At 45.0% G+C, this 144179-nt stretch overlaps 1 protein-coding gene across 5 annotated transcripts; it reads left to right on the forward strand.

Annotated features, from left to right (window-relative positions):
- Positions 1–26719: 26719 nt before the first annotated feature.
- GPBP1 (GC-rich promoter binding protein 1) lies at positions 26720–81018 on the forward strand. 5 transcript variants are annotated; one of them, XM_040339613.1, is made up of 10 exons: positions 26720–26882; positions 31931–32050; positions 36271–36394; positions 39987–40210; positions 46085–46151; positions 56809–56987; positions 69065–69181; positions 72349–72533; positions 76911–77013; positions 80273–81018. In XM_040339613.1, the coding sequence occupies exons 2-10, from the start codon at positions 31988–31990 to the stop codon at positions 80426–80428; spliced, it is 1218 nt and encodes a 405-aa protein (XP_040195547.1). In that variant the 5' UTR covers positions 26720–26882; positions 31931–31987; the 3' UTR covers positions 80429–81018. The 5 variants fall into 5 exon arrangements, with proteins under 5 accessions (XP_040195547.1, XP_040195559.1, XP_040195552.1 ...); XM_040339625.1 differs by having other exon boundaries at positions 26722–26828; XM_040339618.1 differs by lacking the exon at positions 26720–26882 and adding an exon at positions 26889–26994.
- Positions 81019–144179: the final 63161 nt, after the last annotated feature.

The raw sequence follows: 144179 nt of genomic DNA on the forward strand, positions 1-144179 counted from the left end.
GTGTTCTTCTTTGCAAGATCTGGATTCTGACTTTAAATTCGCATTCCACTGAGGATTCTGGGTGCTTTTTATGGAGACATCTCTGTCCCAGACATGTTCACTCTGCTTGCTCCTTCTGGTTAAAAGATGATCTGCATCTATGTATTATGCTCTAAGACAGTGGTTCTCAACCTTTCTAGTGCTGTGACCCCTTGATAAAATTTCCCAAGTTGTGGGGACCCCTAACAGTAAAATTATTTTCGTAGCGTGGGTAGTCAGCACCCAAGGCAAGGCAGGTAATTTGCACCTCTATTAGATAAGAGAAGGGCAATGCAAGGTCAGATTACGGGTATATGGGGTATCCCAACCAATGGGCAGGGTTTTTCTTTAATCCCTTGGCCTGCTGGGAGAACCTATATATTTGGGTGGAGTCAGGTGATCTGTGTTCTGTGCCACCTGGACAGCTGTCTGGGTGGACGCGTGTTATATTGCCTGGGATTCTAGGCAGGAGATTGGGCCTATCCTGGGAACATCTGGCTGCTAGGCTGTCTGAGGGCCTATCCAGAAGCAAAAGAGCAGCGCAGGGTTGGGATTGCGGCTTGCAGTCCAACCAGAAGTGACAGTTCTGCCGGCTGGAGAACCCGTTGTGGTCGGAGGTAGAGGGGAAGCTGTCGCCAGTAAGGGACCATCTGCCTTATTACCAAGAACCACAGTGAGTAACTGAAGCAAGTACCGGAGCAGCATTTTCACCAACCGGGATGATGAAGAATCAGGAAACTTCAGCGGGTATCAAGCCAGGGACCCAGTCAGTGGAGGTGACGCTTGCAGTGCAACCTTGTGTGTCAAGCCAGGGACCGAGCAGGCCAGTGGGGTGAAACCTGAGAGGTTTCTGGAGTGCCAAGCAAGGGACCCAGCAGAGAGGCAGGGGTGACCCTTGTGTGAAGATTGGAGGAGCTCAAGGGATTCAGTGGCAGTGAATCTAGTCTAGTGAGAGACCGGGTGCTCAGTGGGCTGAAGAACTACAAGAAGTGATTGAAGTGGAAGTGAAAAGGACAGTTACGTTTTGTTAGGAACTGTTAAAAAATGTCGCCATAGGAGACAGCATTCCTGCACATGCAGATGTGGTGTTTTGCTGGGTGCCTTTCCCTGCATGACTGCCCTCCTGTTGAAGTCTCGGAGTCTGCCATTTGAACTATCTAAGGGTGTCTTGGCCCTAACCCCCACTCCCCCAAAAAAGTTTGTTGAGAGAAATAAACTTTCTTTTGCATTCAAGAAGTGTCTGGTGCCCAAAAACTTTACCTACTCTGCACCCACCATGCCTCACAACCCACCACATACAGAAGGATGTCAGCTGTCTTTGGCCCTGGAGGTTCTCATTAGACCGGAGGAGGTCTGGGACCTTGCTACACTATTGTAAAAGAGTTGTTTAACCATTCCTTAGTATGGGGTTTTTATAAATGGTTGTAATTGGTTAATAGAAATGCCAGATAGAATCAATCTCCATTTGGAGCCTGGCTTCATCTGGATGGAAAGTGCTCTTTTCACACAACCCAGCTCTTCAAAACCAGTTATACTTCATAAATCCTGATCTAACACTGCCCCCTCTCCTGCCACCCCCTCTATCACCAATAGATTCATGCATTGCATGAATCGATCTATCTATGGCTGCCGCTAACACCCCCTATTCAGACGCCTGGCCCCTTTTCGAGCACCTGAATTACAGTGGCGGGGGGGTTACTTTGAAGTACCCGATTAGAGCCATAGGCTCTAATAGGCATCAGAAAAGGAAAACAGTGAGCGCCATGCTTGGCACTCGCAGTTCACCCAGCTGTGTTAGAAAGCAAATGAATATTCGCTTTCCTAACACTGAACCGCCTCTCCGCCAATCAGGTGCTCGGGTCTGTTACCTGATTGGCTGAAATGACAGGCGCCGCTATTGGACGCCTATCAGGAGGAGAGGACGGGAGATGAGGACGGTGACAGAACAATGGCAGGAGACGCATGAAGGACCCCGCTGCCCCACCAAGGCAGGGTAAGTGCCTGTCAGACGGTGCGCGGTTGGAGGTTACACTGGCGGCATTCAAAGGCACACTGGCTACATTTGATGGGCATACTGGCTGCAATTTTTTTTTGTTTTTTTCAAAATGTTTTCAGTTTGTTTGTGCCCCGCCCAAAATTTTGAGCACCAGCCTAGGCCGCCGTCAGGTGGACCAAGATGGCCGCCGCTCCGGGAGCTAGGCCGAAGTCACAGCCTTTCCTATGGCCGAGGCAGCAGCGGAACTCCATGTCTCACGTAGTGTGCCGATCCACATATGGTGACCCGTTCGGATCACGGATCATTTACGATCCCTTGCACCACTAGTACCGATCAAAAGAATTTTGATCTATCAAATTTTTTTTTATGATTAATCGAGGAATTAATCGTTAATTTCCGCAGCCTTTATTACTTTCACTGTTTGACATTATAAATGAGCCCCATTCCCCAGAAGACACCGCGAGGAGGACGAGGAAGAAGACCTTGCCGCAGACTAGGAAGAGGCAGATTAGGAACATCCACATAGCAACTGGCATTTCTGGTTCAATTTTTTTGAAGGTTTTTGGTGTCTTTTTTTTTTTTAGGGTGGAACTACACTTTAACATGGTTTCCTATGGGACACGTGTTATGCTTTTTTTCAGTCGCTGCGTATTTGGAAAGGGTCAAGGACTTTATTCAATGCAAAACGGTGCTTTTTTTGGTTCAATAGACTTCAATGGAGAAGCTGCAGAAAAGCATGCAGTGCGTTTTTGCAGCGTTTAGCGTTTTTTTTATCTGCCCAACAGCAAATTGGCCAAAATAAAGCATAAAAAAAAAATGCAAATCGCAGAAAAATCGTGTTTGCAAAAATGCAAAACGCACAGCAGAACGCAATACAGAAACGGATCAAAAGCAAACTGCATAGGTGTGAACCGAGCCTTATGCTGGCCATACACGTATCAATTTTCAGACGAGAATATTCATATGAAAAATCTTTGTACATTTGCTGAAAGAAAGAATGTCTTTTGAAAAGTTCACTTGCTTTTTTCTATTCTGCTCCATCAAATTTTCCCAACACTGTGGTCGAAAACAAATTTGATTGATTTGACCCTAACGATTAGAAAAATCGTTCGTAAAATATATATATATATTTTTTAAGGAAGACATTGTTTTTTTATGGCCAGCATATATGTTACAGTTCTATCGGCAAAACAGTCTTTAACCGCTTGCCGCCTACCAGCCGTCAAATGACGACTGGGCGGTGCGGCTCTTGTTCTGGCCAGGCATCATACGATGTCCTCGGCTTCTCAGCCCTCTAGGGGGTGCACACACTGCGTCACTCGGGGCACAGATGCGCGTGCCAGGCGGCCGCGATTGCCCGGTAACAGAGCAGGACTGTGGATCTGTGTGTGCAAACACAGATTCACATCCTGTCCGATGAGAGGAGACCGATGGTGTGTTCCCAGTACAGAGGAACACCGATCGGTCTCCTCCCCTCGTGAGTTCCCTCCCCCTACAGTAAGAATCACTCCCTAGGACACACATTTAACCCCTTGATCGCCCTCTAGTGTTCCCCTTCCCTGCCAGTCACATTTACACAGTAATCAGTGCATTTTTATAGCACTGATCGCTGTATAAATGTGAATGGTCCCAAAATAGTGTCAAACGTGTCCGTTATTGTCTGCCGCAATATCGTAGTCACAATAAAAAATCACAGATCGCTGCCATTACTAGTAAAAAAAAAAATGCCATAATTCTGTCCCCTTTCAGCGCTGTCGCACTTTGACAATTGCACGGTCATGCAACACAGTACCAAATTTATTTTTTTATTTTTTTCCCCCCCAAGAATAGAGCTTTCTTTTTGTGGTATTTGATCACCTCTTCGGGATTTATTTCTTGCACTATAAACAAAAGAAGAGTGACAAGTTTTGAAAAAAAAAATATATATTTTTTACTTTTTGCTATAATAAATATCCAAATATATATAATTTTTGAAAACAATTTTTTCCTCATTTTAGGCCGATATGTATTCGACTACATATTTTTGTTTACAAAAAAAAACCAAAAAAACAAAAACACAATAAGTGGATATTGATTGGTTTGCGCAAAAGTTATAGCGTCTACAAAATAGGGGACAGAATAATGGCATTTTTATTTTTAGTAATGTCGGTGATCTGCGATTTTTGTCATTTTATTTTTATTTTTAAACCAATCCTTTACAATCACTTTAATTTTTCTTTTAATAAAAAATTCGATCTCTAAGTCTGATGATATTTACCAGATTCAACCTCTAATAGTATATACAGTATACGGTATCTCTTTTGTCTGTTATTCTCAAAGTGGATTAGAGATTTTGCTCCCCAATCATATAGTTGGTTAATTATATTTATCACTGCATTTAGATATTTAAAAGGTTTGTAAAGAAAAAATATATATATATTTTTTAAAATAACAAGCATGTTATACTTACCTCCACTGTGCAGCTCGTTTTGCACAGAGTGGCCCCGATCCACGTCTTCTGGGGTCCCTCGGCGGCTGTCTCTGGTCCTCCCCACAAGAACTCCACACATTCATGCGAGCTCCCTCGCATTCATAGAAGTTAGATGAAGGATGGATGGCCGCACTCCAAAAACCGTACAGGTTGTCTTTTATTAAATGAACAGCAAATACATCACCAAATCACAGCAACAGAAACAGGGGAACAGCCGACGTTTCGCACAAAATCAGTGCTTATTCATGGCTAGAGCTCCCTCGCATCGTGTGGAGTCCTTGCGGGCGCGCTCCCGTGATACAGCGAGCGGCCATAGCCGCTCACTGTATCACTCGGCCCCGCCCCTCAGCGCGCCACGTCATTAGATGTGATTGACAGCAGCTACAGCCAATGGGTGCGCTGCTTTCAATTCATCCGCTCTAGCCAATCAACGGCCAGGCTGAGCAGCGAAGAGGATGTTGGGGCCGAGCGTGGGACTTTCGAGGGGGAAGGTAAGTATAACGGGGGGCCACTGGGGGGGAGGTGGTATAGTCTTAGGCCCCGTACACACGAGGGGATCTCCGCTGGAAACGGTCCGCCGGACCGTTTCCAGCGGAGATTCCTCCTCCGGATTTGGATCCGATGGCGTGTACTCACCATCGGATCAAAATCCGCGCAGAATTCATCCGCGGTGATGTGACGCGGCGACGTGCGCGACGCTGGAAGGTAAGTACTTCCACGCATGCGTCGAATCATTACGACGCATGCGAGGGAGGGGAGCGGACGGATTGATACGGTGAGTCTGTACAGACCACCGGATCAATCCGCTGGACCCGATTCAAGCGGATAGACTTCTTAGCATGCTAAGAAATTTATATCCGCTTGAAATGGATCGGGCCGAGGAATCTCCGCGGATAAATATCCGCTAGGCCGTACAGACGACCGGATTTGTCCGCTGGAACTGATCCGCAGATCAATTCCAGCGGATAGATCTGGTGGTGTGTACGAGGCCTTAGAATAGAATGCATTAAGGTGAATTTTTTTTTTTAACCTTTACAACCCCTTTAAAAATAAATTGACTTTTTTTTTTTTAACTTTACATATCAACTAAATTAGACGCCACACTTTAAGGTTATTATCCGATTAATTAAAACATTAATCGGCCAACTAATTGGATATGAAAATAATAGTTAGTTGCAGCCCTAATTCACACATTTAGACTATGCTAAGCTACTATAGCTTCTGTGAGTGAAAAGCGCTCTATGAAGAAAAGGTCTTCCTCTTATATTCATAGAAGAGACACTTCACATTGGCTGTAAGTATTGTCTACCGTTTTTTTTTTTTTTTTTTTTAATGTTGGCTTAACTTGATCCTTAATAGACTAGGTTCTTCAAACCAAACATTTAATACTGCCAAATGAACATAGTTCCAACAACTTTTATTAGACTTCTGAACTACGCTTGATGCAATGGAGGTAGAAAAACCTGTATTTTCAGTTGAGTGCCAGGGTTAAACCAGTCCTGATTAAGGCTTATATAACATACCATGTTAAGCAAAAGGGATCCGGCTAAGTATTGAAAACATGTCAACCCATCAGGTTCTACTTGTAAACCCTAAGGACTCGTTAAGACCTGGTGTGTTGGATTAATGCATCAACGCATGTTACATTAGGGGCTCGTTCACATGTGCTGTGATCTCCGAAGAGCGATCTGCTTTTTCGGCATTTGACAGGAGTCATTATATCGCCTCCTGACTGCCTGCTTTAACCCTTTGAACCCCACACCACAACCCTGTGCATTGCACGCAGTTGCGAGGGACTTGCAGAGCAGTCCCTTTCACTGAAATGGGTCGCAGAGCAACTGAAAATGATATTTGGGGCTGATGTGGTTGCATCGCGGCTGTAGCATGTGTACACCCCCGGCCACTGCATCTAAAGGGTGTAGCGGTTGAGATGCATTAAAATGCAGTTCAACTGTGGGGTTTTACTGTCTCTAAGCCACTAGTGTGAGCAAGCCCTATAGTAGTTCATTTAAATAAAAGGGTTGTCATCACACCAGAAGCAAAAAAACCTGACATGCAGCATTTTTCTAGATGCAGCGGATCACAGCGTACATTAGTGTGTTATCTGTTGTAGTGTGCTGCTGTGCATGCATGTACATCAGTGATATGCAATTAACGGACCTCCAGCTGTTGCAGAACTACAAGTCCCATGAGACATAGCAAGACTCTGACAGCCACAAGCATGACACCCAGAGGCATGATGGGACTTGTAGTTTTGCAACAGCTGGAGGTCCGCTAATTGCATATCCCTGATGTACATAATAGAATGGCAGCGCAACGCATGCATGATGCAATCTTAAAGCCCCTTAAAGCGGAGGTTCACCCTTAGAGAGCACATTTTCCCCTTAGATTAATGCTCGTTGTGTCTAGGGGAATCGGCTAGTTGTTTTAAAATATGATCCGTACTTACCGTTTACGAGATGCATCCTCTCCGTCGCTTCCGGGTATGGGCTGCGGGAATGGGCGTTCCTTCTTGATTGACAGTCTTCCGAGAGGCTTCCGACGGTCGCATCCATCGCGTCACGATTTTCCGAAAGAAGCCGAACGTCGGTGCGCAGGCGCAGTATAGAGCCGCACCGACGTTCGGCTTCTTTCGGCTACGAGTGACGCGATGGATGCGACCGTCCGAAGCCTCTCGGAAGACTGTCAATCAAGAAGGAAGGCCCGCTCCCGAAGACCCATACCCGGAAGCGACGGAGAAGATGCATCTCGAAAACGGGTAAGTACTGCTCATATTTTAAAACAAATAGCCGATTCCCCTAGACCAAACGAGCAGGAATCTAAGGGGAAAAGGGCAAAAATTAAATAAATGGGTGAACTCCCGCTTTAAGCCTCGTACACACGATCAGATTTTCATCGGACAAAGCGTAGGACTTTTGTCCGAAGGGCGTTGGCCATGAACTTGTATTGCATACAAATGGCAAAGAATTGTCGACCAACAAAGACGAAACTGTGTTTTTTCAGCTCTTTAGTTCCACCCTCTGGGCAACTTCTGCTAATGTTGTGTTATGGTGAGCATTGCTTCTGAGCATGCGTGTTTGTACTTTGGAGTTTTGTCCGAAAGGACTTGTATACACACGATCGGATAATCTGACATCACACATTTGTTGGCAGACAATTTTAAAGCCTGCTATCCCACATTTGTCCGTAGAAAATCCGACAACAATTGTCCGATGGAGCGTACAAACGGTCGGATTTTCCGACAACAGCCTGTCATCACACAATTCCCGTCATGTGTACCAGGCTTTACTGAATAACGTTTAGTTTGCTGAAGCCCTGTATATCATGAAGAACTTGAGTGGCATGGTTAGCAGGATCTCAGCCAGGATACTATCTACATGGAATTTGCCTGGGTTCATTTTGGGTCTCATTCTCCTCCCTCATGATTAAGGATGAGCTCCGGCGTGTTTGCAAACCCCCACGTGTAGAGCCTGACAGGAAGTCGGCACTGCGCTGCGCTAATCACAGGCAGTGAGACATTTACCGATCTCTGCAGCCGCGCATCAGGACAATGTCTCACTGCCTGTAATTAGCGCAGTGCCGACTTCCTGGCGGGCTCTGCACGTGGGCTGTGCGAACAAGCTGGAGCTCATCCTTAGGCCCCTTTCACAGTGGGGTGGGAGGTGCGGTGGCGGTAAAGCGCCGCTATTTCACACTGGAGAAACAGCAGCCGCTGTTTCAGGTCGGTTTGCAGGCGCTATTTTTAACGCAATAGCGCCTGCAAACCGCCCCCAATGTGAAAGGGGCCAAAATCATGATGAAGAAATGCTGGCAGGTATATGGCTACTGCCTCAATCGTCTCTAGTGGGGCCATGCATAATTGCTATCACATTCCCGTATGCTCAAGTGTTTGGTGAGGGTTGAGGAAAGACCTGGAGACCTACCTCATAGAAAATTCCCCCCAAAAATTGAATGGAAAAGGCTTTCAAGCATGTCAGCCATAAGGCCCAGCTGAGAATTGGATACAACTAAACAGACATATACATACATACATACATACATACATACATAGAATCACCATGTATTAACAAATGCAGCCTTCACCTTTTTTAATTCATTGTTGTATCTCAGTGCTGCCTTGATTAGGGATCCACTGAGGTTCAGTTCACTGACGGTTTGGGGAATCTATACAAAAACTTACCACATATTCTGCTAGGAAGGAACTCCATGAAGTCAAGAAAATTCTAATGAGCAACCGTGGCCACTGTTCAGCTGCTGGGCAAGCTATTGCCAAACAAACAGCATTTGCAGGACGAAGCAGAGTGGAAGAAACTAACTATAACTATTCTTAAAAATCTTCCCTCCCCCTCCTCCTACCTATCCTGCATACCCTGTATAAAAAAAGACCTGTGTACTTACCTATTTTGTAATCTGCATTGGTCTGGTCACGTGATGCTGCAGCTCCAGCAGTCCTGTGACAGACAGCGGCTGCTGCAGGGAAGAGGAGGAAGTTCTGACAACGGATGGGTCATGGGAGCCTATGCCTGATGTCACAGCTCCAGGAATTCACAGCTGACTGATCACATGACCACAGTGAGAGGGCTCTTGCTAGGAAAATAGTAAACAACCGTAGTATTGGATAGCAGACAGCTTAACCACTTAAGGACCGGAAGGATTTACCCCCTTGATGACCAGACCATTTTTTGCGATTTGCCACTGTGTCGCTTTTAACCACTTGCCCACCGGGTTAATTCTGGCACTTCTCTCCTTCATGTGAAAATCACAATTTTTTTGCTAGAAAATTAATCAGAACCCCCAAACATTATATATTTTTTTTTAGCAGACATCCTAGGGAATAAAATGGCAGTCATTGCAATACTTTTTGTCACACCGTATTTGCGCAGCGGTCTTACAAGCGCACTTTTTTTGGATAAAAATCACTTTTTTGAATTAAAAAATAAGACAACAATACATTTTGCCCAATTTTTTTATATATTGTGAAAGATAATGTTACGCCGAGTAAAATGATACCCAACATGTCACGCTTAAAAATTGCGCCCGCTCGTGGCATGGCGTCAAACTTTTACCCTTAAAAATCTCGATAGGCGACGTTTAAAAAATTCTACAGGTTGCATTTTTTGAGTTGCAGAGTAGGTCTAGGGCTAGAATTATTGCTCTCACTCTAACGATCGCGGCGATACCTCACTTGTGTGGTTTGAATACCGTTTTCATATGCGGGCGCTACTCGCGTATGCGTTTGCTTCTACGCGCGAGCTCGTCGGGACGGGGCGCTTTAAAAAATTTTTTTTGGTTTTCTTATTTATTTTTATTTAGTTTTATAATTTTTTAACCTGAAAAAAAAAAAAAAAAATTGATCACTTTTATTCCTATTACAAGGAATGTAAACATCCCTTGTAATAGAAAAAAGCATGACAGTTCCTCTTAAATATGAGATCTGGGGTCAAAAAGACCTCAGATCTCATAATTAGACTTAAATGCAAAAAAAAAAAAAAAAATGTCATTTTTTCAAATGACAAAAAAAAAAATGTTTCTTTAAGACGTTTTGACGTCACTTCCGCCCAGCAGAGCTATGAGGACGGGTGAAGGAGATTTCTCCTTCAGTCCCGTCCCCGCTCAGCTGCCGGACACATCCGATCCCCTCCGCCGCTACCGACGGCTCCGGTAAGCGGCGGAGGGCGCGGGAGAGCGGCGGGAGGGGGGGGGGCCCTCTCCCGCCACCGATAACGGCGATCTCGCGGCGAATCCGCCGCGGAGACCGCCGTTATCGTGTACACCACCGCCCCCTGAAAAGATGAATATCTCGGTTGTGGCAGCAGCTGCTGCCGTTATCGAGATATTCAACTTTAAAAAGAGGACGTCTTTTTGACATGGGGCGGTGGTCAAGAGGTTAACTGACAATTGCCCGGTCGTGCAACGCTGTACCCAAACAAAATTGACGTCCTTTTTTTTCCCACATATAGAGCTTTCTTTTGGTGGCATTTGATCACCTCTGCGGTTTTTATTTTTTGCACTATAAACATAAAAGAGTGTCAATTTTGGAAAAAACAACATAATAACATTTTTGCTATAATAAATATCACAAAAAATTAAATAAAAAAATGTCTTCATCAGTTTAGGCCAATATGCATTCTTCTACATATTTTTGCTAAGGAAAATCGCAATAAGCGCATATTGATTGGTTTGCGCAAAAGTTATAGCGTCTACAAAATAGGGGATAGATTTATGGCAATTTTATTCTTTTTTTTTTACTACTAATGGTGCTGATCTGCGATTTTTTAGGGGAACTGCGACATTGCAGCGGACAGATCAGCCACTGATTACTGTATAAATGTCACTGGCAGGGAACGGGTTAAAGCGGAGCTCCACCCTAAAATCATACTTTGCTTCAGTAGCTTCCTTTTAAGGGCCCTTTCACACTAGCGGACCGTATGTCCGCATTTTCATCCGTCCGTTTGCGGATGAAAACGGGACATACATGGGTCCCTATGTGATTACGTTATGTTCATCCGCTGACACCCGTAATTTGTCCGCCTCCGCAAAGATCCGCATTTGCAGACGGAAGAAATCCTATTTTTCTTCCGTCTGCCGGATTGGATCGGATTAACACGGACATACGGTCCGTGTTCGTCCGATCCCCCATAGGGGAGAGCGGAGGAAACACAGGGCGGTCCCTGCACAGTGTGCGGGACCGCCCTGTCAGCTGACAGCTCAGCGGGGATTTTACGGAGGATCCCCGCTGAGCAAAGCGGATACACGGAGCGGATCATTACTGATCCGTCCGTGTGAAAGGGCCCTAATAGTGTTAAAAAAGTTCTGTGTGAAAAAATGTTTTTACTTGCCTGGAACACCCTGTTGCTAGGCAGAATTCCTAATCTGCCTTCTTCCTGGACAGCAGTGGTTCTCCTATCCTACCTAAGCCGCACAGACCCCTGGGCAACAAGTATCATCATTTCCCAAGACTGTGCGCTTGTCTGTGCAGATGTTTACCGCGCCATGTTCAAAAAGGGCACAAAGCCCTTACTTCTCATATATAGAACTTTCAGTATGGGCACTACGCTAAAGTTAGTGGGGAATGGGAGAGTTATTTTGCTCCCATTCACAATTTGCTAAATTGGGACTTCTGTCACTCCAGAAACGTCCACTGGGTCAGTCTGTGCTCCAGGGATGCAATACCATCCCTGGCCAGCAGTTGGCACCAGAGGGGTTCTGGCAGAGCAACTTTCCCCAGCAGCCAATTAGAGAAGTTCCTCCCTCGCAAGGCATGCTGGGGAGGGGTATATCTGTGACAGGTGTCATGTGCTAGGCAAGTTTTGCTGGGTCCTGGTTTCAGGTGCGGCATCCACCCTCAGAGTGCGCGCATCCATGGACCCCGCCAGTGCAGCCCACCAGGCCAGAATTGCAGGCTACACAAACCCTCATCCGGAGGTAAAAGGGGACCCCAGTGACTTACTGGGTCCCCAATTCTATTAAGGGGATCCCAGGCTGGGTGCCGTTCGATTGGGGGGTTGGCTTGAGGAGAACCCGGAGGCAGGTTGTCCAACAGGGCTTGAACGAACCAATCGGGGATCTGGTGACCGGAATGTTGACAGGTACGTTTTGCTGTCATCCGGTGACCTATGCTAAAACTTACTGGGAGGATTTGCTCCATTTATCCATCTAGCTCACCTAAAGTAATTGGCCTGTGGCCTCAGACCGATAAGCACTCTGGTAGTGTCACTGGCTACAACAAAGGAAGGAACCACAACACAAGCAAGGCGGAGAAAGCCCTTTGTAGAGACACTGTCATTTTGCCATTATGTCCAGGTGACAGTGTCTCTGTAAATCTTCTATGAGATTATAGTGATTGGGCTTACAGCTACTTGACCGGGTCCATCTTTCTTTATCCGATCGAGGGTTCTGCCATAGGTCAGAAAAGCATCACAATATGTCTAGGTGTTATCTTCCCAATATAAACACCTATAATCCGTAAATAGTCTAAAGATCTACACATCAGATGATTGTAAGGCTACTTTCACACTGAGGCGCTCTGCAGGCGCTATAGCGCTAAAAATAGGGCCTGCAAAGCGCCCTGAAAGAGCCTCCCCTTTCACCCCTGTGTGAAAGCCCGAGGGAGCGGTGCCCTGGCAGGACACCCAAAAAAGTCCTGCCAGCCGCATCTTTGAGGCGCGGTAGCCAGCCGCATGTTTGAAATGCCCCTGTCCATTGAAATCAATGGGCAGCACCTCTGAACCGCCGGCAAAGCGCAAAGCACTGGCTGCAGTGGTGCTTTTCCGGCAGCTTTAACCCTTTATCAGCCGCTAGCGGGGGTTAAAAGCGCCCGCTAGCGGCCGAATAGCTCCGCAAAAACTACGGTAAAGCGCCGCTAAAAATATCAGCGCTTTACTGCTGACGCCGCAACGCCTTAGTGTCAAAGTAGCCTTAAGCTCCCAACTGTTCCTCATTTTGGCCCATGTTTCCTACTCAGTCATCCTTTTTTTGGTTTGAAGTTCAGCCCTGGTTCTCACTGACAGCGGGAATGAAATTGTGCCACATGTGGCCCACGGAGCCCTCTGATGTGGCCCGCGACCTTCTGCTCTGGGATGGATTAGAATAGAATACTGTATTAAAGGTCAGTTTAAAATCACAGTGTATACAGTATATGGGCATATCTGTTCTGCAGTGGTTACTGGGCTGCTTTCAAACTGATCTGCAGGTGCAGAGCGGTGCACATGCGGGTTACCTGCACTGAGCCATAGACTTCTGTTATTACCTGCGAGTTTGGTGAGCTTTCTGATAGTGCACCAAACCTGCAGAATATAATAGAAGTCTATTGCAAAGTGCAGGAAAGCCAAAGGTAAACCGCAGTGCATCAGTGTGAAAGCAGCCTTGGGCCCCTTTCACACGGTCAGTCCGAATCAATTGGACCCTCCATTCACCTCAAACGAGTGGCAGATGTAAACCGACTTGTGTCCTACTTCCAATCCGATCTGCTATAAAAAAAAAAAGAGTATAGTGGACTGTGTCCATGTCCGCTCTGCATATGTAGAGCAGACATGACCTGCCATCTGCCCGCTCTGTTTATTGTGGCCCGTGACAGGTTACCAAGCCGCTTAAGTGGCCCTCGCACTTCAAAAGGTTGGGCACCCCTGACTTGTCTGTCCGTGTTCACCCGATACGATCCGCCAGACGGATGGAAAAGTAGGTTTTTCCTCCGTCACACTTTGGCGGATCGGAGCGGGTCGGATGTCAGCGGGCATGTCGCCGCTGACATCTGTGGCTCCATAGAGGACCACGGAGCGCCCGTTCAGGTCCGCCCAATAAACTGGCAGGCGGACCTGAACGGTCTGCCCATGTGAAAGAGCCCTGAGGCTGGGTTCACACTACTACACTACTTTCATCCTACTTTGCTCTGTGTTCAATGTTTCCCTATGAGAGCGTCTTGTAGCGTCCTACACAAGTCGGTCCGACTTTGAAAATGCTCCCTGTACTACTTTTGGTCCTACATTGATCCTACTTCAGGCCCATTGAATATCATTGAAGTCGGACCAAAGTAGTATCCTGTTCATGAAAGTAGGATGGATGTAGGACCAATGTAGCAGAGCAAAGTAGGATGAAAGTAGTGTAGTAGTGTGAACCCAGCCTGAGGGTCTCAAGAAATGAGATAGGCCGTCAGTACTTCAGGTGTGATCAATTTTCAGATATTGGCACCATAGCTTGTGGACTCTATAACTTTCACAAAGATCAAATAATATACTTCAATTTGTACTTATTTTTTACCAAAGATATGTAGCAGTATAAATTTTGGCCAAAATTTATGAAGAAAAATTACAAATTTGCTAAATTTTATAACAGAAACGAAGAAAAATTCATTTTTTTTCCAGAATTTTCAGTTTTTTTCTTTTATAGCGCAAAAAATAAAAAACCCAATGGCGATTAAATACCACCAAAAGAAAGCTCCATTTGTGGGAAAAAAAGGACAAAAATTTCATTTGGGTACAGTGTTGTATGACTGAGTAATTATCATTCAAAATGTGAGAACACCCAAATCTGAAAATTGGTCTGTTATTAAGGGGGTTTAAGTGCCTAGTTATGAAGTGGTTAAAAAAAAAGACTAAAAGTGTACTACTTAACTACAAAAAGTGTTAAAGAAAAGACTGCTACAAAGGTAAGTCTCGTTCATTCTAAAGTATGGCGCATTTTCCCATCAGGGGGACTAACAAGGTCTGGCGCAAGGAGATAAATTCACTGGCCCAGATTCAAGAAGCTATTGCGCCCGCGCAACCATAGGTTGCGCGACGCAATAGCTGTTTTGCTCCCGCGTAGCGAATGCCCCTGATTCAGGAACATCGCTACGCGGACTGCAGCCTAGGATATGACAGGCATAAGCCTCCTTATGCCTTCATATCTCAGGCTGCATTCTTGCGTTGTCCGCTAGGGGGCGCGGCCATTGTGATCGGCGTATAGTATGCAAATTGCATACTACCACCGATTCACAAAAGTTGCGCGGGCCCTGCGCACGCAAGGTACGGAGTTTCCGTACGGCAACTTTAGCGCAAGGTTGCTCCTGCTATAGCAGGGGCAGCCAATGCTAAAGTATAGCCGCCCTTCCCGCTCGTGAAATTTAAATTTCACGTCGTTTACGTAAGTGATTCGTGAATGGCGCTGGACGCCATTCACGTTCACTTAGAAGCAAATGACGTCCTTGCGACGTCATTTGCCGCAATGCACGTCGGGAAAGTTTCCCGACGGAGCATGCGCTGTTCGCTCGGCGCGGGAGCGCGCCTAATTTAAATGATTCCCGCCCCCGGCGGGATCATTTACATTAGGCGCCCTTACGCCGGGCTATTTAGCATAGCGCCCGCGCAATTTACGGAGCTACTGCTCCGTGAATCGCGGGCATATCAAAATATTTGCGTGGGCGCAGAGCAAAAATCGTTGCCCTTTGCCCACGCAAATATTGCGCGGATCTACCTGAATCTGGCCCACTAACTTCTATGTCCACACTTATTTAGTGCTTTAGTTGACAAAAAAGAAATGTTGCACAGCTGGTGCAACGACGCCTAGAACTTGTGTAATTTATCTATTTCGGGCTTTTACACTCACTGCCCACTTTCTCAGGTACACCTTGCTAGTAGCGGGTTGGACCCCCTTTTGCCTTCAGAACTGTCATAGGGCCAGATTCACAAAAGAGATACGACGGCGTATCTCCTGATACGCCGTCGTATCTCTGTTTTCGGGTCGTCCTAACTATGCGTCTGATTCATAGAATCAGTTACGCATAGTTTGCCCTAAGATCCGACAGGTGTAATTGAATTACACCGTCGGATCCTAGGATGCAATACCTCGGCCGCCGCTGGGGGGAGTTTGCGTCGTAAACCAGCGTTGGGTATGCAAATTAGCAGTTACGGCGATCCACAAAGCTTTTTCCCGTCATTACGTCGGCGCAAGTTTTAGATTCCCGTCGCAAAGATAGGGCTGCTACTAACATGGTGTAAAAGTACTCCACCATGTTAAAGTTTGCCCGTCTTTCCCGCGTTGCTTTTGAATTTTTTTGTTTTCCCGGCGTAAGTACGTTACGCACGTCGCGATTCTCAACACGTCGGCGCATCGTAATTTCGCGCAAAGCATGTCGGGAAACTTGCGAACGGAGCATGCGCAGTACGTCCGGCGCGGGAGCGCGCCTAATTTAAATGGTACCAGCCCCATTTGAATTGGGCCGCCTTGCGCTGGACGTCTTTACGATACACCGCCGCAAGTTTCCAGGTAAGTGCTTTGTGGATCGGGCACTTAGACTGAAAACTTGCGGCGGTGTAACGTAAACGGGTTACGTTACGCTGCGCCGCGGGTACGAGAATCTGGCCCATAATTCTTTGTGGCAGAAATTCAACAAGGTGATGGAAGCATTCCTCAGAGTTTGGTCCATATTGACATGATAGCATCACACAGTTGCTGCAGATTTGTCCATGATGCAAATCTCCCATTCCACCACAAATGTGCTTCCATGCTTTTATGTTGTTTACAGCAAACTCTGACCCTACCATCTAAATGTCGCAGCTGAAATCGAGACTCATCAGACCAGGCATTGTTTTTCCGATCTTCTATTGTCCAATTTTGGAGAGCGAATTGTAGCTTCAGTTTCCTGTTCTCATCTGACAGGAGTGGCACCCAGTGTGGTCTTCTGCTGCTGTAGCCCATCTGCTTCAAGGTTTGATGTGTTGTGTGTTAAGAGATGGTATTCTGCATACCTTGGTTGTAACAAGTGGTTATTTGAGTTACTGTTGCCTTTCTATCACCTCAAACCAGTCTGCCCATGCTCCTCTGACCTCAGATATGAACAAGGCATTTTCATCCACACTGCCGCTCACTGGATATTTTTTTCTTTTTTGGACCATTCTCTGTAAACCCTAGAGATGGTTTGTGTGTGAAAATCCCAGTAGATCAGCAGTTTTAGAAATACTCAGACCAGCCCATCTGACACCAACAACCATGCCACGTTAAAAGTCACTGAAATCTCCTTTCTTCCCCATTCTGATGCTCGGTTTGACTTTCAGCAAGTTGTCATCACCACGTCTAGATGCCTAAATGCATTGAGTTGCTGCCATGTGATTGGCTGATTAGCAATTTGTATTAGGCCGGGTTCACACTGGTCTGACAAACGGTCCGACATTTGGAGCTCATGTCGCATGACATGTGAAAATCAATGTTTCCCTATGAGAGCCGTCTTAACCGGTCCTACACAAGTCGCTCCGACTTTGAAAACGCTCCCTGTACTACTTTGGTCCGACTTTGATCCTACTTCAACCCATTGAATATCATTGAAGTCGGACCAAAGTAGGACCCCTTGTCCTAACCATCTGACTTTTGACATCAGACATGTGATTACAGCAGCAGTAAAAGGAATTTATCTTACTCTGGGATTGTTTTTGATTGGTCAAGAAACAAGTCAGACTTTCTCAAAGTCGGATCAAAGTAGTATGCTGTTCATGAAAGTCGGATGGATGTAGGACCGATGTCGCAGAGCAAAGTAGGATGAAAGCCGTACTGCTGTCGTGTAGTATAGTGTGAACCCAGCCTTTAACAAAGCAAATGAACAGGAGTACCTAATATGTGGCTGGTGAGTGTATCTAGTGCCAACAATTTACACAGCACTTTACATTGTGTATGTTCACATCAGCCACTCCCCTTAAAGAGTAGCTCCACTTTCGTGGGGAATTTTTTTTTGTAAATAAAAAAATTAAAATATAGCGTATAGAAATTGCAATCCTATTGTAATTGAATTTTTTTAAAATTATTCTTTTCAATTTGCAGCTCTGTCATTTTCTGTAAAATGCAATATGGCTACCTGGAGGTGTTCTATACACAGAGGCCCAGATTCATAAACAACTTACGGCGGCGTATCTCCAGATACGCTGCGGTAATTTGAAATCTGCGCCGTCGTATCTTTAGGCTGATTCTCAAAGCCAGATACGTTGAAAAAATAGGCTTCCTCCGCCGACGTAACTTGCGTGCAATTTTACGCTGGCCGCTAGGGGCGCTTGCGTAGATTTACGCATAGAATATGCTAATGAGCTAAATACGCCGATTCAGAAATGTACGTCCGCCCGGCGCATTGATTTACGTTAGGCTTTTTCAGGCGTAAAGTTACCCCTGCTATATGAGGCGAAGCCAATGTTAAGTATGGACGTCGGGCCAGCGTAGAATTTTGCGTCGTTTGCGTAAGTCGTACGCGAATAGGGCTGTGCGTAAGTTACATTCACGTCTAAAGCATTGACTATTTACGGCGTAATTTTGAGCATGCGCACTGGGATATGTCCACGGACGGCGCATGCGCCGTTCGTAAGAAGCATCATTTACGTGGGGTCACGAGTAATTACCATAAAACACGCCCACCTCTCCCACATTTGAATTAGGCGGGCTTACGCCGGCCAATTTACACTACGCCGCCGTAAATTAGGACGCAAGTGCTTTGTGAATACTGCACTTGCCTCTCTAAGTTGCGGCGGCGTAGCGTAAATAAGATACGCTACGCAGGAAGAAAGATACGCGCTCCTACGTGAATCCAGCCCAGATATTATACAGAATGCCTCCTGAAAGTGATTGGCTCACTGATTTTCCTAGAAGTCTGCACTAAAATGCTAATCGTTTTTTTGCCATCTCCTGCAACAAAAATTACATTCTTGGTGAGATACTCTCAAAGGATAATCACATCCTCGTATACACGTTCGGTCAATCCGATGAGAACGGTCTGATGGACCGTTTTCATCAGACCAAACCGATCGTGTGTGGGCGCCATCGGTTATTTATCCATTGGTTAAAAAATGTGAAACTTGTTTTAAAAATAACCTATGGATACCTAACCGATAGAAAAAAACGATCGTTTGTAGGAACGTCCATCGGTTAAAAATCCACGCATGCTCAGAATCAAGTGGACTCATGCTTGGAAGCATTGAACTTTGTTTTTTTCAACACGTCGCTGTGTTTTATGTCACCGCGTTCTGAAACGATCGGATTTTTAACTGATGGTGTGTAGGCACGACTGACCATCAGTCAGCTTCATCGATTAACTGATGGAAAAATCCATCAGACCGTTCTCATTGGATTGACTGATCGTGTGTACAGGACATTCACTGCGACTTCAAAGTCGTGTGATTTCCATTGCAACTTTGAAAGGGTGCGACTTTGGCTGTTGGCATTGGCTTTGACTGTTACATTGATACCATTAGGATGCGACTTTCATGCAAATTGTTCGAGTTTACATTGTAGTCTATGGCACTCAAGTCGCATCAAAGTAGTGCAGGAAACTTTTTAAAGTGGCTGTGACTTTAAGTCGCATAGACATGAACTGCTTCAATTGAAATACATGGACTGCGACTTGTCATACGACTTCATGTGTCCAAAGTCGCATTACAAACCACACAAGTGTAAATGGAGCATAAAGGAATGCAGACCCTGCAAATTTCCTCATTAGAGCCCTGCAAGTGCAGCAGCTGATTGGTAATTATAAAACCACTACCATACAGATCCACTTTGCACATGGACACATAAAGTCGCATGACAAGTTGTACAAGTGTGACTGGAGCCTAAAAGGCATGCAGACCCTGACACTTTCCTCATTAGAGTACTGCAGGTGCAGCAGCTGATTGATAATTATAAAATCACTCCCATACAGATCCACTTTCCACATGGACACCGATATACAAACAGATATTTCTTCAGAATAACAAAAGGTAGGAATCGGCAACAAAGTTTGCCGAAATCCTTGCAATATACATAGATCACCCATACATAGAGGGGTGCTTACAATCTAAGTTCCCTATTTTCTCTGTTCTGCACTGTATTTTTATCAAAACCCAGTGAACAAAAATAGGGAACTGTGAAATCTCAGCATACAAAAGAAGTGCACTAGGTACTTGTCGTCAGGGCCGGACTTACCATTGGGCTTGACTGGGCTCAAGCCCATGGGCCCCGCCCAATAGGGGGCCCCCTTTAAAAGAAAAAACATATTTTATTTTTTTTTTATTTTTTTTTAGGGGTCCGGAGGTCCCCAGGTGCCCAAAGGCCCCAGGGCCCCGGACGGCAACCCCCCTTTTTTTATTTATTTTGTATAAAAAAATGTTACATATATATATATATATATATTATTATTATTATTATTATTATTATTATTAAAGGGCCCAGGGGTCTCCAGGGCCCCCGGATGGCAACCCCCCCTTTTTTTATTTATTTTTTATATAAAAAAAATGTTTATATATATATATATATATAATTATTATTATTATTATTAAAGGGCCCAGGGGTCTCCAGGGCCCCCGGATGGCAACCCACCTTTTTTTTTTTTTATAAAAAAAATTTACATTTTTTTTATATATATATATTTTTATTAAAGGGCTCAGAGGTCCCCAGGGCCCCATGTGGCAACCCCCCCTTTTTTTTAAATAAATGTTTATTTCTTTATTTTTGTTTATATTTTTTATTAAAAGGCCCAGAGGTCCCCAGGGGCCCAGAGGCAACCTCCCTTTTTTTATGTATTTTTTATAAATGTTTATTTTTTTTATTTTTTTATTAAAGGGCCCAGAGGTTTATTTTTTCTTTTTATTAAAGGAAGGGCCCAGAGGTCCCCAGGGCCCCGGATGGCTACCCCCCTTTTTTATATACCCCCCTTTTTTTTTCTTTATTTCTTCTATTTTTTGTAAAGGCCCCGCCCCGCTTCTCAATTATGGCAGCCCCCCCGCTTTTCAATTTCAGGCGGTTCTCTGCTCCAGGGGGCCCATGCCTTAAGCTGTGTAAGGGGCCCCAAAATTCCTGATGGCGGCCCTGCGCATACCTCCCAACACGCACGGATTCTGCGGGACTTTCCCACACAGACAGCTTCTTCCCGCAGTCCCGCAAAAGGGTTAATTTCCCTGCAGTGCCGAAAGCCGAGAGCCGGGCTAATGACAGTCTGTGGCCCGGCTGTTGGCACAGGCGAGAGGCACTCCCCCCCGCTCAACAACTGCAAAACCCCCCCCCCCCGCTCAACAACTTTAAAACTTTAATGCGCCCCCCCGCTCAACAACTTCAATTCGCCCACTCAACAACTTCGATCCCCCCCAATTCTCGGCTCCAGGGGGCCCCTTCAACACTCAAGCCCAGGGGCCCCCACCACCCTAAGTCCTGCCCTGCTTGTGGTTCAACCTCTGAAAAAGAAGGGCTGCGATCCATGAACCACCTGGGGGCGCACAGCTCCCGACTGGCAAAAATAACTCTAGTCCACCTGGCTGAAACCAGGCAGACTCCAGTCCCTAGGGTCCAAGAGAAGCCAGTCTTCCAAGTTACTAGGTGTGACCTGTCCTGAAGAGGGACCCCAGTTAGGGGAAGTAAAATTACCCATGAAGGTTTGAAGGTTACAAGTCCTCCTGTCGACATCAGTGCAGGCCCTGCAACCTCCTCCCCCTGCCTCTGCGGAGCCAAAAGTAACAAATCCATATGACCAATGCAAGTACTCATGCAATCAAAAGGTAAAATTGAATAAAAAGTACAATACACAGTTTTCTTTTTGGCCAGTATAGAAATTGCTCCAGAGCTATCCAAAAGGCATGCCTAGGAAGCGCGGTGCAAAAGCAGCATCGTTAGTGATGGAACTAGGTGACAGTGACATAAGAGTCCAAAATCCATCCTTGGTACACCACTCTTAGGTGGCACATCGCCAGGAGCTTCTTGCATTCCCCAGCCAGCCCCTGACCAGACAAAGGCAGCCTCCATCCCTACAAGAAAGCATTGGCATTTAGGGAGACTCCTACCTACAACCGGGGACAAGCCTGGTAAACCAACCCAGGACGAAAGGATAAATCCCCAGTACCCACCTATTACATAATGAATTACTAATTGCCATCCCGTCTGCATAGGACAACAGTGTTCTGTCCCCAAAACTGATAAAACAGATACTACGCCAGAAAGTCAAATAGTGATGCATAAATACCAATATTAGGGTATAGGTAGTGGTCTGTTCCCCCCAAATTTATAAGAACAGATTCTGCATTTGATCCAAAAAGTGATGCTCACATACCCATACTAGGGCCAATTAACACATCAGCATGTCTTTGGAAAGAGGAAGGAAGCAAAATACCCGGAGGAGTCCCATGCAAGCATTGGAGGAACATGCAAATTCCATGCAGGTTCCTGGCTTGGATTAAAAATAATGGTCCTAATGCTGCAAAGCACAACTAAAAAAAGGGGCCTTTGCTATTTTCTTATTTTCTGTCTAATGTCTCTGCAAAAGAAGATCACAAGTTTTGAATTGTGGTGCTAAAAAGGATCTTGAAAATCAGCTGGACTGACGTGATCACAAATAAAGATGTGCTGCAAAGAATGAAGCAAAACCACATCTGTAGAAGGAATATTTTTAGGCATTTCACAAGAAATGTGGCTGGAGAGGAGCTATGCAAGATTATGGAAGAGACCAAGCTAAAAAAATGAAAAAGGAGAAGAACATGTTTGGTGGAGGACATCCAGGAAATAATCTGGAAAAATAGATGGTGGAAGCAAGGTTCCAGGCTTGAAGTTTGCCAAAGACCACACATGGTCATGGTAGTGGTATTTGTTATAATACACCAAAACTTTCATCCAACCTTTACATTGCTGCATTTCCTATTTTAAAAAGTCAGTATAAAGGAATAGTATTGATTAAAAAGGCAATTAAAAGTCGTTGGAAGGCAACATGATTTAATGTCATATTTCTGGTATTTCACCTCCTGGATGATACAGGCAGATGGCCCCCAAGTTGGAATGTAACCAATTACGCCTCTAACTTTGTATAACAAAATCCTGGCTCCTGTCCGGTTAGTGCGATAAGATGGAAATCATTGATCACCACTCTGCAAGCAATCTTCAAAGAGAGCCATGGCTGCCAAGAGGATTGATGACGGTGGGTGACAAAGATCAAAGGACCAACAGGGACCTGGAGATGATACATGGACAATGCTGCCCCTAGAGGCCAATACGGCAGGACAGACAGTAATATAATCTATTGAGGAGGACTGCCCCATGAACACTTTGATTCGTCCAAAAATTGAGTTGGGCTGGCAATGGGGTGGGTCTGGAAGGTTTGTGATTGAGGTTTAAAAATGGCTGACTGAAACACAGAGCCCACTTTTGCCATCCTGAGATGGGAGGACCATATGTGTGTCATACAGTGTCAAGTCTCTGATGTGAGGCCGAGTGGCAGAGAGGGCGCCCCTTTGGCTAAGTGCAGCGCTCCCCTGGGAGTGATAGAGGGGATACGGTGCCCAAAGGTGCACGGGTTGCCAGTAGTGCTGCAACAGGCTGGTAAGCAGAATGTAGCTGGGGTGCGCTGGGTAGTGATGTCAGTAGCCGTGCAATAAGATGACCTGAGTAGGCATATGCAGGGTAAACCAGGAGCAGGGTTCGCAGCCAGGCCAGAGGTCATATACCAGGAGACAGTCCAAGAGCAAACAGGAGCAAGCTGGGTCATAAACAGTGGGCAGTGGATCAAAGAATAGTCAGCCAAGGTCAGAGCGAGGAGATAATTGGGATCACAGGTCAAGCCAAAAGCAGAGGTCAAGCCAGGAGTTACAAGGTAAACAGACAGGAACACAAGAAGCTGACGACAATCCAGCAATTTGGGTCAGACAGCGGCAGCCTTTTATAGGCCAGCAGGGGGATCCACCTGTCACATGATGTGCCTCTGGCGGCCATTTCTTCTATTGGCAAGATTGCCAGTACTTCCACAGCCATTTCCCTGACACAGCCTTCGGCCATTTCTTCTATTGGCAAGATTGCCAGTACTTCCACAGCCATTTCCCTGACATACAGTTATTCAATGCAAATTATTGATGTTAGAATAAGTTTATTAGAAAAAATCTTTAATTCATGTTTGCAATTTTCCTACATGTAATAAACCCTTAATGAAATATTCAATGCAATCGTAAAAAAGCTATAGCATATAAGTATAGAATTAGAGCTAATATTATGAGTCGATAAACAATACAATAAATACAAAATGAGAAAAAAATGCATGTGTGGATGTTAAGCATACAACGCATGTTGATAATAAAATGTTTGCATCTAAGGACTCAACGCATTTCGTGGGATTTCAAATCATGAGGAGCAAGTGCATTGTGCATAACTAAAAAAGATATAAAATAGTATTATGATCTCAGGGTGGTTCCCGAGGCAGGGTCATACACAAACGGGCAGATCAGGAACAGATGCAGGAGCTGGGGCGAAATCGGGGTACAGGCGGGCTGCGAGGTAACCAGAGGAGTAAACAGAAACAGAGTCAAAGGCAATATGTTCTTTTACAATGATAAATAATATATTTATGACATGGTATTCAAACTATATAACATAAGGACCTTAATGAAAGATTTCTGAGACTTTCTGTAAAGTCTTAAACTATTGCAAGTTCTTTTAGCTGAAGACAAGCAAATCCTGGAATACAGTTCAAGTAACACTGTACTTCTCAATGCAGTCCTCTTACAAGAGAAATATGCAATTCTGCGACTAGGGGGCACTGCAGGGGAAAGGCTCCATGTTAGTTTGCTTGTGGGCTCCATCTTGTACCTCTTAGGCCTTGTACACACGGTCGGTCCAAAACGATGAGAATGGTCCGACGGACCGTTTTCATCAGTTCACAGTTGAAGTGGCCTGATGGTCTGATGTGCGTACACACCATCAGTTCAAAAACCGATCGGGTCAGAATGCGGCAATGTAAAACACACGACGTGCTGAAAAAACAAAGTTCAATGCTTCCAAGCATGCGTCAACTTGATTCTGAGCATGCGCGGGTTTTGAACCAATGCTTTTCTGTATTAACCATTGGTTTGGACCAATCGGGCAGCGGTCCATCGGTTCGGTTTTGAAGCATGTTTTAAAATTTTGGACCGAAGGAAAACAGACCGATGGGCTATACACACGGTCGGTTTGGACCGATGAAACTGACCGTGTGTACGGGGCCTTACAGGTGGGTGATTTTTGGGATACAGTAGATGATAGTTTCTGTCCTCTCGGGCCTTAATTGACAGGTAAGAGGGTACATTTGTCTGATTATTGATGTTCCCCATCATCACAGCATAATGTTTCCCTCTAGTCTGCTCAGTATATTGTTTTTTCTCAGTAAAATGGTGAGACCAACATATAGAGTTTGGAAACATTTCCACAGTGCAATTTCTGCTGAGAGCAAAGCTGCAATTTGCAAATATTGTGAGAAGAAATATTATTTCCAGATGATACAAGAATGATAAAACACATCATGGCATACCAGAGGTGTCCTACAGACAAAATACTTTATGAAATGAAATGATGAGGACTATAATGAAAGTGCTTTTCCCTCCAGAGTTCTCATTCCAGAAACACTCCTTCTGCTGCTTCTGGATCATCACAAAGTGTTTCTTCACCAGCAGCATCTTCAAGTAAAGAAGTGTTACAAACCCCAGCATGCTACACTGTAACCAAACTAATTTTGTATTATTTTGTTCCCACAAACAGAGCTTTATGTTGGTGGTATTTGATCACCTCTGTGTTTTTGCATAACAAATGAAAAAAACTATTTTTTTTGTTTCTTTTTATAACATTTTGAAAATATGTAATTTTTCTCCTTCACTGATGGGCACTGATAAGTCGGCACCGATGAAATGGCACTGATGATGGGCACTGATGGGCACTCATAGATGACACTGATGGGTACTTATGGGTGGCACTGAAAGGCTGCACTGATGGGCATTTATGGGTGGCACTGATGGGCTGCACTGATGGGCACTTATGGGTGGCACTGATCGGCACTATTAGGTGGCACCGATGGACACTGATGGGTGGCACTGATGACTGATAGATGGAACTGATAGGCATTACTGATGGCACTGCCAGGCATTGCTGATGGGCACTGATTGGCATCTGTCTAGGCACTGACTGTCATCCCTGGTGGCCATCCGCCATGGCTGTTATCCTGAAAGACATCATATGACGTCCAGTCAGGACAACTTAATCACCGACTGGCCGTCATTTTGCTATGGTTAAAGTAACGCAGTGCCGTATCGCAAAAAATGGCCTGGTCATGAAGGGGGGGTGGGAAATCTTCCAGAGCTTTAGTGGTTAAAGTGTATCTCTAGACAATTTTAGATTATAAACAGGGTCCTCCCAAAACCTTTTGTATTGGAACGTGTGACAAACGCGTTGCACTTGCAGTGCAGACCAAATGCGCTTAGTAAACACTTTGGTTTTTTTACGCACCAAAATGCATGGTCAAAATAACGCACAAATCTCACCACCTGAAAAGGTGAGGTGTTGTCTCTTGGTGCATTTGTTGCTCATTGAATTGAATGGACTGCCCTAAGCTGGCACGCGTAAAACCAATATGTGCTAGCGTCACACACGCAGGTGTGAAGAGATTTCCTCTCACTTCCTGTTACTGTCTTTAGGACAGGAAATGGAGGTAAATTTCCCTAAGGGTACAAAACCCCTAAAAAGAGACCTGCCAGAGGTTCTCTTACTCCAAAAAGTAAAATAAAGCCTAGAATTTAATGGTGTCTAATGATTTTTAGCCATGAAAAATGTGCTGTATGTAACCATAGAAGACAGAGATGGACAGCTGGGTCCATCCAGCATAATCCTATGGAATGACCTCTCCCCGGGTCTATATAGTAATCTCATTACAGCCCAGAGAAAGCTTCTACAACCATCAGTATCCATAACAGCACAGTTAGCCCCGCCCCCGTCATGTGATAGGCCGCGTCACCCACGCCATGTTGTCTGGTTTGCGGAACTACATGACGTCACGCCGTGGGAAGTCCCGGGAGCCCCCCATTGACTGCCTCCGAACGCATTTTAACCTCTTCGCCCCCAAATGGCGCCGCCCGATGGCTCCAAGCAGTACGTTTTTGCTCGCAGCTCGTGATCGGGTGGCCGCCGCCGGCGCACAATCAGGTGAACTGGACTGGAAGAGCCGGAAAGGCTTCGGCTCGGTTGCCTGAAACTCTTTGAGGCCCCCGTTAGTCATGTGAAGTCCACTGTGTGGTGCAAACCAAAACAGGCACATGTAAAGGCAGCTAAAGGTTTGGGTCCTTTGCGTTGACTTTTGTGGGGAAGATCAGGGGGCCTTTAAGCCTGGAAAGACCCAGAATTTAGGAGTCCGCAGAGGCGCCTGCAAGGATATTCTGCATGTGTCTTGTTGTGGTGTTTCGGGTCGTTTGAGCGTCCACCGATGAGGAGAGTGTGTGTCCCTGTGAGCTGGGACTGCGACCCCCCTTCTCACTAGTCCATAAGCTTCCTAGTTGGAGCAATGTGTGAGTACAACTCACTTTTCCTATCCTCATTGCACACTGAGGGGAGAGACTGGGAGCCACATGTGTCCCCTAGGGGCCCCTGAGAACCTGCAGATAGGGGGCTTTACCTTCACGTGGGGAGCACCAGAAACATTCTATTTCAAAAGCTGTTCGCTGTCTGATTGGATGTGAGGCCCCCCACAATTTTAAAGTAGAACTAAAGGGAAAACTTTTTTTTTTTTTCCTTTTGGATAAAGCAAGGGAAGGTTTTGTTGGCATGTGTCCCATAGTGGAGATTCCTCTTCCTCCAAAACAGGAAGTAGGACATTTCCTCAAGGGGACACAGATGGGGAGATGTCCCAAAGCCAAACCAGGAAGTAGGAGTAAATCTCAAGGGGGGCACAGGTAGATAGATTTCCCTTTGCTTCCTGTCTCAAAACATGAAGTGGGAGGAAATTTCCCCAATGGGAAACGGGGGGGCGGGGTGGATTTCCCTTCCTGCCCCAAAGCCAAAACAGGAAGTGGGAGGAAATTTTCTTTATGGGGACACAGATGGGGAGATTTCACTTCCTGTCTCAAAGCCAAAACAGGAAGTGAGATGAAATCTCCTTAAGGGGACACATATTTCCCTCCACTTCCTGTCCCATAGCCAAAACAGGAGGTGGAAGGAAATCGTTCCAAAGCAAGTGAATCCTGTTGTGGGGACAACTCAAAATTTGCAGTTTTCTTTCAATAATAATGGTAAACGGGAGAAATAGAGAGGGTGAATCTCCATAATGGGGACAGACGGCAATACAACCTGACAGGTGTTCTACTCCCTCTCATCTGTGTGTAAACACAATCCATTTTTCTTAGGTTTTTTAATGGACTAGAGAAGGATTGGAGCCCCTGTCAGGAGGTGATGGCTGTCTGTGTCCCCGCTGGGGACATGTCAGGGTGACCACTCAGACAGAAGGTAATGAGCAATCTGCCTGGGGACACCTGATTTGATGGCTAAAACTGTCCATACACACACAGATTTACTTTTGTGTTTTCTGTTATTCTCACAGTTGGCTGTCAAAATACAGAATCAGCGCCTGCATCTGATTGGTTAGTCATTGTTCAGCTGACTATTTTCCACATCTGGCTTCTGCAACAAAAGACAGTTGAGCAATGGACTTTTGTTGAGTTGGACGGTGCCAACAGGGACACCCAGGGCTCAGCTTTCATTTATTCTGCAAGCTGATGAAAGAAATCTGTGTGTGTGTGTATGGCCAGCTTCAGTCATTGAAACCGGTGTCCCCATTGGAAGACTTCCCCCTCACTTCCTGTTCCAGTGACAACTTCCCATCACTTCATTTCTCCTGTAGTCACAGGAGAAATTATCTGGGAAGTATAGACAAACTTTATGCTTCCCAGATGAAGTCCACCTGTGTTTTAAATGCATCTCTGAGATTTCCTCACTTTCAGTTGTTTCTGGGACAGGAAGTAAAGGGGAAACCAAGAATTTTTTTTTTTCGATCGGGTCCCGTCCTAACCATTCCATATTCTACCCACTGGTTCTCGTGCACTTCTCTGTTCCCGGGGACCAGGAGTCCTATAGCTAGCCACACACAGTCCAATGTTGATCTGTGATGTTGGATTGGATAAATTGCGGGCAGGGGGATTAATAAAGAGTGATACAAGCTTGCACCGCTCTTCTAAACATAAGATGCGGCTCCTAATTACCAAAAGGGGCAATCAGTTCTCTGTGGTTGACTCATCAAAACTGGAGAGTGCGAAATGTGGTGCAGCTCTGTATAGAAACCAATCAGCTTCCAGTTTTTTTTTGTCAAAGCTTAACCACTTTAGCCCTGGAAGATTTTCCCCCTTAAAGCGAAGATCCCACTTGAAAAAAACCTTTTAATAAATGGACACTTACCTGTCCATGGTGGCTGCGATATTGGCAGCCGAAGCCGAGCAGTTGCTTGTCTCTCGGCTGCCCCCACCGCCATCCTTGGTGAGGGAATCAGAAAATGAAGCGTTGTGGCTTCACTTCCCGGTTCCCTACTGCACATGCGAGAGCTGCGCATCTTCACTGGTCCCCGCTGTGTTCTGGGAGCTGTGTGTCTCCCAGAACACAGCGGGGGGTACAGAGTAGGCGCCGGAAGTGGGAGAAAATACCTGTATTAGACGGGTATCTGCCCCCCCTCCCCCCTGAAATGTGACACCGGAGGGGGGAAGGGTTCCAAAAAGTGGAAGTAAAATTTTTGGGTGGAACTCCACTTTAATGACCAGGACATTTTTTTCTAATTCGGCACGGCTTCGCTTTAACTGGCAATTGCGCGATGCTGTACCCAAACAAAATGTACGTCCCTTTTTTCCACCCCACAAATAGAGCTTTCTTTTGGCGGTAGTTGATCACCTCTGCGTTTTTTTATTTTTTGCAGTATAAACAAACAAAGACCGCCAATTTTTTGAGAAAAAAAATAACATATCATTTTTTTGTTATAATAAATACCACCCCCCCAAAAAAAGTAAAAATGTTCTTCCTCAGTTTGGAGCAGGGGTGCCCAACCTTTTGAAGAGCGAGGGCCACCTAAGCGACTTGGTAACCGTTCGCGGGCCACAATGAGTGGAGTGGGTGGATGGCAGCCCACTCTACTCTATACAGCCCCTATTTATTTATTTTTTTGCAGATCGGATTGGCGGTAGACGTTTGTAAACTGACACAAGTCCATTTACATCTGTTATTTCTTAGAGGTGAATGGAGGGTCCTATTGGGTCGGACTGACCGTGTCAAAGGGGCTTATGGCTCAGTGCAGGGAACCCACAGATGCACTGCTCTGCATCTGCCGATCAGTTTGAAAGCAGCCCAGTAACCACTGCAGAACAGATATGCCCATATATACACTGTGATTCAAATAGATTTTTTCCCCAGCCCTATTCCAAGATCAACCGGGCGACCAGCCCTTGTTAGGACTCGTGCACATTGCAGCTAAAAAACAGGCGTTTGAGTTTTTATTTTTGCCTGAAGAAGCTTGTTATTTTTTTTGTGCTCTTTCTCATGTTTTTATTAAAGCGGTGGTTCACTGAAAAAAAATGTAAAAGCCAGCAGCTACAAATACTGCAGCTGCTGACTTTTAAAAAATGGACACTTGCCTGTCCAGGTCGCCTGAGACCGAGCGGTAGCTCAGCTTTCGGCCTCCCCCGCCACCGTCCTCGGTGAAGGAATCTGGAAGTGAAGCGCTGCGCCGTTCCCACTGGTCCCTGTTGAGTTCTGGGAGCCGAGTGTTTCCCAGAACACAATGGGGGGGTGACATGAAGGGGCCGGACTCCCGCAAGAGTCTATACCAGGAAGTGGTGCAAATGCCTGTTTTATACAGGTATATGCACCCCCTCCCCCCTGAAAGGTGTCAAATGTGACACCAGGGGGGGGGTTCCGAAAAGCGGAGGTTCACTTTTGGGTGAACCTCCGCTTTAAGCTCTTCTCAAAAAACGTGAGTTTGGCGTTTTTTCTTTTTTCTTTTCTGCCTGTAGGAGCATTAGCCTGAAAAAGCCATAGTGTGTATGGACACATTGGCTAACATGGAGGGGGAGTTTCTAGGCAGAAAAAAGAATGGCTCAAACGCATGTAGAAGCTTCTTTGAGCTGCTGTGTGCATGAGCCCTTAGAGTACTGGTTGTGCCAGACTTCTTACGTTTGAGAATTACCGTATTTATCGGGGTATTGCGCGCTCCGGCGTATATCGCGCTCCCCTAATTTTGACCCGTTTGTCCTGTAAAAAAACATTTTATTACATTTTACTACTTACAGTTTTGGTGTCTTGCCCGGCGTCCATCGGCGGCCTCGTCCGGTCCGGCGTCTGTCTGCGGCCTCGGTGGTGTCCTCCCGGCTTCTCCCGCGCTGTCTTCATGTCGAATCTCCGCTTCCCACGCTCAGTTTGAAGCCTCCGCCGTCGTATACCGAGCGCAGTACACTCGGGTATATTCGGCCAGGCTCGGCTTCTCACGCATAAACGTCACAGAGCGTGACTACGAGTGAAGCCGAGCCTGGCCGAGTGTACTGCGCTCTGTATATGTCGGTGCAGGCATTCAAACACGGCGCTGGTATCTGCGTATATCGCACACCCACGATTTTGCACTGATTTTCAGGGCAAAAAAGTGCGCGATAAACGCCGATAAATACGGTATGTCTCTGCACTCTTGGGCACCTTCAGTTTAGCAGAATTTTTTTGGTAGCCTTCTCCTGTGCAAAAAAATTATAAAAAGAGTAACAGCGCCAATCTATAAGCTGTCTGCTTTCAGCTTCTTTGGAGTATGTAAGAAAAAAAAATGCTTTAAAGTGTAAGTTCACCTTATCAGAAATGTTGAACTGACACCCTACCCAATCCCTGCCCTCCCGCTCCGCTCTACTTCTGTGGGTGATGAGCTGTCTGTGCCCACACAGCTAGTGTAGCGTTCCAGGGATTTCATACCCCAGCACTTCTCCCCTTTCTTTCTGTAGTGCTTTACACCTGTGGCACATGTAATCATTGTGATCTATCCTGAAAGCCTGGGGTAAGAACAGCGGGAAATGGGGTGCAGAAGTGGCGAGTGTTACTATACATACAAGAATGCACTTTCAGAAAGGTAGATACTCGTAAGTCCTGATAGAATTGGGGGATGGTTGGTATGTAGAGGAGGGGGTTAATTTTGTATTCTGTTAGATGACCGGTATGGTTTGATTCACTCATTACCTTTTATTTTTCAGGGACTTGCAATGAGGTGCTAGAGCCTTGTTTCACTTTAGCCGCGTGACTTGACCTAAATGGCGCAGCATGACTTTGCTCCAGCCTGGCTTAATTTCCCTCCACCGCCACCCTCCACAAAGGTAAAACTTGTTCTCTTTCTGTAACCTGTTGTAACTTTCCTTTCCTATTTCATCTTCCACCCACCTAAAACGGGAAACGCATAATACACAATCAAATAAAAACAGCACAGTCACCCAGAGTCCTCGGAATTTGTGTTTGCTCAGGAACATCGAAATGGTTAGTGCTATTACCTGTACAGTGGGGATCGAACGTTTGGGCACCCCAGGTAAAAATGTGTATTAATGTGCATAACGAAGCCAAGGAAAGATGGAACAAATCTCCAAAATGCATCAAATGACAGATTAATATGTTAGATTTTATTTCCATCATTTACACTTTCAAAATGACAGAAAACAAAAAAATGGTGGCTGCAAAAGTTTGGGCACCCTGCAGAGTTAATATCTTGTACTGCCCCCTTTGGCAAGTATCACAGTTTGTAAACGCTTTTTGTAGCCAGCCAAGAGTCTTTCAATTCTTGTTTGAGGTATCTTTGCCCATTCTTCCTTACAAAAGTCTTCCAGTTCTTTGAGATTTCTGGGCTGTCACGCACTGCTCTTTTAAGGCCTATCCATAGATTTTCAATTATGTTGAGGTCAGGAGATTGTGAAGGCCATGGCAAAACCTTCAGTTTACGCCTCTTGATGTAATCCCCCGTGGATTTTGAGGTGTGTTTAGGATCATTATCCATTTGTAGAAGCCATCCTCTCTTTAACTTCAGCTTTTTCACAGATGGCATCAAGTTACCATCCAAAATTTGCTGACATTTTATTGAATCCATTTTACCTTCTGCTCGTGAAATGTTCCCTGTGCCACTGGCTGCAATACAACCCCAAAGCATGATTGATCCACCCCCATGCGTAACAGTTGGACAGAGGTTCTTTTCATTAAATTCTGTGCCCTTTCTTCTCCAAACGTACCTTTGCTCATTACGGCCAAAAAGTTCTATTTTAACCTCATCGGTCCACAGAACTTGTCTCCAAAATGCATCAGGCTTGTCTATATGTTCATTTGCAAAGTTCAAACGCTGATTTTTGTGGTGAGGATGTAGAAGAGGTTTTCTTCTGATGACTCTTCCATGAAGACCATATTTGTACAAGTATCTCTTTATAGTGGAATAGTGTACCACAACTCCAGTGTCTGCCAGATCTTTCTGGAGGGATCGTGCAGTCAAACGTGGGGTTTGAATTGCTTTTCTCACAATCCTGCGAGCGGTTCTGTCTAATATTTTTCTTGGTCTTCCAGATCTTGCTTTAACTTCCACTGTTCCTGATGACTGCCATTTCTTAATTACATTCTGAACAGAGGATATTGACATCTGAAAACACTTTGCTATCTTCTTATAGCCTTCTCCAGCTTTGTGAGCGTCAACTATTTTCAGTTTCAGTTTTCTAGACAACTGCTTAGAAGAACCCATGGTGCTGATTGTTGGGACAAGGTCAGATGAGTCTGGGCATTTAAAACCTTTGAGATTGACATCACCTGGTCTTCCCAGACGATGATTGAGAACAATCCATGACACTGGCAGGTCTCAGCTTTGCAAAAGGGGCAGTGCATGCTATAAATTCTGCAGGGTGCCCAAACTTTTGCAGATGCCATTTTTTTGTTTTCTGTAATTATGAAAGTGTAAATGATGGAAATAAAATCTAACTTTTTTTGACATATTATAAGAATGTCTAATCTGTAATTTGATGCCTTTTGGAGATTTTTCCATCTTTCCTTGGCTTCGTTATGCACATTAATAATTTTTTTTTACCTGAGGTGCCCAAACTTTCGATCCACACTGTGTATGTTTTCCCATGATTCCAAGACCGTGGCTTGGAGGGGTCGCATATCTAGGGTTTTTCCTAGGCTACCTTTGTAAGTATCCTAGCTGTGGGACCTTCCCTCCCCATAACATTCTTGGTTTTCTCCAAGGTTCCTTCTCCGCCGGAGGAAAATCGGCTGTCCCCGTGGACGCCAAGGCTCTAGTGGAGCCCTCCCTTACTCACATTTGGCCCTTGTTCACACTGGTGCGATTTGACAGCAATGGCACCGTCCTAATCGGTGCGACACCGCATCTGAAATGGACCAGAAGACGTGCAGGACCCTTGTGCAATTCGCACCGGAGGCGCTCTGGACATGTGTGAATGGCTCAATAGAGAGCCAATCACAATATCCTGACATGCGGGGAAACCATATACAATTTGCAATAGCCTAAAATAAGGCCCTCAAAACAGGCTCTTTGCCTGACTCTCTGGGGTTAATTTACTAAAACTGGAGAGTGTAATATCTGGTTCATCTCTGCATAGAAACCAATCTGATTTCAGATTTTGTTTTTGTCAAAGCTACTTTGAACAAGCTGAAGCTAGAGGCTGATTGGCTACCATGCACCAGATTTTGCACTCTCCAGTTTTAGTAAATCAACCCACCTGATAAGGATCCCTCTTGTAAACCTGGATTATAAAATAATTCCAAGACCCTAGCCGTTAAGGATGAGCTCCAGTGTGTTTGCATATAACACGTGCAGAGCTTGTCAGGAAGTCTGCGCGGCGCTGTGCTAATCACAGCCAGGGAGACATTTCCCGATGCTGCGCTGCAGAGATCGGGAAATGTCTCCCTGGCTGTGATTAGCACAGCGCTGTGCAGACTTCCTGGCGGGCTCTGCACGTGTACTATGCGAACACGCTGGAGCTCATCCTTACTAGCCTTTAGGTTAAACGGTTATCCATGAGAATCAAGCAGTCTTCATTTCCTGGGCAATTGACCTCAATTAACACCCATAGAACACAAATAATGTCTCAGTTTAGTGGTCATATCCCAGAATTTTGCATGCTGGCCTCCATCCTCATATTTAGAGGACTTGGGTGTTTTCAGAAGGACTATTGACGTGGCTGGGGGGCGCGAAAGGAGGGGATTGGTGTAAGTAAGCGCCACTATACAAAAACAGTGTACAAAGTGCCCTCGCTAGTTGTCCATTCCAGTTTTATCTTTATTGCCATCTGCTGGTGGATGGTGGTATTGCTGGATCACCATAAACTATGGAGAAGTTTAGAGTGAATGTAAAGCTTAATTTAAAAATAAATAAATAATTTAAATAGGTTCCACGTACCTCCTCTGTGCAAGGGTTTTGCACAGAGCAACCTCGATCCTCCTTTTCTGGGATCCTCTGTGGCACTCCTGGCTCCTCTTCTCTTCTGCCCCCACGGAGAGCCGCTTTCCATGGGGGGAATCGTGCAGGCGCACTCCCAAGTCTTGCTGCTGCATCTATTGACACAGACAGCTGGACTCGGTCCCGTCCCTGTGTGTCACTGGATTTGATTGACAGCAGAAGGAGCCAATCTATCCGAAGAGGACCCAAGACAGCAGCTGGAGCTGCTGTGCTCGTCCCTGTTGTTGGAACGATCGGGGTCAGGGAAGAAAAAAAGGGTAGTCTGGGGGGCAGCTACAGCACAAAAGGTTTTTCACCTTAATACATAGAATGCATTAAGGTGAAAAACTGGGGGGTTTACAACCCCTTTAAAAATACACAGAAAAGTGCAAATTAGTATGTTTATTAAAATTGATCTAATAAAGCATTATAGGTTGAATAAGCTTTATAATATAAGCCCTGCTCCATATAAAGTATGTCCTTGACCACTTATATGGGTGTTTGTGCAAAGTTACAAAGGCACTAACCTGGGTAGAAATCAGCATTATACATACCTGCCTGTTGGCCTGTTCGCTATCATTTCAGGGCTTAGGGGTCAGAAGCACTTTCAGGTTGTTATTGCTGTTTGTGCTCCCGCTGGGAATTTGCCGCTTTTGTCCTGGTGACCATTGTCTCTGGGAAAGAAAGTGATGAGAAATGCAAAATTTTGCAGTTGTCATCAGAACAGGTACGTTACAAAAGCCGCTTTAAACCATTTCAAACCCTTAGGTTAAAAACACAGGTTTTTGTTGCCTACGTTTGCAAATCGGCATGAACCCACAGTGCCCATTCAAGGCATCTCTGCAGCAGTTATTTGAGCTGCCAACTTGGGACATAGGCACTCACCGGCCACTTTATTAGGTACACCTGTTCAATTGCTTGGTAGCACTAATTGGCCAATCACTGGCAATAACTCCATGCATTTCGGCATCTAGATGTGGTGAAGATGACTTGCTGGGGAAGAAATTGGATTTAAGTGCCTTCTTGTGGTGATTGAGGTGCTGAAATGTAGAGGGTTTTTTTTTTTTTTCTTAAATACATGCCTGACTGGATGTATTTTGTTTCTTCACACAGACCTCTTTAAGCAGTGACAAACCTTCTGAGAATGTCGTGCGTCCAGACAGCCGCTACAGTGTAACGCGTAGACGTCACAATTCATCCGATGCATTTGATGCTTCTCTTGGTCGTTCAAATGGAGGTAGATTTGATATTCCAGTCCGACTTTCTATAGGAACCTTTTGGGAAAGAAATATGGAAGCCGCTGTTGGGGCCAGAAGTTTGGTTTCTGACCTGTCACCTGCCTGATCTCACTCGGTGTCTCCTGTCTTCAGAGTGTAGTGTGTGAGGACAGGCAGTGACCCCCCAACATCCTGACACTAAAAGTAATGTTCATTTACTACGCTTTGTGGAAAAACACTTTTTGCCCTGGCTGTCATGTTGGTGTCTGTGCTTTTTGAGCCACTGTCTAACAGTCGGTGCAAAGATACAATTCTGACTTTCATTTTTTGCATGGCTGTTGCAGGCCTGTAGAGCATTGAAAGCAGACACAGGCATGCAGTTGGTGATTTCAGGGGACCAGCAAGGGGCACTTCTTGTATTTCTTTCATGATGGGTGTACTTAAAGTGTTACTAAACCCACAACAGTAAAATTAGTCTGTATATGCAGTAAAGCATGCTTGTTATACTTACTGTGGAACCTAAGGGGTTACTCCTATGCATTGTGTAAAAAGGCTGTTTTAAACCTGTCTTCTCTAATCCTCCCCTTAAACAGTCCCCAATCTATCTCTTGATGAAACAGAGCTCTGGGGGCAAGCTGTACGTGCTCTGTTTGGTGTGTATTGCTAGAGGTTTTTTTTTTTCTTGGGAGTCCCTGTGCTGATCACAGACCCTATCAGCACTGTCCAGACTCATAGGATAATCATGGGAGAATGAAAACTCCTCCTACAAGCTTTACCTAGTGCTCTGCTGGACACTGATATAAGTCACAAGACTGCTAAATACTGAGTTTCCCCCCCCACAAATAGAGCTTTCTTTTGGTGGTATTTGATCACCTCTGTGGTTTTTATTTTTTGCGCTATAAACAAGAGCGTCAATTTTGAAAAAAAACTTTAGTTTTTGCTATAATGAATATGCCACATTTATTTAACCACTTCCCGCCCGGTCAATAGGAGATTGACGTCCGGGAAGTGGTTGTGTAATGCTGACTGGACGTCTATTGACGTCCTGCAGGATTTCATGCCGGCGCGCGCCGATCGGTGATGCGGGGTGTCAGTCTGACACCCTGCACCTCCGATCTCGGTAAAGAGCTTCCGTTGACCGGCTCTTCCTCACTCGCCTCTGACAGAAGCGAGTAGAGCCGATCGGCGGCTCTCCTGACGGGGGGTTTGCGCTGATTGTTTATCAGCGCAGCCCCCTCTCGGATCCCCACACTAGACCACCAGGGAAAAAAAAACAATCGAAAAAAAAAAAAAAGTTTTTAATGCAATTGATGCCAATCAGTGCCCACAAATGGGCACTGACTGTGCCCAGCAATGCCATCAGTACCACCCCTCAGTGTCACCCAGTGTCCATCAGTGCCACCTCTTAGTGCCCATCTATGCCCAGTGCCCACCTATCAGTGCCGCCTCATCGGTGCCCACCAGTGCCACCTCATCGGTGCCCATAATTGAAGAAGAAAACTTCCTTATTTACAAAAAAATTTACAGAAAAAAAATAAAAACTTAATTTTTTTCGCAAGTTGTTGCGCAAAAAATAAAAATCGCAGATGTGATTAAATGCCACCAAAACAAAGCTCTATTTGTGGGGACAAAATGATAAAAATTTCATTGGGTACAGTGTAGCATGACCGTGCAATTGTCATTCAAATTGCGACAGTGCTGAAAGCTGAAAATTGGCTTGGGCGGGAAGGTGCGTAAGTGCCTGGTATGGAAGTGGTTGAATTTTTTTTTTCTCCGTTTAGGCCGATGTATATTCTTCTACATATTTTTGGTAAAAAAATAAATGTCACTGGCAGGGAAATGGTTAACACTAGGGGGCGATCACGGTGTTAACGGTTTCCTAGGTGTGTTCTAACTGTGGGGGGATGGGACTGTTTAGGAGGAGACAGAGATCGGTGTTCATACTTGGTATGAACACACGCTCTGTCTCTACTCACCTCAAGGAACCGGGATTTGTGTGTTTACACGCACAGATCCCGGTTCCCGTTCTGATTGCGGGTGCCCGGCAGTCATTGCGCATGCTGGGCACTCGCATCGGCTGCGGGGGCGCGTGCCCCTAGTGGCCAAAAGGAAAAGCGATGTAAGGTAACGTCAATTTGCCCAGCAGAGCCAACCAGCTACAACTGCGGCGGCTGGTCCGATGAAAAATGCTTTATTAAAGTGGCGAATCGGAAACGCTGTTAAAAGAAACTCTGGTTTAACAATGGGATGCAGCACTGTCTATTGGATTATTATTGCTCATGTACAGGCGGGTATTGTCAGTGTGTTATAGGAAATTAATGCATACGATGTACCTGTACTCTTTGCTGCATAAGATATGTGATTGAATGTCTATTTGCCCTGTTTTTCAATAAACTTTTTTATTTTCTGATATAAAAAGGGAAAAACTCTTTCCACGCACTTTACCAAGCTGGACCAAACAAACTGTCCCTCACTAACCTGTGAGGCCGCTAGATGTGCGGTATAAACTGTATGTAACTGAGGCAACATACAGCATAATACCGCACTGTGTTCTGGGTGTGAGCCGAGAACGTCATTTCTCGTACTCAGAACACAGAAGAGTCTACTGCAGCAGCACTCAGCCTCTCAAGAAATGGTTTCTATCGATGAATACAAAGCTTCCTCTGATTGGCTTAGTTTGAAGTTGTGACATCAGCCCACTTCTCTGTCTCAGCCAATCCGAGGAAGCTTTGTATTCATTGATAGAATACGATGTTTGCGCTGAGTGGCTTAGCGCTGATCAGATAGACTCTGTTGTGTTCCGGGTATGAGACAGGAAGTTCTCGCCTCGTACCCGGAACACAGTGCGTTATGCTGTATGTGGCCAATATACAGTTTACACCGCACATCTAGCGGCCTCACATGTTTGTGAGGGAAATGGTTCATTTGGGGCCAGCTTGTAAAGTTTTACGTTTTTCTTTAAATTTAAAGTCGGCAGAATTGCTGTGAAGCATCAATCCAATCACTTTACTTAAAAACGAAGCTGCGCTTTAAGTGGCATGTTTAACCGAGTAAACAGACATCTAACAAAACGAAACACACCGTCATTTGAAAATATTAATAATGAAAAATAACAAACGGTGAAACGTATGGTTTAAAAGTCCTCCAATCAGCGTTCAAACTTTTGAAAATTCTTCCAATGGAGAATGAACCAACAGCCAATAATGAATCCACCACACCAAGTGCACGCTTACCAGCTGCACAAGTATAGAGCACTTGTGGCCAATACCCAGCCAGGGCCTTTTCCTCCAAGGTGTCCGGTCTAATCCTGCAGCAGGGAGAACCGTTGGATTGGAAGGTACAATTCCTCTGCTACCACTTCCAGTAATTTCTCTTCTCTACTTCCGATCCGATCCGATCCAATCACTGCTTTGGGTTTGTGGTTGAGCGGTCAGAATTAACCACAAATTGTCCTTGGCCTTGGTCTGGTTTTGCTTGATTTTTCAGGAGGCACTGAATTAATTTTGTAGAAGAGCAAACCTGTTGGCTTTATGATACTCTGAATATTGTCCTCTTCGTTATTAAAACAGATGTCTTAACACAATTCCCAATGCCATATTTTCTGTTTTAAAGGTATTTTTGGAAGAAAAGAAAAGAATGGGTGGCGCTCCCAGGGCAGGAACGGATCGGAAAATGTAAATCTCAGCGGTACATTTAATGGTACGGGCTCCCGCTCTCGAAGTAGCACATTCCATGGAGGTAAAACCCATGGGCATCGTGAAGGCAGCTCTTTAGAGAATGAAACCACACGAAAAGAAGATCGTGAAAAACGCAAGCAGTTTGAAGCTGAAGATTTTGTGAGTAGACAGTGAGGAAACCATGAATCTTGGTGTTGGCAGTGTCTCATGTGGCCAAGAACGCCACCTGTTGGCAGAGTAGAAGAATGCATACTGTTAAGTAATATTTTATTGACTAAAAAAATGTTTTTTTTTTTTCTTTCTACTGCATTGGGAAACACAGGAAGTGTTTTAACTTTTAGGTTAATTAGATCATACTGCCACATATAGGAGGATTGAACACTGGCAAAAAAAAAACAAAAAAAAACTGTAGGCCAGCCCAGGGTAACCCTCTTACTGCTGTAGCTTTGATTGCAGCTATATGGCATGGTCAGCCTCAGCCTGATTTATTTTGAGTCCGGACAGGACTGGATGTTGTGGGGATAACCTGGGGTGTTTTCCAGGTCCAGCATGTTGCTTTGTCCCTGAAAACTGATTTAGTGAGTGGGCTGAGCATTGGGAGCTATCTTGATTTACATATTGTAGGTAGCTGGGCACTTTTATTAGTGTTCCCAACTTTTGTGCTGATGTCATTTGCTGGGGTCGGGAATGCTCTTTTTCTGTTGTACATCATCAAGGAAGCATCTCCTTGCTGCTACAACTACTTGCAACGAGCCTCCTGAAACATCGATCTTTGATCCGTTCTTGGTAGTCAGTTCCCACTGTAGATCAGGCCCAGGGATGTAAAACTGATGGCCCTCTAGCTGTTGGGGAACTACAAGTCGCATTATGCCTCTGCTTTTGGGTGTCATGCTTGTAACTGTCAGCTTTGCAATGCCTCATGGGACTTGTAGTAAGGCAGCAGCTGGAGGTCTGCCAGTTGGACTCCTGTGAGCTGGCCGATCCCATCTTAACAAGATACTTGGTTTACTGTTGGAGTTTGCACCAGTTTTCTAGGACCCAATCAATAAGCTGTTGGATGCCCCTTATAGAGTGCCGTTCTCTCTGGCAAGTCCTGCTCTTCACCCAAATCCTGGCTGTGACTTTACTTTGTCAAGCCATGTCTAGTTGTTCAAAATCTCTTAAAAGTAATCTAATCAACGCTGCAGGTTATTCCTTTGCTTATTGACTTGATGGTTATGTTAAAATTAAGTTACTTAGTTGCATAGTTAGTCAGGTTGATAAAAGACACAAGTCCAAGTTCAACCATAAGAAATAAAATAATATCGTACAATCCCATATACCCAATTCTATACCCACAGTTGATCCAGAGGAAGGCAAAAAACCCCAGCAAAGCATGATCCAATTTGCTACAGCAGGGGAAAAAATTCCTTCCTGATCGCCTCCCCCCCCCCCCCATGAGGCAATCGGATGTTCCCCGGATCAACTTTACCTATAAATGTTAGTACGCAGTTATATTACGTACATCTAGGAAAGTATCCAGATTTTTTTTTTAAAGCAATCTACTGAGCTGACCAGCACCACCTCTGGAGGGAGTCTATTCCACATTTTCACAGCTCTTACTGTGAAGAAACCTTTCCGTATTTGGAGGTGAAATCTCTTTTCCTCCTAGATGTAAAGAGTGCCCCCTTGTCCTCGGTGTTGACCGCAAATTGAATAACTTAACACCAAGTTCACTGTATGGACCCCTTATATATTTGTACGTGTTGATCATATCTCCCCTTATTCTCCTCTTCTCAAGAGTGAATAAATGTAGTTCTTCTAATCTTTCCTCATAGCCTCTTATCAGTTTGGTTGCCCTTCTCTGCACTTTCTCCAGATCTCCGATATCCTTTTTGAGAACTGGTGCCCAAAACTGAACTGTATATTCCAGATGAGGTCTTACTAATGATTTGAACATGGGCAAACTTATCTCTCTCTGGAGTCCATACCTCTCAAGACAAGAAAGGACTTTGCTCGCTTTGGAAACCGCAGCTTGGCATTGCATGTTATTATTGAGCTTATGATCTACCAAAAAGCCCAGATCCTTCCCCACTACGGATCCCCCCAGTTCTACTCCTCCTAGTATGTATGATGCATGCATATTCTTAGCCCCCAAGTGCATAACTTTACATGTATCAAAAACTAAACCTCATCTGCCACTTAGTTGCCCAATTAGACAGAGCATTGAGGTTGGCTTGTAAATTGGCGACATCCTGTAAAGACGTTATTCCACTGCATAGCTTGGTGTCATCTTCATCAATTGTGAAGCTTTGCAGGACGCTTCTCTTCTCGTTTGTGTTTTAAGTCTGTACATATCTGTAAAGTGCTGGACTGCAGAACCTTTGTACAAGAAGCGTTTTGAGCCATGTGGCCTTCAAGCAAAGTCTCTAGACAGGCTTTTGATAATGTTAAAGGCAGATGCAATGCCGGGCTTCTGTAGACTGTCAGTAGAGCTGTCTGTACCTCTGATATGGGCAGGCAGTTACTGAAGTCCAAAAAGATCAATGTACTATGAGAGCACTCCTAGTTCATTGAGAAAAACAAGCTGTCTGCTGCAATGGCTGGTGGTAGTTGCATTTCATAAAAGTCACAGAACTCCATGAATGACGTGGCCTGGTAGGTGGCGCCCCACACGACCGCGTTGTTTTTAAATTGTGACAGTGGGTACAGGGAGAGGATCCCCCCACCCGCTGTCACAATGGGGGATCAGACTGTTGCGCCTTAAAGTGGTTGTTGCGTCACTCTAACATGTATGCACCATCAGCGCTGTCTCCTAGTGTAGTGTCCCTCTCTGTATGTGATTTATGGGAAAAAATATGCTGTAAATACCTAATTTTAGAGCCACGATCCCTGATCACATGACCGGCCGGCTCTCTCCTTTCCTCCTCTGACAGAATGCAGCATGACTGGCCGAGATTCCCCCGTTGATGTCAGCCGGGAGAGGAGGAGAGAGCCAGCCGGTCATGTGATTGCGGCTCGTTGTGCTAAAATAAGGTATTTATTTTTTTCAATTTCTTTTAGTTAAAGCGGAGTTCTGACTTAAAAAAAAAAAAAAAATAGTAAAAGTCGGCAGTTACAAATACTACAGCTGCTGACTTTTAATAATCTCCTCTCATCACTACTGTGGCCTGTGGCTTTGCACTGGGATTGGCCGGGCAATGGTCTAGAACCTGTGACGTGTCCCAGATGATTGCCGAGAGGGAGGGGGGGACAGGTGAACTTCCTTCCGATGCCATGGTGCCCCAGGAGGAAGTGGGAGCTGAAGCCCTCTAAAAAGAGGGTTTCTGCCCCCCCCCAAAAAAAAAAATTACATGCGGCATGTCAGGGGGTCACCTTCCCTTAAAGCGGAAGTTCCATTTTTGGGTGCAACTCTGCTTTAACAAACGCTTTAAATATGGGCATAACTTAACATATTAATAAAGGTGAACTTATCCTTTAACAAGGGTGCTACTGGTGGTAAGAGCACCATTCTTCCTCAGCGGAAAAACCCTAATGGACAGACTGGAATATTTCCCTTTTCTGACTGTTAAACGTCTCTTTGGAGTTTCACTAATCCAAGTTTGGCTTTCAGCTCCCCCACAAGATTTGGACATTTAAATCCAACAGGAATCTGTGGCTGAACGGTTTCAGGGCCTTTATTGCAATTTGTTTCTCTGTTCCCTTTTATAATGGGGGCATTTGCCCCATCTTGGATCTCAGAGCTCTTAATGACTTCATTCTGGTCCAGAAAAAATCCAAATGAGTTCAGAAATTCTGTATAGAATTCCCCAGATCTGTCATACTTGGAAAATCTCCGGTTGAGGGAACAATTGGCATGGGCTTTTTCAGACCTATCTTTAACTGTCGATGTTACAGCCCTGGTGCCTAACCTGTGGCCCTTTGGTAGGTGATGTGCGGCCCTCGGACCTCAGCAGTCTGTGGGAACATTGATTTGGGTAGTAACATTGATTTCTACTGGCATCATGTAAGCTCATCCCTACTCCCAAGCACTGCATACGTTGAACATTATGTGCGGCCCTTTGATGATATCAAGGGCCGCTTTTTGGGCCTCTTTTTAGCTCATAAGTTGACAACCGCTGTTGCAGCAATTCGGATGGTTCCTAAACTTTCAGAAATCGTTGCTTGAAATAACTCACTGCTTGGAGTTTCTGGGTCCTAAATTACAGTATGTCAATGGTTGGCTCTTTTTCCCCAGTTTTACTCCAGACCTCTACAATGCAATATTCTGTCATGGTGGAACAAATTGATCTTGTCTCTAGACAGACCGATTTGTTTGTCACCAAGGACCAGGTTGTCCCTGGCTCGGTGGCTCGAGGGTAAAGCTCTGGAGTTAAAGAAGGCCTTGTCTCTGTGGAGTCTGAGTCTTTGCTTCAGAAACCACTGTTTCAACCCATTAAGAGACGATCCTTTCTCTCTGCTCTCACCCACAAGGTGTTTTTCTTTGTGGCCATCACCTTTTATGAGGCAAGTGTCTGAACTGGCAATTATCTTGATGGCACTACCAATCGACTTCTGTACAACCGTCCTGTTGGATTTTTGCCACTCGGAAGTCTCCCTGTTGTCAGAATACAATAACTCAGTGGGAAAATTCTCCCATGGCTAATTGAGTCATTTCTTTAGTTCAACCTGTTGGTTAGGCCCTCGTTCACATTGATTGCGCCTTTTGAAATTGTGCATCTGAAATCGTATATTTTCAAAGCTGCATGTCAGTGTGACTTGGAAGACATGGTTCCATAGTAGGTGAGGTTGAAAAAAGACACAAGTCCATCAAGTCCAACCTATGTGTGTGATTATATGGCTTCATGCACAAAAATCGCCAAAAGTAGTGCAGAAACTACTTTTGCAAATCAGTGCGGTGGCGCAAAATCGGCATTGCATCATTTTGAACAGTGCCACTGTCGCAATAGGCTGCGTCTTGTCATTCCATTTGACCTGTCAAATCACATGACAAGTCGCTCCAATGTGAACCGGGGCTAAAAAAAAAAAAAAAAAACGAATAGTGTATAGGCTGCTTATGATAGATTAGGCATGTTTGTCTTGACTCGTTACATTTTGATTAAAACTATAATTTTTATAATAGGGAAAAAATGCAGTAAAAGCAGCCTAGAGTGTATTTTAGTTCATATATATATATATATATATATATATATATATATATATAACCATTATCCATTCTCTAAATACATATAACTGGTTTTACTTTTAGGCCCCCATATACACTGCCTTTTACAGGTGTGTGTGTGTTTTTTTTTTTTTCCCCCCTAAATTCTCCATGTTGGCATATGTGTGCATGCGCGCACACACAGGTGTTTAGAGGCTGTTTAACAGTGTCAATGGACACATTAGCGGGGCTCAGGAGTGATCATGCATGAGTCCCCCCTTAGGAAGCGGCTTCCCATGGAGGGCACTGTACAGAGAGGAGGGGCCACACAGTACAATTCCATTGCACAGAGCAGATAGGTATTGACATATTTGTTATTGTTTTTTTTTTTTCTTTTACTTGTAACTTGTATAGCGCTAAAAATGCCAACTGAATCCGCTCAAGGTGCTTTTTGTTCAATTTCGTCCAGGTCCTTCAGAAGAGGTGGATCTTAAGTTTTTTCCTGAAGGCCCGATGGTTTTCTTCCATACGGATGTTAGTTGGTAGAGCGTTCCATAGCTGTGGTCATTGGACTGCAAATTTTTGTTCTCCTTTAGATTTGTAGCGGGACTTGGGGATGTGGAGGAGATTTTGATTAGATGATCGGAGGGCCCAATTAGGGGTGTAGTGTTTTTATTTTCTCGCATAAATATTGAGGCGCGTTTCTTTGTGTGTGAGGCAGAGGGTCTTGAATGTTACCCCGATCCTTTACGGGTAGCCAATGGAGAGTCCTCAAGGCCGGAGTGATTGGTTCAGGTTTTTTCCTGTTATCAGTCTTGCTGCTGTGTTCTGGACGACTTGTAGATGAGAAATCTGTGTATGTGTTATTTTGATTGATTGTTTATATTTTTCCATCAATGTCTGTTTTACAGCCTTCTCTAAATCCTGAACATGACAAAGAAGTGAACCAAAACAAGTCTCTCTCTGCTGGAGTGTGGGGTGAGTCTGTGCTCACGATTTCTGAATGGGATCTGTCTGCTACCTGAAATATGTTTGTTAGTACTTTGATGTTATGAAAGTTTCCAATGTGGACTAGTTATGATTGTATTTTTTTTCCACGGTCTGCTCCTGTCTCGGGACTTGCCACTATATCAACCCTGAGGCCTGGATCACACTGATGCGATTTCAGATGAGACTTGGGTCACACTGAATCACATGGCAATGGAAATGACATTGATTCCAATGGTGCTTGTTAACATCAATGCAGCCGCTGCAATACTATTTGGGAAAGGGTCCTATGCTACTTTGGTGCTATGGAATGTGCAAAACGCAACTAAAGCTGCATCGGTTGCACTACATAATTGCGTCAATCGTATTGCAGTAGTGTTAACAGAACCCAAAGGGGTGTTTTTCTTTTTTTTGTCTGTAAATTTGCTGTTTTATTCAAAAACGCATGTTCCATTTTATGCATGATCAGAAATTGTAGCCCTATGGCCACACATAAATGTCTTGCTTTGATGTCACTCAATCCATGTCAATGTCAATCCGCTTCCTAGATGGAAAATCCTTTTTAAACAAATAATAGTGTTTTATAGTGTTTTCAATGTTCTTGACATCGGTAGACTCCATCCTTGCATACCCTGCTTTCAGTGCGCCTCGTTCTTTGTGAGTCTAGAGCACTCTTCCTCAAGCACTTCAGCCACTGATCCTTCTTCCCATTACACATCCATGTAAATGTTCTTGATAGGACAATTATGCATTTAATATTCTCCCTAGTGGTGATGGTCCGGCCTAGAAGCCAATTACTAGACCTGAGCAATGTCACATGACCAGGGAAGGGATGTCAACACTCTCCCAGTTCGGCAGCACCAATGGCAGGGGAGCAATGTGCTACGAGGGACCCTAATGAAGGTGAGTATCGGTAGGTCTGGTGCCCTTTATAGGCACAGTGTCGCCATGAATGGTCAAGGGTACAGTATCTCTTTACAGAAAGCCTATTCTGATTTAAAAAAATAAATAAATTGTGTGTATGTATATACACACACAGTGCCTTGCGAAAGTATTCGGCCCCCTTGAACTTTGCGACCTTTTGCCACATTTAAGGCTTCAAACATAAAGATATAAAACTATTTTTTTTTTTAAAAATCAACAACAAGTGGGACACAATCATGAAGTGGAACGAATTTTATTGGATATTTCAAACTTTTTTAACAAATAAAAAACTAAAAAATTGGGCGTGCAAAATTATTCAGCCCCCTTAAGTTAATACTTTGTAGCGCTACCTTTTGCTGCGATTACAGCTGTAAGTCGCTTGGGGTATGTCTATCAGTTTTGCACATCGAGAGACTGACATTTTTGCCCATTCCTCCTTGGAAAACAGCTCAAGCTCGGTGAAGTTGGATGGAGAGCGTTTGTGAACAGCAGTTTCCAGTTCTTTCCACAGATTCTCGATTGGATTCAGGTCTGGACTTTGACTTGGCCATTCTAACACCTGGATATGTTTATTCGTGAACCATTCCATTGTAGATTTTGCTTTATGTTTTGGATCATTGTCTTGTTGGAAGACAAATCTCCGTCCCAGTCTCAGGTCTTTTGCAGACTCCATCAGGTTTTCTTCCAGAATGGTCCTGTATTTGGCTCCATCTTCCCATCAATTTTAACCATCTTCCCTGTCCCTGCTGAAGAAAAGCAGGCCCAAACCATGATGCTGCCACCACCATATTGGCAGTGGGGATGGTGTGTTCAGGGTGATGAGCTGTGTTGCTTTTACGCCAAACATAAAATTTTGCATTGTTGCCAAAAAGTTTGATTTTGGTTTCATCTGACCAGAGCACCTTCTTCCACATGTTTGGTGTGTCTCCCAGGTGGCTTGTGGCAAACTTTAAAAACGACACTTTTTATGGATATCTTTAAGAAATGGCTTTCTTCTTGCCACTCTTCCATAAAGGCCAGATTTGTGCAGTATACGACTGATTGTTGTCCTATGGACAGAGTCTCCCACCTCAGCTGTAGATCTCTGCAGTTCATCCAGAGTGATCATGGGCCTCTTGGCTGCATCTCTGATCAGTCTTCTCCTTGTATGAGCTGAAAGTTTAGAGGGATGGCCAGGTCTTCGTAGATTTGCAGTGGTCTGATACTCCCATTTCAATATTATCGCTTGCACAGTGCTCCTTGATGTTTAAAGCTTGGGAAATCTTTTTGTATCCAAATCCGGCTTTAAACTTCTCCACAACAGTATCTCGGACCTGCCTGGTGTGTTCCTTGTTCTTCATGATGCTCTCTGCGCTTTAAACAGACCTCTGAGACTATCACAGTGCAGGTGCATTTATACGGAGACTTGATTACACACAGGTGGATTCTATTTATCATCATTAGTCATTTAGGTCAACATTGGATCATTCAGAGATCCTCACTGATCTTCTGGAGAGAGTTTGCTGCACTGAAAGTAAAGGGGCTGAATAATTTTGCACGCCCAATTTTTCAGTTTTTTATTTGTTAAAGTTTGAAATATCCAATAAATTTCGTTCCACTTCATTATTGTGTCCCACTTGTTGATTCTTATAAAACAATTTTTTTTTTTTGATCTTTATGTTTGAAGCCTGAAATGTGGCAAAAGGTCGCAAAGTTCAAGGGGGCCGAATACTTTCGCAAGGCACTGTGTGTGTGTGTGTGTGTGTGTATATATATATATATATATATATATATATATATATATATATATATATATATATATATATATATATATATATATATATATATATATATATATATATATATATATATTCGCGTATAAGTTTTTCAGCACAGTTTTTTTTTTTTTGTGCTGAAAATGCCCCCCTCGACTTATACTCGAGTCACCTTTTTGCGCCTGATCTCCTGGACTTTTGGTACCCGGTACCACTTGGCCGCAGGTCCTCTATACCCCAAACTTGACACACATGTAGCCCAACTCTACAAGTGTGAAAAGTTTTGTCTGGGGGACCTACAGCCGGGGAGCACCGATTTTTCAAACCCGGGCACCCCTTCCATAAACTCCCATGTTAAATGGTAATTTTTCCGGTATCTTTGGGGACCTGTACCGCCTGGTCATAGGAACTTGGCGCACTCAACGAGTGTGCAAAGTTTGTTGTCTGGGGAAACCTAAGGCTGTGGAGCACCGATTTTATTTATTTTTCAAACCTGGCACCCCTTTCATAGACTCCTGTGTTAAACGTCAGTCTAGGCATGGGCACAGTGAGGCATGGACACCCTAGGCTTATACTCGAGTCAATATGTTTTCCCATTTTTTTTTTGTGTGGTAAAATTAGGTGCCTCGGCTTTTATTCGGGTCGGCTTATACTCGAGTATATACGGTATATAAGATAAATATAATTCCCTGAATAATTTAGTAGAACTAAAGGTAAAGCTTTATTTTCCCAGGGCGTCTTTCAGGACAGCACCTCGAGATATTGGCTCCTCCCTCTCCACAGGAAACACCTTCAATCCAAATCTTTAAAGGGAGGCTCCTCCCAGCACACATCAGTTTTTTGTGTTTCCTCCGACCCGGAGGGAACATCTTCCAGAGGGGAGTGTGTTTGTTTTTTTTTGTTGGTCCAGTGGGATCGCTTCCCTCGTACCTGTCAGGCATCTGCCTGTGAGACGTCCGCTACCCGTTCGGTGGCGGTTAGTAGCCGGGCTCCCCCTTCCACGGTAGCGTGCTCAGTGGAGCCAACGAAAAGCTGGGATGGCGGCCGCTGGTGTGATGCGTCATTTTCGGCTAGAGGAAGGGGCGGGGCGGGAGCTGGTGCTGATTTCCTTCTTCCGGTCCGGCGCAACGGCGCTTTAGGTCTCCGGAGAAGGTGTGACAAGCCACAGGGTGAAGCGCTGGCGTTCTGCGATGGAAACCGCAGAGAATCCAGCGGTGGGGACAGGCACAAGCACCAGCAAGACCTCAGCAGGAAGCAGCACAGTAAGTGTCCTTCCTTTTGGTTTTTCTACCTAAGTTTTCTTAAGGTGGAGGGTCGGTCTCAACTTCCCCCCCAGTGGCTTGGGGGGGCCTGTCTGGGCACTGGTTTGGCTACTGTCTTTTACTAGTGCACCTTTGCTAGGGGACCACATATGGGAACAGGGTTCTCACTAGGGTCCCCCTACTTTCTTCTGTGCTTTTTTTACAGGCTAAATCCGACAATAGAAGAAAATGCCCATCATGTAGATCAAAGATGAGCGATAGCTGGAAGAAAGTACTGTGTAAAGCTTGCATTGATGTTTTAATTCAGGAGGAATCAGCCGCCATGCGGGATGATCTGATCTCCTCAGCGAAAAAAGAACTATTGAGCACGTTTCAATCTATGCGTGATTCATTAGTTGCGCCTTCCACCCCTCAAGCATCCACTTCCCAATCTTCGCAGGAGTCAGGGATTGTACCTGAACTTGTTATGATTGAGGATTCAGGTACCAGGGACCAACACGGTAGTGAGGACTCAGAGGAATCAGAGGGGGAGGTGATAGAACAGCCCTCAAAGTTTAAACTATCCCTGGAGGAAGTGGAAGGCTTAATCAAGGCCATACATGTTACTTTAGGCCTGACTGAGGGAAAAAAGGGATTTAACCTTACATGACCGCATGTATGCGGGTCTAGGTGAACCTAAAGGGCGGGTCATTCCGGTTCATGCAGTAATTTCTGAGGCCATAGTTAGAGAATGGCAGGATCCAGAAAAGAAGCCCTTTTTCCCTAAAGCTCATAAGAGGCGCTTTCCTTTTGAGGAAGATTCAGCAGCAGTGTGGAACAAAGTTCCTAGACTAGACGCGGCTTTTTCGCAGGTGTCCAGGTCAACAGACTTGGCCTTTGAGGACATGGGGGTTCTTAAGGACCCCATGGATAAGCGTATGGATCTACTCTTAAAGAGGGCATGGCAGTCGACTATGAATGGTCTAAAGCCTGCCATGGCTACAACATGTGTGGCCCGCAATCTGGAGTTCTGGACGAACCAGTTGAAAGCTCATATTTCAGCTGACTCATCGAAAGAAGAGATTCTGGATTCTTTTTCTACCTTAACCACAGCAGTAGCCTACATTGCAGATGCTTCAGCAGAGGCTATAAAAATGTCAGCTAGGTCCGCGGCTCTGGCAAATTCTGCCAGGAGAGCGCTATGGCTAAAAACCTGGCCAGGGGATGCGGCATCAAAAAACAAGTTGTGCGGCATTCCTTTTTCAGGAGACCTCCTGTTTGGTCCTGAGTTGGATAGCATCTTGGATAGGACCACGGATAAGAAAAGGTCTTTCCCTGTCAAGAGAAAGAGGCAACCCCCCAGACGTTTTTTTCGTCAGCAAAGAGGGCAAGACAAAAACAACAAACCCCAGGGGGATAGGAGAGGTTGGGCAGCCCAAAAGGGCAAGGAGAAAAAAGGAATCCTTTTCAATCCTCCTGCGCAGCCCCAGAAGTCTCAATGACTCGGTGACCCGGGTCGGCGGAAGATTGCAGAAATTTCTTCCGCGGTGGTCAGAGGTAACCACCAATGGTTACATTCTGAACACCTTGTCCCGGGGGTACGAGATAGAATTTTCAGAGGCCCCACCGCAAAGTTTCCGGGTAACAAACCTCCCAAAAGATCCACTAAAATCCCTGGCCATTAAATCCTCTTTAAAGGAGCTCATTCAGCAGGGGGTAATAGTGCAGGTGCCTCAGGCAGAACAAGGGTTGGGGTTCTACTCCCATGTGTTTCTAGTGAGGAAACCCACGGGAAAGTTCAGGATGATCTTAAACTTAAAACCCTTGAACAAATCAGTCAAGTACAGGAGGTTCAAAATGGACTCTATTTTTTCGGTAAGGAATCTATTGACGCCAGGTTGCTTCATGGCGTCAATAGATTTGAGGGACGCCTACCTACACATCCCAATCGCTCCGCAATCTCAGAGGTATCTCAGACTAGCGGTAAGGAGAGGAGGGGTGGTCCAACACTTACAGTACAGGGCTCTCCCCTTCGGGCTCTCATCCTCACCACGGATATTTTCCAAGGTGATGGCAGAGGCTTTGGCCCCGCTTCGTCTACAGGGGGTGGCGGTAATCCCGTATTTAGACGACCTATTGATTTTTGCCCCATCAAGGGAAAAACTGCTGATAGACTTGTCCAAGGCTCAGAGTCACTTAGAATCCCTGGGATGGATTCTGAATCTTCAGAAATCATCTCTAGTACCCACTCAAGAAATTATTTTCCTGGGCTATCAGGTGAACTATTTGAGCCAGAAAATGTTTCTGCCCCTAGAAAAGAAAACCAAGGTCCAGGAGACCATTTCTCGACTCCAGTCCAACCAACCCATAACTATAAGACAGGTAATGTCGGCATTAGGGGTGTTAACCTCGACCATGCCGGCAGTACAGTGGGCGAGACTGCATGTCCGGTGCCTGCAGAGTTTTCTTCTAAGATCTTGGGATCACAATCTCAGCTCCCTGGACAATCTTGTAAAGATTCCATCCCGGGTAAAAAGATCCCTTTATTGGTGGAAGAACCAGCAGGTCCTCTCGAGGGGTCTGTTGTGGTCTTTTCCAGTGGAAAAAAGGTTAACAACAGATGCCAGTGCGTGGGGATGGGGAGCCCACTTGGAGAAGGATTTCATTCAGGGCTGCTGGTCAAAAGAGGAGTCGGTTCGGTCCTCGAATTGGAGAGAGTTACGAGCGATCTCATTAGCTCTACAGAGGTTTGCCCCAGATCTTTTAGGCCACCACGTTCAGGTGTTGACAGACAATGTTACGGCGGTAGCATATGTAAACAGACAGGGGGGCACCAGAAGCAAGCCCCTACTGTTGTTGGCCGAAAGCACCTTGAAGTGGGCAGAAAAGAACTTACTATCCCTCTCAGCGGTGCACCTGAGGGGATCCCTGAACGTGGTGGCAGACTTTCTGAGCAGACATCAGGTTCGGGAGGCGGAGTGGTCATTGAGTCCAGAAGTTTTTCTAGAAATCTCCAACAGGTGGGGTCAACCGGAGGTGGACCTGTTTGCCTCGAGAGAGAATGCCCAGGTGCCTCGATTTTTCTCCCTGGACAGGCGGGTCGGGTCCCTGGGGATAGATGCTCTGGCGCATCCATGGAGATTTCGCCTTTGCTTCGCTTTCCCCCCTTTCCAGATTCTCCCGCTAGTCCTAAGAAAGATTCAGAAAGAAGGAGTCCCAGTAATTTTGATCGCTCCTTACTGGCCCAAGAGAGCATGGTTCTCAGCAATCCTAGGGATGGCGACAGAACCATGTTGGCATCTTCCTATCAGGTCAGATCTTCTGAGGCAGGGTCCAGTATTCCACCCGGACGTATCCAGACTCTCCCTTGCAGCTTGGTTTCTGAAAGGAAGATCTTAAAAGATAAAGGTTTTTCAGATCGGCTGATCTCTACCCTGTTAAATAGCAGGAAGAAAGTCACAAGAGCCATCTACGCTAAAGTTTGGAGAGTATATACGTCCTGGTGTAATGCTTCAGCCAGGGAGCCGAGCAGTCTTATTGCCATTCTAGAGTTCCTGCAGGATGGAGCGGACAAAGGATTAGCAGTCAGCACCCTAAAAGTGCAGGTGTCCGCCTTGGCAGTCTTCTTGGAAAGATCCATAGCCTCAGAGCCGTTGGTAGCCAGATTTTTTAGAGCCCTCTCTAGGGCTAGGCCGCCACGGGTCAAGGGCTTCCCTAAGTGGGACCTATCGGTGGTTTTAAAGGCTTTAGCAGTAAAGCCTTTTGAGCCTTTGGGTGATGCGTCTCTTAGGGATGCTACCTTGAAGGTTCTTTTTCTGGTCGCGATAACCTCAGCTCGCAGGGTTAGCGAACTACAGGCCCTGTCAATAAGGGAACCGTATTTTTCGTTATTTTCTGATAGGGTTGTGCTTAGAACAGACCCAAAATTCTTACCTAAGGTAGCCTCAGCGAGCAATCGCTCTCAGGAGATTGTGCTACCCACTTTTTGTTCCAACCCCGTGGGGGAGAAAGAATCTTTTTTTCACATGTTGGATGTGAGAAGGGCTTTGCTATGCTATCTCAAAATAACAGAGTCCTTCAGATGTTCAGATTCACTATTTATTTTATTTGGGGGCAAAAGAAAAGGCCACCTGGCCTCAAGGGGCACCATTGCCAGATGGTTAAAATTAGCTATCAGGGAGGCTTATTTGCATTCAGAGTTAGTGCCGCCAGAAGGGATTTGTGCTCATTCTACACGTGCGCTTGCAACTTCATGGGCAGAGAGAGCTGGTACCACCCCGGACCAAATATGCAAGGCGGCGATGTGGTCAAGCTTTAACACCTTTGTACGGCATTATAGGTTGGATCTTATTTCTGCCAAGGATCAAGCATTTGGCAGAAAGGTCCTACAAGCTGTTGTCCCGCCCTAGGGTGGTAAGTCTCTGGTATCCTCTCGAGGTGCTGTCCTGAAAGACGCCCTGGGAAAAAGCAAGTTAGGCTTACCGGTAACTTGTTTTCCAGAAGTCTTTCAGGACAGCAGCATCCCGCCCGTTTATGTAATTATTAATGTGCCACGCTGTGACTAACCTATGTGTTTATGTGTTCCAGCCGGGGCCGGAGGTTTCTCGGTAACAACTGATGTGTGCTGGGAGGAGCCTCCCTTTAAAGATTTGGATTGAAGGTGTTTCCTGTGGAGAGGGAGGAGCCAATATCTCGAGGTGCTGTCCTGAAAGACTTCTGGAAAACAAGTTACCGGTAAGCCTAACTTGCTTTTTCTGTGCTTTGGTTAAGGGAAGGTTATAACCCCTGTAAGTTTATTTTTGTTTTGTCATTAGTGTCCCATTGGCAGATTTCTCTTTACTTCTTGCCCCAAAGCCAAAATAGGAAGGGAGAGGAAATCCCTTTAAAGTGAGGGAATTCCTAGTTCAGGTCCCCAGGACTACTAGGGAGGGTTAATCGTCCTAATGGGGCGACAGTTAGCAATAAAAGCCTGACAGGTGTTTTAATCCCTCTACACTAAAAATGTTGTTATACTTCAAGTGTTGGGAAACCTACAACAGTAAAATCAGTCTGTATTTGCAGTGAAGTATTTCTGTTATACTCGCTGTGGAACCTAAGGGGTTCCAGCTTTGGTCCCATGCATCCTTTCCTACCACCTCCATTCCTTTAAGGGACTGATGATATCCTGGATATGGACTGATACACCTTTATCGCCACAAATACAACTTGGACTTTTTAAGATCCACAAGTACACTTCCTTTGTTTCGAATGTTGAATGGCTTTTTGTTTAGTTTCAAATATCGATGGTTCCCACACTGGGCAATGATGAGCCACATCTCGCACGTTTGGAGAAGTTTCAAATGTGATTCATTTACCAATTAAGGGTGAACAGCAGACGCTTGCTAATGTACCATAAGGCCCCATTTACACCTGTGCATAGCGTTTTCAGGCAGAAAGTCGCACAATTTTACCGCGATTTTTGCCGTGATTTTTGCAGTGTTTTTTACTGCCTTTTTGCCGCAATTTTTGTAGGTCAAAAGGTCATCAATGTAAAAAGCAGAAAAATGCACAAATCTGCCTAAAAAAATAAAAAAACTTGTTTGAGCTTCAGGCGTTTTGGAGCTTCTGGATTCAGGCGTTTTGGAGCTTCTGGATTCAGGCGTTTTGGAGCTTCTGGATTCAGGTGTTTTGGAGCTTCTGGATTCAGGCGTTTTGGAGCTTCTGGATTCAGGCGTTTTGGAGCTTCTGGATTCAGGCGTTTTGGAGCTTCTGGATTCAGGCGTTTTGGAGTGGAGATGTGAACCATCTCCATAGAGAATAATAGAGTTTTTCAGCTTCAGGCTTCAAGCTACAAACCGCTCAGGTGTAAATGGGGTCTAAGAGCACTATATATGATAAGGACATCCCTCCCTGCGAGTTTTCTAGTTGTATTTGTACTTAACTTGCCATATAAGACTCCACTCACATTTTCAAGCTGGATACATAATGACTGATCCCACGTAGGATACCCTTATGGTCTTCATAAGCCACTAGCCACAAACAGTGGCCCATTGATTGCATCACCGTCGGCTGTGTAGATCTCTCATCACTGTCCAGTTTTGGCCACATGGGGGCGACATTGTCCACATTGTGTGGTTTGGCTCTTTTTTTCATATCCAGGAGAAGGTCTCTTGACGGACTTTGTATAACATATGATTCTAACTAAATCTGGAATAGAATTCGCCATGGAATCCCTTTCTAAGGAATTTTCTGCAACATTCAGCCAGGAGCTATAAATTATCTTGTACTCGGAGGAGACACTCGTACATAACTATTGATTTTTGCTTACACATATTGTACCCCCCATTGGGGCACATACATTTAAATATATATGTGCTAAAATATTTGTGTTTTTCTTTTGAGAGAGGAGGTTGATTATACAACTTCCCTGCAGCCGCTTTGGTTGTGTGTATTTTGTAATTGCCAATTATGCTTTTAATGAAATGGATAGTGGGCTTTGTATTGTTTAGATAGTTGTGTTTAATAAAGCTGATTTCTATATAAAGCTGATTTCTATATTTCTATACATGTCAGATCACTAGGTCCTGTTACAACTATCTATAGCTACAACATACAAAGTGTATAATTGAGGTTGAGCTCAGTCAGGCTTTTATGTTTCCCTTTTTCTCAACCTAAGGTGTTAATCCTCTGCATTGTGTAAAAATGCTGTTTGATCCTGTCTTCTCTGATCCTCCCTTTTATTTCATGCAGAATACCCTTTGAATTCTAAATCTAGAAGTTCTCGAATGCTGGTCATTAGAAAAGGGATGAAAGATGATTTCTCATGGTCTGGGTATCCGATTACAACAAGTAGTATCCGCATATCGCCCGCGAAGAATGGGATGGACATCTCTAAGGATCTAGAACCGAAGGATTCCAGTCCTACTAAGGTAGTGAAAAGCACAGAATTGACTTATGTTTGTTAAATGCGAATGCAGTTGTACGTATGGGCAGGCCAACCCCAAGAGTCAGGTATCCTAAAAAAAATTGTACCCCTCCCCTATATTTTTAACACTGGGCCGGTTCTCTGATTGAGATAGACACACATGTGCAACACAGATACATAGCTGTAGGCAATATTTTCCTGTGCATAATTTCAGAGGGCATGGGGTTTGCAAAAGCGATGAGGGTGTTGCGCAGGGGAATAAAGCATGTTACCAACCAATTCAGATCATGCATATGATGAAATAAGCATGAGCCGGGATGACCTTCAGTGAAAACTACTTATCGGATCAATGGATCGTATAGGCATCTGCCTTTCTATACACTTTTTTTTTTTTTTTTTTTTTTTTTTGCTGTAAAAGAATACGGCACTAAACCCAATCCAAAAAATTAAGTAGAATATTTTCAACCTTCGTGAGTGGTCCTATAAATCTCTTTGAATAGCAATGTTGGGTTGCATATGCTGAAATATGTTAAAACTCTGCTTGGCTGACTTCCTTTTTATGAGGGTGGAAATACTGGCTCTATAGTCTACATCAAAGAGATGCGATTAGCGGACTGTTGCAAAAAAGAGTCCCATCATGCCTCTGCCTCTCATGCTTGTGGCTGTCAGTCTTGATATGCCTCATGGGACTTGTAGTTCTGCAACAGCTGGAGGTCCGCTAATTGCATATCCCTGGTCTACATGATACTACTGCCTGTAGGATGTAGGCACACTCCCCTGTGCATTCCCGCTATAGACTAAGTACCTACTGTATGTGCCAACACATCCAGAGCTGCCACTCAAAAATCTTTGCAATGTGTAATCCACCCCAATCGTCACTGACCCGCACCACTCATGAACTAATGCTAAACGGCATGCCCATTGGTGTATGCAAATAAAATTAATTTTGGGAGTTGTGCATGGGGAGCAGTGCGACCGCAGTATCTATACATTGCACCCATCAGAGAAATGTGCAGCCAGCACCATGCAGATAAAGCCATACACCTCCAGACTACAGATTTTGGAGATATCGTGTGTTTCTTCTCCTCCCTTGTCTGGCTCACAGGCTGTTTCTAAATCCTGCATGTTATCAACAGAAAAGCCGGCAATAAGAACCTTGGTGGTTTTCCTTCCTTTAAGCACGACCAGCCCCATTCCTTGTTTGGAAGTAAGACGCCCTCTGTGTGCGGTTTCTTGGTCTGGTTCCAATGCGCCTGCCTTCCCCTTTCTGGCTTTTCCATCCCGGTTGATCTCCGGTAGCGGATTTGTGTCTCTCCCCCTCTTTTTTTATAAATGAATACATTTTTAGCAACTTCTCGGGAAGAACATGACAATCAATTATTGAACCACTAGCCCCTGAAGAAGAGGTTTAATTGCTACAAACCGTGAAATGCGTCAGAAGTCCACTGATCCAGTTCACTACTGGCCAGACTTAAGTGGTTGTCTTTTTTCGCATTTGCATCTTATCCTGTTTTTGTGCTTGTCTAACGTATATATGCATCCCACTGCGACTTTTCCCAAAAAGTCATTTACCTATTTTAATTTTAACTTTTTCCAATACAAAATTATATATTTTCTATAATAATTTTTGTCAAGGAGTTTCTGCCTTCCAAAGTCCCACAAGGGAATTGGCTCTTTTTTGCATGCACCTATCGGTGAATGATCTCTGAATCATTTCAAGCTAATCTCAAAGGCAAGCAGAGCTTGCCTAGAGGCAGCTGTAGTTGCTTGTCAACACAGACCCATAGAAAGGCTTGGGAGGAAGGAAAAGGGGCACACAGCTTGACTTTTCCTGGGAAAGTTAAAAAGTACATTTTAATTCAGTTACCTTTTAAAGTGGATGTAAACCCCAAAAATTGTTTTTTTGTTTTTGATGTCACAATGTAGAGTATAAGATTCCCTATCATCTGTGCCCAGTTTTGCCACACAGAGTTAATCCAGCGCTGAGCAATCCTCTTTTAATGTTCAGTGAAAATTAACAGAATTCCAGATAAAAACTTGCCAAATTAAAGTCCGTTTCTCTGTTCTTGCTTTGTGTTACAGGTTTTCTTTATCGTACATCACGGGACACAGAGCGGCATTCATTACTATATGGGTTATATGGAGTACCTTCAGGTGTAGACACTGGCAATCTCAAACAGGAAATGCCCCTCCCTATATAACCCCCTCCCATAGGAGGAGTACCTCAGTTTTTCCGCCAGTGTCTTAGGTGTTAGTCATGGTTTAGCTTGCCTCCACATCCTTGGGATTAGGTGAGCTAACCGGTTCTGTCCAAAAAAGCCTCAGCGCTAAAGTGGTCAGTAACCGGACCCCAAACCCTTGGGGTATAGCCCATAATGCTTTTCTTTTTAGAGAGCTGGACCCTGGGCCCAGAACTTAGAAACCTTTGGGTGCCTAATGTTTCTGTTGCCAGAGTGCTATATGGGCCCAGGACAGTGGATCCTTCATAGGAACCCAGGGCCTGAAGGTCTAGACATCCCCACCGAGATGGGGGAAGATTGGGCCTCTTGCTTGGCAAAGTCCTGCGGCATGGAGCAGGTAAGTGAGGGGAAAACTTGCGGAACTTGGTTCTTAGCAGGTTTTTTCTGGGGGGTCACAGGGGACATGCCTAAAGTTATGCACTGCATCTGGCAAACTAGTCACATATCATAAAGATAGGATGGCTCTATATGTATTATTCCCCATAAGATGTGACCTCCCTTGTAGTGTTGGAAAAGCATTGAGTGGGGCCTGTGTGATATAAAATTATATGTGTGTGTCAGAGAGCTGTGCTTACCTGCAAGCCTCCAGGCGATGCTCCATTCAGTCTTCCTCCTCACGGCCTGCAAAGCAGGCAAAACGCTGACCTCCTCATGGTTCCAGGCTGCAGGCTGCAGTTTGCTGGAGCAGAGAGGTCCCTTCCTCCCAACCCCACCCCCCCCCTGTCGGGAGGGGCATTTCCTGTTTGAGATTGCTGGGGGGGAAGGGCGGGTCAGTGGTTTAAGGAAGGGGCGGCCCTTCCTTGTTTGTTCCATATAGCTCATTCAATACTTTGGAACTGAGGAGGAAAGACCAGAACGGCAAGCACGGGGCGCCGAGGACACACAGTGGCCAGAAAGAATATTGCAGTCTTCAGAAGACTGTTTTCAAGCCTAGGAATAGGCTGTTTCTTTTCCATCTCATAGTTTTTCTTGCAATACTACTCAGGGGGACAGAATGTTTTTTCTTTCCTAGATTTGAAAAAAAAAAAAAAAAAGATTTTTTTTTGGGAAAAAAAAAAAAAAAAAAAAAAAATATAAAAAAAGTGTCATCTAGGGGAGAGGAAGCATTTTTTATCCCCCAAACAGGTGTTTGGGCATTTAACTATTTATAAGTCCCAGGTACCAATAAGTAGCAGGTGTACCTCGGTATTGTACCATGGCATCAAAAAACAAGGGTACAAGAGGTGGGGATTCCCCCAGAGAGTCTGAGGTCTCGGACAAAGCTATGCCGCTGCTTTCCCCACAGGGAGCCTTGGGGCCATCGGGATCTGGGGCTGGAGCTGACGCGGGTCAGTCCAACCCTAAGATGGTCACGGAGGAGGTATTACTCACCTCTTTAAAAGAGATGCAGAAAAGCATGGGTAAAATGATAGCCGCAGCTATGCGGGGCAGTAAGCGGAATAGATCTCCGTCGCCCGAGCGCGGACCCTCAGAAGAGGAGGTCCTTTCCTCAGGGGAATTGGACGACCTCTTGGACAAGGACCAAGTAGGTTCAGGGATCGAAGATCCGGATACAGAGGAGTCTGGGGCAGTCTCCCTGAGGGAGAGCTGGTGGATTCAAGGATTGTCGGACTTGGTCCATAGGGCATTCAACTTGCCAGTACCAGATCTCCAGGTATCGACGGTTTCAGCTTTGGGCTCACTGAGGGCGCCTCAAAGCAATGCTGTGTTTCCGATCCATCCTCTATTAGAGGGAGTTTTGTTCCAAGATTGGAACAAGCCAGATAAGATCTTCTTACCACCTAAGAAGTTCTCTGTCCTATATCCTATGGAAGAACATTTTTCCAAAAGATGGGCTACTCCTGCAGTGGACGCAGCCATCTCATGTGTTAACAAATCGTTAACATGCCCTGTAGAAAACATACAGGTGTTCAAGGATCCAGTTGATAAGCGCTTGGAAGCACTACTTAAGAACTCCTTCACTACTGCAGGGGCAGTAGTACAGCCAGCTGTGGCTGCGATTGGGGTCGCTCAAGCATTATCGGATCAATTTAAGCAGATGCTTAAACTTATTCCTGCCCAGCAGGCAGAAGAATTTTCGGATGTCCCTAAGGCCATATGTTTTACGGTAGACGCAATCAAGGATTCTATCCAGCAAGCGTCACGTTTATCGTTATCCCTTATCCATATGAGAAGACTCTTATGGTTAAAAAGCTGGGAGGCTGAGCCCCCATGCAAGAAGCTCCTGGTAGGGTTCCCCTTCCATGGAGGACGACTCTTCGGAGAAGACCTAGATAAATACATTCAGACCATTTCAAACAGCAAGAGTACTCTCTTGCCAACTAAGAAGAAGGTTCAGGGGCCTGCGTTTAAACGACAGTATTCCCCTGGGCAGGGGCCCTCTAATGCCAAGCAGTATCGACGGCCTCCTGCAAAAGCAAACTTCGGCTTCAACAGCAGATCACAAGGACAGGCTGTTAGAGGCAAAAGGCAGTGGTTTCGCAAACCAGCAAAACCAGCCCCCAAGCCAACCTTATGAAGGGGCGCCCCCACCCACGAAGGTGGGGGGAAGGCTGCGACTCTTTTCAGAGATTTGGGAAGCCAGCATTCCCGACGAGTGGGTACGGTCTTCCGTGGCCACAGGCTACAAATTAGATTTCCTAAGGTTTCCTCCTCCTCATTTCCAGGAGTCGAGGATTCCAAACGATCCGCCTCGGATTCCGGCCAGTCCTGGAACAGGGGCTGGGTTTCTACTCCAACCTATTCATCATCCAAAATCCAATGGAGATGTTAGGCCAATTTTGGACCTAAAGATGGTAAATGCATATCTAAAGATCCGCTCATTTCGGATGGAATCCGTGCGGTCAGCAGCTGCCACACTCCAGAAGGACGACTTCATGGCGTCCATAGACATAAAGGATGCCTACCTTCATGTTCCAATTTATCAGCCACATCAAAGATATCTACGCTTCATGGTGGCTTCGCGTCACTTCCAATTCGTGGCGCTTCCCTTCGGGTTGGCTACGGCCCCCCGGGTGTTCACGAAGGTCCTAGCTCCGATCCTAGCCAAGCTAAGGATCCAAGGGGTCACGATCCTAGCATACCTGGACGACCTCCTAGTCATAGACCACTCGTCTCCCGGCTTGGAGCGAGCAGTGGCCCTCACGGTCCAATACCTCGAGAGGTTCGGCTGGGTCCTAAATCGAGAAAAGTCAGCTTTCCAGCCCACAAGGCAGTTGGAATATCTCGGCATGAGATTAGACACAGAACAACAAGGAGTGTTCCTACCTCTGAGGAAGGTAAAAGCCATCAAGGAATTAATCCTACTGGTTCTAAGCAAGAAAGAACCGACTATTCGCCTATGTATGAGGTTACTAGGCAAGATGGTGGCCACGTTCGAGGCGGTACCATACGCCCAGAGCCACACTCGCATCCTACAGGCAGCCATCCTGTCAGCATGGAGCAGAAGGCCACAGGCCTTGGATATCCCGTTGCCGCTCTTATCAAGAGTCCGACAAAGTCTGTGTTGGTGGTTAGACCCTCAGAATCTACTGAAGGGGAAGTCTTTCAGCCCAGTGGCTTGGAAGATAGTGACCACAGACGCCAGCCTGACGGGCTGGGGAGCAATTTTGGATGGTTGCACTCGCCAAGGTACTTGGGCAAAGCCAGAGAAGCAGTTGCCCATCAACATCTTGGAGCTCAGAGCTGCTCGACTAGCCCTCAGGGCTTGGACGTCAAAATTGCAGGGGTTCCCGGTGAGAATTCAATCAGACAATGCCACGGCCGTGGCATACATAAATCACCAAGGGGGAACCAGGAGTCAAGCCGCTCAGAGAGAGGTGAGCTTGATTCTCCTATGGGCAGAGGCGCATGTGCCCTGCATATCGGCAATATTCATTCCAGGAGTGGACAACTTTCAGGCGGACTTCTTAAGCCGCCAGACTCTATGGCCGGGGGAATGGTCTCTGCATCCACAAGTCTTTCAAGCACTCTGCCAAAGATGGGGAGTGCCGGACGTGGATATCATGGCATCGAGACTCAACAAGAAACTAGACAGGTTCATATCCCGCTCAAGGGATCCGATGGCCTGCGGAACCGATGCGTTGGTTTGCCCTTGGCATCAGTTCAAACTTCTTTATGCGTTTCCCCCGCTCCAGTTACTACCCCGCCTGCTGCGCAGGATCCGGGTGGAACACATACCAGTCATCCTGGTAGCTCCAGCATGGCCCAGAAGGGCATGGTACTCACTCATCCTAAAGATGGTAGTGGGAGACCCTTGGACTCTTCCTCTACGGCCAGACCTGCTATCGCAAGGTCCGATCCTCCACCCTGCCTTACGGCATCTAAATTTGACGGCCTGGAAGCTGAATCCCTGATTCTCAGGGGTAGAGGTCTGTCTCAGAAAGTAGTCTCTACCCTAATCAGAGCCAGGAAACCGGTCTCTAGGGTGATTTATTACAGGGTCTGGAAGGCCTATGTAGGCTGGTGTGAGTCCAAGCGATGGCTTTCTCGCAAATTTACCATCGATAGAGTATTAAGTTTTCTCCAGCTAGGAGTGGATAAAGGATTGGCATTAAGCACAATCAAAGGACAGATTTCTGCTCTGTCAGTGTGGTTTCAGCGGCCGCTGGCCACCCACTCGCTGGTTAAGACCTTCCTTCAAGGGGTCTTACGTATTAGACCTCCAGTTAAATCCCCGCTTTGTCCGTGGGATTTAAATCTTGTTCTGTCAAGTTTACAGAAACAACCGTTTGAGCCGTTGGCTGATATTCCTTTGGTTCTACTGACAAGGAAGTTAGTATTTTTGGTTGCCATAGTTTCCGCAAGAAGAGTTTCGGAGCTAGCGGCCTTATCCTGTAAGGAACCATATCTTGTTTTTCATAAGGACAGGGTCGTTCTCCGCCCTCATCCTTCCTTCCTACCGAAGGTCATATCCAGTTTTCATTTGAACCAGGATTTGGTATTACCATCCTTCTTCCCTAAACCTACTTCCAGAAAGGAAGGGTTGCTGCATACCTTGGATATTGTCAGGGCCATGAAGGCCTATCTTAAAGCTACAAAGAAGATCCGGAAAACAGATGTGCTGTTCATTCTACCGGATGGGCCCAAGAAGGGGCAGGCAGCTGCAAAGTCCACCATTTCTAGGTGGATTAAGCAATTAATCACTCAGGCCTACGGCTTGAAAGGGTTGCCTCCTCCAGTATCATTAAAGGCTCATTCTACTAGAGCCATGGGCGCCTCCTGGGCAGCACACCACCAGATCTCTATGGCTCAAGTTTGCAAGGCGGCAACCTGGTCTTCTGTCCACACGTTTACAAAATTCTACAAGTTGGACGTAAGAAGGAATACTGATACTGCCTTCGGGCAGGCAGTGCTGCAGGCTGCAGTTTGAGACCCTCGGATTCCGGGGGCTCCTCTTTTTTGAGTTAAATTTAAAATTTAAAATTATTTTTCTCAACTAAGTTGGATTTATTATGATTTGAGTATATCTCTAAATTAAATCCTTTTGTCTTGGAGATGTTCTCCCTCCCCTCATTGTAAGCATTGCTTTGGGACATCCCATATAGTAATGAATGCCGCTCTGTGTCCCGTGATGTACGATAAAGAAAAAGAGATTTTTAATACAGCTTACCTGTAAAATCTTTTTCTTGGAGTACATCACGGGACACAGAGCTCCCACCCCTCTTTTTTGAGGACCATTTTGGGAGGCATACTGCTTGCTACAAAACTGAGGTACTCCTCCTATGGGAGGGGGTTATATAGGGAGGGGCATTTCCTGTTTGAGATTGCCAGTGTCTACACCTGAAGGTACTCCATATAACCCATATAGTAATGAATGCCGCTCTGTGTCCCGTGATGTACTCCAAGAAAAAGATTTTACAGGTAAGCTGTATTAAAAATCTCTTTATTTACATATCCTGGTAATATACAATGAACTTTGGATCACCTCATATTATGATAAACATAACATAACATATGATAAACATGTCCAAGCTCTAGATATGTAAATAACCTGTAACACAAAGCAAGAACAGAGAAACGGACTTTATAATTTGGCAAGTTTTTATCTGGAATTCTGTTAATTTTCACTGAACATTAAAAGAGGATTGCCCAGAGCTGGATTAACTCTGTGTGGCAAGACTGGGCACAGATGATAGGGAATCTTATACTCTACATTGTGACATAAACCCCAAAAATTGTTTTTTTTTTTAACTCCAGACTGAGTTGTATTGAGATTTTTCACTTTAAGTTTAATTATATATTAATTTTTCATTATATAAGGTGGTGTTTTTTTTTTTTTTTTTTTTTTTTTTGTGCTTGTGCATTAGAGTTTGGGCTGTGTTTGGAATTACTTTACATAATATTTCTGTGAGCTGTACTATGGGAGAAAAAGTTTAGGAGATATTTTTTGGAGCAATGTTGGTTTAACATGTTTGTAAAGGAAAGCATTAAAAAAAAACAAAAAAAACCCTGTTATACTTGCCTGCTCTATGCAATTGTTTTGCACAGAGAAGCCCCGATCCTCCTCCTTCTCGGGGCCCCTCCCCCTTGCAGAGTGTCCCCATAGCATGCCTCTTGCTATAAGGGCAATCATGCATGCTCACTCCTGAGCCTGCCTCACATAGAGAGCATTGGTCAGCCCCATGCCCCGCGCTCCTGCCTCACTGGCTATGATTGACAGCAGCAGGAGCCAATGGCTCCTTTTTTTTTTTTTTTAAAAAGCCTATGGCGTGCAAAACACACCCAAAAACTCCACCCGGTGCAAAACAAATGTGCACACACATAAAGAGTGACACAAAAACATGCAACGGGTGCTACGTCAAATGGTCCTCCATAAAGAAGGACCTGACCCTGATCCCCCGGGGTATTAGGCTCCAGACGGGGACTGAAGCCGACACGGACCCCATTCTTTGGAGGGCCTACCGAAACAGAACCCACCCAAGTACTAGGTGGGGCTCCCCCGAAGGGAGACCCCATGAGAGCAGGCGAACTAAGCCAGGAGGCCATGTCCACCCACTCCCAATGGCTCCTGGTGCTTCATCTTAACCAATGAGGGAGAGACCTGGGAGAGCTTCGGCTCTCAAGCATATCCACCCGGATTGGCTCAGGCAAGCATTAGGGGGGCAGAGGGGGAGCTTCACACTAAAGGGGTGTTGTGTGTGTGTGTGTGTTTTTTTTTTTTATTTTTTTTATATACCTCCATGCATGTAAAGGCTGAAAGTTTTTTACCTTCATGCATTCTAACTACTTTAATGAACTTGGGGCATACAAAGTAATCAGCCATCTGCCAGAGGTATAACATGCATTCTGACAAACCGGCATGTCTGTGGCCTACCATACATGTTTTTTCTGGGCACAGGGCTATAAATTTGCATTTTTGTGAATATGGGCATTTCTGAGGATATCTGCTTCACAGCCATACCATACACGTATCTTAATGGATGTTTTTGGAGGATCAATTTTGAGAAGACTGGCTGCACACAGTAGATGTTGAGGTTTTAGTACCAAAAATGGATTTCTTTCTTTTTTTTTCATTCAAATTTAAGTTTATTTTCAATAAAATAAATACATACATTTGTATTAAATTAGCAAGAAATAAGTCAATAGCACGCAGAAATATAATAATTTAAATACATTTCAATTCATAATAATCATTCCTGTCTTATTAACTGCCACTTATATCTATCCATCCTATATGCTCTACACCATGTGGTGAAAGTAAGGCAGTTCACATAAGCTAAATTAAAAGACTATTTCAAAGTAATACTTTAAACTTGAAAGAGAAACAGAATATTTTCATATATCAAGGAATTCCTAGGTCTAGCGTTATCACACAATAAGTTATATAAGGGATAAAACTAATTGAGTGTACCAGATTAAATTACTTAGAATAATTAAAGGATAAGATATCCGGAGTGCATCAACCTCTCCGACACCCCTAACGGGAACTTTCTGTGTCCAAGAGGTTGAGCAAAACCTCCAATCCTCCCTCCCTCCCTCCAATAACTGGAACTCTCCGATAACCGAAAACAAATTTTCGGAATCCCCATCAAATCTAATTATTTCAAAGGTTTGGTAGAATCCTTCAATTACTTAAACATAAACTCATCTTTTCAAAATAAAACAAACTGAGGACCAAAAATCTTAAGGATTCTATCCCCAGAGATAAAATAATGAGATAAAACCTAAGAAGAATCTGAAGAAAAAAAGAGAGAGTGACAAGAGAGGAAGTGAAAAAAGAAAGGCAGAAGAAAATCAGGAGAGATAGAAAATTAGCCTGCCTGCCATCTACCAGCATCGTCCTAAAGACTCTGATGTCATCAAAACCTTCACGGAGTATAAGTTATCCCCATGTATTCCAACCAAGGTTCCCAGATTTCATAGAAAAGAGTAGACTTATCCAACATGGAGCAGACCCTTTTCTCTTGTTCCATAATCCATGTGACCTTTCTTTTCATATATAGGATGGAAACATTAGTCTTTTTCCATGCAGCTGCGAGTGTAATCCTGGCACCCGTCATAATATATAAGATGAGTTTTCTGGTAACCTTAGAAGTTAGAGGTAACATTCCATTAAGTAAAGCAATAGTAGGAGATTGATGCAGGTTACAGCCTGTGACTCGTCTGATTATATTGAACACCTTATTCCAGTAACCCCGAATTTTGGGACATTCCCACCAAATATGTATCATAGACCCCAATCCATGGCAGCCTCTGAAACATAGGGGAGAAGTTGTCGGATACATAGAGGTCAGTTTGACGGGAACTAAATACCATCTAGTATAAATTTTTATGTTCGCTTCTATAAGAGAGACATTCACATAACCTTTAATGGATCTGGTATAATTCTTATACCAGTCCGACAAATCCCATTCGTTATTAAGTTCCTTTTCCCATGCCAGCATATGCGGCAATTTGGTGTCATTAGTAGCAAGTGAATTATATATAATTGAAATATTCCCCTTCCTGGACAAACCCTGATCACATTTACTTTCATAGGGTGTCAAAAGTCCAGATATCGAGTCGTTATCCCATAGGCTTTGAGCGTAGTCATGTAGTTGAGAAAATCTTAGTTTTTCTGAAACAGGAAGGTCTAGCTTGTCAATAAAATGTTGCTCGGGGAGGGGACCCGAACGAGAAAAGAAGCGTCCTATACGATACAACCCCTTATCATGCCACCATTTAAAGGAATCTTTATCAATTTTAGAAGTAAAGAATGGGTCTATGAAAATATTCGATAAAGGCCTACCTTTAGAGATTAGAGAGGGATTGTTTTTAAGTGAATCCCATAAAACTAAAGTTTGAGATAGAGTCGGAGATAATATAGAAGGCCTTTTCTTGGTATGACTCCACATTAAATCCTCTATCGTTAGATTCGGAATCGCCTGTTCTTCTTTCAGTAGAGACTTGTGCAAGGTTTCATTTCTGGTGGGTCATCGGAGCATTTGGGACCTAGGATAGAGATATATTCTTTCTATGCGTTGTCTGGCAGTTTTTAGCTTGGCCTCAGGTTTGCACACAATGTTTTTTAGGTAATGTTATGTATTGCTTGTATGACACCTTAGATGACCATACACTGGCTTGTTTTGCTACCATTAGGTCTCATGATTTAGATTAGGCCATGTATGGTGATATAGACATAAGCTACATGATTAGAACATCTGAACCATGCATGTGGTCATGTACAGTCTGTTTGATTGCCTTGATTTTTGGGGTTGCCAGTTATAGGCTCAGTAGGTCCAAAGCAAATTCTCTTGGCTAGACATCAGCCTGCATCTTTAGACAGATGTGAACTAAATATACAACAAGATGGGGAATATTGTAATTTATTAATATTTTTTTGTTTTTGTTTTTGTTATAGGAGAACAGCAATGCACTATTGGACAAGAACAACATTGAAAGTTCTAGTGAAACCTTCAGGTTAAATGAAACTGTACATAATGACTTGACAGATGCATCTCAGACTTCAATGCAAGAGGTAACAATGTATAGATGGAGGATTTAGAAAACTGTTGCAGGATTATTTCCTATGCCTATAGTTGGCATTACCTTTAGGATAGGAATTATCATCTGGAAGGGGAGATCTGGGTAAAATATGACCATATTGGACACTTCGAGCTCCCTCGTAAGCAGTGGTACCCTAAGGCCCCTTTCACATTGAGGCGTTTTTCATGCGGTACATCGCTAAAAATAGCGCTGCTATACCGCATTAAAAAATCATGCCCTGCAAGCTTCAATGTGAAAATCCGAAGGCTTTCACACTGAAGCGGTGCGTTAGCAGGACCGCTCCAAAAGTCCTGCTAGCTGCATTTTTGGAGCGGTATAGGAGCGGGGTGTTTACCGCTCCCATACCGCGCCTTCCCATTGTAATCAATGGGAAACCGCGGTATTAACCCTTTTTCGGCCACTAGCGGGGGTTAAAACTGCACCGCTAGTGCTCGAATATCGCGGTAAATACGATGGTATAGTGGCGCTAAAAATAGCGCTGCTATACCGTCACCGCACCTCCACTGCCCAATGTGAAAGGGGCCTAAGTTGGTTATCTGTCACAATGACCCTGCTACACCTTAAGGACTCATGTACACTGCTGCTGGTAAATGGACATTTAGGAGCAGTTGGGCGTTGTTGTTTTTTCAGCTGCCCCTGAACTCTCCTCTGCTATTTTATCCGTACATTTACACAGGGTCATTTTTTTTTTGTTTCTAGGCATTTGAGTTTAGAAGCTTTTTTGGGGGGAAAACCACAAAATGTGTTTAGGACGGATGTTCAGAGGCATTTGAAAAATGTAACGGTTGGTAAATGTGGTAACTCGCGTTTAGCTCCGTTTCGTTTACAGGTGTTTTTGAATTTTTTGCTATTTTAAAAAAAAGGGGGGGGGGAAACGCCTCTAAACGCAAAAGCGACTAAATGCGGCATGTAATCGCAGCATAGTGTACGTTTTTAAATGTCAGTCACTATCTGTCAAGTTACGGTAAATCTTTCAGGAGAGGTTGTAAAACGTCCCGTGTACATGAAGCCTAAATGTCTATCCAGGCCATTGTGCTGGAAAATATCTAATATTTGGGTATTAGATATGAGGTATGTTTCAAACCTACACATATTTCAGGTCCCTGTACTGCAGATAAAAAGGAGAAAAAAATTGCAACAGTACATTATTCATTAACCTGCCTGGCGGTGTTCCCGAGTCTGACTCGGGGTTAGATTTTCCTGCTGCGAGCGGTAACCCCGAGTCAGACTCGGGCTTGCCTCGCTAGATCCACAGGCAAAGTTACTTACCTTGTCCCTGGATCCAGCGATGCCACCGCGCTGTGTGAGCGAGAGGGACCTCGCTCGATTCACACAGTGCCTCCGTGTGACGCCGATCTCCGTTCCCTGCGACGTTACGACGCACGGGGACGGAGAACGGCGCCAAATTCAAAAAAGTAAACAAACACTATACATACAGTATACTGTAATCTTATAGATTACAGTACTGTATGTAAAAAAAACACACCCCCCTTGTCCCTAGTGGTCTGTCCTGTGTCATGCATGTCATTTTATATAATAAAAACGTTTCTTTCTCCCTGCAAACTGTAGATTGTCCATAGCAACCAAAAGTGTCCCTTTATGTCAAAAATAGTTTTAGAGCAGCTAGAAAACAGCGATAATAAATTATAATCACTTGCAGAATTGTGCGATAGCGATTTGTGGGGAAATTCGTCATAAAAAAAAAAAAATAATGACGGCAACAATTCTGCAACTGAGCAAATTTCAGTGATTTTGATTTGATTACATTATTGAATAATTTTTATTATAATTATATTATTATTTGTTATAATTATTTATTATATTATAATTTATAATTTTGTTTTTAAAAAAATTTCATACCCGGGATGCCTATTAGAAGCTTGTTTGGTCAGATTTAAGTGAGTTATTCCTAAAAATGACAGACCTACAATATAAAACGCCAAATTTCCTTGCAAATAATGGTACCGCTTTCAGCATGTTTTTTCTGAAAGAATCATACCGCCAGGGAGGTTAAGAAAACTGAAACTGCAGATTCTTTTTGTCCATATCTGTGCTGATTGTACAAAATTATATATTTTAAGATGGTTTTTCAAATGCTTTTGGTATGCAAAGTGGTTAAAAAGTTATTGTTGCGTAAACCTCTCCAGAACACTCTAGCGGCCTGTGTCCGAGTAAGGGGAGGGACCAGGGGGGGGTCTCTCTCTCCAATCAGATAACGTGGCTTCTCCCAACTTCTTTGTCAAATCTTTGACCCTTTTGTCACCACAACCTAAACTGAGTAAAAATACAAATTTCACATATGGTGTATTATATCAATCCACAGTCCACACCTCCAGAGATTAAACCCTCTGGATAATTAGATCAGCGCAGTAACATTTTTTCCTTATGCACTATTAACCCCTACCTAGGGTACACAGTACTGCAGCAGATCACGGTTTATATTTATTTTATTTTCCTTTGCGCCAGTGACACTCACAACCAAATTTCACATATCGCTGGAACAGGAATAGAAAGGAAATCTTCCAATGGGAACATTTGTACTGGTGACAGGTGTCTGAGGGGATTTCTTCTCACTTCCCAGTTCATATTTAAGAAAGGAATTAAAGGGAAATCCTATTCGTGGGACACAGTGCAAAGAGAAAAAAAATCTGGAGGGGTTTTAACTATTCCCTGTATTTAAAGGTGTTGCGGCAGAATTATTTTTTTTTTAACCATACACCATTCTGTGCAGTAAGGTAACACAAAAAAAGTCTGCATGCGACTTACCCCCCCCCCCCCCCCCGCAGCCCCCACTAGATCCATCCTGGAGCCGAATCTCGATCCAGCGATGAGCACTAGAGCCGAGGCTCTCCTGGGTCTCTCTGGCTCAGAAACCGCAGCCAGTGACGAAGGGGGGGGGGGGGTGTGAGGCCAGTGAGGCCAAGCCCTCATTGAGGAGCCAAGAGCGCCAGCGGGGGGACCCCAGAAAGAGTAAAGTCGGGGCTACTCTGTGCATAACTATGACACAGAGCAGGTAAGTATAACATGTTTTGCTGTTTTAAGAAAGGGGGGGGGGGGAAACAAGGCTTTACAATCACTTTAGGTTGAAATAAATAAATGGCTTTACATGTAAATTAATCTTTGCTTGTGTTCTTACAGGAGGTTGATTCTTCCAGTTTTTCTAATAGAATGAACATTTGTCAGGAACATGACATCAACTTGAATTTTGATCAGAGTGAAATCCCTCAGGGGAATGGAAATTCCTTTACTTCCAGACAAATTACACGGTCTTCTACTTTCCCTCAGGAGGTTGTTCTGTCAAGTTCACTGGAGGCAGAGCACAGGTAGGTTGCAGATACGATAAGTGTTGCTTTGTCATACACATTGAGACAGCATCCACCCCGGCTTGATGGCACCAGTGGGTGAGGTCCAGCAGATTGACTTACCTGGTTACTGGCTGTGCTCACATCCCTGTGGATTGTAAAACATATTTGTTTTATGAATCGGGAATGCAGTTCTCAACAAATGTTTGTGAACCTTAAGGTTTTCTAAATTTTGTATTAATTGCTTTCTAAAGAATGGTCTGATCTATATTTATTGCAAGTTCTAAAAATAAGGAAGGCTTTTTCTTCTTGCAAACATACTTTTTTTTTTTTCTACTGCTGTAACTTTAAAGCCCATCTCCGGGCAAAACCTTTTTTTCCCATGCTTGTTTTGTCAAGGTTGAGCAGAAAGCATATACTCGCCCAACCTTTTGATCCTTTGGAAAACAACGCTCCCACTTCTTTGAGATGTGTTGCTGCCATTCGTTTCAAAATTACCTTATTTTTTTTTTTCTAAAATGGTAGAATTGTTTTCCATTTTCTATTGTGAATAAAATCTGGGTTTATGAAATGTGCAAATCCTTGCATTCTGTTTCTATGTAGATTTTACACAGCGTCCCTCTTTGCTTAGTTCATGTCCTGAGGAGTTGGCCTAATGCGTTCCGAACACAGGAGGTCAGTCGGTAGTTCAGCATGGGCACCACTCAGCGTTCTCTAATTGGGTGAGGTGGAGACAGTGACTAAATTTCCTCACTTTTCCACCTGGCCCAATATGGTCTACCAAAAAAAAAAACAGGATTCTTTTGGAAACTTTATTTAAGTGTCCTGCCATAGTATCTCTGTGGAATTTAACGCAATTTTTGTCATTTCAGAATAGAGCTGCACGATTAATCGTAATAAAATCGCGATCTCGATTCACCCCCTCCGCGCAATCTCCAGGACGGATGACCCGCGATTTTCGGGTGCGGCCATAGGAAAGTCCCCAGCTTCGGCCTAGCGCCGGAGCGGCGGCCATCTTGGTACACCCGGCGACGGCTGTCTCGTAGGAAGTGACGTTTCGGCGCCACCGTCTTGCTCCATCCTGCACAGTAATGATAGTGAGAAGGGGGCAAGCGGACATCTTGTTACACCCAACAGTTATTTTCAGCACAAAACAGAGCTTATGTGGTTAAATACAGAATATGTAAATCTGACGGACTGTTTACATGTTAAATTTTAAAAGCAGCAGCAAACCTTACATGCCTGCTAATGTGAACAAAACACCTCTGATTTTCACATTTAATTAAATGTGAAAATCAGAGGTGTTCTTTAACATTAGCAAGCATGTAAGGTCAGCAGGTTTGCTGCAGCTTTTAAAATGTAACATGTAAACAGTCCGTCAGATTTACATATTCTGTATTTAACCACATAAGCTCTGTTTTGAGCTGAAAATAACTTTAAATAAATACAATTTTGAGAATCGCGATCTTCGTTTTATACAAAAGAATCGCGATTCTCATTTTTCCCAGAATCGTGCAGCTCTATTTCAGAATGAAGTCTTTTTTAATAATTTTTTTCTACCACTGTTTAATTACTCTTATGTTTTTGGATCATTATATTGCACAGCCTTTTTTTTTTTTTTTTTTTTTTTTTTTAGTTTTAGTGCAATCACATGCCCTGCAATTTCTAAATCAGATTATGGGCTAGCAAAGCAGTCTCACATAGTTATACTTTACCCACCATCAATCACAGTTGGAACGATCTTTTGAGGTTGGTATCCAGTGGTTTGTTGCCCATGAAAAAAAATCTAGTGGTCTATTTGGGATACTGCTTAAAACTTGCTGAAGCCTGTAAAAACGTATCTAAGCTTACATCATGCATACTATATAGGATCTGTGTCCAGCAATCCCTGACCATAGATAAAGGAAGTTTGTACATTGGGAAGTATGGGCATTACTATACTGCTTCTGAAACTGCCAGTTACTTGCCTGCAATGCTTATTTAAAGTGTTTGTTAATTCTGATCCTGTTTCTTTAAAGCTTGTAATACAGCACAGTGCTTGTGCTGTGTAATTTGCCCCCCCCCCCTTTCACCTGAAATACCTGTCTGATCCTGCCTGGCTATACTCTCCCTCTGTAATCTGACCGCGAGTATCAGGGCTGACACTGTGGTCCATTTATGTGCCTTCGTCATCCGCCGCCTGCTCTGTCCCCCCCCCCTCTCTGCCTGACAGCTCCCTAATCTGCCTAACCTGCTCTAAATATATATTTTTTTACTTCTATGGTTCAGGCTGATGTACAACACTAAGCTCCCCAGTGGATGTCATTCATAAAAAATATGCGGTATAATGGCTTGCATCAGAGCGCCGACTACCCGCTGGTCTCCTCCCCTCCTCTCCTCGTCTCGGCTGACATCACTGGGGGTTTCACTGAACCCCCCTGCAGCTATCGCATTGGGAGAGGAGACCAGCGGGACAGTCGGCTGAGAAGTAAGCGGTTATACGGCATATTTTTATGAATGACATGCACTGGGGAGCTTAGATTTATATCAGAGTGAACTATAGCAGAAAAAAAATATACCCAACAAACACTGTAATGTTTTAAATATTTTTAATCTCTGACCTGGTACAAACCTGTAGCAAGCCATGTCTGTGAAGTCAGAAGCTCCTTCTCTGTTGGCACATTCCAGGTCAGTGATCAATGTGTAGATCAGCTGGGCAACTAGAATTTTCTGATGGCAAGGTCAGCAGTGGCGAGATTTCTTGTTTAAAAATATATAAATGCTTCATAATTTGGATGCCATTTAGATTAGTGTTGACAAACTAAGATAAAGAAATGTTTTAAAGAATGTGGTCTAACCTTTCTCTCTAGAACAGTTGTTCTCAACCTGGGGGTCGGGACCCCCTTGGGGGTCAAATGAGGATTTGCCAGGGGTCACCAAAGCCTGGGCTGTTCCTGAAGCCCGCGGCCCCCCACTCAGCCTCTTTACAGCTGCCTATTTAGCTCACGGCATAGCTGGGGGGCAGGGACTAGAGGTCAGCTGACTGGTGAGGAATGTGAAGTTGGAGGAGCTGGAGGAGACCCTATCTGCTGATTTCAGCATAAGTGTCACTGCTACGAGAAATCACAAAGTCAGAGACACAATGAGTAACACTACCTGTGATTAGAGTTGCCTTTTAAAAGTCCCCACTACAGTTCTCAGATTAGAAGATGACCTTGATCAAGAGCACCTAAGTTGGCTGATCCCAACTCCTCACCAGCACTGCCACTGATCCCATACTCCCTGCCAGCACTGCCACTGATCCCATACTCCCTGCCAGCACTGCCACTGATCCCATACTCCCTGCCAGCACTGCCACTGATCCCATACTCCCCGCCAGCACTGCCACTGATCCCATACTCCCCGCCAGCACTGCCACTGATCCCATACTCCCCGCCAGCACTGCCACTGATCCCATACTCCCCGCCAGCACTGCCACTGATCCCAACTCCCCCGCCAGCACTGCCACTGATCCCAACTCCCTTGCCAGCACTGCCACTGATCCCAACTCCCCCGCCAGCACTGCCACTGATCCCAACTCCCCTGCCAGCACTGCCACTGATCCCAACTCCCCTGCCAGCACTGCCACTGATCCCAACTCCCCTGCCAGCACTGCCACTGATCCCAACTCCCCTGCCAGCACTGCCACTGATCCCAACTCCCCTGCCAGCACTGCCACTGATCCCAACTCCCCTGCCAGCACTGCCACTGATCCCAACTCCCCTGCCAGCACTGCCACTGATCCCAACTCCCCTGCCAGCACTGCCACTGATCCCAACTCCCCTGCCAGCACTGCCACTGATCCCAACTCCCCTGCCAGCACTGCCACTGATCCCAACTCCCCTGCCAGCACTGCCACTGATCCCATACTCCCCCGCCAGGGTGTAAAAGAAGGAATACAAATGGAGAATACATGGAAGGGACAGGAAAAGAGTGGGAGGAACAAAGAAAAAGGGAGAGAAAGAATAAGAGAAAGAACAAGAAAGACGCCTAGAGAGGGATGGGGATAACATGCAAGAAATTAGGATAGAGAGAGATAAAAGGGAAAGAAAGGAGAACAAAGAGAAAGAGTGGTACATCCTAAAATGTACTATAAGGGGTTTTAATACTGTATGAGTGGAAGGGACTGCTAAATGTCCATGGGTTAGGGGCGCAAATTACTTGACTTACCTTGGGTGCAGACAACCCACGATAGGAAAATTATTTTACTGTTAGGGGTCCCCACAACTTGGGAAATGTTATCAAGGGATCACGGCACTAGAAGGTTAAGAACCACTGCTCTAGAAGATTTATTAAAGGATTCCCTGTTAGAAGGTATAGAAAAGGTTTGCGATAATCGGACAACCCAAAGCAACCTTTTTGTCACTTTGCGACTTTCAGATTGTTGAAGGAAATGGGCTGGCAGGAAGACAGTGAAAACGATGAGATCTATGCACCACTAACTGAAGACGAGCTGAGGGAGTTCCAGATCATAAGTCAGCAGGTAATGTTTGTGTGTTAAACCAAACCTCAGGAAAAGTTACATTTAAAGCTGATCCTAGCACTGGGGGGGAACCCCCCCCCCCCCTGTAGCCATTGCTTTCCTCTCTTCCATGCTCTGTTGTTAGTTGTTAGTGGCCCCTCAGTGCCCTCACACTGCTAGATTGCTGGTGCTGAATTTTACGTGATGCCAGAGTGCTTGCAACCAACAGAGCAGCAAAGGGAAGCGGCTTCAGGGGAATAATTGTGCAAGTAGGATGGAGCCTGTGGAAAGGAGGATTATGAGAACTATGCCCCCCTCCCCGCAGACAAAACATGCATTTAACCCTTGTGAACGGCATCCATAAAATTGGTTCTTGAGGCCAGAAGGCTTTTTTTTTTTTTTTTAACCCTAAAGCATTCTATGTATTGAAGCGGAGTTCCACTCAAAAATGAAGCATATGCTTTTCCGGTCTCCCCTCCCCCCTCCGGTGTCACATTTGGCAGATTTTAGTCGACTAAAATGTCCAGTACATTATAGTCAAAACTAATTTTTGTCGTCTAAAATCTACTGGGTGTATTTAAATTGTAATGCATTAGTTAATATTTCTCTACAATTTCCAAACTCATTGTATACTGCTGGAGTGAAAAATCGAATATGTTGTTATTGATGGTATTGAGGTATGAACATGCACTACAGACCAGTGTTAATTTTGAAGTCAAATTTAAATGTAGTTTTAGTCTTAGTCTTTTGACTAAAATGGCATTTTAGTTTTGGTCGTATTATAGTCATCTCAATTGTTTGTCATATTTTAGTCTACTAAAATGGTATTCATTTAGTCGACTAAAATGTTTTAGTCAACGAAATTAACACTGCCTTTAAGTATACAACTTTCTGCATGCCGTGCCCCCCAGCCACCCCTCCTACTTACCTGAGCCGATCTTGATGCAGTGATGTGTACAAGAGCAGAGAGACTGTCTTTCTCCCTCCCTCCCTCCTCATTGATTCGGAGACAGCAGCAGGAGCCATTGGAGAGGGGGCAGGTCCGAGTCCTGCTGTCTGTGTGTCAGAAGATGCAGACAGCTAGGCTTGGGAGTTGGCCTACGTGAGTGCCCCCATAGCAAGCGACTTGTTATCGGGGTACTCAACGGGGAACCCAAGAAGATGGGAAGTCAGGGCTGCTCTGCAAAACTGTTGGACAGAGTAGGCAAGTATGACATGCTTGTTATTTTTAAAGAAAAAATTACATTTAGAACCACTTTTAGAGACTCTGCCAGATGTTGTGACAGAGTTTCTTTAACCACTTGCCTACCCGGCACTTTCACCCCCTTTCTGCCCAGGCCAATTTTCAGCAGTCCTGCTTTGAATAACAATTGCGCGGTCATGCAATGCTATACTCAAATGAATTTTTTTTTATCGCTTTTTTTCCCTACAAATAGTGCTTTCTTTTGGTGGTTTTTAACCACTTAAAGACCAGCCCCTCCAGTTGTACTGCGGCAGGTTGGCTCTCCTGGGTGAATCACTGTCATTGTACGTCTCCACTTAAAGACCTCTAGGGGGCACGTGCTCCCGGAGTCCGTGCACTTGGCCACCAGCGATCGCTCCTGAGAGAGACAGAATGGGGATCTGTCAATATAAACAGATAGATCCCTGTACTGTCAGGGGAGGAGAGACGGATCTGCTGTTCCTAGTGATTAGGAACAGCGATCTGTCTCCTCCTCCAGTCGGTACACTCCCCCTACAGTAAGAAACACCTCCCTAGGGAACCTTTAACCCCTTGATCACCCCCTAGTGTTAACCCCTTGCCTGCCAGTGACATTTATACAGTAATCTATGGCTATTTTTAGCACTGATCGCTGTATAAATGTCACTGGTTCCAAAATGGTGTCAAAAGTGTCTGATCAGTGTCGCTGTCCCACTAAAAATCGCTGATCACTGCCATTACTAGTAAAAAAAAAAATTCATAATAAAAATTCCATGAGTCAATCCCCTATTTTGTAGACGCTATAACTTTTACGCAAACCAATCAATATACGCCTATTTTTATTTACCAAAAATATGTAGAAGAATACATATCGGCCTAAACTGATGAAGATTGTTTTTTTTGAAGGGGGATATTTATTCTAGCAAAGAGTAAAAAATATTATTTATTTTTTTTCTCCTTGTTGCTTTTTTCAAAATAGTTTTTTTTGTTTATAGCGCAAAAAAATATAACTGCAGAGGTGATCAAATGCCACCAAAAGAAATCTCTATTTGTGGGAACAAAAAGGACATCCAAATAGTTTGGGTACAGCCGGTTGTCGGTTAAAGCGACGCAGTGGTGTATTGCAAAAAATGGCCTGGTCATTAAGGAGGCAAATGCTTCCGGCCCTTAAGTGGTTAATCACTGCCGTTTGTTTTTTGTTTTTTTATTATTGTTTTGCTAAAAAAACAGTTTTGTCAGACAATGTTGTAAATAAGTAACCTTTTCTCTTTCACTGAAGTGCGCTAATGAGGCTGCATTGATGCAGTGCGCCCCCGCTGGTGCGTGATTGCGGTGAGACTGGGTTACGTTATATGACGTCACCCCAGAACAAGAGGATCCCGCCTGTCGTCATTTGTCTATACCAGGGGTCTCCAAACTGTGGCCCGAGGGCCACATGCGGCCCTTTGCCAGCCTTTATCCGGCCCTCAAGGCTTTTTTCCTTCCACTGATATGAGGCACTATTCTTCCCACAAGGAGGCACTTTTTCTTCTACTGATACCAATGATGAGATACAATTACTCCTACTAATAGGGGCACTACTCTTTATCCTACTGATCGCAAGCTATGAGGCCATATTTATTCTCACCAATGCTGGGCCCGGGGCTTTTTCTGCCCCCGCTGACCACAATCCGGCCCTCCTAAAGTCTGAAGAACAATAAACTAGCCCTTTGTTTGAAAAGTTTGGAGACCCCTGGTCTATACGGCGGGCAGGAGGTGGTAAAAGCTTGCTTTTTGACTCTTGTACCGTCCTTCACAGCGCTCCTCTGCCACTCTGAAAAATACCCTGTGTAAGCTCTGTGTCAGATGATGTGAATGCTTTACATAGGGTAGAAGATGTTACTTTCTCGGTCATGCTACAGTGTTTGGGCCTGGAGATTGGCCACTAGGCCCAAGCAGTGCATCTTGGGAAATTGGTGCCATGCTGTGAATTTTCGTTTTTTTAGCTTGCTGGGCAAACTACAAAATTTGTTTTTACAGTATCTCAGATTCTAGAAGGTAATACTGAATTGTTAAGAGTTCCTTGTTGTCTTTCTACAGCTACAGAAGAATGGTCTGAGGAAGAATAATCTCCTGAAAAACGGATTTTCGTTCGAATTTAAATTTGATCCCTGGAAACACAGTACTTTCACAACCACCAATGAAAACGAGGACACGGAGACCAGCAGCAGTGACACATCAGATGATGACTTGTGAGGACCTGGCTGACTAATATGAACTATTTTTCTTTGGAAAATAATTGTGAACACAAAATAAAAATTACTGTCGCTCAGAGCTCATCCTATCGGTGCGCTTCTACATGGAAGTAGTTTTGCTGGTTCTTTGTGTCTCTCGCGCTCTCTGCATATTGGTAATGGACACTGTAGATGTTTGAGGATTTAGATTGGCTCAACATTGATTCCTCTTCTTCTTGGCAGCCTCTCACTAAATGGCAATGTGACAGTGTATTAAAGGGAACCACCTCCCCCTTTAAGAAAGAAAGCCAATTGTATAGTATTTTGCCAAGGTTTTTGTTAAATTCTTCAAAACAAAAAAGAAGCACTTTAATGACAATACTTTCTTCCACTGCAGTTTCATACAAATGATGTAGCATGTTTATTAGATAAAATATTCAGTTTTTGTTTTTTGAGGCCTTGAGAATTTTTTTTCCCTCCAGTTCCACAGTTTAAATGCATTGTTTTCATTGTTTTCACTATCAAGGTTTTATTTGGGTGTCTGTAGAGCCTGGCATTGGTGAAGTGACATGGACTAAACTCTGTTCAAAATAAACCTATTTTGATATAACATTTTCAGGCTTCTGACCTATACCTGAATTTTATATAAAGAAGGTCATCCACCCAAAACTGTTACTACAGCGTTTAAAATGCGTTGACGGGTTGCATCACCCAAAGGCTTCTTTTAGTTTATGGAAAATCTAACACCAAAAAGTCTGAATTTCAGTTCCTTGCTCCATCCCCTAACATAACTCTTGTGAGAGGGTTTAGGTTCTGTTGGACTATACATATATTATGGCAGAAAAAGTGAAACCTTCACTTGGAAAAATGTCACATCTACAGTCCATGAGAAATAAAGGAAGGCTGCGTGTGATTCAGCCAGTCAACATTCACCCTTAAGGCTGCATTCACACCTGAGCGTTTTGTCGCCTGAAGCGTGACGCTCAAAAACGCTAGAGGGGAACAAATACATTATTCCCTATGGAGATGGTTCACATCTCCACTGCAAAACGCCCGACGCTCAACGCCTGAAGCTCAAACAAGTTCCGGACCCTTTTTTGTCGCATGTATCGGGCGGTTTGAGCGTTTACATTTCCCATAGAAAGTAATGGAAACGGTCGATTCAAGCGACTAGCGCGACAACGAGCGTTCGCTACGGGCGTTTCGTCGCTTTTAATCAATAGAACATTTCACCCAGGCAGAAGATTAAAAAAATCTACCAACATCGCAACAAGTGATGTAAAGATGATAATTTTTCCTATTGGCTAAAATAAAAAACGTCCAAGTACAAAAACATCGGACGACGCTGTATGCAAACGCGCAAATAAGCATGAATACGCGCGACAAAACGCCGGAAAAAAACGCCCGAAAAAACGACCGAACGACCTACGCTCAGGTATGAATGCAGCCAAAAGCTCAGGCCATACTTGTGCGATTTATTTATTTTCATGCAACTTTGGACATCAGCGTTGTATGACAAATTGCACCCATTCTTTTTAATGACGCATATTCAATTCCATGTGACTTACAAACCACTTACCGACCACCCACAGTATATATACACCGTTACTTTGACATTTAATACCTTTTCTAAGGGTTCAGCTACCTGCCATAAAACCCCAGTATTGTGTGTGTTTGTTTTTGTTTTTTTTGTTTCGCCACAGGATCTCTTTTAGGGGCGGCGGGAGAGGCTTTTGCTTTTATTTTTTTTTTGTTTACAAACTTTTATTGCAAAAGATAGAGAGCGGTACATAGTTGGATATATATAAAAATACAGCATAATTATAAAAGTTGTGGTAAGTTCTTATCAGAAACAGAAATATAATATGACACAGCAAAGCAATTGGGGTTAACAGGCTTTTCTTAGAGATGGGAAAAAACCATGGAGGATCTTGAAAGAATATTGAGGGAAGCCATGTTAAAAGGAATGTGGTATAATAAAGAAATTAGTTTGTATTAAAAAAGAGAGGTGAATATTCAGACCAGGGGGACCATTTATTGTTGAAAATGTGCATGGTGTTTTGTAGCGTATGGGAGATTTTTTCCATCAAATTTATCTCGTTAATCCTGTGTTTGAGTGGATTTAGGAGTATTATTGGAGATTTCCATTGAGATGCAATCAGCCAGTGTATGGCTACACATATTGTATGGATGAGTCTCATATGGCATGTGGAAAGGTCCGTGATGGGGGAGAAAAGTAAACAGTTATGTATTGTAAGGGTGATTGGTTTATCTGAAATTTTGGAGGCAAAGCTTTCAAGCTGTAACCAAACATTCTTGACCTTATCGCAAGACCAGAAAATGTGGGGGAAAGAACCCGAATCATCGCATCCTCTAAAGCATGAGGAGGAGATTGAGGGAAAAATGGCGTGGAGTTTGGTCGGGGTATAATACCATCTGATAAACACTTTTAGGGCCGTTTCCTTGATTGCAATAGATTTGGTGCATTTGTGTAAATTGGTTATACAGTTGTCCCAGTTTACTGGGGAGTACGTAAAGTTAAGGTCTTGTTCCCATTTTAGCATATATGATAATTTATTGGGCTCTGTGTTGTTAGACATGATGAAATAAAGTTCTGAGATGAAACCTTTCATCCTGGGGGAATCGCGACAGAGTTTTTCAAAATGAGAGGGGGATTGGGTGTTTGTGGTTTTGAAGTGAGTTTCGAAAAATTGTTTAATAAGGATGAAATTATCGAATTCCGAGTCCGGAATCCGATATTTAGCTTTCAGGGTGGAGAAGGGGATGAAGTTCGTACCTATAATAAATTTGTTAAGTGTAGTGAGGTTTTTAGTCTTCCACCATGAAAGGTCTATTGGAGAGTTTTGTTTGAATTTTGGGTCTCCTATAAATGTAGCAAACGGTGGGGATTTAGAGATGAGGTTATATTTTCCGTTATGGAGCTTCCATAAGTGATAAGAATGTGCTACAATTTGGTTACGGGAGTTTAGGGATGGAATTGAGATTTTATTTCCCCAGAGAATACCTGAGATGGTGAATGGGGATATTGAGGATTTCTCGAAAGCTATCCATGGGATCTTGGAATGCGGGATGTGCCATTGTGCTGTTTGGGTCCATCTTGCTGAAAGGTAGTATAACCAAAGGTCTGGGAGGCCGAGGCCGCCAGATCTCTGAGATTTGTGCAAGACTTGTCTAGGAGAACGGGGATGAGAGTCCGACCAAACAAATTTGTTAATATCAGATTGGAATTTGGTGATAAGGGATTTATTAATTCTAATGGGGAGTGCTCTAAATAGATAAAGTAATTTTGGGAGGAGTGTCATTTTAATCGCTGTGATTTTACCGAGGAAAGAGATCTTAAAAGATTTCCACATTTTAAGTGTCGCCCTTAATTTTTGAATCATCGGGATGTAGTTTTTACTTGCTAGGTCATCAAGATTAGGGGTGAGATAAATACCTAGGTATGGGAGAGAGTCTGGGGTGTAAGAAAATTCGAAGGAGGAGCGTATGGAATCTAATTCCAGTGGGGGGATGTTGATGGGCATGCCTATTGATTTTGAGACGTTGACTGTGAGGCCTGATATGGATGCGAAATTGTTGAGGGTTTGTAGAAGGTTAGGAAGTGTATTAACCGGTTGTGTGAGGAAGAGTAGCATGTCATCTGCATACATGCTTAGTTTATATGTATCGGGTCCAGATGAGTAACCTTTAATATCTGGGTTGGTGAGGATTTCTGTGGAAAGTGGTTCAATTGCTAGTGCAAAAAGTAAAGGGGAAAGGGGACAGCCCTGTCTAGTACCTTTGCCTACTTTAAAAAACTCAGTTACAACCCGGGAGACGTATTCTGGTGGAGGGATTATGGTAGAGTGCATGAAATGCGTGTAAGAATTCGCCAGTGAAGCCATATTTATGTAGAACACTGTCCAAGAATGACCAATGTACACTGTCGAAGGCTTTGTTTATATCAAGGCTTAGTAACAAAACAGGGTTGGAATGTAACTTGGCATCCTGGACTATATTTGTGACTAGTCTGATGTTATCTGTGATTTGTCTTCCGGGGATGAAGCCTGATTGGAAGGGGGAAATGAGAGTAGGGATAATAGAGGAAAGTCTGTTAGCTAGGAGTCTGCTGAATATTTTAAGGTCATTATTTATGACAGAGATTGGTCTGTAATTTTGGGGGAGTGTATGGTCTTTGTTGGGTTTTGGGATCAAGGACATGTTGGCAAGTAGCATCTCGTCTGGGAAGTGATCGCCTTTTAAGACGCAATTAAAAAGTTTCTTCAAGTGTGGGACTAGGATCTGAGAATATTGTTTGTAATAAAGTGATGAGAATCCATCTGGGCCTGGGGCGGAGTTTTTCTTAAGTGTTTTGATAATTTGTTCTAGTTCTTCGTCCGAGCATGGCATGTTAAGGTTGTCTATTTGTGTTTGATTGAGTTTAGGGAAGGGAAGATTGTTCAACCACGTGGATGGTAGAGAGGGCGGGGAGGGGTTTGGGACAGAGAGAAGGTCAGAGTAAAATTTTGTGAATATCGAAAGTACTTCTTTTGGGTGTGTGACAACTTGGTTCCTGTTATTCTTGAGTTTGTAGATATGTGACGGTTTGAGGGATTGATTAAGTTTACGGGCGAACATTGCTGAGTATGAGTTGCTGGAGAGAAGAAACCTAGCTTTCGACCATCTGAGTGACTTTTCTGCTTTAAGGGAAAGCAATGTGTCAAGCTCGTTGCGTTTAAGAGAGATGGTTTTAAAGACAGCAGGGTCATGTGAACGTGTATGGACTTTGTATAGGTTATGGAGGTCTTTCGTGAGGGAGATGATTTTTTCAACATTATTTCTGTTACGTTGGGCTGCGCGTCTAATCAAGTGGCCTCTGATTACTGCTTTATGAGCTGACCAGAGTGTGGCTGCAGAAGTTTCAGGAGTGTCATTCAGGGAAAAATATTCTTTAATCTCTGTGTCAATTCCTTGTTGGTGGTTAGGGTCTGTTAGAAGGGATTCATTCAATCTCCAAGAATAGGGGGTGGGGGGAGAGACCTATAAATTTCGTGCTAAGGGTGACAATATTGTGATCAGACCAGGAGCAAGGATGAATATCGGCGCCATGGGAATTAGCTAAAATTATTGGGGTGCAGAAAATATGGTAAATTCTTGAGTAAGAATCGTGTGGGTGTGAATAAAAGGTGTAATCTCTTGCACCTATGTTCAAGGCTCGCCAAGAGTCTATCAACTGGAGGTTAAATAGAAGAGAGGAGGTTGTCTTGGAGAAGGATTTAGAGTTTAAGGTTTGTTTGCTTCTGTCTAAGTTGGGTTGCGGAACCGAGTTAAAGTCTCCGCCTAGTATGATATGTGGGGAATGAAATTGTTGTAGTTTATTAAGAAAGTGTGTAAAGAATGCTGTTTGGGAATCGTTAGGGGCGTAAATGTTGGCTATGGTAATGTCTTTGCCTGAGAGAGTGCCTTTAAGAATAATGAATCTGCTCTCTTGGTCTTTGTAAACTTGTTGTATCTCTATAGGGAAAGAGTGGTGAAAGAAGATGGCGACTCCTTTGGTTTTTGAGGAGAAGGATGTGTAGAAGGATTGGTTAAAGGACTTATTAAAGAAAGTGGGGTGAGAGTCATTTAAGAAATGTGTTTCTTGTAACATCACTATTTTAGCGTCTAGTTTCTTGTATTGGAAGAAGGCCTTTTTCCGTTTGTTAGGTGAGTTGAAACCTTGGACGTTGTGTGAGATTATTTTAATGGTCATAATGTTTTACTAGGTGGAGGGTGTATCGGCAGGTAAGGTTGTATACAGTAGGTACCAGGGAGGCTTGAGGCTAGCTGTATATAGGAAATATGATGGAACCGGGGCTGTGTCATGTGTAAATAAAAGTTGTAGACTGAGTTAGTTTCTGTAGGAGATTTGAAGAGTTTAAGGATGAAGGGTGTACCGCTATTATGAAACTGGATCAACAATAAGTCAAATGGAACCTTGTTCCAATGTGAGTAAATTCTAATCTGAAAAAAATATATGGGGTTGAGTGGGCCGATGGCCACCAACCGACAGAGAAGTATCATTAGACCAATTGGTCCAAAACTCAGCCTTGATAGCCGACCAATGCGAGATAAGGCAGAAAAAAAAAAAACTAGTATTAAGCAAAAAGTAGAAAAAAAAATGTTATTCTCGCGATTGAGAAGGCTACGGGAGCTCCAACAGGGGGGAGGGAGCCCTTGGGCCGAGAGGGGGAAAACCATGGCGACATAGACCGGGGGTCACCCGATATTAAGGAAAATAATGAACCTGTGAAAAAGGCATAGGAGATATAACTGTGATATACATGTCAGAAAGTCTCAATTGACTGTGAGAAAAGTATGCAGATCAAGCTAACATTGGTCAAATATACCTGCAAAAATAACAATATAGCATAACAACTGGGTATGTATAATTTTGTGGAGAGGTTTGAAAGTAGCGTAGTATATCTTATGTATTAGATTCGTCGAGTAAATGTAGGAGAGAAGGGAGAGAGGAAAAGAAAAGAAAGAGGTAAGAAAGCCAAATAAATAGAGACAAAATACTGAGTACTGAGTATGTAGATATATTAATATGCAATACCAAAAAAGGTCAGTAGGTGTCAGTCTCCAACCACTGGGTGAGAAATGATGAGGTAGAGGGAAGATACTTGAATCAGGATTAATATTTGGGTCTGCAGGGGAATTATATGCAGCATAACAGCAGGACATCCGCAGAATCCCATTACACGATAACAAGGAGTTTATGTCACTTGAATGGGGTTGGCTTTATATAAATATATATGTAAAAAATTATATAAATAATAAAAAAAGAATGAGATGGGAGAAAAGAAGAGAGAAGAGAAAAAAGATAAGGAGAACAAGGAAAATAGATAAAAGAATCTAAGAGTGGAACCCACCCAACGGATACCACCGTGGAGAATATTCCATGTCAGTGCGTCCAACCTCCGAAACTCCCGAAACTCCCCTAGATAGGTCTTCATGAGGTGTTATGTGAATACCAGTCTAAACATCAACATTGTGCAGTATGTAACAATGAACCATAATACATTGCACTTGGAGAAGTCAGGAAAGTATACTGTACAAGAATTAAACACAATATGTGTAAGATTAACATTAAGGGGGATTAAGCAGAGTGTACATATGCAGGCGAGTGTAATACTGGAAAGGATCTGTAGGTGTCAGTAGCATGCCACCGAATGTGAAAAAGTGAGCCAGAAAGGTGATTGAAGAAGAGGAGAGACTGATGTAATTGAAAAAAAAAAGGAAAAAAAGGAAAAAATAGGTCCTGTAAATGCGTAGAAGATGTGGATCCCATATTAGCCAGATTACTATCCAGGTGCTAGTAGGGAGATAGGGTCCAGATCACAAAAAAAAAAGGGTGATGAGACCTACTGTATTCAGGAGGTTGCAAGAAAACTGTAGTTCTTGGAAGGAAACAGGGTCAGTCGGATGAAACTTTGAGCCTGAGGGAAAAAAGGGAGTTAGGCAACTTTATAATAATAAAAGTTAATTAAATCGAAGAACAGCAGGGTCCTGCCTGACCCCCCTCCTGCCTGCACGAGACGCAGGGGTATTCCAAATCTGGGCCGGGCGGGAGAAGGCAGGGGTGCGAGGGATATTAACTGCATCCAACAGACCCAGCTTGACTAAAATGTCCTGGCCTTCAGCAATAGTGGTCGCAATATATGTGGAGCCATTATGAGGGATGATCAACTTAAATGGAAATCCCCATCTATATCTGATCCTCGCTGAGGAGAGGATTGAAGTGATTTCTTTCATCTTTCTGCGTCTGTCTAAGGTTGCTTGGGAAACATCTGGATAGATCTGTAAGTGAATTCCATCTTGTGTGATGTTTCTTATGGCTCTTGCTGCGCGCATTATTTCTTCCTTGACTAAAAAGTCCTTCATGCAGAGAATTATGTCTCTAGGAGGTTTGTCAGGGGGTGGTTTGGCTCTTAGGGCACGGTGTATGCGATCACATGTGAATGTACTGGGATTTTGTTCTGGAAGCAGGGAGGAGAACAGCTTATTGGAAAATGGCAGAAGGTCTGTGACTGTCTCTGGGACCCCCCTGATCCTAATATTAGACCTCCTATTACGGTTCTCCAAATCTTCTAAATGTTCTTGGAGTTGGGAGAAGGCAGAGGATAAAGAGTCATGTTCCCTGGAGAGATCATTAAAAGCAATAGACAATTCGTCATGCTTATTCTCCAACAAGTCTGTTCTGGATCCTAGGGCTGCTATTTCTTGGGATAGTGTGCTGGTGGATTTCTGTAACTCAGCCTGAAACTTGATGAGAAGTTTTGAGCACATGGTGTCTAGGCTAGTGTTAAGATCTTCTTTAGTAAGTGTGGGGTACTCACTGTGAGTGGATGGATCCGGATTCCAATGCAGCTGGGATGGATGCTGAGCTGGTGAGGAGGGGGAAGAAGAGGGCTGTGTGTTGGCGCCCTTATTCGCCATCTTGCCACGCTCTTGCGACCTCAGGCAGTAGTGGGTCAGGTTGTGGAGGGATTTACAGCTCCGCCGTAACTTCTTCCTACTCGGCTGCATACACAGGGTGATGCTGGCGGGGGTGCCGATATCTGTGATGTTTTTTTTGAAGATTTTAGCCCCGGGACAGCGGGATTCCTCCGTTCTAGGAGAGGAGCTCTCACCAGAAGCGACCGCTCTGCTCCATGTCGCGCATGCGCCCCGGCTTTTGCTTTTAAAGGTAAATGAGAGATCTGGGGTCTTTCTGACCCCAGATCTCTCAAAGATGACCTTTCATGCTTATTTGTATTACAAGAGATGTTTACATTCCTTGTAATAGGAATAAAAGTGATCAAAAAATAAAGGGACAGTGTAAAAATACATAATTCAAAAGAGTGCAGCGCTACAATAGTAACTCATATAATAATAATAAAGAAAAGGGGGATATGAAATAAAAGTGAAGAAAATAAATCAAACCCCAAAAAGGTATATGAATCCGTGAAAAATTCATGATTGAAATCAGAATAGAAAAAACTTGTGCAGAGTCCCACCCAAATAATAACATAAAGTCCATATGAAGGTTTATCTTTCAAAATGTTGTAGAGGGAAATTCCACAAAGTTGAAAGGTGTCACCAATCTTCCCAAAGAATTTGTGTTATAGCAAAACACCCAGTGATGTGGTAGTCTGCTTTACCAGAGAGCCACGTCTGCAAATCGGTCTCGCCAAGCCTAGGGATATTGGTCTCCCCACAGACCAGTCAGGATACAACCGCTATTATTCCAAGGATAACTCAAAATTAAAGGACAGAGACCTTCGTGGTACAGTATGTTAAATCAGAAATACATTTAATAAGGTAATTGATACACTTACAGGAACGATGTTATAGCACAGCGTTAATGTCATGGAAGCAGTGGCATCCCCATTTGTTTCTCATTGATTTCTGTGCGCTCGTAACACCACCGTCTCGATGAACAGAACGTGATGACGTCACCAGCACCCTACGTACGTTTCGTCACTAACGGACTTCTACGGGGGTTTGGCCGAAGGTGAAAAAAATATGTTTAAGATTTTTTATTTTAAAAGCACCCCAGCCCTCTGTGCTCATGCGCAGAAGCGAACACATGCGTATCTCTTCCCCGCACATGTAAACGGTGTTCAAACCACATGTGAAGTATCACTGCGATCCTTGGCGCGAGAGCAATAATTCTAGCACAAGACCTTTTAAATACTTAAGCCCCAGACCATTATGCAGCTAAAGGACCAGGCCACTTTTTGCGATTAGGCACTGCGTCGCTTTAACTGACAATTGTTTGGTCGTGTGAGGTGGCTCCCAAACAAAATTGGCATCCTTTTTTCCCCCACAAATAGAGCTTTATTTTGGTGGTATTTGATCACCTCTGCAGGTTTTTTTTTTTTTTTTTTTTTTTGCATTTTCTATTGCCAACATTCTTTTCAGCTCTCAGTGGGGAAGCCGGCTGACATTTGGTTGCCAAGTCATCGGCTGCTAAGGACGCAGCGGACGGCTTCCCGGCCCGCTCCTTAACAATCGGCTTTTCTTCACACACAATCAAACCGGTGAATCATTTTTTGACCAATTTGAATTGTTCCAATTTTCAGAATAACCAAAAATTTGTCTGAATTTACATTTGGACCAAAACTAATTGCACATGTCTAGGGTTTTCAGGGATCTGTCTAAAAGTGGACAGAGTAGGACATAATCAGACAGGGGTAGGGAGTTCCATAGGATGGGAGGGGCTCAGAAGAAGTCCTGGAGGAGAGGATGAAGTGAGGAGGTTATAAGGGAACTAGAGAACGATTAGGTTGCTATTTTGAGACTAGGTTAGTGATGTAGCTTGGGGCACGGCTTATAACCCTTGTCAGGTTTTTATCCCCATCTGTGTCCTACTGGGGAGATTTCCCTTCATTCCCTGTCTTTCATAGCTATAACAGGAAGTGTGAGGGAATCATTGGTTGTCACCAGAACTAGTGTCCCCATGGGATTTTCTTTCACTTTCGATGATGACAGTATGACAGGATATGAATCGCAGGCGTAATCGCCACAATTCTTCCCACAATTCCAAATTGCGGCCAAATGCGGGCACGTTTTGCGATGCTATAATTTCTTAATGTCACCCCAATCGCGATGTCATTTTGTCACGCAACAAATTCCAAACATCAATTGCATCTGATTGGATGCAGTCCCTGTTAGATCAGATTTTGGCTGACTCGGATGAAATTGGAGTCTTGTATGGACGGCTCAGTGACTGGTATATATCACAAGCTGATTAGAATTTGCTGATCTGCTTTATTGTGCACTTGGATTAGTTGTATCATAAATCTGGATTGCTTGGAGTCACAGATTGCTCAGTTTAGCAAGGACTTATTCAAGCAGATTTAAAAAATATGATTTATTCTGTATTGTCTGTACCAACCAATCGGAGGCTCTGAGCTTCTATGGTGCCTGAATAGTAACTGGTGCTAGTAACCTTAGTGTGCAGGATAAGGGCTAATTGGCTTTAACTGGTCCTGTAATAAACATTACTGTGTATCAGAGCCAGATAAATGCACTATTTTACCAAAAGTATTGAGACACCTGCCTTTACATGCACAGGCCAGTCAAGTTCCTCCACCCCAAACTCGCTCCTCCATGTCTTTATGCACCTTGCTTTGTGCACTGGTCCAAATCATTTGGTGGAGGGGGGATTATGGGGTGGGGTTGTTTTTCAGGGGTTTGACTTGACCCCTTAGTTACAGTGAAGGGAACTCTTAAAGGGGTTGTAAAGGTTTGTTTTTTTATTTTCTAAATAGGTTCCTTTAACCACTTAACACCCGGACCATTATGCAGGTTAAGGACCTTGCCCCTTTTTGCGATTCGGCACTGCGTCGCTTTAACTGATAATTGCACGGTCGTGCGACGTGGCTCCCAAACAAAATTGGTGTCCTTTTTTTCCCCCCACAAATAGAGCTTTCTTTTGGTGGTATTTGATCACCTCTGCGGTTTTTATTTTTTGCACTACAAACAAAAATAGAGCGACAATTTTGAAAAGAATTCAATATTTTTAACTTTTTGCTATAATAAATATCCCCCAAAAATATCTAAAAAAAATTTTTTTCCTCAGTTTAGGTCGATACGTATTCTTCTACATATTATTGGTAAATTAAAATCGCAATAAGCGTTTATCGATTGGTTTGCGCAAAATGTATAGCGTTTACAAAATAGGGGATGGTTTTATTGCATTTTTATTAATATTTTTTTTTTTTTTTACTACTAATGGCGGCGATCAGCTTTTTTTTTTTTTGTGACTGCGACATTATGGCGGACACTTTGGACACATTTTTGGGACCATTGTCATTTTCATAGCAAAAAGTGCTATAAAAATGTACTGATTACTGTGAAAATGACAATTGCAGTTTAGGAGTTAACCACTAGGGGGTGCTGTAGGGGGGCGGGGCTGGACGTGTGACGTCAGTGATCGTCTTTCCCTATATCAGGGAACAGACGATCACTGCCACAATGAAGAACGGGGAAGGTGTGTTTACACACACCTATCCCCGTTCTTCAGCTCCGGTGACCGATCACGGGACTCCGGCGGCGATCAGGTCCGTGATCACGGAGCTTCGGACCGGGTTGCAAGTGCGCCGCCGGCAGAACGCTTGCGATTCCACGGCTGGGCACTTAGAGGACGTACAGGTACGTGCTTGTGCCCAGCCGTGCCATTCTGCCGACGTATATCGGCGTGAAGAGGTCCTAAAGTGGTTAAGCTAGTGCAGGGATAGGCAATTAGCGGACCTCCAGCTGTTGCAGAACTACAAATCCCATGAGGCATAGCAAGACTCTGACAGCCACAAGCATGACACCCAGAGGCAGAGGCATGATGGGACTTGTAGTTTTGCAACAGCTGGAGGTCCGCTAATTGCATATCCCTGAGCTAGTGCATTGTTGGTTCACTTACCTTTTCCTTCGATTTCCCTTCTAAATGTTTTTTTTCTTTGTCTGAATTTCTCACTTCCTGTTTCTCCTCAGTAAGCTTGCCCCCATCAACTGGCGGGGGGTTAGTCAGCCAGAACAGCTTACTGAGGAGGAACAGGAAGTGAGAAATTCAGACAAAGAATAAAAAACATTTAGAAGGGAAATTGAAGGAAAAGGTAAGTGAACCAACAATGCATTAGCTGAAAGGAACCTATTTAGAAAATAAAAAACAAACCTTTACACAACCCCTTTAAGGCGTCAGCATACCAAGACATTTTGGACAATTTCATGCTCCCAACTTTGTGATAACAGTTTGGGGGGGATGTCTCCTTCCTTTTCCAACATGACTGTGCACAAAACAAGGTCCATAAAGACACGGATGAGCAAGTTTGGGGTGGCCTGCACAGAGACCTGACCTTAACTCGATAGAACACCTTTTGGGATGAATTAGAGCGGAGACTGCAAGCCAGGCCTTCTCGTCCAACATCTGTACCTGACCTCACAAATGCGCTTCTGGAAGAATGGTCAAACACTCCTATAGACACACTCCTAAACCTTGTGGACAGCCTTCCCAGAAGAGTTGAAGCTGTTATAGCTGCAGAAGGTGGGCCAACTCAATATTGAACCCTACAGGCTAAGACTGGGATCCCATTAAAGTTCATGTATGTGTAAAGGCAGGCGTCCCAATACTTTTGGTAATATAGTATAGTTGTCTTGTCTTTTTTTTGGTATAGCTTCACTGTACCTGAATTCTCAACCATCAGACCTAAATCAATGCACCTATATTATAGTCAATGGGACCAGGCAAATTCCCCTGTTGGCTGTAAAATCAACCAACAGAAACAATAGCTTTGCGTTTATTCTCTACGGCTTCTACTCTAAAACACACACGTGATGGATGGATATAAATAATGTTTGGGGGTTCTAAGTCATTTTCTAGCAAAACAATAAAATGATTTTTACTTGTAGAAAAGGCCTGGTCTTAAAAGAGAAATATGGCTTTATGAAAACAATGCTGCATCTATCCCCCGCCTTCTCTGCCATGAGAAACGAGCAATTAAACACCGCTGATTGCTCAGTTCTCCCCCATCGTTCTGAGTAGAGAGCTGTGACTGTCAGTGAGCGAATCTCTGCTCACCCCTCCAGCGCTCACTGGAGCACTGGGCTGTAGAGGGGAGGTGGGGCTGGCTCAGGGTCTCTGTGGATTGCTGAGAGGCTGAGCCGGGTGCCGAGTGGATCCCGACCATATGGTCAGGATCCTCCCAGAGCCTGGACTGGCTGAAAATAGGCCACAGGAGTGCAGAACTAACTGGACTCCTGTAAGCTACAGGAGAAGTACTGCTAAAAATGCTTTGTCTGAACTTCTCCTTTAACCTCTTGCCCACCGCCCCATGTCTAAAAGACGTCCTGTTTTTAAAGTTGAATATCTCGGTAACGGTAGCAGCTGCTGCCACAACCGAGATATTCATCTCTTCAGAGGGCGGTGGTGTACACGATAACGGCGGTCTCCGCGGCGGATTCGCCGTGAGATCGCTGTTATCGGTGGCGGGAGAGGGCTCCTCCCGCCGCTCTCCCGCGCCCTCCGCCGCTTACCGTAGCCGTCGGTAGCGTCGGAGGCGATCGGGACCGTTCGGCAGCTGAGCCGGGACGAGACTGAAGGAAAAATCTCCTTCGCCCGTCCCCATAGCTCCGCTGGGCGGAAGTGACGTCAAAACGTTAGTCCCGCCCAGCCTCTTAAAGAAACTTTTTTTTTTTTTTGTCATTTGAAAAAAATGACATTTTCATTTTTTTTTTTTTTTTTTTGCATTTAAGTCTAAATATGAGATCTGAGGTCTTTTTGACCCCAGATCTCATATTTAAGAGGACCTGTCATGCTTTTTTCTATTACAAGGGATGTTTACATTCCTTGTAATAGGAATAAAAGTGACCAATTTTTTTTATTTTTTTATTTCAGTGTAAAAAATTATAAAAATAAATAAGAAAACCAAAAAATTTTTTTTTTAAAGCGCCCCATCCCGACGAGCTCGCGCGCAAAAGCGAACACATACGCGAGTAGCGCCCGCATATGAAAACGGTGTTTAAACAACACAAGTGAGGTATCGCCGCGATCGTTAGAGTGAGAGCAATAATTATAGCCCTAGACCTCCTCTGCAACTCAAAAAATGCAACCTGTAGAATTTTTTAAACGTCGCCTATCGAGATTTTTAAGGGTAAAAGTTTGACGCCATGTCACGAGCGGGCGCACTTTTTAAGCGTGACATGTTGGGTATCATTTTACTCGGTGTAACATTATCTTTCACAATATATAAAAAAATTGGGCAAAATTTATTGTTGTCTTATTTTTTAATTCAAAAAAGTGATTTTTATCCAAAAAAAGTGCGCTTGTAAGACCGCTGCGCAAATACGGTGTGACAAAAAGTTTTGCAATGACTGCCATTTTATTCTCTAGGGTGTTAGAAAAAAAATATATAATGTTTGGGGGTTTGAAGTAATTTTATAGCAAAAAAAACGGTTTTAGTCTTGTAAACACTGAATGTGAAAAATTAGCCCGGTGGTAAAGAGGTTAAAGTGGTTAAGACAAAAATGAGGTGATTGTGAAATTGATGGCAGAACAGGTCTCAGGAAAGTTGGGGCAGGGCCATGCTTACCACCATGCAGCATGCTCTCTTCTTTTATCAGCATTATGTAAATGTCTGGAAACTGAGGAGACCGGTAGCTGGAGTTTTGGGAGAGAAATGTTGTCCCGTTGTTGCCTGATCTAGGATTCTAACTGCTCAACAGTCCTGGGTCTTCTTTGTCATATTTTTCGTTTTAAGCCAAATATTTTCTCTCAGTGCACCCCCCATACCATCAGAGAGACAGACTTTTGAGCTAATGCCTCGTACACACGACCGTGTGTACGCTCCATCCGACAATTGTCAGATTTTCCGTGGACAAATGTGGGATAGCATGCTTTAGAATTGTCTGCCAACAATTGTGTGTTGTCAGATTATCCGATCATGTGTACACAAGTCCGTCGGACAAAACCCCAAAGTGCAAACACGCATGCTCAGAAGCAATGCTCACCATAACACAACATTAGCAGAAGTTGCCCAAAGGGAGGCGCTAAAGAGCTGAAAAACCACATAGTTTTGTGTTTGTTGGCCGACAATGCTTTTCCATTTGTATGCAATACAAGTTCCTGGCCAACGCCCTTCGGACAAAAGTCCTACACTTGATCCACAGAAAATCCAATCGTGTGTATGAGGCTTAAGTGCTGATAATAAGCTGGAAGGTCCCTATTCTTTTTAGCATGGAGGATGCAGCTCCCATGTTTGCCAAAAAGAATATCAAATTTAAATTTGTCTGACCCTAGAAGAGTTTTCCACTTTGCAACAGACCATTTTATATGAGCTTTACCTTGTATTTCTGAATGGCACGGCGAACTGTGTTCATAGACATTGATTTTTGTTAGTATTCCTGAGCTCAGGGCTCGACAAAATCCAGGCACCCGGTCGCAATTGCGACAAGAAATTGTGACCTGGAGCCCGCCGGTAATTGGGGCCGCGGCTTTGCGCCCTCAATTACCGACCGTCGTGGGGGCGCACGGAGGGACAGGATCCTGTGTCTCCGTGCGCCCCCATCGTCGCCTGAACGCAGCGGGCCCGTGACGGCCGATAATTTAAGCCGCGGCTTTGCAGCCTTGTGAAGGCCCAAGATTCCTTCTGTGACCTGGCGCCATCTGGTGGTGGCCGTTGGCATTACAAGTAAAACAGCAGTTCTAATGTGTGTTTTTTTTTTTTACTGTTTTCACTGCCATCTCCTTCCCTCTAATTAGAACTCCTAAACATTATATATACTTTTTTATTCTAACACCCTAGAGAATAAAATGGCGGTCATTGCAATACTTTCTGTCACACCGTATTTGCGCAGCGGTCTAACAAGCGCACTTTTTTTGGGAAAAAAATACATTGTTTAATTAAAAAATAAGACAAAAGTAAAGTGATCCCAATTTTTTTTTATATTGTGAAAGATAATGTTACGCCGAGTAAATTGATACCTAACATGTCACGCTTCAAAATTGCGTCCGCTCGTGGAATACCCTTTAAAATCTCCATAGGTGACGTTAAAAAAATTCTACAAGTTGCATGTTTTGAGTTACAGAGGAGGTCCAGAGCTAGAATTATTGCTCTCGCTCTCTCGCTCTAACGATCGCGGCGATACCTCACATGTGTGATTTGAATACATTTGCATATGCGGGCGCTACTCATGTATGTGTTGGCTTCTGCGCGCGAGCTTGGCAGGACGGGGCGCGTCTTCTGGCTCCTAACTTTTTTTTAGGCGGCTCCTAGATTCCAAGCTAATTTGTCAAACCCTGCCTGAGCTCAAGTATAGTGACAAGAGATCCCCCTGGATTCAGCATCAATAAACTCTGCAGCACATGCCAACACCCCTTGCCATTACATATATTATGTGCTGGATGTGCCAGAACTGCGTTCCTCCATGTTCCCGCTGAAAAAGCTCTGGGTCTATGTATAAAAAAAATAGTGGGTGTCATCAGCATTTGCACAAGTGAACACCACATTGATTTTATGATTCCATACCAAAATTATAATCATCAGCGCCATCTAGTGACCATTAATAAATATTTTCTGAAATGTACCTCCATCAAAAAGAAATCACATTATGCCCACTAGATGGCATGGGCAGACGGGAGATAATCAGAATACAAGCAATGCTCCTGCACTGAAGATGCTAAAAACATCCATATGGCTTTTTTTTTTTTTTAACCTTTTGCCGCACGCAGATATATGTCTGCAGCATGGCACGGGAAGGCAAAAAGGACGTATATACGTCCCCTTTAAAATCGCGGCAGTGCGCGCCCGCCGCAGGCTCCGTGACTCCAACCGCGGGTCCCGCAGACTCGATGTCCGTGGGCATACCCGTGATCGTGTCGCGGTGAGGAAGAAGGGTGTAATGCTGATGTAAACAAGCATTTCCCCATTTCCCTGTCATCGGAAGCGGTGATCACTGTCGTGTCACACACAGCCCATCCCCCCTACAGTTAGTACACATCCCTAGGCACACTTAACCCCATTCAGCGCCAACTAGTGGTTAACCCCTTTACTGCCAGTGTAATTTTCACAGTAATCAGTGCATGTTTATAGCACTGATCTCTGTAAAAATGACACTGGTCCCAAAAATGTGTCAAAAGTGTCCGATGTGTCCGCCATAAATTTGCAGTCACGATAAAAATCGCTGATCGCCGCCATTACTAGTAAAACAAAATAATAATAATAAAAATGCCATAATTATATCCCCTATTTTGTAGACGCTGTAACATTTGCGCAAACCAATCAATAGACCCTTATTGGAAAAAGGTGGAAATAAGGGCCGTCTAATTGAGCCACCCCCACTGCGCGTAACTGGAGAATATAAGTGAAAATATAGGTATTGATAATATAAATAAATAAATTGATAAATAAATATATGTGAGCTGCTGCTCTAAAAGTTAAACAATCAAAATGTAATATGCAAATACAGTGCTACCTGATGTGAAAAAAGGTATCAAATGTGATATTAAGCAGCGCTCAAGAGAATCAAATAAAAAACCACACATATAATATTGCTAGACTATTAAGTGAAAAATAATGAGTGATCCACCCTCTATGTGAAACAATATATCAGTGTCAAAAAATAGGTGTCAATAATACACCCAAAATAACAGGTTGGCAAAAAAAAAATCCATAAACTGATTGTGTGAACGTAAATGAAGTTCATAAATGGAGAACAGAAGAAATCCCTTCACGATCTTCGGACAGTGCTTTCACCACACCACAGAGACTGCGTGATTCCACCACCCATCAGAATGCAAACTCACCACAATAAATGGCCTGACACTCTTGTGTTAAGGCACACAGGCTTTTTAACTGAACCACTCAGTTTAATTGATGGAACTCCCTCTTTGGAAACTGGAGCACTCAGTTAAATAAATGGAGATCCGTTGGAAAAAGGAAAAACTCCAAGATGACAGCCACATGAGTAAGGTGACGTTGAGCCCGAAAGAGCTCAATATCCTCAACACGGGTTTAAAGTGTGCTCCTAGAAGAACAATGAATAAATTTGACGTCTATATAGACACACACAAATTTGTCAGGACTCTGAATTTGAAAAAATACTTCTTGAGCCACCCTGTCACGTCTTCTATGAATAGTACCATTGTGGCAACGAAAGTTGACAGTGGACTCAAGAATAAATCCTTATTTAATCCTCAGATTTCCAATAATCATTTTATAGAGGTTTTTAAACAGTTGGTACTCAAAGACATTGAGGAATTACCTGTGAAGAAGGGTGTGAATCCCCGCTATATTAAAGAAGGTATTGAATCTTTGGAGGATAAGAAGAATGTTGTGATCCGACCAGCGGACAAAGGGGGAGGGGTGGTGGTCCTGGATAAGGAGTTCTACTGCACCCAGTTGTCCAATATGCTGAGCGATACTTCTACATATAGAAAACTAGCATCAGACAATACCGAACCATACAAGGTACAACTTGATGCGTTGGTAGATTGGGGCTATCATACTGGAGCTTTGAATCTGAAAGAGAAAAAGTACTTAGCTCCCTCAGCGTGTAGGATACCGGTGATCTACACTTTGCCTAAGATCCACAAAAATGAAATTATCCCACCTGCCCGACCAATAGTTAACGGGATTGGATCAGTCACAGCCAGATTGGGAGAATACCTTGACAGATTTGCACAACCAAGGCGTATCTGAAAGACACCACCGACCTGCTACAGTCCCTAGACAAAGTGAGCATCAGGCCTGAAACAGACATATTTTTGGTAACAGCTGACGTGGCATCACTGTATACCATTATTCAGCATGATGATGCGGCACTGGCGTTGAACTGGGCACTTAGCAGGAGGGATGATATACCGCATACTCAGAAGAAATTTATGGGACATGTATTAGAGTTCTGCATGTCCCATAATTATTTCTGGTTCGATGGCTCCTTCTTCTCCCAGCAGGTTGGCGTGGCTATGGGGGCAAAGTTTGCCCCCAGCCTCGCCAACCTGTTCATGGCTGAGTGGGAGGACAGGCATGTTTTTCATAACCGGAGACCCCAATTATTATTTTATCGGAGATTTATAGATGATATTTTATTTATATGGGAAGGATCGCAGCAAGATGTACTAAAGTTTCTGGAAGACCTCAATAGTAATCCCAACAACATTAAATTGGAATATACAATTAGCGGAAATATGGTCAACTTTTTGGATGTCACTATTCAAAGAGAAGCAAATAAACTAAAGACTAAAGTCTTTTTCAAGCCAACTGATCGCAACAGTTATTTGTCCATTAATAGTGGACACCACCCAGCATGGATTAAAAATATCCCTAAGGGGCAATTTTTAAGAGTTCGTCGCAATTGCTCAGATGCCAATGATTATCTCTCACAAGCACAAATACTGAACAATAAATTTGTTCAGAAGGGATATGATGAGCCAGCTCTGAACACAATGATTGAAGAAATTGCTGCTATCCCTAGAGAAAAATGCTTAGAGAAGAAGGTAGAACAGCCAAATAATAACCAACACCAATGGGGCTTCCTGTCTGGGTTTCATGCCCAATACAGGGAGGTAGAGGCTATCATCAAGAATCACTGGCACATCCTGGGGAAGGACAGACACTTTGCCGAAATACTTCCGAGTCAACCACGATTCATCTATAGGAGGGCTCCTAATTTCGGCGACAAGGTGGTCCGCAAGATTCTAGATCCCCCAGATCAGCAGGCCCTCAGAATAGATTTCAAGGGGTTCTACTCGTGCAGGAAATGCATTTGTTGCAGAACTGTGCAGATAAGCAATAGAGGAAAACAACAGGTCACGAGCAGTGATGGGAAGATTTTCTCTATTAAAGAATTTATCACCTGCAACTCTTCTCATGTAGTATATTTGATTTGGTGCCCATGTGGACTACTTTATGTAGGAAGAACTAAGAGGTTATTGCGGATACGAGTGGCTGAACACCTGGCAAACATAAAGAAGGGCTTTGATTACCACAGTGTGTCAGTCCACTTTAAGGAAAAACATAACCAAGATCCTTCGCTAGCTCAGTTCTGTGGCATTGACTGCGTACACCCTTCATGGAGAGGTTCAAACAGGGTGAGAGATCTATCGCAGCGAGAAACTCAATGGATCTTTCTTTTAAAAAGTCAATTTCCGAGGGGCCTTAACATAGAATTGGACGTGAACTTCTTCATCAGTAATGTTTAGACTAGGAGCAGGTTTTAAGGTGTACATATATATAGTATGGTCATGAATTATGTTGTTACAAGGGGGCCAGACAACTGGGCCACCCACTATGATCATGGGCTCTGTATGACTATATAATTAAATTTTTGTTATGCCATGCATATGGAGATGATGAAGTTCACCCACTTTAATTTGAACCATTGCATGTCTAAACGTGCCCATTTTTATGTATATCGCGTTCAAAGTACATGCCCCAGTGTAAAATCGTTTTCCAGTTTATAAAATCTTTTTTAAAAATAATAATTTATATATATATATATATATATATATATATATATATATATATATATATATATATATATATATAAAAAAAAAAAATGTTTTATTCATTTTGATTACCACCATTTTATTGAAATTTTATGATGGATAATAATATATGCAACTCTTCAATATAATTTTAGGAATACCGCCTATACTATATGTATTTAATTCAGTTTTATATATATTTATGGTTGATTATGTGTTTTTAGATTTTGGAATAATATATATTCTTTTTTAGATTCATATAACCATGTAGTATGCTCTCACTTTAGATTAATGAGAGATATTGTACTTTGTGTTTCTGACTTTACACTGTTAGATCGTGTTTGTATAGACCTGGAGGTGACTCGTGGTCATGGGGACACCCGAATGGCTGTTAGTTATTTCTTAGAGGGATATCCCCCTTCTTTCAGTTTGCAGTACACTCTATGCTTGATGGGTGTCATACACCAGTTTCACCACTGGGGTTAGACACTGTATCGAATATAGGCAGTGGGAATGGGTGTCATACACCAGTTTGACCACTGGTGATAGACACCTCATTGAATACAGGCAGTGTGATTAGGTGTAGTACACTGACGTCACCACTGGGGGCCTCCACCTCGCACACATGATTATGCTGCTCTGTTTGGTCAGAGCTGCACACTTGCATGCCAGCACAGCTGAGTGGGACGTTTGTCCACACAGCTGATGCTTGTAATGAACGGAAGACGTGCACCAATGTGCAAGTGACGGGGGGGACCTTGGCAGCTACATACAGCGGCATGTGACATCTGGTAAGCATCCCCATGATTAAATCAGTATGATGAAACATGTCGGGGCGTGGGTACTAAGTTACAACCGCATACCTTAAACTGAACTGGTCGGGCGTGGAACGGTCCATCTGTCACCAACATAGTCATCTGAAGAGCGACTCCAGTACACCTTCATAGGGCTGTGAGTAAACCTGGGCTATTTGTTGGTCCGCCGTGACCACTGGTTCACCTGGAGGAAAATTTTCGTTTGTGTTTACACCGTGTGATGTTTGGATTTAATCACTGCTTATGACAAGTAATTTTTGTGAGTGCATCTATTGGGAGATTTTTAGTGTTTTTATTAAAAGTTGTGTTGCAATATCACACTATTGTGCTCTCTCTCTTCATTATACATGTGGCTGTCATCTTGGAGTTTTTCCTTTTTCCAACGGATCTCCATTTATTTAACTGAGTGCTCCAGTTTCCAAAGAGGGAGTTCCATCAATTAAACTGAGTGGTTCAGTTAAAAAGCCTGTGTGCCTTAACACGAGAGTGTCAGGCCATTTATTGTGGTGAGTTTGCATTCTGATGGGTGGTGGAATCACGCAGTCACTGTGGTGTGGTGAAAGCACTGTCCGAAGATCGTGAAGGGATTTCTTCTGTTCTCCATTTATGAACTTCATTTACGTTCACACAATCAGTTTATGGATTTTTTTTTGCCAACCTGTTATTTTGGGTGTATTATTAATACACGCTTATTGCATTTTTTTTTTTACAAAAATATGTAGAAGAATACGTATCGACCTAAACTGAGGAAAAACATTTTTTTTATATATTTTTGGGGGATATTTATTATAGCAAAAAGTAAAAAATATTGCATTTTTTTCAAAATTGTCGCTCTATTTTTGTTAATAGCACAAAAAATAAAAACCGCAGAGGTGATCAAATACCACCAAAAGAAAGCTCTATTTGTGGGGAAAAAAGGACGTCACTTTTGTTTGGGAGCCACGTCGCATGAACGCGCAATTGTCGGTTAAAGCGACGCAGTGCCGAATCGCAAAAGGTGGCCCGGTCTTTGGCCAGTGAAATGGTCCGGGGCTGAAGTGGTTAAACACAGACTCTTGTATTTTGATGTTCTGGTGCTTCATTTGACTTTTCTCTTTGAGCACAAGAACAGGTCCTAGGCTGTAAGACGTGTGCAACAATATCAGCCAATGACAGCAGCCGATCTCTATTGTGTGTTCCTGTATGGAAGAATATGAAGAGCGTTACAATAACATTATCTAATGAATGGTAAAGGATAGTATCAAATCCACAAGTACATGATAAAAGTACTCAGAAATACTAAATCAGCGCTCCTGTCAGAGAAGTGCCCGGGCTGGCGCATGCGCCGTACGTAATAGCACAACAGCTGAGTTGACGATCAGCTGTTGTGTCGGTTAGACTGCGCCTGCGCACAATAGGCGACTGAAGAAATTCTTTCAGTGCTTCTCGATAGAACAACGGCTCAGGTGGGAGTGGGCGTGATCAGAGCATGGGACGGGCGTGACCAGAGGATGGGATAGCCAATCAGGAAAGGGAAGAGGCGGGAGGAGGAAACATCTCCTGGGACGTGGTCGTTCTATAGCTGGAGCCGATTAGCTGTGACGTCAGGAGGAGGCGTGGCTTAAGCTGGTAAATAGCCGAGCGGGGGAAGGTCGAGTGTCAGTGTGAGGAGAGCAGAGAAGAGGAAGCAGCTTCACCACAGAGCTCCTGAGGGAAGAGACATTGTCCGGACTACAGGCGGGTCACAGCGTGTCTATGTGTCCGGGGATCTGCCTCATCTGTTCAGGCGCTGAGGAACTACAACTCCCAGTAATCCCTGTCCGCATGGGGAACTACAACTCCCAGCATGCACTGAGTATGTAATGGGGCTTCAGCTCCCAGCCTGGAATAAGATGTTACAGGACTACATATCCCAGCATGATTTTTTTCTATGGATGTGCTACAGGGCCCAGCAATCTCTACATACCCCAGCCTGCTCCCCTCCCCCTCCTCAGGGGTAATTGCACCCCACACTCCTCTCCCACGGGTGGTGGGTCTCCTCCCCCCCAGGATAAGGGTGGGCCGGTCGGGCCTGCGGGGGAGGGGTATAGGGCAGTGGGAGATGAGTGGGGTGGCGGGACTGGGGGGGTGCAATTCCCCCTGAGGAGGGGGAGAGGAGCAGACTGGGGTGTGTAGCGATCACTGGGATCTGTAATAAATCTAAAGAAAAAATCATGCTGGGATATGTAGTCCCACAGCATCTTATTCCAGGCTGGGATCTGAACCCCCATTACTTACACCGTGCATGCTGGGAGTTGTAGTTCCTCATGCGGACAGAGATTGCTGGGAGTTGTAGTTCCTCAGAGTCTGAGCAGAGGCGGCAGATTACACGACACGCCGTGACCCGCCTGTAGTCCGGACAATGGCTCCTCCCTCCGGAGCTCTGTGTGGGGGATGGTCCCTCCTCCCCGCTCTCCACACACCGACACCCACATCTCCACTCACTTACCACCGAGGGTGGGGCTCCAATTGCCCCCCCCCCCCACACACACACAGGGCTGATCCAGGAAATATTTGATTGCCTCTCGGGGGATCAGGAAGGAATTTTTTCCCCAGCTGGAGCCCATTGGATCATGCTCTGCTGGGGGCTTTCACCTTCCTCTGGATCAACTGCCTCACAACCCAATACACCCGCTCATCTACCACCAAGAGGGGACGCTACCACCCTGGGTAGGGGGTGAATGTGGCCAATGGAACTTCCCCCCAAGTTTCATCTGCCCTCACTCCCAGCATACTGGTAATACCCCCTACCCTAACTACATGAACTCATCTACCACCAAGAGGGGACGCTACCACCCTGGGTATAGGGTTGTGTGGCCAATGGAACTTCCCCCCAAGTTTCATCTGCCCTCACTCCCCCACGCCCAGCATACTGGTAATACCCCCTACCCTAACTACATGAACTCATCTACCACCAAGAGGTGGACGCTACCACCCTGGGTATAGGGTTGTGTGGCCAATGGAACTTCCCCCAAGTTTCATCTGCCCTCACTCCCCCACGCCCAGCATACTGGTAATACCCCAAGTTTCATCTGCCCTCACTCCCCCACGCTCAGCATACTGGTAATACTCCCTACCCTAACTACATGAACTCATCTACCACCAAGAGGTGGACGCTACCACCCTGGGTATAGGGTTGTGTGGCCAATGAAACTTCCCCCCAAGTTTCATCTGCCCTCACTCCCCCACGTCCAGCATACTGGTAATACCCCCTACCCTAACTACATGAACTCATCTACCACCAAGAGGTGGACGCTACCACCCTGGGTATAGGGTTGTGTGGCCAATGGAACTTCCCCCCAAGTTTCATCTGCCCTCACTCCCCCACACCCAGCAATACTGGTAATACCCCAAGTTTCATCTGCCCTCACTCCCCCACGCCCAGCATACTGGTAATACCCCCTACCCTAACTACATGAACTCATCTACCACCAAGAGGTGGACGCTACCACCCTGGGTATAGGGTTGTGTGGCCAATGGAACTTCCCCCCAAGTTTCATCTGCCCTCACTCCCCCACGCCCAGCAGACTGGTAATACCCCCCAAGTTTCATCTGCCCTCACTCCCCCACGCCCAGCATACTGGTAAAACCCCCTACCCTAACTACATGAACTCATCTACCACCAAGAGGGGACGCTACCACCCTGGGTAGGGGGTTGTGTGGCCAATGGAACTTCCCCCCAAGTTTCATCTGCCCTCACTCCCCCACGCCCAGCATACTGGTAATACCCCCTACCCTAACTACATGAACTCATCTACCACCAAGAGGTGGACGCTACCACCCTGGGTATAGGGTTGTGTGGCCAATGGAACTTCCCCCAAGTTTCATCTGCCCTCACTCCCCCACGCCCAGCATACTGGTAATACCCCAAGTTTCATCTGCCCTCACTCCCCCACGCTCAGCATACTGGTAATACTCCCTACCCTAACTACATGAACTCATCTACCACCAAGAGGTGGACGCTACCACCCTGGGTATAGGGTTGTGTGGCCAATGAAACTTCCCCCCAAGTTTCATCTGCCCTCACTCCCCCACGTCCAGCATACTGGTAATACCCCCTACCCTAACTACATGAACTCATCTACCACCAAGAGGTGGACGCTACCACCCTGGGTATAGGGTTGTGTGGCCAATGGAACTTCCCCCCAAGTTTCATCTGCCCTCACTCCCCCACGCCCAGCAGACTGGTAATACCCCCCAAGTTTCATCTGCCCTCACTCCCCCACGCCCAGCATACTGGTAAAACCCCTTACCCTAACTACATGAACTCATCTACCACCAAGAGGGGACGCTACCACCCTGGGTAGGGGGTTGTGTGGCCAATGGAACTTCCCCCCAAGTTTCATCTGCCCTCACTCCCCCACGCCCAGCATACTGGTAATACCCCCTACCCTAACTACATGAACTCATCTACCACCAAGAGGTGGACGCTACCACCCTGGGTATAGGGTTGTGTGGCCAATGGAACTTCCCCCCAAGTTTCATCTGCCCTCACTCCCCCACACCCAGCAATACTGGTAATACCCCAAGTTTCATCTGCCCTCACTCCCCCACGCCCAGCATACTGGTAATACCCCCTACCCTAACTACATGAACTCATCTACCACCAAGAGGTGGACGCTACCACCCTGGGTATAGGGTTGTGTGGCCAATGAAACTTCCCCCCAAGTTTCATCTGCCCTCACTCCCCCCACACCCAGCATACTGGTAATACCCCCTACCCTAACTACATGAACTAATCTACCACCAAGTGGGGACGCTACCACCCTGGGTAGGGGGTTGTGTGGTCAATGGAACTTCCCCCCAAGTTTCATCTGCCCTCACTCCCCCACACCCAGCAATACTGGTAATACCCCAAGATTCATCTGCCCTCACTCCCCCACGCCCAGCATACTGGTAATACCCCCTACCCTAACTACATGAACTCATCTACCACCAAGAGGTGGACGCTACCACCCTGGGTATAGTGTTGTGTGTCCAATGGAACTTCCCCCCAAGTTTCATCTGCCCTCACTCCCCCACGCCCAGCAGACTGGTAATACCCCCCAAGTTTCATCTGCCCTCACTCCCCCATGCCCAGCATACTGGTAAAACCCCCTACCCTAACTACATGAACTCATCTACCACCAAGATGGGACGCTACCACCCTGGGTAGGGGATTGTGTGGCCAATGGAACTTCCCCCCAAGTTTCAACTGCCCTCACTCCCCCACGCCCAGCATACTGGTAATACCCCCTACCTTAACTACATGAACTCATCTACCACCAAGAGGTGGACGCTACCACCCTGGGTATAGGGTTGTGTGGCCAATGGAACTTCCCCCAAGTTTCATCTGCCCTCACTCCCCCACGCCCAGCATACTGGTAATACCCCAAGTTTCATCTGCCCTCACTCCCCCACGCCCAGCATACTGGTAATACCCCCTACCCTAACTACATGAACTCATCTACCACCAAGAGGTGGACGCTACCACCCTGGGTATAGGGTTGTGTGGCCAATGGAACTTCCCCCCGAGTTTCATCTGCCCTCACTCCCCCACGCCCAGCAATACTGGTAATACCCCAAGTTTCATCTGCCCTCACTCCCCCACGCCCAGCATACTGGTAATACCCCCTACCCTAACTACATGAACTCATCTACCACCAAGAGGTGGACGCTACCACCCTGGGTATAGGGTTGTGTGGCCAATGGAACTTCCCCCCAAGTTTCATCTGCCCTCACTCCCCCACGCCCAGCATACTGGTAATACCCCCTAACCTAACTACATGAACTCATCTACCACCAAGAGGTGGACGCTATCACCCTGGGTATAGGGTTGTGTGGCCAATGGAACTTCCCCCCAAGTTTCATCTGTCCTCACTCCCCCACGCTCAGCATACTGGTAATACCCCCTACCCTAACTACATGAACTCATCTACCACCAAGAGGGGACGCTACCACCCTGGGTATAGGGTTGTGTGGCCAATGGAACTTCCCCCCAAGTTTCATCTGCCCTCACTCCCCCACACCCAGCATACTGGCAATACCCCCTGCCCTAACTACATGAACTCATCTACCACCAAGAGGGGACGCTACCACCCTGGGTATAGGGTTGTGTGGCCAATGAAACTTCCCCCCCAAGTTTCATCTGCCCTCACTCCCCCACGCCCAGCATACTGGTAATACCCCCTACCCTAACTACATTAACTCATCTACCACTAAGTGGGGACGCTACCACCCTGGGTAGGGGGTTGTGTGGCCAATGGAATTTCCCCCCAAGTTTCATCTGCCCTCACTCCCCCACACCCAGCATACTGGTAATACCCCCCAAGTTTCATCTGCCCTCACTCCCCCACGCCCAGCATACTGGTAATACCCCCCCCTGAGGGCAGATGAAACTTGGGGGGAAGTTCCATTGGCCACACAACCCTATACCCAGGATGGTAGCGTCCCCTATTGGTGGTAGATAAGTTAATGTAGGTGGGGGCCAGAGGGTATTACCAGTATGCTGGGCGTGGGAGAGTGAGGGCAGATGAAACTTGGGGTATTACCAGTATGCTGGGCGTGGGGGAAGTGAGGGCAGATGAAACTTGGGGGGAAGTTCCATTGGCCACACAACCCTATACCCAGGGTGGTAGCGTCCCCTCTTGGTGGTAGATGCCACTGGCAGGGCAGGGGTTAACACTAGGGAGCGATCAAGGGGTTAATTGTGTTCCCTAGGTGTGTTTCTAACTGTGGGGGGGAGGGGACTGACCTAGAGGAAATGATAGATCGTGGTTTCTAGCTATTAGGAACTCACAATCTGCCTATTCTCAGCTCACAGAACAGGAATTTGTGCGTTTACACACACACACACGTCCCTGTTCTGCCTCTCATGCCGGGAGATCACTCACAGCTGGTGGTCATTGCGACCAACGGCACCCCCACGATGCAGCGCGTACGTCAGCCTGCTAATCTGCTTAAAGCAACCGACGTACAGCTATGACGCTTCGCGCAGTGGAGCCAACTTACCACAGTATAACTGCGGCAGCTGGTCCACAAGTGGTTATGGGTTCGAAACCTGTGTGCCTCTGTGTGAGTGATTTATATAAAAAAAAAAGCCTGCTACACCTCATTTCACAGCTCTTCTCAGCGATCACATGATCGGACTGCTTTCTTCTCTCCCGTCTGATAGATGCAGCGGGTGGAGCCGAGATTCCCCCAATCTCCAACAGGTTGCATGGCCCTCCATGCAACTCGATTGCACAATCTCCAACAGGTTGCATGGCCCTTCATGCAAACCGATTGTACAATCTACCGGTTGCATTGCCCTCCATGCAACCCGGTTGTACAATCTTCTACAGGTTGCATGGCCCTCCATGCAACCCAATTGTACAATCTCCTACCTGTTGCATGGCCCTCCATGCAACTTCGATTGTACAAATCTCCTAAAGGTTGCATGGCCCTCCATGCAAATCGATTGTACAATCTCCTGCCGGTTGCATGGAGGGCTGCTTGCAATTTGTACAATCGAGATGGAGATTTGTACAATCGAGGTTGCATGGAGGGCCATGCAACCTCGCGATTGTACAATCTCCTGCCGGTTGCATGGAGGGCTGCTTGCAATTTGTACAATCGAGATGGAGATTTGTACAATCGAGGTTGCATGGAGGGCCATGCAACCTCAATTGTACAAATCTCCTACAGGTTGCATGGCCCTCCAAGCAACCCGATAGAACAAATCTCCTGCCGGTTGCATGGCCCTCCATGCAACCCAATTGTACAATCTCCTAAAGGTTGCATGGCCCTCCATGCAACCTCGATTGTACAATCTCCTACCGGTTGTATGGCCCTCCATGCAACCTCGATTGTACAATCTACCGGTTGTATGGCCCTCCATACAACCCAATTGTACAATCTCCTAAAGGTTGCATGGCCCTCCATTTCCCCCACTATATAATCTCCAACAGGTTGCATGGCCCTCCATGCAATTCGATTGTACAATCTCCTACCGGTTGTTTGGCCCTCCATGCAACTTGATTGTACAACTTGATTGTACAATCTCCTACCAGTTGCATGGCCCTTCATGCAACCCAATTGTACAATCTCCAACAGGTTGCATGGCCCTCCATGCAACCCGATTGTACAAATCTCCTACCGGTTGCCATGCAACCTCGATTGTACAAATCTCCAACAGGTTGCATGGCCCTCCATGCAACCCGATTGTACAATCTCCTACAGGTTGCATGGCCCTCCATGCAACCCGATTGTACAATCTCCTACCGGTTGCATGGCCCTCCATGCAACCCGATTGTACAAATCTCCAACAGGTTGCATGGCCCTCCATGCAACCCGATTGTGCAACCTCCTACCTGTTGCATGGCCCTCCATGCAACCGACAGGAGATTTGTTCTATCTGCAATGCAACCGTGCATGCAGCCATGCAACCCAATTGTACAATTCTCCTACCGGTTGCATGGCCCTCCATGCAACCCGATTGTACAATCTACCGTTTGCATGGCCCTCCATGCAACCGACAGGAGATTTGTTCTATCTGCAATGCAACCGTGCATGCAGCCATGCAACCCAATTGTACAATTCTCCTACCGGTTGCATGGCCCTCCATGCAACCCGATTGTACAATCTACCGTTTGCATGGCCCTCCATGCAACCTCGATTGTTCAAATCTCCTAAAGGTTGCTTGGCCCTCCATGCAACCCGATTATACAATCTCCTACCGGTTGCATGGCCCTCCATGCAACCTGATTGTAGAATCTCCTGCCGGTTGATTGGCCCTCCATGCAACTTCGATTGTACAATCTCCTACAGGTTGCATGGCCCTCCATGCAACCCGGTTGTACAATCTCCTACAGGTTGCATGGCCCTCCATGCAACCCGATTGTACAATCTTCTTCCCGGTTGCATGGCCCTCCATGCAACACGATTGTACAATCTTCTTCCCGGTTGCATGGCCCTCCATGCAACCCGATTGTACAATCTCCTACAGTTTGCATGGCCCTCCATGCAACTCGATTGTACAATCTCCTACAGGTTGCATGGCCCTCCATGCAACCTGATTGTACAATCTCCTACCGGTTGTATGGCCCTCCATGCAACCCGATTGTACAATCTCCTACCGGTTGCATGGCCCTCCATGCAACCCGATTGTACAAATCTCCAACAGGTTGCATGGCCCTCCATGCAACCCGATTGTGCAACCTCCTACCTGTTGCATGGCCCTCCATGCAACCGACAGGAGATTTGTTCTATCTGCAATGCAACCGTGCATGCAGCCATGCAACCCAATTGTACAATTCTCCTACCGGTTGCATGGCCCTCCATGCAACCCGATTGTACAATCTACCGTTTGCATGGCCCTCCATGCAACCGACAGGAGATTTGTTCTATCTGCAATGCAACCGTGCATGCAGCCATGCAACCCAATTGTACAATTCTCCTACCGGTTGCATGGCCCTCCATGCAACCCGATTGTACAATCTACCGTTTGCATGGCCCTCCATGCAACCTCGATTGTTCAAATCTCCTAAAGGTTGCTTGGCCCTCCATGCAACCCGATTATACAATCTCCTACCGGTTGCATGGCCCTCCATGCAACCTGATTGTAGAATCTCCTGCCGGTTGATTGGCCCTCCATGCAACTTCGATTGTACAATCTCCTACAGGTTGCATGGCCCTCCATGCAACCCGGTTGTACAATCTCCTACAGGTTGCATGGCCCTCCATGCAACCCGATTGTACAATCTTCTTCCCGGTTGCATGGCCCTCCATGCAACCCGATTGTACAATCTTCTTCCCGGTTGCATGGCCCTCCATGCAACCCGATTGTACAATCTCCTACAGTTTGCATGGCCCTCCATGCAACTCGATTGTACAATCTCCTACAGGTTGCATGGCCCTCCATGCAACCTGATTGTACAATCTCCTACCGGTTGTATGGCCCTCCATGCAACCCGATTGTACAATCTCCTACCGGTTGTATGGCCCTCCATGCAACCCGATTGTACAATCTTCTAATGGTTGCATGGCCCTCCATGCAACTTCGATTCTACAAATCTCCTACAGGTTGCATGGCCCACAATGCAACCCGATTGTACAATCTCCTACCGGTGGCCCTCCATGCAACCCGATTGCCCAATCTCCTACCTGTTGCATGGCCCTCCATGCAACCCGATTGTACAATCTCCTACCGGTTGCATGGCCCTCTATGCAACCCGATTTTACAATCTCCTACAAGTTGCATGGCCCTCCATGCAACCCGATTGTACAATCTCCTACTGGTTGCATGGCCCTCCATGCAACCTCGATTGTACAAATCTCCTACCGGTTGCATGGCCCTCCATGCAACCTAATTGTACAATCTCCTACCGGTTGCATGGCCCTCCATGCAACCCGATTGCCCAATCTCCTACCTGTTGCATGGCCCTCCATGCAACCCGATTGTGCAATCTCCTACTGGTTGTATGGCCCTCCATGCAACCCGATTGTACAATCTCCTAAAGGTTGCATGGCCCTCCATGCAACCCGATTGTACAATCTCCTAAAGGTTGCATGGCCCTCCATGCAACCCGATTGTACAATCACCTATCGGTTGCATGGACCTCCATGCAACCCGATTGTACAATCACCTACCGGTTGCATGGCCCTCCATGCAACCCGATAGTACAATCTCCTACTGGTTGCATGGCCCTCCATGCAACCCGAATGTACAATCTCCTACAGGTTCCATGGCCCTCCATGCAACCCGATTGTACAATCTCCTACCGGTTGCATGGCCCTCCATGCAACCCGGTTGTACAATCTCCTACAGTTTGCATGGCCCTCCATGCAACCCGATAGTACAATCTCCTACTGGTTGCATGGCCCTCCATGCAACCCAATTGTACAATCTCCTACAGTTTGCATGGCCCTTCATGCAACCCGGTTGTACAATCTCCTACCGGTTGCATGGCCCTCCATTTACCCAACTATATAATCTCCAACAGGTTGCATGGCCCTCCATGCAATTCGATTGTACAATCTTTTACAGGTTGCAAGGCCCTCCATGCAACCCAATTGTACAATCTCCTAAAGGTTGCATGGCCCTCCATGCAACCTTGATTGTACAATCTCCTACAGGTTGCATGGACTTCCATGCAACCCAATTGTACAATCTCCTACAGGTTGCATGGCCCTCCATGCAACCTTGATTGTACAAATCTCCTACCGGTTGCATGGCCGTCCATGCAACCTTGATTGTACAAATCTCCTACCGGTTGCATGGCCCTCCATGCAACTCGGTTGTACAATCTTCTACAGGTTGCATGGCCCTCCATGCAACCCGATAGAACGAATCTCCTGCCGGTTGCATGGTCCTCCATGCAACCCAATTGTACAATCTCCTACAGGTTGCATGGCCCTCTATGCAACCCGATTGTACAATCTCCTAACGGTGGCCCTCCATGCAACCTCGATTGTACAAATCTCCTACCGGTTGCATGGCCCTCCATGCAACCCGATTGTACAATCTCCTACCGGTTGCAAGGCCCTCCATGCAACCCGGTTGTACAATCTCCTGTCGGTTGCATGGCCCTCCATGCAACCCAATTGTACAATCTCCTACCGGTTGCATGGCCCTCCATGCAACCCGGTTGTACAATCTTCTACAGGTTGAATGGCCCTCCATGCAACCCGGTTGTACAATTTTCTACAGGTTGCATGGCCCTTCATGCAACCCGATTGTACAATCTCCTACTGGTTGCATGGCCCTCCATGCAACCCGATTGTACAATCTTCTACAGGTTGCATGGCCCTCCATGCAACCTCGATTGTAGAAATATCCTACCGGTTGCATGGCCCACAATGCAACCCGATTGTACAATCTCCTACCGGTGGCCCTCCATGCAACCCGATAGTACAATCTCCTACCGGTTGCATGGCCCTCCATGCAACCCGGATGTACAATCTTCTACAGGTTGCATGGCCCTCCATGCAACCCGATTGTACAATCTCCTACAGGTTGCATGGCCCTCCATGCAACCCGGTTGTACAATCTTCTACCGGTTGCATGGCCCTCCATGCAACTTCGATTGTACACATCTCCTAAAGGTTGCATGGCCCTCCATGCAACCCAATTGTACAATCTCCTACCTGTTGCATGGCCCTCCATGCAACCTCGATTGTACAATCTACCGGTTGCATGGCCCTTCATGCAACCCGATAGAACAAATCTCCTGCTGGTTGCATGGCCCTCCATGCAACCCAATTGTACAATCTTCTACCGGTTGTTTGGCCCTCCATGCAACCTCGATTGTACAAATCTCCTACCGGTTGCATGGCCCTCCATGCAACCTCGATTGTACAATCTTCTACAGGTTGCATGGCCCTCCATGCAACTTGATTGTACAATCTCCAACAGGTTGCATGGCCCTCCATGCACTTCGATTGTACAATCTTCTAATGGTTGCATGGCCCTCCATGCAAACCGATTGTACAATCTCCTACTGATTCTAGTGCGGGAAAAACAAGTCCCTGCGATTTTTTTTTTTTTCTGTACCAAACCAACTACAGCTGTATGGCTGAACTTGCATCTCACAGACATCGCATGCGATCGGCACCACAGGTGTAGGTGCAAATCGCATGCGACTTCTCTAATCGCACTGGTGTTAACCTGTGCTGAAGCAGAGAAGCAAAGCACAGTTCTCTCTTAGCAAGCACACAGGGGGTTAATTACTAAAGAGTCCAATTCAGATAACAAAGATAGGAGAAAAAAAGTGGGAAAGCTGGAGCACAGATAAGCCATGGCATGAGATTTGCAAGTAGACACAGTGAGGATTTATATCTGACCTGGCTGGAGGGGCAAGAAGACAGAATGTACAGTACACAGTAGCTGGGTCTGCTGCTGAAGCCAGGATCAGACGGCTCCATCATCCATGTGCACTGGGGTCACAAGTTCACAACACAGGAAGAGAAACTGACCAGCTCTCTCATTGGTCTCCCGTCTATGCAGAGAGAAGGGGGAGGGAGGGGGGAACTGTCGCCACACGCTGTATGAGAGAACCCTCTCTGAACGCTGCAGCTAGCAACTCCTCTTCCACATCGCGCTGGGAGAACATCTACCGATCAACCCCACCCGCCGACGATGCTCGCCCCTCCCCCTCCCAGGCAGCCCAGCTCCTCGCCAGCCCTCATTTTTCACTCGCAAAATGCGAGTAGGCGAGTGGAAAATTTGAGGGCTGTGCTATACCATTGTATAAAATGACGTATATCAGTAGAGGGTGCACTTGGAAATTTGACAAGGTGTGGCTGGCGTGGATGTCACCATGAATGGTCTCCCCCCCCCCCCCGGTTCCTTCTTGGGGGTGCTGACTTGGGGATTCCTTTCCCGCAGTAGGATTGGGTTGTTTCTGACCCTATGGAGTAGGGACCTTACAGCTTATTTTTCTTAACAATTACTGGTTCTGGTCTGGGTCTCCCCCAATGGTACCCCGACAATGTGTTCCAATTATTCCCTATCTGCCTGTAACCTGCATGACTACTGTATCACATATGTCCCTTCTGAATCCTCTTACCCCTTCTACCCCGTTACCCTACACCTGAGTAATTTAGACCAAACCAAGGGTGTGGAGTAAACATGGCCGTAGCAGCCTCCTTTATTAAAATATCTTTCTTTAACAATAAACCTCAAACAGTTATAAAGAACCATCATTCAAAGGTGTCAATCATTTTGCAGGAAAACCTTTACAACAACTTCCGTTAACTTCTTGCACTGCGGTCCTCATGCTGGCTCAGAGACCATCCTGACCGCAGTGTACCCCGTTCCCAATGCTTCCAGCTAACCTCCGCTAACTGAAAGCCAAAACATCAGGACCCATACCAACGACAAGTCCAGACCCATCTTTTACCAGGTATTTCCTTCTCCTGCAACGACCAGACACCCGCCACAGCGCACCACTGTAAAAACCTTTACAGTTGGGCGACCCTCCACACCCTAAGAGCTCTCTGGATACCATCCTGAAGTCCTAAAGCCCACATGTCTATACCAACCTCGTTCAAGTGTACCCCGTCTCCACGTAGGTACCGCCACGTCTCCACTTCTAACTCTAGATGGCGTATGACCAACCCCCCGTTCTTTCCCATGAACCTGCCCACGTCCCTGTTCACCTTCCTCCTGGCTCTGTTAATGCCCTCCCAGGACCTGGCAAGACGCCATGATGTACGAGCCACCATATCCGACCAGACTATCACCATGTCCGGAAACGCCATGCGAAGACGAAGGACATCGAATTTGATGTCCTTTGTCAGATCCAACATGGACCTGAGGCCCAAGTCATTCCCGCCTACGTGCAGAATAAGAACGTCAGGCGGACGGTCCAGGCACGCAAAGCGATGCACCTCCAGGACCATCCTGCTCCACAGCATCCCCGGCACTCCCAACCAGCGAACCCGGACTTCCTCCCTAGAAAACCCCAATTGCCGGCCTTCCGGTCCAGCTTCCGCCCTCTTACCCACCCAAAACACGTAAGAGTGCCCTGGTATCCAAACCAAGGCCAGCGCTGCACCTGAAAGAAAAGAAAGAAATTGCTCCACCGTAACCTAGCAGCCCCCCGAAACACTAACAAACTTTAGCAGAACAACCAGCAATAACATTCTCCCTCAAACCCCCTCCCCCGTCATAAACTTACCAGCATATGGGGGCGAACTCCGGAACCTATTGGACTCCCACCTACCAATGCGCTTAACCAACTCCTCAGACAGCCCACTCCTGGCTGCCTCTGTAGCTGCCCCTATCCTAAAGGAATGTGACGAATATTCCTTTTCTGCTAGACCCAAGGACCGCAAACATTTACGAAAAACCGAAATGAACTGGAACTTCGACAGTGGCAACCCATCCGCGTGCACAAGCAATGACCCTCCCTTGTCAGACACCCTATCCTCCTGGCAACTCACCTCCTCCATCCCGATCCCTCCGTGGACTTTCTTAGACGGGCTAACCAACTCGCCGATCCTGAAGGCCCCAAAGAATGCCAGCGAAAACAAAGCTGTCTCATAAGCCGAGATGCAAAACTCCGGCAAACGGGCCAAAAGTCCCTGCAGCACTTAAAACGAAACTGGACGTCTGGTATCCTTGCTAGGCCTGGATCGCTGATACCCTTTGAGTGCCTGACGCACCCAAAAATCTTTAGTAAAAACAGGAAAACCTTGCCATTTAAACAAACGCCAGCCCAGCGACCTTTCTATTTAAAGCGGATATAGACACCCCCCCTCCATGCACCTCGAAATAAAGTACAAAACTAACAGCCTTACCTCAGGCCTTGTGATATCCACCCCCAACTCATGACCTAAGTCCGCCCATTCCTGCCAAACTCTGTTGTAAGCGACCCACATCGTCTCACTCACCGACTTCCGAATCCAACCGCAAGCTACTCCAAAGCAATCTTCCACAGCCAAACGAGACACGGAACCCCTCGCTGCTCCGCTTCCGGCGCCAACTCCTGGAACCTGTCCCACTGGAAACGAGATAAAGCGTCAGCGATGACGTTCTCTACCCCTGGAAGATGTACCGCGTAAATAAAAATATTCAACTGCATGCATCGCAACACTAGCTGTTGCACCATACGCACCACCGGAGGCGAAGACGCAGAGGCCTTGTTAATAACTTGCACCACACCCAAATTATCGCCATGAAAGCAAACCTTCCGATACCGAAAGGCCTCGCCCCACAGCTCAACAACCAGCACCACTGGAAATAACTCCAGCAGGACCAGGTTCTTTGTGAATCCTGCCTCCACCCAGCTTGTCGGCCAAGGGCCGGCACTCCACTTGCCCTGGAAAAAGGCTCCAAAACCCGTGGAACCCGCCGCATCCGTGAACAATTCAATATCAAAATTACTGACAGGCCCAGACATCCACAGGGCCCTATCGTTGAAGGACTCCAAGAATGTGTGCCACACCTGCAGATCCGTCCTATGCGCCTTTACCAAACGAACAAAGTGGTGTGGTGACCTGACCCCCGCTGTGCTTGCCGACAGCCGTCAGCAAAAAGCCCTCCCCATCGGAACAATAAGGATTGCAAGGCTCGCAACTGAACTTTTTGTAAACCCAACATACCTTTGATTTCCTCTTTCAATGCTTCCACCTTGCCTTCGGGCAATCGACACTCCATGGCCACAGAATCAATTGTGATTCCTAAAAACGTAATGACCGTCCTGGGCCCTTCCGTCTTGTCCAGGGTCAAAGGAACATCAAAACGGTTTGCCACGTGTTCTAACGTACCCAATAGAATCGCACAGCTCCTGGAATCAGCTGGGCCCACGCAGAGGAAATCATCCAAATAATGGATGACCAAGTTCACCCCTGCCACGTCCCTGACCACCCACTCCAAGAAGGAGCTGAACTTATCAAAGTGCACACGACATGGAGCAGCCCATTGGCAAACACCTGTCAACAAAATATTTGCCATCCCACGTACACCCCAACAGCCGAAAGCTGTCAGGGTGAACTGGCAGGAGTCGGAATGCGGCTTCCACATCCAATTTTGCCATCAGCGCCCCACGACCGTAAAAACGGACCCAGAACTCCACGGCATCGAATAACGTGTAACTCACTGTGCACGTGTCCGGGTTAATGGCATCGTTCACCGACCCCCCTTTTGGGAAAGAAAGATGGTGAATTAGTCTAAATTTGTTCGGCTCCTTTTTTGGCACCACCCCCAAAGGGGACACCACCAAATCCTGCAGCGGAGCCTAAGCAAGGGGCCCGCCATGCGACCCAATGCCACTTCCTTCAGTAGTTTTTCGGAAACCACCTCAGGATGTTGCAATGCTGACCGTAAATTGCCATGAACCGGCGGTACTACCTGCAACGAGCAAGGAATCCTAAAACCTTCCGCAAAACCATCCTCCAATAAACGCGCCGCCTGCCTATTCGGATATCTACTTAGAAACGGGCGCATCCTTCCCACCATCACCGGAAGTCCTCCCTTTTGTTAGAAGACTCACCTGCAAGCCCCTTTCCTTGTTTGAAGCATCTGGCCGAGGTGTGTGATCCCCCGCAGCCGGAACACTCGTGTTTAAATCGTCACGAGGCCCCAAACCTGCAGGACCCTGAGTTATATTGCCAACAAACCCCCTTTGTCTTACCGGCCGGTTGTCCAGAGGAAGACGATCCACCGCCCCCCCCCCCTGAAAAAACTGGTTCGGGACCCTCGCAGAAGTCATCAATCGCACCCACAAATTTATGTCCTTGTGGTCCCATCTCAAATCTGGGTGCACTGCCATACGCTGCCTAAATTGCTTGTCATATCTAAGCCAAGCAGTGCCCCCATAAACCCTGTAAGCCTCCCCAATAGAATCCTGATATCCGAAGCGAGCCGCACCGCATTCCGGTTTCTTAGTGCTAATGACACTTGCCAGAATACCAAAAGCCTGCAGCCAATTCGTGAACGTACGTGGGATAAGCCTATACCTACGCTTTTCTTCATCGTCTTTTTTGGAGTCATCCGGCTTGACCCTACCCAAATTGAACTTTTCCAGCGGTAATAACGAGAAAATCTCAACATACTCACCCTTACCGATTTTTTCGCGGACTTCCGCCTTTAGGTGCGTCCCTAGCGGACCTTCAAAACACATATAGACTTCACACTTAGCCGCATCCGCCAGCCTAACCACGTCTTGCCTCTCTACTGTAGCCTTGGTATCGTCCCCCCTTGCGCTAGGCACGCTATCAGCCTCTACAGGGGCCGCAACCGGTGGAGAAATCGCAGCAGCAACCGCCGCAGGAAAGCTCACCCCGTCACCTCCCCCCCCGGGAAACCCACGCAGCCGCTAGACTCGCCACACTCCCTCCTTGTTCAAAACGACACAACAATTCCTTTATCCCAGCTAAGAAACCCTTAAACCCAGCCTCCTCTACCCCGCCCCCCCCCCTGGGCCCCATCCCTTCTTTCTGCATCAATCCTGCACCAGCCTGGCTACCACCTGCAACCCCCCTCCCGACTGTGCAATAAAAGGTAAATGATAGAGAGACTTACCGGGTTGCCTAGGAAGAGACCCACCAGCCGAGCGTCCCTCGCTGCCGACCTTCCAGGGATCACACGTTCATCCTCTGATCCAGACACCTCACCCGCCCTGGGTGTCGAGGGTCCCGCCGGCTCCTGGCTCCACCTCCCGGCTGCAGACGCGCTCCCCGATTTCTTTGACGCTTTACCCGGACCGGGGGGGCTCTCACCAGCCCTGCTGTCTCCAACCGCCTGCATCGCTGTCTGCATCCGCCCTCCATCCCTCTGGTGCTGGCTCCCGGCCGAGGAGGATGAAGGCCCAGGTACCGCCACCCGCAAATCCATACGCTGAGGCGCTCCCTGCACTGAAGTCACGTGGTGGGAGGGGCCTGCGCGCTCTCACTCCATCCGACGAAATGGCCGCTCCGGAGCTCCCGGACCGGCCGCCTGTAGAGCAGCGTCTGGGCTGGGGATTCCTCCCGGCGTCCTCCCTGGCACGCGCGTTTCTGCGCTTCGTGGGAGGACCCGAAGGGGCCCGCGAGGCGGGATTCCCTGAATAACGTCTGGCTCTAGGGGAGAGGTCAGGGGAGAAGCGCTCAGGCGGTTTAGACTGCCTAGCTCGCGCTGACTCCCTCCCCCTTGTCTGCGGACCCTCGAAAGGCTTCTCCATGAGGGGCCCTAAATGTGTCTGCACCCTGTCCTGTCCTCTAGCCGAGGCCTCGGTCCGCAATTCGGCCAAAAGTTCTTCTACCCTAGACATGCTGCTGCTGATGGAACTTTCCCTGGGGATGTGTTAATCAGATGGGAGGGGTTACTTCTTTTATCTGCCCTGTCCTTCCCCCTCCCACCACAGCTCTTCCAATCCACATCCCCCTTTCATCTAGTCCCCTGTTTACATTGTCATGACAGCCCTCTGCCTATGGCATTTTATTTATTTTGCTCCGGGCTTTTCTATGTTCTTGATCTGTATTCTACTTGATTGCACTGTCATGTCATTCGGCTATGTTAGCTGTGGTTTCTGTTATGTTACTGTATACATAAATGCTTAATAAACACAACCTGATTGTTAAAAAAAGAGGCTGGATGGTCAGGATCTTTCCAGAGCCTGGACTGGCTGAAAACGGGCCACAAGAGTGCAGAACTAACTGGACTCCTGTAAACTACAGGAGAAGTACTGCTAAAAATGCTTTGTCTGAACTTCTCCTTTAAAGTGGTTAAGAAAAAAATTAGGTGATTGTGAAATTAATGGCAGCAACAGGTCACAGGAAAGTTGGGACAGGGCCATGCTTACCACCATGCAGCATGCTCTCTTCTTTTAACAGCATTATGTAAATGTCTGGAAACTGAGGAGACCGGTAGCTGGAGTTTTGGGAGAGGAATGTTGTCCCGTTGTTGCCTGATATAGGATTCTAACTGCTCAACAGTCATGGGTCTTCTTTGTTTTTTTTTTTGTTTTAAGATGTGCCAAATATTTTCTCTCAGTGAAAGGTGGAAGGGAGCATTTGCTATTCTAAAACCTGAATAATGTCTTTCAGCATTGATGTCTCCTTTTCAGATGTGAAAACTGCCTATTCCATATGCACCCCCCCATACCATCAGAGAGGCAAGCTTTTGAACCAAGTGCTGATAATAAGCCTGAAGGTCCCTATTATTTTTTAGCATGGAGGATGCAGCTCCCATGGTTGCCAAAAAGAATATCAAATTTGTATTTGTCTGACCCTAGAAGAGTTTCCCACTTTGCAACAGACCATTTTATATGAGCTTTGGCCCAGAGAAGATAGTGGCGTTTCTGGACCATGTTCAGATATGGCTTCTTTGCATGATCGAGCTTTACCTTGTATTTATGAATGGCACGGCAAACTGTGTTCATAGTAGGGCTGGGAAAAAATCTATTTGAATCTTGAATCGAGTTGCGAGGGCAAATCGATTCCGATTTTGACCAAATCGATTATTTTAGATTTTTTATTTTTCCATAGGACCGGCGTTCCGAAGACTAGGCCGAAGCCGCGACCTCACCTAAAAAATCCTGCCAGCAGCTCGCTGCGATCCTGGCAAAAGGCTGCGAGGCCGGACACTGCTCGTGGCCTTTTCCCAGGATCGCGGCGAGCTGCGGGCAGGATTTTTTAGGCAAGGCCGCGGCCTTTGTCCAGAATCGCGGCGGACTAAGCTAAAGCCGCGGCCTCGCCTAAAAACTTAGGACCGGCGTGGTGTCCATCAGGAAAAAAAACTTGATTTGAATCGTGAATGGAGTTTTCTTTTTAAAAAATAGATTTTTTGGGGGCCGAAATCACCCAGCTCTAGTTCATAGACAGTGCTTTTTGGAAGTATTCCTGAGCTCAATCATTGATGTCCATGACAGAATTGTGCCGGTTTTTAATGCAGTGGCTGTCTGAGGGTCCAATAAAAAAGTTCCAGCCTTGTCCCTTTCACACAAACACTTCTCCAGACTCTCGAAATTTTTGATGATATTATATCATCAAAAATGATAGATGACGATATATTTAAAGTCTTTGCAATTTTACATTATTCTGATATTGTTTGACAGTTTTTAGCCGCAGCTTTTCACAGATTGGTGGATTTCTATCCATCTTTACCTCTGAGACACTCTGACTCTCTAAGATGCTCTTTTATTTTTTAATACCAAATCATGTTACTGACCTGTTGCCAATGAGCCTAATTAGTTACAAAATGTTCTTCCAGCTCTTCCTTGTTAGTACCATGACTTTGCCAGCTTTTGGTTGCCCTGTCCCAACTTTTTTTGAAACCTGTTGCTGCCATCAATTGACAAAAATGACCTAATTTTTCTTTAAATGGTAAATTTTATCTGCTTAAACAATGGAGATGTTTTCTATTTTCTATTCAAATCATTGCTTTCTGTTTTTATGTAGATTTTACACATCGTCTATTACACAAATTTTTTGGAACTGGGGTTGTACCTTTTAGCTTGTATGTGTGCACAGCAAGGTTTTACAAAGCCTTGTCAACAAACATTCCTACATTTTTATCACTTTTTATTACTTCCATTTCTGTCATTACACCTTTGCTTTAAAATGGTGTTAAACTGTAATCATGAGTAGTTTATATATAGGAAGCATCTAGAAATATTAACTGGCTTAAGCAGGGCTAATGTCGCATACACACGATCATTTTTCGGCATGAAAAAAACGTTGTTTAAAAAAAATGTCATTTAAAATGATCGTGTGTGGGCGGGCTTCACATCATTTTCCGGCTTCTGAAAAATTCCAACATTTTTTTTCGAACATGCTGCATTTTTTAACGACGTTTTAAACGATGTTGTTTTTCGGGTTGAAAAAAATGATGGTGTGTGGGCTAAAACGACATTAAAAACCCGCGCATGCTCTGAAGCAAGTTATGAGACGGGAGCACTTGTTCTGGTAAAACTACCGTTCATAATGGAGTAAGCACATTCATCGCGCTGTAACAGACAGAAAAGCGCAAATCGTCATTTACTAACACGGAATCAGCTAAAGCTGCCCCAAGGGTGGCGTCATCCACATGGAACTTCCCCTTTATAGTGCCGTCATACGTGTTGTACGTCACCGCGCTTTGCTAGAGCATTTTTTTAAAACTATGGTGTGTGGACAACGTCGTTTTAATGATGAAGTTGGAAAAATTTTGTTCGTGTGTATGCGGCATTAGTGTTCTTTAGACAACAGAGGGCGCTAAAACTCCATCTACTCCACACTCCACTAGCTTTCTATATCTGGTGCACCTCTGCATAGAAATCAATCCGCTTCCATTTCTTTTGTCAAAGAGTGATTGTAAAGTCTTGTTTTTTTCCCCCATATAAAAATATAATTATTGGTGAAAGTAAAATGAAATCCCAAATTTGTTATTGTTCTCAGAAAAGTAATATATTGTGAATCTTCCAATGGGGACACTAGTTATGGTGACCTGGGGGTCCCCAAGGGATTTCCTTAATTTGCAGGGATTTCCTTGCACTTCCTGTTTGTCTATGAAACAGGAAGTGAAGGGAAATCTCCGCAACGGGGCACTGATGGCTAAAACAAATTTGACAGGGGTTATAACCTCTCTTACTCTATTCAAAAACAAACAAAACATTTGCCTATAGTTCTACTTTATTTGAACAGGGGTAGGTTAGAAGCTGATTGGCTACCATGCACAACTGTACCAGATTTTGCACTCTTGAGTTTTAGTAAATCATCCCCCTGACGATATTTGCATGAAGGTCAGAGTGGCCATGAAATTATTTTATCCCCTCCCTTTCTTTACCTACTGGGCAGCATGCTCGGATAAGGGCCTGGTATAAATTTTGGGGGAATTTTGGTATGCGAAAAAAAAAAAAAAAATTGGCGTGGGGTCAAACCCCTCGCTGTTTTTTTTGCCGGCAATTTTTTTTTCTTTTTTACATTGAAAACATTATAAATTGCATCACAAACACAACACCAAAAATTACAAATACAAGTCCCCAGCCCTTTCCAAAAACGCAGCAGCCGCAAAATGCATAGATGTGAACTTGTAGCATATGAAACCATGTTAAATGGACTGTAGTGCGTTTCTGCAAACTGCAAAACGCACTAAAAAGCGCATGGGTGTGAACATAGGGTTTAGGCACAAACTGGCAACTGGCTTCTGCTGCTGTCAATTACAGCTATAACTAAGCATCTATCCATGATGTGAAACATGTTAGCTTTTTTGTCCCCTATGTCCACTTTCTACCATTGATTGCAGTGTTGCATGAATTTTTGGATGTTATACAGCTTTGGATTTTATCCTTTGTTCATTTTGTTCGAATAAATCGCCTATCAGAGTGCGGCAGTCCAGGAACATTTATTTTTCCATGGATCAGCGCAGAGTCTGCACCTGTCAGTACTACAGGGCGGGAGCACAGCATAGGTCGCAGAGCTTGGAGCGGTACTCTTTTTTCCATTGTCCATTACAGCCAGTAAGGAGGGAGCGGAGGCGGGGCTCAGCTGCACTCTGTGTGTCAATAGACACAGAACATGACTTGGGAAAGGGATAGGGTGACAAGACATCCCCCTTTTTGGGGACAATCCCTGGATTGAGGACACTGTCCCTGGACCAAGTCTGTCCATGGTTTTGTCCCCGAAATGGATTTGAACAGGGGCCCTGCTCCGCCGCTCCTACTAGCTTGGAGGGGGGGTGTATTTTTTCCATCATCTGTGCCCCTTCTGATGATCATGTGCTGGTCGTCTTTCTTCAGTTTTGGGCGCATGCCCATTCAATTCCGCTCGCATGTTCTTCTGTCTTGGCTCAAGTCCCAGCCTGCCTGCCTATTTTCTTGCATTCCCTGGTGGAGTGATCTTCCTCCACTCCCCACCCAGTAGCCGGGGTCGTAGAATAAGACTTGACAGGCTTTTTTCAATTATTTGGACAGTTAGTCCATCCATGGCATCTCCCCCATGTCCACCGCGGGGGGACCTCCTCTTGTGGCGTTTTAGTGTCCCGGGTCTATTGGGGATTTTAGGTAAGCTGCTCTGGCTAATTTTTTCCCCTCAATATACATTGGTTTCAGTTTTTATGTATGAGACTGTATTTTTGAATTCTTCATTGTATAGTTCTTTGATTAAATTATTAATTGTTTGCAGATATTCTCCCGATGAAGCGGTTTATACTGCAAAACTAGTAGAGATGCCCCTCGCGACCCATGTCCCACCAAGGTTTTTTCCCCCACCTGGGGATTCTTCCATTGGTGATCTGTGTAGTCTGCCACTAAATGTTTTTAACTGTATATGAATGTTATTGTCTTTTATTGATTTTTTATTAATAAAATTGAGTTATTTTTCTTTACATGTGCATTTATACCTTATTTCATCTTCTTATCGGTACCGTGATAGTCCAATTACCCGCAACCCCCCTGTTTTTCGGAGTCTTGATTTGGGGATCAATCCTCCGATCTCTCTATATACTTAATTTTCTGGATGATGGTAGATAATATGTCTATACCTTGGTGAGGTGGCCTCTTTTTGTATTTATATTTACTTCACTGTAATCAACTATTATTAAATTTTGTACACTATGACTCATTGGGTAGCCCACCGTGGATACTTGGGATGTGGCCTGGACGGACCTTGTGGCGAACACTTAGGCTTATTGCCCTCTACACAATACTCAATCAGATAGGAAGTTACCACTTCCCTGATTGTATGTTCAATTTCTTCAATTTTAACCATATCACCACTTGGCACTCGGAACACTTCTCACTTTCTCCGTGTTGCACTATTATGGTTTATTGTGTGTTTTACCTCGCCACGCGACCTGTTCCTCGCCGCATTCTCGGGCCTCCACACCGGGCTCCCCCTGTCATTCTGTCATTAAGGGCAGGGCCCACAATCCCATACCCATATTATATTGACATTAAAATTAACTTTTTTTGTAATTTTATTACTTGCCATATTTACTGTGATTATTTACTTACCCTTATTGTTTATTATTATGAATTTTTAAATTTAGCCCAGCTGCCTGCCTCTTCCCCGCCTGGCTCGGGACTCTCTGGCGCCCCCTGGTGCCCCTGCACGGCGTACTTATGGGATCCCTGGTGAGCCTTGCATCTTCATTATCACGGGGCTGTCTTCTCTCACTTGCAGCCTCCACGGCGTGGGCTTCCGCCCTTACGCTGTGGGAGGCGCGCGTGCGCAACGTGATCACGCTGACGTCACGTGGGAGACCTGACCCAGCGATGTCATTCGCCGACGACGATCTGCTCGTTCAGACACCGCTGGGCTGGGGGATTTAAGGTCAGACCTTACAAAAACAATAAAGTGGCGCTGAGAAATGATAAATGTAAAATATTATACCAAAGTGAATAGTACAACAATGTGAACCAATAAAAAGTCCATATATGAGGAATCAACAAACAGTGAGTCACTGGAAAAGTGCACCGCCAGTAAATAATCTCCTGTGATGGACGATTGAAAACACCACGGTGAAATGAAGATGGACAACTGTGTGAAAAAGTAACCACCACCGAGAAGGGAGGCTTACCAGAAATATTGAACCCTAATAAACATATGCTTAAAGGGTCAATATAGACTGTATGTAAGTTGGTGGAACCACATCAATCGGATCTGGATACATAAAAGGAACGATGGCTTGAAAGCATCAATATAAACCAGAGCAGGGGGAATGGCAACGTCTTGAAGGTGTCTCCCAAGAGATCAGACCGTATCCAAGGTACATAAAAGAAAACGAGGTCGCATAGTGTGATACCGTAATATTGATAAAAATTTATTAACGGTTAAAAACACTTACAGTTATGTTGAAATCAAAGGGCATCAATGAAAGGTTGCGCATGGCAGCAGCAGAGTACCGACGCGTTTCGCAATAGTTTGCATCATCTGGGGGTCACTTGGAAGTGCAGTCGCTGTAGATCTTAGGGGAAGATCTGAAATGAGGGGAAGCTCTACTGATTTTATCATCCAATCATGTGCAAGCTAAAAATTCTGTTTTTAATTTCCCTTGCGTGTCCCCTTCAGATCTACAGCGACTACACTTTCAGTGAACACTAGGGATGAGCTTCGGTTTGGTGTCCTCCACAGATGACCAGGAGATTGCAGGCCCATCAGGCCAGGAGATTGCTGGCTCATCAGGCCAGGAGGATGCTGGGCCATCAGGCCAGGCTGCTGCACCACCCCAAGGACAGGAGGCTGCTGAGGAGTCCCCAGGGGAGGGGAGTGGCCAAACCTCCCCTCATGAGGGGGAGGAGGATGAAGGGGAGGAAGAAGAAAATCTGCAGCTTGGCAGGGAAATCCTTCTGGCCTCTGAGCAAATTACATTTGAGGCTACCCCAGAGGCTGGCAGCAGTCAGGCCACCATCAGGGGTAGCCCCTCCCACTCCTCCCCCAACAGGCTGCAAACCACAAGGGTCCCTCTCTCCCCTCCTCCAGAGCCACAAGCCTCAGTGGCAGGCAGGATGGCGACCCAGGAGACCAGGGGGGTGTTTGAGCATCTGCCGGCCAGTCTGCAGAAGGACAATGCCCGGCAGACCCGCACTCTGGCCAGGCCAATACGGCTGCCATCACTGGCTGTCTGAACAGGATAGCAGTGGCCTTGGAGGGCAGGCCAGCAGGAGGACAGACACCAGGGGAGGCTCCTTCTTCCCCTGCTCACTCACCCCCCCATGAAGATACTCCCTCCCCTGCTAACACCCCCCCGTGAAGATCCTCCAGTTGGCCGTGCCGTGGCCGTGTCCGTGCCCGTGCCCTTGGGCAGCCCAGACGGAGCACTCGCCGCAGGAATTAATTAGCAGGGGTACTTTTGATTTTTTTTTTGTTTTTATGATTTTGTTTATTATACTGTACTTATGATTTGGTTTATGTGTGTGAATGATGTGTGAATGTGGGGGGGTGGCATTCCTGATAAAATAAGGGTGTCACCCTCAGTTTTGGTGGAGAAGGGATCCCCAGGACCAGGGAGAAGTGATCCCAGGTTCCTGAATGGTGTATGAATGCACAGTGACATAATTGGAGCCGTGGCGTTACTGCTCCCAAGTACCAAAGGGGGGGGTACTTGGATCCAATCCAATTCGATGTGCATGTGATGTGTCTGTGCTAGGGACCACAGTGGTGTGCATTCATGCATTCTCATTGTGACATAATTAATCGGCGTTTACTATGATTTTTTTTTTCTCATTGTGACATTATTCATGTGCGTTTACTGTGAAAAGAAACATTCTCATTGTGACATAATTAATGTGCGTTTACTGTGAAAAGAAACATTCTCATTGTGACATTATTCATGTGCGTTTACTGTGAAAAAATGCCTTCTGCGAGGCGTCTCCTGGCTACTGTGCCCTCAGCAGACCGGGTAGAGTGGGTTAGGGGGGATTGCCTGGGTGGGGGGTCAGGTCAGCACGTATGTCAATCTCCAGTCCCCTTCTCATGGCAAAGTTGTGCAGCACGCAACATGCAACGATGATCTGGCACACAAAGTCTGGGGAATACAACAATATACCCCCAGACTTATCCAGGCATCTGAAGCGGGACTTCAGCAGCCCAAATGTGCGCTCCACAACTGCCCGGGTGCGAATGTGAGCCGCGTTGTAGCGTTGCTCTCCTGGGGTTCCTGAATGGGGTCATCATATGTGGTCCCAGGGCATATCCAGAGTCACCTGTAAGGGAAAAGACAGGAGGATGTTAGTCATGCATGTGCCCCTCGTGATGTCTGCATCATGGGGGGGGGACAGTCATACCTGACACCCATGTCACTCACCAATCAGCCAGCTGTCTCCATACAGGTTCAGTTCCAAATCTCTGGAGATTTTGGTCTGCCGGAATATATAGCTGTCATGGCAGGATCCCGGGAATTTTGCACAGACATGCCAGATGAGGCCATGGGCATCTACGATTACCTGGACATTTATGGAATGCCAGTGCTTCCGATTCCGGAACAGGTGCTCTGTCTCATGGGGGGCTGTAGTGCCACATGGGTACAATCAATGGCCCCGATGGTCCGTGGGAATCTGGCAATGTTGTAAAAGTCCGTCATGGTTTGCAATCGCTGGTCCACCTGGGTGGGTTTTTTAAATTGATTGGCCATGCGTCTCAGTATTGCAGGGACTACTTGATGGACACACCTGCTCATGAAGGATTGTGCCATCCCAGACAGACCTCCACATGTGCGTTGGAAAGACCCAGTGGCAAGGAAATGGAGTGTTGCCATTACTTTGATGAGAGGTGGCAGGGCATGGGATCGTTGGGTTGGGGTGGTGAGATCATCCTGCAGAATTCGGGTTAATTCCAGGATGGCTTCCCAGTTAAAACGGAAGTTGCCATAGACCTCAGAAGCAGGCATGCCAAAGAGATCTCGGCGTGGGCGGTATACCCTCTCCTGTGCCCTCCTCCTCCTCCTCTGTGCCCTCCTCCTTCTTTGTGCCTCTAAAGTAGCGAGTGCCGTTAGGATCATGGATGGCCCGGGCATGTTGGCAGACAGTTTGAAGTCCAGCAAATATGTGTGCTCAGCTTTTCCTCAATGCTGTTGCTTCAGCAGACCTTTACACAGCATGTGTAAAATTAGGGCTGCTTTTATAACGTGTAAATTTGCGCAGGGAAACTAACAGGTGCGCACAGGGCGTAATCTACGGCGCACACACTTAATTATGTGGATCGCCCTATCTCCCTCATTTGCATCTTTGCCTATCAAAAACAGCGGCGTGACTAGCGTAATTTGCGTCCGAGGATGCGCCGGTGTAATCATTTTAGGTAGGACGGAAAATCCGGATTTTAATGCGTAACTCGTTTTGAGGATCGGGCGCAAAGATACGCGCGGAGTAAAATTAGAAATCTCGAGTTAAGTCGGCGCATCTGCTTTGTGGATTTGGCCCATTAACTTTAGGCAAAACATTTTTTTTCCTTTACAACTCATTTAATAAGACTCTTCTCCAATTATAAATGGCATTGTAACGGCCTTTACTATGAAACAACTTCACTAACTAAAGTTTGGGAACTTCTGAATTATGAAATTACGACGTCGTCTTGTTGTAAGGCAGAAATCATTACTAGATTCACTTAATAACATTTAAAAGTCCTTCCTGATGTCCCGTGGGTTTGTTTAAAGTTTGTTAAATTTAATGAGTAATGAAAAAATCACTGGAAGCAAGAATTAAATAAATGCCTTAAACGGTGAAGATGTACCCACGTCATACACTCCATTCCGGGAAATTCAGTAAAGCCACATAACTGCATCAACAAGCGCTGGCTGGGTAACTTAAACAGTTTATTCTTCACTGCTGCAGCCTGCTGGGATGTTGATAACTTTCAGAGGATTGTGCAGTAAGGAGATCTTTACAAAAAAAAACAGGAAATTGGCTGTTAAAAGTACAAATTTAATAGCTAAAAATAGGTGTTTTGCAGGATGATACATCAAAAATATGACATTAAAGAGTAATAAAATATTTAAGATGACTCATAGTTTTTCAAGCGATTTTCTTTACTTTTTTTTTTCATGAGATTCTGATAATTTGCAATGTTCTGTACTTATTCATCATTCAGAGGCATTGTTAGCCTCCTATTCCAAGCTGACAGCAAGGGGTTCCATGGGCAAAACTATATATAGAGATCATGCTGCCAAAAGTTGTCTTCAAATATTCTGGTATCATGCGGAGTCCCTTTGTCGCCGGTTCTGTTCAATATCTATCTCTGCCCTCTCTTTGAAATCATCAGTGGGGTAGATTCAGCTAGCAATTGCGTCTGCGTAACCATAGTTACGCAGCGCAATTGCTTACTTGCCCCGGCGTAACGAGTTCTCCTGATTCAGAGAGCTCGTTACGCCGACTACAGCCTAAGATATGCGTGGCATAAGGCTCTTATGCCCTCATATCTTAGGCTGCATTCTTACGTTGGCCGCTAGGTGGCGTTCCCGTTGTGGTCAGCGTATAGTATGCAAATTGCATACTAACGCCGATTCACAACGTTACGCGAGCTCTGCGTACGCAGTTTACGTCGTTTGCGTACGTCGGGTTTCGCGTAAGGCTGGACATGCTAAAAGCAGGGGCAGCCAATGCTAAGGATACCCGTCGTTCCCGCGTTGCGAGGTTTGAAATTTACGTAGTTTGCGTAAGTGAATCGTGAATGGCGCTGGACGCCATTCACGTTCACTTTGAAGCAAATGACGTCCTTGCGACGTCATTTACCGCAATGCACGTCGGGAAAGTTTCCCGACGAAGCATGCGCTCTACGCTCGGCGCGGGAATGCGCCTAATTTAAATGATTCCCGCCCCCTACGGGATCATTTACATTAGGCGCCCTTACGCAGGGCATTTTTGAAGAGCGCCCACGCAAATTACGTGGCTACTGCTTCATGAATGAAGCGTAGCGCAAATAATTTGCGTAGGTGCAGGATAAAAAGGGTACACTGCGCCTCCGTAAGGAGCGCGCAGCTGTACCTGAATCTACCCCAGTAACCAGAAGTTACTTTACCACTCAAATGCAGATGACACACAACTGTATTTCCGCATCTGCAACAAAAAGGATCATTATCTCGGACTAGAGAAATGCCTTACTCTTAGGCTTCATTTCCACTGGCGTTTTTACAGCCACTTTTGTTAGCCTTTTTTACAGCTTAACCACTTAAGCCTCGGACCATTTTGTTGCTAAATGCCCAGGCCAGGTTTTGCGATCCGGCACTGCGTCGCTTTAACAGACAATTGCGCGGTCATGCGACGTGGCTTCCAAACAAAATTGGTGTCTTTTTTTTTCCCCACAAATAGAGCTTTCTTTTGGTGGTATTTGATCACCTCTGCGGTTTTTATTTTTTGCGCTATAAACAAAAATAGAGCGTCAATTTTGAAAAAAATGCAATATTTTTTACTTTTTGCTATAATAAATATCCCCAAAAACATATATATATATATAAAAAAAAAAAAATTCCCTCAATTTAGGGCGATATGTATTCTTCTACCTATTTTTGGTAAAAAAAATCGCAATAAGCGTTTATCGATTGGTTTGCGCAAAATTTATAGCGTTTACAAAATAGGGGATAGTTTTATTGCATTTTTTTTTACTACTAATGGGGGCAATCAGCGATTTTTTCGTGACTGCGACATTATGGCGGACACTTCGGCCAATTTTGACACATTTTTGGGACCATTGTAATTTTCACAGCAAAAAATGCATTTAAATTGCATTGTTTATTGTGAAAATGACAGTTGCAGTTTGGGAGTTAACCACAGGGGGCGCTGTAGGAGTTAGGGTTCACCTAGTGTGTGTTTACAACTGTAGGGGGGTGTGGCTGTAGGACTGACGTCATCGATCGAGTCTCCCTATAAAAGGGATCACTCGATCGATGCAGCCGCTACAGTGAAGCACGGGAAAGCCGGCTCTCCCCGTTCTTCAGCTACAGGGAGCGATCGCGACAGGGTGGCTATAAACGAATAGCCGCGCCGTCGTCCCGGATCGCTCCCCGCGGGTTACCGACCACCGCATGTACTGGGGGGGGGGGGGGCCCGATCGGACCCCCGACCCGCGGAAAGGCGGGGACGTACATGTACGCCCATATGCCTGTACGTGCAATTCTGTGGAGGTACATGTACATGCAGCGGTCGGCAACCGGTTAAAAATGCCTGTCCATGTTTATTTTGTAAAAAAAAAAATTTTTTTTTTTGTGAGCTGGAGCTCAAAAACGCAGCGGTAGCGTTTTTGAGCGGTTTTGCGCGTTTTTGAGCGTTTTTTAATGTCTGGCATTTTTACAGCTCTATTGCTGGAGCCACAGAACGCCCTGGTCCCGCGTTTTTTTTACAGCTCAAACGCGCCTATGCCATTTGCAGCTCAAAAACGCCTATGTGGGCATGATGCTATAGAATAACATGGACAGGCGTTTTTAAGCTGTAAAAAATGCTCAGAAAAGTGGCTGTAAAAACGCCAGTGGAAATGAAGCCCAATAGATAACTGGATGACAAAGAGTTATCTTAAACTCAACGGTTCGAAAACAGAACTTCTCCTGTTTCACGCCAACCGGAAAAATCACCCCGTGACAACATGGACTCCCCCACCCATTCTGGGTAAAACTATCACCCCTAGCACCAAAGTCAAAAGTCTCTGAGTCATTTTCGACACCAACATGACAATGGATGCACAAATAGGGTCAGCAGTCAGCGGATCACACCATCTGCTGCGCCTACTCCGGAGACTCACGCCCTTTATCCCAAAAGAGGACATTGCAGTCGTGGTGGGAACAATCATCAATTCCAGACTCGACTACGCAAATGCCCTCTATCTCGGACTCCCCAAATACCAAATCACTCGTCTGCAAGTCGTTCAAAATACGGCCGCCCGATTAGTGACTGGGAAAAAACCATGGGAATCAATCTCACCTTCACTGAGATCCCTTCATTGGTTGCCAGTAAAAGACAGAATCACTTTCAAGGCACTCTGCCTAATACATAAGTGTATTCAAGGAAACGCCCCCCAATATCTATGCGAAAAAATAAAAGCCCATAACCCCAATCGCATTCTGCGATCCACCAATCAGAACCTCCTCCAGATACCCAAGGCCAGATACAAGTCCAAAGGAGATCGAAGATTTGTAGTCCAGGGACCTCGCCTGTGGAATGCACTACCAACCATTTGGCCTTCAGGAGAAGGATTAAAACCTATCTCTTCTGAGGTCAAAGGGTTTTACCCAGGGAATGGTCACAGCACCCAGAGGCGATTCAGTTTGCATGTGTTGCGCTATATAAGTTTTTCACTCACTCAACCGGGTTTAAAACGTATCCATTTAAGGAGAACCTGTCAATTTGCCCATTGAGGTGAAAGTGACAGGTTCTCATGAAGTCAACCCCCTGATCACTGATAATCACTTTTCTTGTGCTGCCATGCCACGCTGTTGCTGTATTGGAGCTGGGAGTCCAAACCTTGTGTAAACTATGTGTTAGATGGTAACAGATGTAAAATGATCTACCGTATTATTCGATGTATAACACGCACAGGCGTATAACACACACCTTAATTTTAAGAAGGACGTTTCAGGAAAAAAAACGTAAATTTTACATAAAGAACATTGAAGCAAAATAAGAGTCACAGCCCAGCAATGCAGCCTCACCAGTGCCCATCAATGCAGCCTCACCACTGCCCATCAATGCAGTCTGATCAGTGCCCATCAATGCAGCCTGATCAGTGCCCATCATTGCAGCCTGCTCAGTGCCCATCTGCAACATCACCATTGTAGCCTGATCATTGCCCATCTGTAGCCTCACAATTGCCCATTATTGCAGCCTGATGAGTGACCTTCTGCAGCCTCTCCATTGCCCATCAATGCAGCCTGATCAGTGCCCATCTGCAGCCTCACCATTGCCCATTAATGCAGCCTGATGAGTGCCAATCTGCAGCCTCACCATTGCCCATTAATGCAGTCTGATGAGTGCCCATCTGCAGCCTCTCTATTGCCCATCGATGCAGCCTGATCAGTGCCCATCTGCAGCCTCACCATTGCCCATTAATGCAGCCTGATGAGTGCCAATCTGCAGCCTCACCATTGCCCATTAATGCAGCCTGATGAGTGCCCATCTGCAGCCTCTCTATTGCCCATTGATGCAGTCTGATGAGTGCCCATCTGCAGCCTCTCTATTGCCCATCGATGCAGCCTGATCAGTGCCCATCTGCAGCCTCACCATTGCCCATTAATGCAGCCTGATGAGCGCCAATCTGCAGCCTCTCCATTGCCCATCAATTCAGCCTGATCAGTGCCCATCTGCAGACTCACTATTGCCCATTAATGCAGCCTGATGAGTGCCCATCTGCAGCCTCTCCATTGCCCATCAGTGCAGCCTCACCAGTCCCAGATTACACAGAGCTGCGATCTTCTGTGTACCCGATGCTCACAGTCACTCACAGTCCCACTTCCTGGCACAGCTCATATGACAGACAGAACTCTGGTGCAATGCTGGGCCAGGAGGCGGGACTGTGTGTGACTGAGCGCTTGGTACACAGGAGATCCTGGCTCTGTGTAATCTGGCAGTGCTCACCCCCCTCCTTCCCCTCTGAGGCAGCCAGGACCTACATATAACACGCACCCATGATTTGTCCCCGATTTTCAGGGGGAAAAAGTGTGTGTTATACGCCAATAATATGGTAATTAATGTAGCTCTGTATTCAATACATGCACCTTTTTATGCAAGTAAGGTAAGTGTTTGTAGAGCCCTTGTACAGCAGAGAGGGGAGGTAGAAGAACCAAAGGAACCTAATAGCAGTGGTCATGCTGATGGAAGGAGAGAGTGACAGAGAGATGAACTCATTAATTTGCTGCTTGCTTTATTTTTTGCATTACCCCGCTATAGGGTGGGGGTGAGGATGAGACCTGTACTTAAAAGAAAAACTTCAGCAGAAAAGATCAGGACCTCTGCCCTGCCAGGGGGAGGACTGTTCTGTGTCCTGGTCTTGCATATTTCAGGACTGGATGGTCAAAAATACAAATTTGTAAGAGAAGAAATTGGGCTTATTATGTTGGACTTTACTGTTACCAAGAGAAGAACCACCACGCCCTTTGTTGTATAAAATAACAATATTACAGTATTGTTCATAAAATCATTAACAAGTGCTCTCATTGGATGACATTTTCCATACAACAGAACACAAATAATACGTCTTTGCTATATGTTGCAAGAGATTGACATGTTTCACATCTAATCACTTCTTCAGGACCTCAATGCCTTGGAAGCAAATAGATTTGTCCTATCCAAGAGAGTGGGTACAAGTCTAGGGAATATATTGTGTCCATTGCATTTACTTACATATCACCCTAGATGGTGGTATAACATGCAGCAAAATTACGTGTATAGCATATACACATATGGCCTTATATATAAAAACAATATATATATAGATATATATATAGAAACAAGGATAAATAAAAAACTAATCAACATTAAACCGGCTCAACACTTTCTAATATATGTAAATGTATTGATTATTGTACCCTCTCTCTTGGATAGGCCAACTCTCTTTGCTGCCAAGATATTGAGGTCCTGAGGAAGCGATTAGATGTGAAACCCATCGACCTCTTGGAACATATAGCAAAGACGTATTATTTGCGTTCTATTATATGGCGAATGTCGTCCAATGAGAGCACATGTTTTTAAATACTTTCTTGCAATAAATATTGTTATTATACACAATAAAATGTGTGGCCATTCTTCTCTTGGTGCCAGTAAATTCCAACATAATAAGGTTTTAGTTTTTGGTTAAAAATACAAATCATTTGGCAAGTAAAACACCTCCTGTATAAGCATTTCTTCTGTATATTCAGCCGTGTGCAGTTCTGAAGTTCTCCTTCCTTCTCCTCTTATGACATTGTGTAATTGACCACTCAGGGAGCACTGCATCATGGGAGGATATTATATGCTCCTGCATACTTGAAAGGAATGAGTATTTACAAAAGAACAGAGTGGTGGTTCTTCTACCCGGTGCCTTAGTGAGAAGGGAGCCATCATGGTAGAGACAGAGTTTTCCTTTCTTATGTCAGAACTGCCTTCCTGGTAATGATGACCCATTACCTTACCTGAGAGTTGCAGCACAAGAGGTGGCAGAAGCAGATAAACATAATAAATGAAGTAGAAGCAGAGAAGGGAAATTCTTGCAGTGCAGGTCATCGAGTACAACTTCCTCTCCAGCAAAGGGAACAGTGAGCAGCACAGTAATCACCAAATCTTGCTCCAGATGTTGTAGGACTAGCAGTCAGAAGCAACAGTGCCTGAGATGATCTCACACTGTAGATATACCGCTATGAGGCTCAGTGCACAGAAAAGCAGGAAGCAGGAAGGGAAGCACACTCCTAATCCTCCTAAGTGAATAAATAATATATAAATTAGTGTACAAAATATCTAAATGTATCCACATATATATACAAATGTGAAAATATATACACATAAGTCACACCTTTGTATAATTACAAGTGAGCATCTGATTTACTACCAAAACCCGTGCACATTAAATATTGTGAAAAAATATAGTTCATAAATGAATAATCCAAAAGGGTCTTCACAGACTTCCACCACACCACACGTGTTCAGTGTTTCCGTCACCCATCAAAATGAACACTCACCAAAACTATATGCCTCACACTCTCGTGCTTTGGCAACCAAGCTTACACACTCCAAAGTGTTGATCAATATCCGATAAGCGTTCCAAGTGGTTCAACATAAATGGTAAAAAAGGAAAAAAAAGGTGCACACTAGTGTGATACTGAATACCAGTTTTTAAAATAAAACACCATGTACAAGCTACAAAAGTTGCACTCACAAACAAATTGATAAAATCAGCATTGAATCACAGCAACCCAAGTAATCCTTTATATTCCTCAGCTGGTATGAAAAATGGTCACGGCGGACCTACGATCAGCCAGGGTTTCTCACCACTCAAAAGACACTGCAATCCACTGCACTCCAGTCTGATACTGTTTTTCCAAGCAGAGATGCTCCAGAAGGAAAAAACGCCAAGCTCGGCTCTCTGCACTGTTCAAAAGTCACGTCCCGTTCGTTCAGAAGCTCTCTTCACACTGACACTGACTATGTGGCCACGCCTCCGACATGTTTCGTCATATCCGACTTATTCACGGGGGTGGCCACATAGTCACACATCCCTCCCTAATATACTGCTCGTCTGAGGCATCACGCATCCGCCCATAACGACGGCAGTTGCCCGTCGTCATGGTTGCGGTTGAAAACATTCCATCCCGCCGTGTCATCCACCCGCCCATCCGACGGCAAATGCACGTCGTCATGGCTACGGGTAAACACTCTGCGTCTCTCCGCATCACTAGCGGCGAGCAAATGAAATGGGACTGACGTGTAATCATCTAAACCCGATCCACCGGAAGTTCAGTGGTTGGGATACCATGATAGGAGGTTTTAAAGCGGGAGTTCACCCAAAAATCAACTTTCTGCAGTTAGATCCAGCATACTGCTGACATCTGCAGTAAGCTGGTCTTTTTTTTTTTGTTTTTGGTACTTATCGTTTTAGCAGTATTTCTTCTATGGCTCCGAGCGGGGATTACTTCCTGGTATAGGCATTCCCGAAGACAAGCAAGTTGATTGACAGCCTTCGATAGCGCGTCACGGCTTCTGAAAATACACACGAGTGACACTCTGCAATTTACGGCGCCTGCGCAGTCAGCTCTACACGGCAGGCGCAGGCGCCGTAAACAGCCAAGTGTCACCTCGGCTATTTTCGGAAGCCGTGACGCGCTATCGAAGGCCGTCAATCAACTTGCTTGCCTTCGGGAACGCCCATTCCCGCAGGATTCCCCGCTCGGAGCCATAGAAGAAATACTGCTAAAACGATAAGTACCAAAAGAAAAAAAAAGACCAGCATACTGCAGATATCAGCAGTATGCTGTATCTAACTGCAGAAAGTTGATTTTTGGGTGAACTCCCGCTTTAAAGAGATACTAGTATAATTCAACCAGGAAGCCTCTCGGGTGTCCCCGTGACCAGAATTCATCCATATACACGCTATTTTTAAATCACAATTTCATTAATTGGAGTGATCGCCTCTCATCAGAAGTAAATAATTATATTAATACAATAAATATTTAAAATTGATTAAACATTATTTAGAAGGATCTTTCTTTAAAACACATTAAGCCTGTAAATATAAAAAATGTATATATATTAAAAATTATACTAAAAAAAAATATAGACTACATCTCAATCATGAATGAATGGCTAAAATTAATATGTATCAATTATGTATTTTGTATTAAATCTAAACATAATTATATGTACATGACATATTCGATATTCGACATAAGTCCAGATCAGTCACTATCTTGACTCATACATATAGCGTGGTGGTGTTGGGTACTGCTGTTATTCTCTGCATAGTAACTGGTAACTATTCTGTATATACATATTGCAGGATGCTTCATTGACCCAAACTACCCTCTATTAGATAACAGATTAAAGATTAGTTTTTTGATTTTTTGATTTGAAAAAATTGAATCATAAAACTAAACAACAACATGGAGATAATTATTGAACTATTACGAATTATTGATGAAGCAATTTAAATCCACCTCCTTGTTTAACCCCCTTGGAAAGAGACATTTTAATGAAAAAATCCATTGGGTTTCACGCTGCGAGAGGTCCCTGACCCTATTGGAACCCCTCCAAGCTGGATAAACACATTCTATGCCGCAAAATTAAGCGAGAGTGGGATCTGTATTATGTTTTTGTTTAAAGTGCATAGACACACTGTGATATTCAAAGCCTTTTTTTAATATTGGCCAAATGTTCAGCAATGCGGATTCTTAAAAGTCTCTTAGTTCTTCCAACATATAGTAACCCACATGGGCACCACAGCAGGTAAACTACATAGGAAGAATTGCATGTGCTGAATTCTTTTATTTCAAATGTTTTCCCATCTGTAGCTGTTACTTCATTTTTCCCTTTGTTATGGGTCTTTACTGTTCGTCAGCAGATGCATTTTCTGCATGGGTAAAATCCTTTAAGATCTATTTTAATTTGTTGATCTGGTGGATCCAGAATTTTCTTAACCACTCGATCACCAAAATTAGGAGCTCTCCTATAAATGAACCTTGGTTGTTTAGGGAGCACCTCCCCTAGATGCCTATCTCTATTCAAAATATGCCAATGGTTTCTGAAGATGGTTTCAATTTCCTTATATTGCGTGTTGAACCCTGTCAGGAATCCCAATTGGTGTTGATTGATGGATTGCTCGGTTTCTTTTTTCTTGAAGCACTGTTCTCGCGGTAAATCCGCCACTTGTTGGATGATACCATCTAAATTAGGTTCATCATACCCTTTCTGTAAAAAAATTCTTTTCAGATTGTCTGCTTGTTCGAAGTAGTCCGTACTCTCCGTACAATTCCGCCGTACCCGTAAAAATTGACCCTTCGGTATATTTTTAATCCAAGCGGGGTGATGTCCACTTTTAATCGACAAGTAGCTGTTCCGGTCAGTGCTTTTGAAGTATACTTTTGTTTTCAGTTTCCCTTCATGTTGTTCTATCGTCACATCAAGAAAATTGACCGAGCTTTGGCTTATGACATAGTCTAATTTGATATTATTGACATTGTCATTTAGGCCTTCCAAAAATGCTTTGACTTCTGCTCCTTCCCATATTAGTAGAAGATCATCAATAAATCTTCGGTAGACTGTTTCCTGTTTGTAAAAATGTGTTTGTCCTCCCACTCCGCCATAAACAGGTTGGCTAGGCTGGGAGCAAACTTGGCTCCCATAGCCAGGGCTGCTGATAGAAATCATGGGGCCCCGTACAGCCCACCTGACGGGGCCCCCTTCAACTCCACCCCTGGTCCCGCCCCATGGTCCCTCCTTTAGCTCCACCCCTGGCCCCGCCTTGAAACTGTCTCTGCAGCACGTTACGGGATTGGCGGCATTGGTAGGCACCTTGAAATTCAGAAGCAGGGGGGGGCTGCCGCGAATTGAGAAGCGGAGGGGGGCCCTTTACAAATTATTAATAAAAATTAAAAAATAAAAATATATAAAATAAATAAATAAACATTTATAAAAAAAAAGGGGGGGGGGGGGTTGCCATTCAGGGCCCTGGGGACCTCTGGGCCCTTTAATTAAAAAAAAAAAGGGGGTTTGCCACATGGAGACCTCATGAGCCCTTTAAGGGCCCGGAGATCCCCAGGGCCTGGGATGAAAACACCCTTTTTTTTTATAAAAAAATAAATACATTTTTATATATTTTTTTATTTCATATATATATATATATATATATATATATATATATATATATATATATATATATATGGAATAAAAAGAAAAAAAATGAAATAAAATATGAAAAAAAAAGAATTTATAAAAAAAGGGGGATTGCCATCCGGTGCCCTGGGGACCTCTGGGTCCTTTAATAATAATAATAATAATAACAATATATATATATATATATATATATGAAATAAAAAAATATATAAAAATGTATTTATTTTTTATAAAAAAAAGGGGTGTTTTCATCCCAGGCCCTGGGGATCTCCGGGCCCCTGGGGACCCCCGTACCCCTAAGAAAAAAAAATTGTCTAATATATATATTAGAAAAAATATATATTTTTTTATAAAAAATAAATAAAAAAAAGGGGGGTTGCCATCCGGGGCCCTGGGGGCCTTCGGACCCCTGGGGACCCCCGGACCTCTAAAAAAAAAAAAAAAAAAATGGCCCTTTAATAAAAATTAAAATAAAAATATATTAAAAAAAATATATATATTTTTTAGAAAAAATAAATAAAAAAAGGGGGAGTTGTCATCTGGGATCCTGTGGGCCTCCGGGCCCCTGGGGACCTCCGGACCCCTAAAAAAAAAAGAAAAAAAAAAGGGGGTTGCCATCCGGGCCCCTGCTGGCCCTGGGCCCCCTACAACAGGGCCAGTTGTACTGGCTTATCAGCGGCCCTGACCATAGCCACACCAACCTGTTGGGAAAAAAAGAAGCCATTGAACCAAAAATAATTGTGCGACATGCAGAAGTCTAACACCTGTCCCAAAAATTGTTTCTGTATATGTGGAATATCTTCTCTCTTGCTTAAGGCCCAATTTAATGCCAATGCAGCATCATCATGCTGTATTATAGTGTATAGGGATGCTACATCCGCTGTTACTAAGAAAATGGTTGAATTGGGTTTAATAATAACTTTATCCAAAGATACCAACAACTCGGCTGTGTCCTTTAAATAAGCTTTAGTCTCACGGACACTTGGTTGGAGAAACCTATGCAAGTACTCGCCCAATCTGGCGGTCACAGATCCGATCCCGTTGACAATTGGACAAGCTGGTGGCGCTGTAGCATGCTTATGTATCTTTGGTAGTGTATATATAACTGGTATCCTACACATTGAAGGGGCTAAATACGCTTTTTCTTTAATATTAAGGGCATTAATTTGGAATCCCTAACTGACTAAAGAGTCAAGCTGTAGCTTGTAGGCGTCTGTAGGATCTGAGCTCAATCTTCTATAGGTGGTATGGTCCCCTAATAGTGCAGTGAGCTGGTCATGATAAAACTTTTTGTCCATCACTACGACTCCTCCACCCTTATCAGCAGGGCGAATAATTATGTCTTTATTTTTTTCTAGAGATTTGATGCCTTCCTTTATGTATTCTGGGTTCACCCTTTTTTTCTGGGGGAGCTCCTCTATATCTTTCAGTACAAGTTGTTTAAATACTTCAATGTGGTGATTGTTAAAGTTCTGGGGATTAAATAGGGATCTGTTTTTTTAGACCACTATCAATTCTATTAATTGCAGTTCTACTTCTTGTTGTAGATTCTACGGGGTGGCTCAAAAAATACTTTTTCATATTTAATGATCTTATAAACTTATGTGTGTCGATATATATATCGAATTTGTTCATTGGCTTTCTTGGTGCACATTTTAAGCCTGTGTTTAAAATATTGAGCTCTTTCGGACTTAATACTGCTTTACTTAAGTTGTATATTCCTGTGTTTATGTTTTTCTCATCCTCTTATTGGGGTTGCTTGCGTCCTCCACCCCTACAGCCCCTTCTTCTCTTTGGGGGTATTCCCCATTCCTGTTGAAAGGGAATGGTGGACCATTCTTGTCCCATCCCCGATTGTTCACTAGATGGGGGGTCTTTTTTGGGGTTGCTCCTCTCCCACCCCTCCCCCTCTGGCCTAAAAAAGGCTGTGGTGGGTAGTAGGATTGCGCTGGTGGAGGGTATTGATACCATTGTTGGCAATCCTCTTGAGGATAATAATTTGGTTGGTCATTCCTTCCATGCATATGGTAGTTGGACTGATCATTTCTTCCATGCATATGGTATGGACGGGGAGATTGTTGGAATTGATTATACTGATAATTATTCCTATCTTGTCGTTGCATACCAGGTGACGAAACATGTCGGAGGCGTGGCCACATAGTCAGTGTCAGTGTGAAGAGAGCTTCTGAACGAACGGGACGTGACTTTTGAACAGTGCAGAGCGCCGAGCTTGGCGTTTTTTTCGTTCTGGAGCATCTCTGCTTGGAAAAACAGTATCAGACTGGAGTGCAGTGGATTGCAGTGTCTTTTGAGTGGTGAGAAACCCTGGCTGATCGTAGGTCCGCCGTGACCATTTTTCATACCAGCTGAGGAATATAAAGGATTACTTGGGTTGCTGTGATTCAATGCTGATTTTATCAATTTGTTTGTGAGTGCAACTTTTGTAGCTTGTACATGGTGTTTTATTAAAAACTGGTATACAGTATCACACTATTGTGCACCTTTTTTTTCCTTTTTTACCATTTATGTTGAACCACTTGGAACGTTTATCGGATATTGATCAACACTTTGGAGTGATTGTAAGCTTGGTTGCCAAAGCACGAGAGTGTGAGGCATATAGTTTTGGTGAGTGTTCATTTTGACGGGTGACGGAAACACTGAACACGTGTGGTGTGGTGGAAGTCTGTGAAGACCCTTTTGGATTATTCATTTATGAACTATATTTTTTCACAATATTTAATGTGCATGGGTTTTGGTAGTAAATCAGATGCTCACTTGTAATTATACAAAGGTGTGACTTAT

This window comes from Rana temporaria, chromosome 1, assembly GCF_905171775.1.
Source record: "Rana temporaria chromosome 1, aRanTem1.1, whole genome shotgun sequence".
Taxonomy (NCBI): Eukaryota; Metazoa; Chordata; class Amphibia; order Anura; family Ranidae; genus Rana; species Rana temporaria.

Coding starts and splice junctions, on each gene's coding strand:
- GPBP1 (XM_040339613.1), top strand. CDS start 31,988: ATGGCGCAGCATGACTTTGCTCCAGCCTGGCTTAATTTCCCTCCACCG. Junction 36,395..39,986: donor TCTTGGTCGTTCAAATGGAG/GTAGATTTGATA, acceptor TCTGTTTTAAAG/GTATTTTTGGAAGAAAAGAA. Junction 77,014..80,272: donor TCCAGATCATAAGTCAGCAG/GTAATGTTTGTG, acceptor GTCTTTCTACAG/CTACAGAAGAATGGTCTGAG.